General features: G+C 38.4%; 1 protein-coding gene across 1 annotated transcript; it reads right to left on the reverse strand.

The window, feature by feature from the left end:
* Positions 1-2,605: 2,605 nt before the first annotated feature.
* LOC136865652 (micronuclear linker histone polyprotein) lies at positions 2,606-81,602 on the reverse strand. The gene is made up of 3 exons (XM_067142640.2): positions 81,336-81,602; positions 81,105-81,183; positions 2,606-4,156 (listed from the first exon to the last, which is right to left on the reverse strand). Exons 1-3 carry the CDS (start codon positions 81,491-81,493, stop codon positions 2,606-2,608), a joined length of 1,788 nt encoding a protein of 595 aa, XP_066998741.2. The 5' UTR covers positions 81,494-81,602.
* Between the last annotated feature and the right edge of the window lie 62,577 nt (positions 81,603-144,179).

A 144,179-nucleotide genomic window follows, 5' to 3' on the forward strand; every position in this document is an offset into this window, starting at 1 on the left:
AAACTAAACTCTATATTAGAGAGAAGACTCCGGACAATTCTATTATAATAAATGTTTCTTCTAAAATTGGAAATGTAATTTTACACCTAACACAGTTCGGTACGAACAGTATTGTTTAACACTCTTTTGTACTCAAACATTTATTTGCGTCTTACCCTTCGATTTGTTCTTATTTCTGCGCGATTGGAGGTCAGCCCCAATCATTTCAAATTACTGGGACTCTACTGTAGCTGATATATATTATGTCCCTCCCAAGTCCATTTAAACAGCTGTGTTTCAATTCAACTACTGAAGAGTGAATACAGTCATACATTTTCTTCTGCTTTCCTATACAATTGGTATCTTGCAAACTATAGTATATTTATCGAAGTGTTCATGATTTAGTTGAAAATAAACTATTTGTATATATATATATATATATATATATATGCAAAAAATTTGCAATTATTTTGAGATAAAAACTTCAAAAATTAAAATTTTCAATTTTTTCTGGTCCTAACAAAACAAAACAAAAAAGAGAGAAATTATACACACATTAGTGTGAACAATGACATCCATTACAGCTTCACATTAATTGTTTCTGGAAAACATGCGTCTAAAAACACTTCTGTTAAAAAGTTTTAGGAAAATGCATTAACACTTCTTGGAGTAAAAAACATGAGCTGTTCAACTGAAACAGAGCTGGCAACACTGCTAATAACTGATGGGACAGCCAAGAGGCGACTTTGCTGCACGGTTTGGGTGTAAAAGCTCAGAACAGGGTCAGTCTGAGACATAAATCCACTAGTAGAGGAAAATGTTGAAGCAACATTTGTGTTTACTGCTTATGCCCAAATGAACACAATGTGGCATAATTAGATTCTTAAGCAAAGGTGCTTTGACTGGGAAAATGGTCACTAAGTGTGTTTGTACTCCACAGAAACACATATCAACACTACAATGGAGAGAGGGTGCTGTTTTCGCTGGAGTTTTGCGGATCAACCGCCTCACAGCCAAGATCTCTCCTCTTGCAACAGGCTTTGGTGTGCTGATGAAAGCCCTGTAGAGTAAGCGTTTCATCAAGTGGTTGCAATGGAAGAATGGTTCAAACAGAAATCTTCATTGTTGAGGGTACTGAGAAACTTGTTCAGTGCTGCAACAGGTGCTTGAACAGTGGGAGTGATTATCTATAGACTAACTGTAATCGGAAAGCGGTCATGATATAGTGCATGTTGTCCAAATATACATACACTGTGTTTCTGTGATGAAGATATAGATATTCAGGGATTCTTGAGAACCATTCAAAATAGGAAACATGGTAAAGAAACACTCCAGTTATATGATACATACCAAAGCCACTTTTCCATAGATTGCAAGAGTAAGTGCAGTAGGCACCCGGCCAGCATGGAGGCGTATATCATGAGAGGTTGAGAAAGACTATGAATGTAGGGCAGTCGGCGTGATATCTATTGGACGTGGGTAAGCCTGATCTACGAGTGTTTAGACCACAGTCTGTGTTTAGAAGGTGAAGTGTACACTCGATCAACCTGAGCCCAATGCCGTACGCAGTTGCAGAACTCGCAGGCATGAAGTTCGTGTACGGACAAGCAATCGGTAAAAGTCGGAAAGCAGAAAGATTGTATTGGGCCAATTACCTATGTAAGGTACATCCAATTCATACAAGGAATACCAAATTTTTCTGATGTTAAGAGAAAAGTGGCATTCAGAACAACAATACTATGAGTGAGAAAGAAGAGACTGTATGAATACCCAACTGGAAGGAAGCAGAGCATGATCGCGTGGGTACCCCATTTCACATCAAATGGGTGTTAGCATAGAACTCATTGGAAAGTAATACCGCAACAGCAAATACAACCCCTACCACCCACACAAAGTGCATGCATTGAACCCCTGCTGAGTTTGAAACCATGTGCTATGTTATAGTTACAACAGTGCAATCTGATAGTCTGAAGAGGAGCTTCTGGCAAGGATTCTCACTGCTTGTGACATTGTTAGAATGATGACAGAGATGTTGGACAAGATATGACAGAACTAACGTCATACCTGCATCGAAGATGGGATACGTAATTTTGAACAACAGTTGTAAATGTCTTCATGTTTACATAACGCAGGTAAATACTGATACATGTGCCCTTTTCCAGATCCCTGAAAGTCTACATGATTATCACAGAAACATCCTGTATATACAATGAAAGTTTCTAGTCATCAGTGTATGTTTAACAATCCTTATTCGTGGTTTAAAGTCAAAGAAATTTGACACAAAGGCTGTAATCATATTTTGTGCCGAATTTTGTGAAAAGCAAAAGAAAAATTTCTGAGGAATCCACTTTAAAATAATTAAGTTTGATGAAGTTCTCTTGTCCAGGTCCCCTTGATACAGGATATACAGTATACTAAAATATAAATTAAGGAAGGATAACAGTGGAATTATACAAGGGACCAGTTAAAATGACACACACAAACATGCTTAAGAAACCACCTGGAAACATTAAGATGATGTCTTCTGGTCAGGCATTTAGTCAATAGGTTGCACACAAGTTGGCAGTACAGTAAAAACACTTGTATGCCATGGTGGTGAACTACAATGCTTAGAATTTGGCACATTTTACATAATACTACACCATTTTCGGTATCCTGACACTTCATCGGCAACAACTTCGGAGGGAATTTCTTTGTCCAATGTGTCACTGGTAATGTTCTCATCTAATTCTACTACCTCTACTTCACAATCTTCTTTTGCTAACTTTTCGCTGAGAGTCTCTAGTGGACTGCCTGCAATTTCTAAATTCTCATCAACAGGCTCATGAGAAATTGTGCTGTTTTCTTTTTCTTCAGTCTTTGCTCTTTTAAATAAGAAGAATGGTGAAGACACAAGGGACAAGAAACTAGATCTTGACGGAGTACTCACTTCTTCAGAATCCTGAGCCTTAAGCTTTTTCAACTCTTGCTCAGTTTCAGAAGTTCTACTTTTCCTTTTCTTGCTGGAACCATCTATTCCAGTTTCTGCGATAATAACACATGAAGTGTTTGCTGTCACATCTTCTGTACTCATGTTCAGCATTTCTGTTTCACATAGTTTTTCAGACTCCATTTCCTTTAATTTCTCAGGTGACTTAGCCTTTTTGTCTGAATGATTTTTAGGAGAGTCTAAAACAGGAAACTGAGGAGAAGACAAAGCAGAAAAGCTATTTGAAGAAGTTGACGGGGATACAAAAGAATTTGAACCACGTATTGGGCGCCTTGCACTGATAGACCGGAGACTTCGACCTAGCGATGACTCCCGCTGGAAAGATCGCTCTCCTCTAGGACTTTCATCAGCAGGCTTTTCCTGCTGGTATGATCGCTCTCCTCTAGGATGTTCATCAGCAGGCTTTTCCTGCTGGAATGATCGCTCTCTTTGAGGACTTTTGTCCATGGGTTTAGAACTGGTATTGGATGAGAGTTCTTCAGCTGTAAACTTTCCACTCTTCTTAGACACATTCTTTCCTGCAGGCGAGGACTCTAAAGAGCCCAAACTGCTGTTGGAAACATGAAGAATGTCGCTGTCTTCTTTCGGCTCCTCTGGCGCTGATACTGTCTTGGTATATGATGAATCTTTAAGAGCTATATCTGATAATCGTATACGAAGGGACCTGTTGCCTAATGTAGTAGCAGCAGCATCATCATCATTATCGTCGTCATCTTTACTAGTGGAAGCCTCCCCAGAGCCATTTTCAACAACATCTGGCACACTGTTACTTTTTTCTACCGTCTTTGTTTCAGGTTTCATTCTAGGAGACTTTTTCTGCACTTTCTTTTCAGGACTCTTAGATTTCTTTGAAGGAGAAACACTTTTCTTTTCTGGAGAGCGACTCTCTGATTTTCTGGGAGATGCCCTTGCCTTAACAGGAGTCTTTTCCTCAATTTTACTTGCCTTAACAGGAGTCTTTTCCTCAATTTTACTAACATTAATGGTTTCTTCAACGACAACTACTTGTGTCACAGATATCTGTTCATCTACCTCTTTCTCCTGAGAAACAGCTTGCTGTGCCACATCCATTTTATGCTTGGCACCCTTTTGTTTGTTCAATTTATAGCCTTGCTGAGGCCGGCGATATCTCTGATTGTTGTACTGCTGTCCACTTCCTTGGGCTCTAGAAGTCTGCTCCCTTACAACCTAGAAAGAGAACAGAACATAGCTTTTACACACTTCACTGTAGATCAAAATAATGCTGAAGCAGGAAGACTAACAGGATAATTTTAATTGGTACCCTGATAAAACAACTTGAGAAATGTTCTACATTCCCAGGATTAGGTTTAAAGGGCCTGGATTTGAACCTGGGAGTACTGAGGGTTTTAATCTTAAATGGTTTATTCCCTTGGGTCAGTGACTGGGGGTTAGTGCTGTTTCCAAGATCCCTGCAACTCATACACCATACCCAACCCTATCCTCCACCACAAAACGTGTAGTTTCAATACACAGCAGATTCCACTCACCCTCATCAAAGGGTCTGCCTTACAAAAGCTGCACCAGGCTGGAAATAGCCACACAAAATTATTATTAACCTACCTGGTGGCCACGATCATTAAGATGTCAAGTCTATACCATGACACCATCGTTAGCCGGTTAGTCCCGTTGGTCAAAAAAATTTCACCATCAGAATGTTGGCCGGCAGGGTAGGAAAGGTGGTGGTATACAGTTTCTAATGATTAAATTGCGTGCCGAAAGCTTGGACTCAAATCCAAACCTCACTGCAGTTTTCATATGAAGTTATAGCACATGACGCTGTTGATTGTTATTCGTCTGTCAGATGGAGACATTAAACAATGAGCAGACCTCTCGAAGCTATTCGACAGCTATGTACTGCAATTGGGTATCACCACCTCGCTTCCCACTATCATATATCATGCCATTCATTTAGTTTCAGTAACTATCCTGATGAGGTTAACATCAGGAAGGGCATCTGAATGTAAAAACTCCTTACGAAGATTCATCTTACTTCATACCCGACACTGTACAGCAACGGGGCAAGGGTTGGACACACATTCTCATAACCTTGTGTCAAGTTAGAAATATGAAGTTTAGAAGCTTCCACCTAATCAATACATATATTTACACACTATTGTTCTACAGTACCGGTTTCGACCTTGTGAACGTCATCTTCAGCTGACACCGGACAACTATATGATTTCAACATAAGTGTTCATATTACTTCAAGAAACTCAGACTATTATACCACCAGTAGACGAACACGGCTGATCATGTATCGTAACATAGTCGTATATACAACACGACGCAAGAATTAATCTGTACTTCAAAATGTTTTATTCATCTAGCCATAAGTTTTATTGTGGAACAGTGGACACTTTATAATTCAAGAATATTGTACATTCAACATATATCACCTGTGCACATAATAGTATTGCAAAGTTTTAATTCTCATACTGATTAACGTAGACGAAGATAAGACGAAAATCATTTGCAAAATTGAAAACGTTTTTTATCCATACTATATGACACCTTCATAATTTAAGAAAAACGTATTTTAACTCATTGCGGACCGTGGACGGCGTAAGACGTTCAAGCTTGCTCCTATGGTGCGGGCCGTGGACGGCGTAAGACGTTTAATGTTCCGCACGAAGCAATGCTGTTTATATTCGTCATCTATGCGTTCCTACACCTTAGTCAGCGTTACTGGTTGTAGCAGGAAGTTGGTTGACCTTGTTGAGATAACCCTGCGTTGTGTGGGCTCATGTTATTCTCAGCAGTTTTAGCTGGAAAATCTCATAACTTCCTCGCGCGTCAAGTCGGTACTTGAGATTCCAATGCAGTGCGTGTCGTCCTTACCGAGTGTAGTATAATGGCTTATAATACAAAGTTTCTTACGGAAGATTAAATAGATATTGTTCACAATGATTATTCTGGTGATGAACTTATTCCTGAAATAGACTCAGATAGTGAAAGTGAGACTGACGAGGAAATTGCAATTCCCGAATCCGATAGGCCTATAGAGAAAAGTGAAGTGCCGGATACGTATCACTCTAGTTATTGTCCACCCGTTCCACCATTTACAGAGAATTCAGGTATAAACGTTCATATAGAAAATAAGCAGGATATTTTGAGTTACGTGAGTGTTTTCATGAATGATGAACTTTATCAGTACGTGTGTGAGGAGACCAATCTATACGCGAGTCAAGTGATAAGTGCGGCGCCGTGGCCTTTCACAAAGAATTCGATCATGCAATCGTGGAAACCGATTAGTCCAAAATCCTGATATAAAAATGTACTGGACCGAAGACCCAGTTATTCATACTACGATATTTTCTAAAACAATGTTCCGAATACGCTTCCTTCATATTCTTTCATTTCTTCACTTCGGTGACAGTAATCGTTATGCCGAAAATACAGATAGGCTGTATAAAATTAGACATATTTTAAAACCTGTCACACCAGATATCACAGCTTAAATATTTACTACAGGTAAGCACTAAGTATCATTTTTCTAACATTTATAGTTTAGGAGTAATTGTAAATTGTATAAAGTGATGCACGTCTAGAGGGCCGGGCATGAAAATGGCCGGTCCAGGCATTCAAGTGTCCTGCTCAGAAGCAGGTACTGAACGTGTTAACATACATCATTAATGCACATATAGTAATGTTAAGTTTTAATTATTTTAATTATCATATCAGTTATTGTAGACGATTATTTACATACATACATGCATACATACATTATTATTATAAACTGTTATGCCTTTCAGAGTTCAGTCTGCAAGCCTCTGAGAATTTACTAAACGTCGCCACAATCCTCGATTTCCAACTAGTGTTGCGGCCTCATTTAGTTCTATACCTCTTATCTTTAAATCGTTAGAAACCAAGTCTAACCATCGTCGTCTTGGTCTCCCTCTACTTCTCTTACCCTCAATAGCAGAGTCCATTATTCTCCTACGTAACCTATCCTCCTCCATTCGCCTCACGACCCCACCACCGAAGCCGTTTTATGCGTACAGCTTCATCCATCGAGTTCATTCCTAAATTAGCCTTTATATCCTCATTCCGAACACCCTCCTGTCATTGTTCCCACCTGTTTGTACCAGCAATCATTCTTGCTACTTTCATGTCTGTTACTTCTAACTTATGAATAAGATATCCTGAGTCCACCCAGCTTTCGCTCCTGTAAAGCAAAGTTGGTCTGAAAACAGACCGATGTAAAGATAGTTCCGTCTGGGAGCTGACTTCCTTCTTACAGAATACTGCTGATCGCAACTGCGAACTCACTGCATTAGCTTCATGACACTTTGATTCAATCTCACTATATTACCATTCTGAGAGAACACACAACCTAAATACTTGAAATTATCGACCTGTTCTAGCTTTGTATCACCAATCTGACATTCAATTCTGTTGAATTTCTTACCTACTGACATTAATTTAGTCTTCGAAAGGCTAATTTTCATACCATACTCATTGCACCTATTTTCAAGTTCCAAGATATTATACTGCAGGCTTTCAGCACAGTCTGCCATTAAGACCAAGTCGTCAGCATAGGCCAAACTGCTTATTACATTTCCACCTAACTGAATCCCTCCCTGCCATTTTATACCTTTCAGCGGATGATCCATGAAAACTACGAACAGCAAAGGTGAAAGATTACAGCCTTGTCTAACCCCTGTAAGTACCCTGAACCAAGAACTCATTCTACCATCAATTCTCACTGAAGCCCAATTGTCCACATAAATGCCTTTGATTGATTTTAATAATCTACCATTAATTCCACAGTCCCCCAGTATAGTGAACATCATTTCCCTCGGCACCCTGTCATATGCTTTCTCTAGATCTACGAAACATAAACACAACTGCCTATTCCTCTCGTAGCATTTTTCAATTACCTGACACATACTGAAAATCTGATCCTGACGGCCTCTCTGTGGTCTGAAACCACACTGGTTTTCACCCAACTTCCTCTCAACGACTGATCGCACCCTCCCTTCCAAGATGCCAGTGAATACTTTGCCTGGTATACTAATCAATGAGATATCTCGATAGTTGTTGCAATCCTTCCTGTTCCCTTGCTTATAGATAGGTGCAATTACTGCTTTTGTCCAATGTGAAGGTACCTTACCAACACTCCACGCTAATTTTACTACTCTATGAAGCCATTTCATCCCTGCCTTCCCACTATACTTCACCATTTCAGGTCTAATTTCATCTATTCCTGTTGCCTTGTGACAATGGAGTTTTTTTACTATCCTTTCCACTTCCTCAAGCATAATTTCACCAACATCATTTTCGTCCTCCCCATGAGCTTGGCTGTTTGTAACACCACCAGGATTATTTCCTTTTACATTGAGAAGATGTTCAAAATATTCCCTCCACCTCTCCACTGATTCCCTGGGATCTGTTATGAGTTCACCTGAATTACTCAAAATACTGTTCATTTCCTTTTTCCCTCCCTTCCTAAGATTCTTTATTACTGTCCAGAAAGGTTTCCCTGCTGCTTGACCTAGCCTTTCCAGGTTATTACCAAAATCTTCCCACGACTTCTTTTTGGATTCAACAACTATTTGTTTCGCTCTGGAGCCATTTCTGTTAAGCCTTCTTTTTACGTTTACAGGTTGCTCTCTCTTCATGATTCCACCAAGATGTTCGCTTTTTCCCATCTTTACACAAAGTTGTTCCTAGGCATTCCCTTGCTGTTTCTATTACAGCATCCCTGTATGCCACCCATTCACTTTCTATATCCTGAACCTGCTTACTGTCTACTGTTCAAAACTTCTCACTAATCATATCCATGTACTTCTGTCCAATTTCCTCGTCTTGGAGATTTTCTACCCTTATTCGTTTTCAGACAGATTTCACTTTCTCCACCCTAGGTCTAGAGATACTTAGTTCACTACAGATCAGATAGTGGTCTATATCATCGAAAATCCGCGAAAAACTCGTACATTCCTAACAGATTTCCTGAATTCGAAGTCGGTTAAGATATAGTCTATTATGGATCTGGTACCCCTAGCCTCCCATGTGTAGCGGTGAATAGCCTTATGCTTGAAGAATGTATTCGTAACAGCTAAACCCAGACTAGCACAGAAGTCCAGCAAATGCTTCCCATTCCCATTAGCTTCCATATCTTCCCCACATTTACCAATCACCCTTTCGTATCCTTCAGTTCTATTCCCAACTCTCGCATTGAAATTTCCCATTAGCACTATTCTATCCTTGCTGTTCACCCTGACCACGATGTCACCCAATGCTTCATAAAACTTGTCAATTTCATCCTGATCTGCACCTTCACATGGTGAATACAAGGACAATTCTTGTCCTAATTCCTCCAACTGAAAAATCTACCCACATCATTCGCTCATTTATGTGCCTAATAGAAACTATCCTGCGTGCAATGGTATTCCTGATAAAGAGCCCCACCCCAGACTCTGCCCGTCCCTTTCTAATACCCGGCAAGTACACTTTATAATCTATCTCTTCCTCATTATCTTCCCTTACCCGAATATCACTTACTCCTAGCACCCTTACCCGAATATCACTTACTCTTAGCACATTCAGATGCATCTTCTTTGCTGACTCAGCCAGTTCTACTTTCTTTCTTCCATAAGCCCCATTAATATTAATAGCTCCCCATCGAATTCCATTTCGTTTGCCAAGTTGTTTCCAAGGAGTCCCTCGCCTGTCAAATGGGAGTGGGACTCCATTACTCCCATAGGTCCGAGGCTTGCTCAAAATGTTCTGAGCTCGGGAAATTCATGAAGCAGGATGCTACCCTACTTGCACATAGTCCAAGTGAGGATCTCTCCTCTAACGGGTTAGGGACCACCGGTGAATTGTATAGTCCTAGCCGCCTGAGCACAAGGAGGGTCATGACTCAGAATAGGTCCGAGATGCCCACTCCCATTCCATAGCAACTGGTATCCCAACTCTCAGGACCACTTACTAGGCCACTCAGCTGTTGCCCATGGTTCACAAACTAGGAGGTGACTACAGTAACCCACAACGATTGTAATGACTATGTTTTACGCCGATATCATGTGACATTCTTATTGTGATGTTTCAATTGCATGTTCAGCGGAATATGCATCCCCAGTATGGTACAAGTCAAGTCATGCCAGGAAGGTAGATGTTGCTCTAAATGATACCTGTTGCATCATGACCGGCTGTCTAAAACCAACTCCGTTGAACAAATTGTATAGTCTTGCTGGTATTGCCCCTCCTGATATCCGTTGAGAGGTTGCAGCAAAAAACGAGAGGAAGAAGGCGGAAACTTCTGAAGCTCACCCTCTGTATGGATACAGGCCAGTTACTTCAAGACTCAAATCAAGGAAAAGTTTCCTCAGAACAACAGAGGCTCTTAATGGGACACCTCAGCAATCCCGAACTGATATGTGGCGCGCAAGCTGCACTCGCTCCGAAGAATGGTTGACACCAGGTGAAGAATTACCACCTGGTCACATGGAGAAATGGAGTACCCGGAGATCACTGAACAGATTACGGGCAGGCGTGACTAGATGTAAAAGCAACCTGCAGAAGTGGGGTTTCAACATCGAGTCATCATTGTGTGAGTGTGGTGCAATCCAGACGACGTCTCATTTGTTGCAGTGTAGTAGGTGCCCTAAAACATGCACAGTACAAGATCTACTTCAGGCAACAGAAAATGCACTGGATGTCGCCAATTTCTGGGCAAAAGTAGTATAGACCTTTGTTTGTTGATAAGTGTGACTTTGTATATAATGTATATAATTCAGTAAGAGTATATATGTATATGTATTTATAGTATTAATGCTTCTGATACGAATAAATAAATAAATAAAATTGCATGTTGTGATTGTCAGCTGAAGATGACCTTCACAAAGTTGAAACCGGTACTGTAAAACAATAGTGTGTAAATATATGTATTGATTAGGTGGAAGCTTCTAAACTTCATATTTGTTAATATAATCAATACGGAGATGAAACTTATAGATTAGGATATAACAGCCAACCAGGCAAAGTGAACTGCCTGCAGATATCAAAATATGAAAATCAAAATAACAAATGTAGTCAAAAGCATCATCTTTCTAAAAGAATGCCTATTAAATGAACTAACGCATAAATTCCTCAAAAAATACAACAACAAACATAGAAACACCAACCAAACTCGTAATACAAAGAAAAAGACGAATAAAATCTGGCTGAAAGAAGAAATAAAATTCCTATATAGGAAAAAACAACACCTTAACATACAACTTTATGAAACACATCTGAAAGCTTCCCACGACCTATCAGACAGTTACTGGGACAATTTTCAACAAATAACTAATGAAAAATTAACAAATATAGCCATTCAAAAACAGAACACATTAAACGAGAAATTAAATGCACTAAAACAATCACAAAGTCAGAACACACACAATAATGTCCCTAACAGCAACTGCCCTATTAGACCTAATAAGAACAACCAACACACATTCCATCCACCAATGAAAAATCTAACAGATACGACCTTCGACGAAACAGAATCTATTATACTGAGTAAGGGACCCAAGCATAATTGGGGAAACACTTCAGCCTTCCAGAATATCACTACAATCATTACGGAAACCGAGAATGCCATAAATAAAATTCCTTACGAACAGCGTGATGAAGTCAGATACAAAATTAGGAAAAGATTACCACAGTACATCAACAGAATCAGTAATGATAATAGCAACAAAGGTACTAGGAACAACATACAAACTAAAAAACTCAAAGACAAAATTAAACAGAACAATTTACTAATAACTAAAGCAGATAAAGGCAATACTACTGTCATCATGGACAAAATGAATACATAGCCAAAACCAAACTTTGCTTTCTAGATAACACCTTTCAAATAAAAAATAAAGACCCAACTAACAGTATCCAACGAAATCTTAAAACATTACTAAAAAATACTCATTTTCTTCTAAATCAACAAGAAACTGCAAAACTCCTCGCAATGAACCCCAGAATACCGACCGCTAAAGCCTACCCTAAAATTCATAAAGACAACGTCCTAATGAGACCTATAATAAACTACAGACCGAGTCCAATTTACAAACTGTCACAATTCATTCAAACATTCCTTAAAAAACACTATGTATTTTTTTGCCAAAAAAACAGTACGAAATTCAAATGTAATATCACAAAAGAAATAAAAATCGAACACTATAGATTAGCATCATACGATATAATAAACATGTACCCAAACATACCCACACAAAAAACAATAAAAATAATAGAATCTAATCTTAAAAAACCACAGCAAACTCAGTATCCTTAAAATAGAAGAGTTTATAAAATTACTCCATTTCGCTACCAATAATAATTACTTCAAATTTCATGATACCATATATCAACAACAAGGCTTACCAATGGGATCCCCATCAGGCATACTAGCCGAAATCTACATAGATTACTTAAAACACCAAGAAATCAACAAAATAGACAATATCTTTTTCTGGTGTAGATTTGTAGATGATATCTTTGTCATAATAGACAATAGATATACTAATGAAACCAAAATATTAGAACAATTAAATGAAATAGATCTGCACATAAAATTCACCATGGAAACAGAAAACATCCATACTATAAATTACCTAGACATATCTATAACCAGGCACGAAAGTCATTTATCATATAAAATATACAGAAAGCCCACACATACGTCCAACACAATAAAAATAGACTCCATCCACCCTAACGCACACAAGAAAGCAGCATACCATAGTATGATATATAGAGCTTTTAATATACCACTAACACAAGAACAACTAAACAAAGAACTTAACCTGATTCACGAAATAGCCAGACAAAACGGATACAAAAAAGAAATGATCAACAAAATCATATACAAAATAAAAAATCAATGCAAATCAAAACTGATCAGAACTGACAAAACTAAGAAAGACTACGTACTATTCACTTTCAACAACACCCACATATATCCTATAACGAACATTTTCAAGAAACAGAATCTAAAAATAGCCTACAGAACTACATATAACAATGCCAATATCCTACACAACTCCAAATCCATCAATAATAATAATAATAATAATAATAATAATAATAATAATAATAATAAATACAGTCACTCAGGAGTATATCGTATGAAGTGCATCAACTGTGAAGCCAGTTATATCGGACGTACTGGGAGGAACTTTCAGATACGTTACAATGAACATATCAACGCAATAAAACACAGTCATTTCTCAGCCATAGGCCAACACATTGAAGACTTCAAACATAAATTTACAAACATTGAAAATTATATGCAAATTCTAAGCACTAACCCCAAGAGCCCCTTACTCAATATAATGGAAGAATTTTATATCAACCTAGATCAATACGCCAACCCAAGCTTCAATTTAAATGAAATTACGGACAAAGTTAACATTCTTTTTGACGCAGTCAACCCCTTCCTAAAAATCAATTACCTAAAAAGAATTAAAAAGCAAGACGCAACACACATAAAAGAACCGCCAGAAGACACCCCCCACTCCAGTCCTACTTCCCCAACAGCCGCTCCTCCTGCCCCTCCGAACTTCTCCTCTGCAGCCACAAGCAGCAACTTCAGACAAACACGGAACAGTGCTCAACGTGCTGCTGAATAACACACATCAAGTGTCAACATCTGCAGAAGAACCCAGGTTATTCAGTGATGAAAGGGGTACATCAGGTAATGGATGAGGAAACTGTAGACTTACCAAGTGAAATTTAATTGAAAAATGTAGGTAAATTTTCCTATGCCCCTCTAACATATGTGAGTGTGGAGCGCTCTTTTTCTGCTTTCAAAATGATTTTAACAGACAAAACACACGGTCTGACTGTGGAAAATTTGGAGAAGATTATTGTTATGTACTGTAAAGCAAACTACGAATTAAAGTACTGTAGGAATGTTCCTCACAAATAATAAACACAGAATCCATTCGCGTTTATACCATTATTGGATGCCTATAGTGCTGTAATTGTGTACAGTGATTTTAGTATTAAGGTTTTAGATCAGTACTGATAATGATATATCATATAATCCGTAACTTTTTTTGACATGGCTTTTTTATATTGTTTTTGATAAGTGTATTTTTTTGTTCTGTCTTAATTTTGCCATTATTTCGGTTAAGAATAGGGATACCACGTTTGTTAAAGTAAAAAAGTATCACGTTACAGTTTAAGTGTGTATCGTAATATTTTAAAGCCTATTTCGTGCCTATCCACACACTTTAAAAACATATTTTAAGTGCCTATTTTCTCTTTTAAAAGGCTATTTACTTGTTTTAAAAGCCTATTTTAGGCACCTAAAACTAATTTTGTAAGAGCTTAAAATCCCAGGTCTAGTTATCACTAATACCCTCTTCAGACAGAAGGTAAATTTAAAACATCATGGCAACATCCACGGTCGAAACACTGGCATCTAATTGATTACATAATTGTACGCGCCTGAAACCAACGGGTGTGTTAATCACAAAGGCTCTAACAAGTGCTGACGACTGCTGGATGAACCACCAACTTATACAGTATGACTGTTCAAATCCACGTGCAGCAAAGGAAACAGAGAAAACTTACAAGACCTAAAATGAACACAGACCGTCTCAAGGATTATAACACTAAAGCAAAATTTCAACAACTCCTAGGTGATAAATTGCCGGATGAATATCCTGAAAGCACTGAAGAACACTGGGTAACACTGAAGTCTGCAATACTATCTGCTGGTGAAGAATCAGTAGGATACCTTAGGGTCAAACACCAAGACTGGTTTGATGAAAATGACCAAGAAATTCAGACTCTAATAGACAAAAAGAGAGCAGCACACCAAGCTTGGCAGATCAATCGTAGTTCACTCTCTAAGAAACGAGAATATCAAGAAGCGAAAGCAGATGTTCAGAGGAAAACCCGTGTTCTGAAAAACAGCTGGTGAACGATTAAGTCTCAAAAAATGCAACATCTAGCAGAAACTAACAACACTAGAGCTTTTTTCAGCATGATAAAAACCGTATATGGCCCAACAGCTCAAGCACTAAACCCTCGTAAATCTAGGGATGGCTCTACCGTTCTAAAAGACAGCAATTCCAATGCACGATGGAAAGAACATTTCCATGAACTACTGAACAAGGATCCAGAGATAGTAGAAATCTTGAAAATTCCACAAAACCCTACAAAATCTCATCTTGGCGAAGTTCCTTCCTTCGAGTTGAAAATGCTATTAAACAGCTCAAAAACAATAAAGCTGCCGGATCGGATGGAATTCCTGCTGAATTTTTCAAGCAAGGTGGACGAATTCTAGGATTGGCCTCTATAGTCACTTAAGATCTCAAAAACTTTCTTCAGGAAGACAATCATACTCGTCAACGAGAGATAGCCTATCATTTGTCATATGGCTTTTAGTGCCGGGATTGTCTCAGGACATGTTCAGTTTACTTGGTGTAGGTCTGCCGTACTAAGCGAAAAACCGCATGTTCATCAGACTTCATTTTAGAGAAACTGCAAAAATGTGTGTGTCCTCACAACAATGTTGCAGTTAATATTTTTTACACAAAATAGGCCTAAATAAATATTTGATATATCAGTGGGTATACAATTTATACAAGAAAGGAGAGCCATGTTCTTCAGACACATATATGGAATGGATCCGGGAAGACTGACCAACCAGGCAGTAATGTTTTCTGAGACCAGGAAAACTATGGTGCACTGGCATCAGGAGGTGAGGAAGAACCTGCAGGAAATGTGAATACAAGGAAGTTAGCAACAGGGAAGCTTAGAAGTCGAGAATCAAGAACACCACAAGTTTCCAAGAATCCTGGAGCCAAGAACCGTGCACAGAAGAAAGGAGATTACATAGAGAGAGAATGAAGGAGCACACAGCGAGGATCAAAGACCAGAAGCATCTGAAATTGATTAACATGGACCACACTCTACCAAAATTAAAGAAGAAATGAAGTGAAAGACAACACACTCATGAAGAATTTCCTCCACACCAATGTGCTGCAAGGCTTGTATTCTCCACAAAAGACAAAATTCATCTTTGCTGGCACATGTATTGATTTATTTATCATATAGCTTTTAGTGCCGAAAGTGTCCGAGGACATGCTCGGCTCAACTGGTACAGGTCTTCCTGTTTGACTCCCATGGGCAACCTGCACATCAGAGTGTGAGATGATGATAATCATAATGAGGTAGGGAGAGGGGCGTGTGTGTGTGTAGTGTTGGCTGGGGCAGTCGAGTAACATCATGGGGCCTGCTCATGGCTTAACGCCCTCATCTGAAGACAAATCGTCCATTCCACATCATCACTGCGGAGAGGTTTGGAAATGAATCCAAGTTTATGGCATGCGACCTCCTCCTTTCTGGTATTCAGTTCGAAGGGCCGAATTCATATACAGCACTTATGTATAAGTGCCCCTTATGAGCCAGGTTTCATTTCATATTACCTACTTAAATGTACCACTTATTACTATAAGTGGACCTCCCACACACACTTAAGGGACTCACTTATGTTGCAGCAAGATGGAGGATAATGATTTAGCTAAATATGTTGCATTTCATTCACAGAATGCTTTCCGTGCACGCAGTAGAGATGGAAAATCCTGTTGAAAGGTGATGTAACCAACATTTTAAAGAAGGTTTTGTTTTAGTAAAGTGAGAGTTATGAACATTCTTGTTCCTTTGTGTGAGAGAGTGAACATAACCTCTAGAGGACTCACTATCACACCATTAATGAAGACATTGTTTTGATATTTTATGCCACCTCTTAATTTCAGGTTATTGTAAATATTATTGTTACCGTATTTTTTGTGGTAGGTAGAGGTGAAAGAAGGTGCGGGTGTGAACGGGTCTCAAACTACGAAATTAAAGTTAATGTAAAATTTAACAAGGTTATATTCTCTTTCCAAAATTCAGAAATAACACGAAAGACAGGTACAGAGTAGCAAGGCAATAAAAGTACAATTACAATATTTACAGGATTTGGGCTTCGAGCCCCGACCTCACAATTCTTGAGCAATCAGCCCAGTTTTACCCCAACACAAGTTTCAACAGAGGGGCGGAAAACCCCATTCATACCCAGGAGCACTTGCTCCAAATTACACAGTAAAGCCTGCTTGAGGCGCGCAGAAAACAAAATTTTCAAGAAAGAGCAACCCGCTCTCAAATTTTAAGCCTGTCAAAGGCCACACCTAATTCCACCTTCAAGCTGTCCTCTAAGGACATAAACACAGGGGTAAAATACCCAACCTACTGAGGCCTATTAAGTGAGAAAAGGTTAATTATATGGCCTCTAAAATACCAACTTGAGAGGAGGCGATCTGCACTCCTAATGCATTTGTTTTAAAACCTAATCTGGCTCTGGGCCACTAATGCAAGGGCTAATCCCATACTACAGAGGTGACTTTAGAAAAGAACAATTTACATTACATTAAGGAAGAATCGGTTGTGAGAAATAAATTCACCTCAAAACAATACGAGTGGGAGCTTGAGAGGGTTAAGCACTCTCTATCCCAATATGTAGCTTAAAAGATAGAATAAATACAAGGTGTCTTTACATTTTAGGGAAAGTTACATGGTGGAAACGCTTCGGACCCGCCCCGAGAGTTAAACTGCTGAGCTAGCAAGAAAATAAGTTATTAACTGGCCATTACCTGGTTGTTGAACTGCTGCCCGAAGAAAGAGGCGCTTCCCGCCCCTGCTATGTACTTTACACACTGAAAGATGGTACTGAAGTGGCACCGAGACCCGAAAATCAGCAGTTTATATACTCTCGCGGAAAGTTCGAGGCGTTTTTGAAATGAGCACACCCTCCCACAAGGATTTTATTGGTTCACCAAGAAAACCCCTACACAATACGAAGAAGAAACATATTATTGGTGGAAAATTAATTCGAGAAATTCAGGATTGGCTAAATTCAAAACAAGGGGAAAGAAAGGGGTATACAGCCAACTTAAACAATAACAGAAAGAAATTTAACAAGAAACAAACTTTTGAAATAAAAATTTCTCAAAAAAAAAAAAAAAAACAGTTCTTTCACTTCGCACTAGGGTGCACCATTGTAGTTTTTCAGTAGTGTCCTCTAGAAGAGAAAGTTCACACTTCTTACTACAGGTAAAACAAAAGTACATCAAAAATGACCCAGTTCAAAAACTCCAAAATTTCCAAGTAGTGACATCTTCTGAGAAACTTGAAAATTAATACCACAGATAAAGTTCAGACTTCCTCCAGCAGAGGAGTTTCAATTGGCGCAAATTTTAAATAAGCGGCGTGGAGGTGTACCGCCCGGTACAATTATTATTGTTGTTATTATTATCATAACCATCATCATTACCAGTATTTTGCTTAATTAATTGGAAACTCGTTACAAGTTGAAAGTTATCAAGACTGTAGGAATATGGAATAGTAATGAACTATACTGAGTTATAAGAAAAATAAACGTGTTGCACTACCACCATTTAAGATTGATTTGTGTTAATTATATCAGGTTAGTCAATCGTTTGCTGGAATATATCAGAAGTTTCTGAAATTATGGCATCGCACATCAAAACATACTATGTACATTTCATTGGGGAAGTAATTACGCCTAATACAACGTAACGGCTACGGATATATTGTTCAAATCATTAAAAGTGTTGTAAGGCTAGATACTCGACATTTGAATGAATATTTGTATAAGTTTGAGTACCTGGATAACTATATACATATTACATTAAGAAGAAAATTAAACTCTGGGCATTTTCGCAGTTTGCATTGTCCACAACAAGTTTTTCCCACGTCATTCATATTCTGGTGAGAAACTGCGTTGGTCTGCTTGTTCTATATTATGTACATCTACTTCCACACAAGTTCTTGCAGGTGCCGTCTCAGCTGGCTGCCTTGTTAGCCATTTTGATAACCAAATACAATATAGAGTATAGATGATCTTTTAACCTAAAAAATGTCGCGCGCGGTCGCGCTATGTCCTTCGATAAATAAAACACAATAGATCATCCCACTATTTGGTAGCCAGAACTACATGATCCAGGAAGCATGGGCATAATATACAGCATTGCCACATCTCCAGTGAATACTTACTGTATCAATGAGTGTACTCGGTAAGTGCCGTCTATGAAATGTAAACTCATATAAGTGAATACTTACTGTAAGTGATCCCTTATTACTTAAGAGTTCCATTTATGTGTAAGTGCTGACTACGAATTTTGCCCTAAAACTAGTTTGCTGATATCAAATTATTCCAATGACTTGATCGCTGACTATGCTCTTCATTGTTACCTTATTATTTGTGCCCATATCATCCATTGACCTGCTTTAAAATGTATACCCTGTATTTTCTCTTGGTTTCTTTCCAGTAATGTAGCCCTCGGCTATATTTATCATCAGCAAGTGTCGTAGGGTATGACTCAACCATGACAGGCATCTGGTTTTCATGGTTTTGAGCAGCGATATCCTCTGTTTCATCATTTGTAAGAATTGGGAATTTGTTATATTTGCTCTTCATCAAATTTTAAGCATTCATCTGAAGCACTACATTTCAAATGCTGGAAGTTAAAATCAATCAATCAATCAATCAATCAATCAATCAATCAATCAATCAATCAATCAATCAATCAATCAATCAATCAATCTCTACTGATCTGCATTTAGGGCAGTTGCCCAGGTGACAGATTCTCTACCTGTCGTTTTCCTAGCCTTTCCTTAAATTATTGCAAAGAAACTGGAAATTTTTTAACAACTCCTGTGGAAATTTTTTCCAATCCCTAACGCCCCTCCCTATAATCAAATGGCAACAATTTGTACTCTTGAATTCCAATTTTATCATCATATATCCTACTTCACCACTCAAACTTATTCATACTAATGTCACTCCACGTCATCTTCCCACAGACAGCTTGATATATATCACTTATAATAAAGGTAAGAAATTTATTTCTCTTCCACCTAATTAATACAACTCAATACCTTATAATCCTGAATACCACCCGCCACCGAATAAGACCCGCACCCTAAATTTGAGACGGCAAAATAAGGAAAAAATTAAAAATTAAAATAACTTGCATACCTATTTAATTTTCTTTAAATATACCACAAATATAAATTCAAAAAGCTTACAATTAATAAAATCATCACAAAAATCGTAAATAAAATCGGTCCAATACTCGGATCATTCACAATTCACCGTCATATGAAGTTTCACTATAGGAACTTTCGTCGCTGGCATCTATCCAGAAATAGTCGTCCTCACTACTGTCCACTGAAATTGAAATTCCATACTTCTTAAAGCTTTCGGACACTAGATCGTTGGGAATGTGTGGCGGCCATGCGATACTGATCCAGCTGCATATTAGTCCCACTTCAGGCCTCTTCACTCGACCGGCTGGTGTTATCGCGTGATCACCATCAGATATCCATTCGGTGTACAACTGTTTCATTGCAGTTTTGAAAGGCCAGTTCACGCACACATCCCACGGCTATTCAATAGAAGTGAGTCCTCCGGGAATTATCGCAGGATCAGTTTTTCCTTTCCTCATCGTATCTTTTACAGCACTGTCCATCCAGCCGGACTTGTCTTCTAACAATAACACCGGACAGCAAGTTTCCTTTCGGAAGTGTTTTCCTTTTCAGAACCACATATGGAGTTTGGTTCCATCTGCTAATACGCACTATTTAACCGTGCATCGTTTCTTTTTGTTACCACCTGTTCTGATGGCTACACTTTTAGAACCCTTCGTATCCACTGTATTTTCCAACGGCATTTCAAAATAGACAGGTGTCTGGTCAGCATTCCCAATTTGCGACAGCAAATAAAAAATTGCTTCCTTAAATGAATAACGTGACGCTGAAAGCCCGTTAATTTTTCTTCATACGTCCCAGGGAGACGACGTGAAACAGACGTACGTCTCCGAATGCACAATCCCTTTCTCCGATAAAAGTTTCGGATCCATCTGTGATTTGCAGTAAAACCCTGTTTTGAGTTCTTTTGAGATCTCTAGCGCTATCAATTGACACATTTCACTAGAAACACCACATCCCAACTCACGCTTTTCTAACACAAATTTGTGGAGTCTTTCTTCAATTTCCAGAAACACTGCACTACGCCCGGGGAACGCTCTGCGATCACCGTTACCATTTAGAAGTTTTTCCTTCTTCTTCCATCAATCACGAATACACGATTCGTCAATATCGTACTTTCTGCCAACAGCACGACTTCCACATATTTCAGCTAAGCTTACAACTTTAAGTTTCTCACGTACAGTAAATGACCGCAGACGCCGTTTTGAATCCATTGCTTACTATCGAGACAGCACTTTCACGGGACAGATACGGAACTCGAATGTGAGCGAGGTAGACTTCCGTAACAAACAATCTTGACTCTTGCAAAGTACGATATTCTGCGAGTTCAGCTATTCGTGCACCAAGCATGAAAGCAACACTTGTGAAACAAATGACGATCAAGCATCTACAGCAGCGGCTTTCATATTCACGGCATATTTACCCATATTCTTTGATTTACCGTATTTCATTACCTTGCATTTCGCGTTTACATGCCACTGTAACCATACTGCAAAAAAATCAATCATGTTTTCTAGAACGCAACTAAAACACAATAACACCTGAATGCCCGTTTACATGTGGCATATTGAGTATGGTAACTGTATCCAAATCTATTTCAAAACTCCATGCAAACTTAGTAGATATTTACGAGAATGAACGGCTTGAATACAACCCGCACCCAAGATTTAGAACCAATATTTTGGGGAAAATGTGCAGGTGGTATTTGGGATTATATGGTATGTTAAAGTTAGAGTTAAATCCTCATTAAAATAAGAATTGGTACAAGTTTTGCCCTTTCCTATGGGGCATCATCAGCCGTATCATTACCTCAAACCATATCAGGTACCTGGTTAAAATTGATTTAAAATCTACAAAACTGAATACATTAAAAAACTTCCAAAACCATATCGCTACCTGATTAAAACTGATCTAAAATTGACTACAAAATAGAATACATTAAAAAATTTCACTTAAAAAAGCCGTCATTATATGAGTAACTTGATTTAGGTACAAGTGAAAATGAATAATATTGATGGCCTTGAGCCACGGTTAAAGTTGAATATGAATGAAATATTTAATATATTGTTACAAAATGATTAAAGTGAGTATAGAACAATACAAATGATTATATACAAAATAATAAGGAAATGCAATTAAACACTGTGCCATTTTTCGTAATATTGAACCTTGGCATGTGTACTTGATATAGTCTTTAAGACTAAGTGACGTTTTTTAATGTATTCAATTCTGTAGTACATTTTAGATCAATTTTAACCAGGTACCTGATATGGTTTTGGAAGTTTTTTTTTACTGTATTCAATTTTGTAGTAGATTTTAAATCAGTTTAATCCATGTACCTATATGGTTTGAGGTAATGATACGGCTGATGATGACCCATAGGAAAGGGCGAAAAATGTACCAATTCTTATTTTAATGAGAATTTAACTCCAACGTTAACACATTGAGTTGTACTGAATAGGTGGAAGAGAAATAAATTTCTTACATTTATCGTAAGATTACTTTCAATAGAAATTCGCAATGATTTTCTTCTTCTTCTTCATCATCATCATCATCATCATCATCATCATCATCATAGTACCGTATCAGGTCCCCCTGACGTTGGCGATCACTGTGGCGAATGCAGTACGATCTTTTGCTAGGTGGAAAAGTCTTTCAACACTGTGAATTCCAGTCCATTCTTTGATGTTTCCAAGCCATGATGTTCGCCTCCTCCCGACACCTCTTGCACCTGGCCAGCGAACTTCACTAATTCCCATTAATGGTGTTCTTAATCTAACCATTTCCTTGATAAGATTGTCAAGCTTGCCAGCTGCATAGAGACTTCTGACGTTCCAAGTCTCCATTCTTATTGCGGAATTCACTAATTTGAGCCGGGAGATTCTTGGCACCCCTCGCCCATTTAAGGGCTGCCCGGGACTAGGGGCCGTTTCTTTCTGATTCCTCGCTATAGTGATTTCCTGGGAATTTATACCAGTGTGGTTTCCCCTTGCCTTCACTGGTGTAGACTCAGCCACCCCTAACATGGAGAACAGACGCTGTTGGTAGCCGCTCCTAACATGAAGTACAGACACTACCTGATGGATTCTAGTGGCATTTCCTCCACTAAGGGACCATCACCCTCCTAAGGGAGCTCCTCCGCCATAAGCCGTTGGCTCCTTTAGGGTGTCAGGTTATTTCCCGCCGCCTAACACTCGGCGTTGAGTCGCTGGCTGTACGGTCTACTCCATACCATAGCAGGATAACCTGGCCAGACAGGCAATGATTTTCATTACTTGTAATATATCATTCAGTCAAGCAGGGGCCTATTCCATGAACAAACTTTGCAACTTTTCACTTTAGACTTTTTTCCACCTCCATTTTTCAGACTTAGCTTGCAAAGTGAAAAGTTAGGAATCGTTTCACCCATCAAGCCTGTTATGTTCCTCCACTGGTACAGAAATGGAAAGTGTAAAGAAATGAAGTGAAAAGTTTTCATAAATCTTGCAGAGAGATGATTCCCTATTTTAATCTGTTAATTAACATGTATGTACACTAGTTTCTCGGCGTAGAATTTGGTTTAGTGTTATAAACATGTTACGATGAGAGCTTTTGCTATCATCAAGTGAGGACAGTGATGAAGATACCAACAAGAGAACGTACAAAGAACACGATTAATTTTCATAACCTCACTTTGAAGGAATTTCGTGATTGTTTTCATATTACCCCAACACAGGCAGACTATATTCTTGAAATGATCGGTCATTTATTGAAACATGCAACGTAAAGAAGTCAATAATCCCTTTCCGAAAAAGAACAAATTCTTATATGCTTACATTGGTTAGGAAATGGTGCTCAGTTGCATGGTGTAGCAGCAATGCATGGAACATCAAAATCGATTATTTGCAGAACTGTTACCAAAGTCGTAGATATTACAGTAAATGTAATATTTCCTAACATAGTACACTGGCCTGATAATCCACATAATATAGCGATGGAATTTCTAATAAAGGGTGCATTTCCTTCTGTGGGTGGATGTGTTGACGGTACTCTCGTTAATACTGATGCTAGTCATCATTTGAGAGGTTATATTTCAAGTTGCCAAAAAGGATGTCCCGTTTCTCCTTGACAACTTCTAGTACAGCCAGTGTCTTGTAATCATCTTTCTTTCCCATGATCAAAACTTCAAAACTACCAGTACCACAATTATACTGTCAGTTCGCCGCAAAAAAATAAAGCATTAAAATCATGGAGTATTATACAGTTTGCCTACGGAATAAACTTGATCGGATCACTCATTCACTAAGACAGAACAGAAAGAATTGAAAAGTGCGAAGTTGAAAAGTTGCAAAGTTTGTTCGTGGAACAGGCCCCTGCTCGTCTCCTTTCTCCAAAGTCTTCAAAGCCCAAACTTTCCAACATTTTTGTAACGCTACTCCCTTATTGGAAATCACCAACAACAAATTGAGCTGCTTTTCTTTGAATATTTTCCAGTTCTCGATTCAAGTAATCCTGGTGAGGGTCCCATAGGCCTACACTGGAACCATACTCTAGTTGGGGGGATCTTACAAGCGACTTATATGCCTTCTCCTTTACATCCTTACAACAACCCCTAAACAGCCTCATAACCATGTGCATAGATCTGTACCCTTTGTTTATAATCCTTATATTAACACCTAGGTACTTGGTGATCCCCATAAGGAACTTTCACCCCACCAATGCAGTAATTAAAACTGAGAGGACTTTGCCTATTTGTGAAACTCAGAACCTGACTTTTAACCCCGTCTATTATCATACCATTGCCTGCTGTCCATTTCACAACATTACCAAAGTCATTTTGCAGTTGCTCACAATCTTGTAACTTATATATTATTCTATACAGAATAACATTATCCGCAAAAAGCCTTATCTCTGACTCCACTTCTTTACTCATATCATTTATAGATATATAAAAGAAAACATGAAGGTTCAATATAACTACCTTGAGGAATTCCCCTCTTAATGATTACCGGATCATATAAAGCTTCACTTACTCTAATTCTGATGTTAGGCCCCTTAAAACAACGATCATCATCATCATAATCATTACTCTCTCCGAGTTCTATTTTCTAGAAACGTAGCCATGCATTGTCATTCTTTTGTCTAATCCAATTGCACTGCCCTAAATGCAGATCAGTAGCGATTAATTGATGGACCCTGATCGTTTTCCCCCAAAATTAAATACAAAAATGTATTGTTATTATTTCATGACCAAAATAGAACAGTTTGTAGTATCATAGGCATATTTTTTCATTATTTTCAACAGAAAATGCTTAGTTAACGATAAAAATGAACACTGATTACTATAAAGGTGTTTTTTTAAACATTTCTTGTAATTTGTTTGTTTCTTGTAATTCAAAACTAACGACAGTTCAAAGTATTATGTCCCCTGAGTAATGCAAAATATCATCTAAACAATAAAATGGATGAAAGGATAATTGAGAGCAGTAATAAACCTCATTGGTACTTAACCCAATCACATCACTTGACGACCCTAGCTCGTCATAGTTATTCGTGGCACATGAATCAAATGACGAGCTCTGCTCGCGGCGATGCACAGCTGTACATCAATCTATGCAGTTCAGTCACTAACCCACAGACGCCACTTGTATGCATTCTGAGCTAAAGTTTACACATGTGGCTTCTGTTTTTTCTCTTTCACCTGGTTCTCACACACTTCTGGAACAAGAGATACGAGAATATTTTTTCATATAATTTCGCACTTGTCAGTCGCCATCATGGCGTCAAGCAGATGTGCTGGTGTTGATGAAGAAGGAATACGGAAGCTAATAGATGGTGTTTTAGAGAGTGATATTGAAGGCAGTGATGTTTGTGATGACGAAATAGACTCTGAAGTCCTTAGTTCGAGTACTAGCGATGCGTATAATAGTACTGATGACATGGAAAGTGATGCAAATAACGACGGTATGCCGAGTCTTTCGAAACGAGCTCGTACCTCGGCACAGACTAACTTGACTGACTGGAATTGGACAAAAAGTGACAATAAACCTGTTGTACATACGTTTAGTGAATACAGTGGGGTTAGTGAAAACTTATTGAAAAAGTTTGATACGCAGCCACTATCTGAACACTCAGTTTTTTGTGAATACATGAACCCTTTGTTTGACAAAATATCTGTCGAGACAAATTCATATGCAGCAAAACAGTTGAGCAATCCTGACAGAAAAAAGTTGAAAGACGATGACAAATCGTTTGAGACTACACCCGACGAAATTAGGGCATATTTTGCGTTCGTTATACTAATGTCACAAGTGCGAAAGTCAAGAATACAATTATACTGGAGTAAAAACAGGTTTATAAACACTCCTATTTTTCGTGAAACCATGAGCAGGGGAAGATTATAATTTCATGAATTTTACATTTTGTTGACGATGAACAAGTCGATAGTGACAAACTAAGAAAGATTAGGCCTATAATACAACATTTCTGCTCCAAATTTTCAGAATTATATTTACCTTCACAAGACATTGCTCTAGATGAACGTCTAATGAAATTCAGAGGCCGCCTTTTATATTGCCAGTGTAATAGGTCTAAACGTTCTAGCTTTGGAATAAAAATTTACAAAATTTGTGAATCAAGTTCTGGCTACTGTCTGTCTTTCAAAATTTATGTAGGTGATGATGTAACGCATCCAAGTCTGCCAGCAAGTACAAACGTTGTGTTCAACATGTGTGAACCCTTGTTAGGCTGAGGACATACATTGTTTTTAAATAACTAGTATTCTTCCCCAGATTTATTCAAAAGGGTACACAACAAGCAGATGAATATAAATGGAACTGTTAGACAGAACCGAAAAGACATGCCTCGCGATATCGGTAAGACGAAACTAAAACACGGAGAGTATGAGACGTGGGCTGCCAACAGTATGTTGTGTATGAAATGGAAAGATAACAAGGATGTTTGCTTTCTCACCACTAAACACAAATCAGCTGACATGACAGGGACAGGCAAACTCAGACGAAAGAAGAGGACAAACCCCGAGGGAAGAAGTCATAAAGCCCAAGTGTGGCCTTGAATACCAGAAGGGGATGGGTGGTGTTGACCTTCAGGATCAGGTTACAGCTCTGTTCCCCATCATGCGACGCACAGTCAAAGGGTATAGGAAAATATTCTTTTACCTCCTAGATATGTGCATTTTCAATTCCTTCACTGTGTATCACAAGATCACTGCTAAAAGAAAGACAAGCTACACGGACTTCCGAACTATCATTGCACAGCAGCTACTAGAGACTGTTCAGTTGCCGGAGTACTCGGTTCGAAGTCGACCTTCAGCGAGCACCACCCCCACCAGATTACAAGCTAAATCATGGGCCCACTTTCCCATGCGTATTCCCCCTACGGAGAAGAAATCAAAAGTCACAAGAAGGTGAGCTGTGTGCTACAGCCGGGGTAAAAGAAGCGAAAGTTGCTGGCAGTGCAAAAAGTGTGGCGTAGCTCTTCACTTAAAAGAATGTTTTGAGGTGTATGGGAGAAGGGGGCACATTTGAACAAATTTTGAGAAATTTTTTTTTCTTACTACCCAAAATATTTTATTCATCGAAATCACAACATTCTTGAAAGAGTAACATATTATACATAGTTTCAAATCGAATGAACCACAAAATTAAGGCTCTGATGCACCCTATTAATAAAAAACAATAAGGATGTAACATGTTCATAACTACCCCACCCCTGGGGGTACCTTTGAACTACACATGGGGCACTTATGAACATACATAAATCGGTACAAAATACATCAATTATGTAAGATTTATGTTGTTTGAAGGACACTTTTCACTTGATTACATAACTTTGTCCTTGCAAAAGTTGAAGTTCACACCGAAAGTTTTCAATGCTGCACTGCGTGCAGTTCCACCTGAAGTATATGGCGGTGGAAGTTTGACAACAATATCATCTCTTTCAACTTCACTGATATCATCTATTTGCGGAAATAGAAATTTCCATGTCTCCCCATACATGCGCATGAATTTTATCTTATATGTAAGACTGTCGGATATTTCGATTACTTGACCTACAAACAACACCTTGTTTTTCTTTGTAGCGTATCGAATTAACAGAAAGTCACCTGTTAATATTTTTTCATCGTCTGCCATCTCAGGAGACCCCACGATTTCTTCAAATGTCTCAAAATCTGATTCATCGCGAACTGAAATATCCTCATCACTTTCACTGGACGATGAAAAAGTCAGTTGTTTCTTAGGTTTCTTCCGACTTCCTCGAAATTTGCTTTGACTGTTAGCCTCCCTGCCATGTTTGTTCTTTAGAGCAGCCCTCACTACAGTTTTCTCCTCAATGCAGTCTTTAACTGGGGTAGCTGTTAAAATGCGGGATTTGGCTTTCTTTCTTTCTTTGCCTTTTTTCGCAACTCGGTCCAGCTTTCGGAAAGGGTCGAACATCATCTGGTGAAAGGTTCTCCATTTGTGATCTGTGAGTTTCCTCGCAAGGTTTTCCAGTAGGCCTAGGTGTTCCAGGCCTGGTAGCAAAAGGGACAGAGTTCTCTGAAACAGTGACTTCCTCACTGGTAACGCATGATGGCTCGAAATCGTCATCACTGAAAGCAAGCCTAGAAAAAGGCAATATTCCTGTCTTAGAAAAAGCAGCAGTTATGTTCTTCACAGTGAAGGAAGCTTGAAAAGCAACATTCGCTAATGCTGCTAAGTCATGAATTGTAATTGTTTTACCAGGATTAGCAGTCATCCAGTCGTGTTGTGCGATTCGTAGCTTTCCTTTGAATGGCCCCATGACTCCTACATCTAGTGGCTGCAGCCGGTGTGCACAGTGCGGGGGGAAAGTGACCAAAACGATACCATGCTCTCGGGCATACAGAATAGAATCTAGAGTGCAATGGGACTCGTGATTATCCATTAACAAAATGATAGGGTCTTCCTTCGAACACCTAGTCATTTTCTTGACATGCTCCAGTACCATTAAAAACAAAGGTCCTGTCATCCAGCTACTTCTAGGACTATTGACTAGGCCCAGGCTTCCAGGTGGTGCACCAAACATCAGTGAGTCAGCAAGACTTGCCCTTGGAAAGACGAAAACAGGTGGTAAACTATTACCAACAGCATTGATTATCATACGAACTGTTATCATTGTTCCACGCTCTCCAGAAACTACTTGCCCAACCTGCTTCACCCCCACCTGTGCAACAACATTTGGAGACTGTACAACTGTAGGTACCCCCGTTTCATCGAGATTCAAGATTCTGTCCGCACTGATCGGCACCAATTTAAGTGCTTGCTCATAATTGTCATAACATTCCATTACATTTGGTTTGTTGAACGCACTGACTCTGGCGAGACTTGTATTTTAAGGCTTACGAAGAGCAAGTTTCTTATGTCACTTCATAAATCCCTGTACCCAGTCAATTCCTGCAATGTTGTTTTCATCCCAGGTAGTTGGATATTTACAGCCTGATTTCTTAGCATAATCGTATGCGAACTGACGGATTTGCATGTAAGTCATTCCGTAACTAATTTTAGAGCACTTAACAATGTAATCTTGTAGCATTAGCTCTTGATTTTCACTGAACACTTGCCAACTTGCATACCGCGAAGAAAACACACGAGATTTGTTTAGGTCATTCTTCTCCTTTTTAACTCTGTAGTAAAATGCAGTGTGAGTAATTCCATATTTTGAAGCAGCCTACCTCAACGAAAGACTTCTCTCCATGACAGCTCTTACAGCCTCCCTTATAACTTCCTCCGGGACATCCGGTTTGTTTCTCTTCTTAATGTACATACAAACCATAGTTTTCCTCAGTTCTAAAATAAATTCAAACTAATCAGTAGGAGTTTTTTGTTATATTTTGCTTCATAAACATGTGTACTTACAGTGGGGCACAATTGAACAGTGTTCAAATCTACCCCGCATGCAGCCATTAACCATAACCTTAAATTCTGCTGAACAGCAAGACCTTGCAACAGCTTTGTTCTACTGGCACGCTTCACAACCCACTAATATGTAGTACTGCAGAAACAAACTTACCTTTTATGGAACAACACAGTCACAAACACCTTACAAAGTTCACTTGGCAAATTTACTTTCAATGCAGCGTAGTAGTTGTTCATTCACCCACACCAAACACAACAAATGAATGGCGGGAAAACAAATGTCAGCTGAACAGCAGGGGAGCCACTCTCAAATAATGAAATTAGATATTAGGACTTTCAATTGTTTGGCGGATTATTCAAATTGTTCAAATGTGCCCCATGTTCAAATGTGCCCCCTTCTCCCAGCAGACGTACTAAAATAGCGGCATTGATAAGTTTATTACTTCGTTATCATGCATTCAAATTTTCAAAAAGGAATATTTACTGGTTGGTTTTGTATGATTTTCTAAATAATAGTGTGATGACGACGGCCGTAGAGCAGTATTTAAATGTGATTTCTTAGTGAACTCCTATGGTATTTAAATGTGAGGTGAATGGGTTAAGTTAGGAAAAGAAAGGTTGTTCCCAAATCCATTGTAACTGCCCGACATTCTTCTGATATCTGTGCTTCCTCCCTGGCTCGCGTTTTCCTCTGATAAAAAGTATTAGCTGTCAGTTTGTGCAGCTTCAAATTCTTCAGCAGGGCGTTCTCTTGCTCTAGCATTAGAATATGATAATAGTTTCAATTTCTCAGCCTCAGATCTCTTTTGGTTTGCTTTATATTCATCACATGTACTACACGCATCAGTACGTGGATACCCAAATAATATATTGAATTTTGTACAAGCATTTCCCTATATTTGTCATAGGAAACACTTGATAAAGATCTGATGGCCAAGCAGGCATCAATTTTTGGTAGTGAGACAAAGTCTCTCATAGTGCATTGGCACTGCTGGTGGCTTCAAGTAGCCTACGCAGTAGCCTCCACGGTATGCACTAGCCATGCGTCTTGGTAGGTGTGCTAGGTACCAACTGACGAGCCCAACCTAGCACACGGGGGTGAAACGCTGGCAACCAGGAATGAGTTAGCTGGAAAATTTATAATGTCCAATAACGGACCATTTATATTGGTATTATAAATTTACTCATTCGGGGCAAATATTTCAGATTCCCTATGGGAATCAACATCTGTATCATCTGTAGACATGCCAACTTTCAAAAGTGAAAAATCAGGAGAAATTTTGCAGCGAATCGCGACGTATTAAGACACATCACTGATGGCAGAACATGTACAAATTCATTATAATTCAATACATTAACAATTCTATTTGCCCATATATATATATATATATCATCATTTACATGTGAATACTAAATACTGGACATACCTGAACTGTAAGAACATGTGACTTCTCATCCTTCAACATGGTGATCCCATTACGACTAATTGTTGTTCAACACACCAGTAGCTGACTTAGCCCTCTTCAGAAACTTGGAACTAAATTTTTGCTCAAAGCACTTGCCTTGCTGAACTGATTTTTTTTTTGCTAGGGGCTTTACATCGCGCCGACACAGATAGGTCTTATGGCGACGATGGGATAGGAAAGGCCTAGGAGTTGGAAGGAAGCGGCCGTGGCCTTAATTAAGGTACAGCTCCAGCATTTGCCTGGTGTGAAAATGGGAAACCACGAAAAACCATTTTCAGGGCTGCCGATAGTGGGATTCGAACCTACTATCTCCCGGATGCAAGCTCACAGCCACGCGCCTCTACGCGCATGGCTAACTCGCCTGGTGAACTGATTTCAAGGATAAAAGTTTCTCCAAAGTTTGTTCAGACAGCAAGGATCGGAACTGGGTTTTTGTCTTTGTGACTCTGCTCAAAATCCTTTCACATTCTGCACTGCTATGTGGAATTGATAAAATAGCAAGCATCACCTTAGAAAGTCCGTCATATTTAAGTACACCATCAGCTGATTTCATCTGACCTACCAATGCCCATTGAACATCAATTCTTCCTTTTGCCAGGTTTGTTTCTTCGAGCTGAAAGTTACAGAACTGGGAGTGCAGAATATCAGTTTCTTTATCCAAATGTTCCATTTCACTAGTCAAAATGTTCGGACACTTGTTAATGAAAAACCTAAGGCTAGAAAATGATGCCTTACTTATAGCAGAAATATTTGCAACTTCTGCATTAATTAATTAAAACTTCATCTTTGAATGGAAATTTGTGTACCATATAGTCACACAATGAAGAGAAACACTTTCTAGCAGACTCAAATAATATGCACTTTTCCTCAGACTTCAAGGTGTTCACTAAAACAAACACAGAGTTCCCTATCATCAGATCACAATCATCCTTTTGATTTGTTGGAGTATGATAATCTACATCAAGAAGAGAGAAGGATCTTTTAATAACGTCTGGTTTCACAAACCTTGTCATCACATTCTTCAATAGTTCCTCCAAAACTGACCTCAATAAGTGGATGTGCGGCATACTTGACTGAAGAGCTACGTTTGGATTCTCGAAGATATCCATAAAACTTCACTTCTTGAATGCGGAGCCATTTCTTTCAAAATGTGTGTGGTTTTCGTACGACCACAGCCATATTTTTTTTTGGCAATTTCTGAACCTGGAAACATTTTCCTAAACACAGCACCAGCATGATCGGCAGCAGCTAACGGGATATTATGTTCAATTAAAAATTAAGTGAACTAGCATTCTGCTCTTACTATATCGAGGTCGGCTCCAGAAGAGGTAAAAACTAATTAATTTTCTGACTGTCATCCTTAAATTTTGTACTGGAGATGTGTTTAACAGAATGTGATTTACTAATTCTGTTCGTCCGTAGGAAACGTTTGTATGAAACGAGCACGTGGAACAGCATGCAAATGTTTCGCCTTTCCGTGATCGAGTAAGACACGGAAATTCAGCAGAATATGCCTTCCTAAAAGATTGATATAATCGTTTCTTAGTTGAACTAATTACGAACACCACTAAAAATACTAAATCGCTTACAAATTTGTCGCACAATTCCACAAGTTTCAGAACTACCGCCAATGTTACTCACACCCACACACAAACAAAGCCTTCCAGCTGCTACGAAGCACGATGCAGTTACTAAAGTTGTTATATATAGAACGGATGGAAATGTTTTTAATATTAGCAGACTGCGAGCTAAGACCAAGGTGTCCTCAGTGTCAGTTATAGAGCTTCAGTACGCTGATGACAATGTTATCTTAGCCAACACAGAGGACTGGAAATTAATATTGATAAGACTAAGATCCTTTACCAGCCGGCACCTAATTCCAATAAGAGAACTCCGACTATTGGAATCAATGGCCAGTCTCTGCAAAACATAAATCATTTTCCTTACCTTGGAAGCCATCTCTCGATATGTGCAAACATTGATGCAGAAATCCAATACCGTTTCACATGCGCTAGTGCGGCTTTCAGTCGTCTCCTAAGAAGAGTGTTTGAAAATCATGATATCAGTGTGAGAACCAGACTGTACGTTTTTAACAATGCTGTTGTAATTCCTACTCTTATCTATGGTTGCGAGACCTGGACAATCTACAGGAGAAACCTAAAATGCCTGGAAAAATACCATCAACGATGCTTGCGGAGAATACTGAAAGTTAAATGGCAAGATAGTCGAACAAACATTAGCATCCTCGAAGCCAACACTACAAGCATAGAGGCAAAGATAGTCAGGTATCAGCTACGCTGAGCTGGTCATATCGTCCGCATGCCAGATACATGCCTCCCAAAGAAAATCTTCTACTCCCAAGTAAAGAATGGCCAGCATAACCATGGAGGACAGCTTAAACGATATAAGGATGTTCTAAAATATAATCTTAAAAGATGTCATATTGATAGATCAACTGGGAAACTATACAGCCGAGGATAGGCCCAAATGGCGTAGCATTGTATACAATGGAGTTGAACATCTAGAAAAAGATAGGAGAATATTATAGGAGAATATTAGAAGTTGAGAGGAGGAACTGCAGGAAAGAACGAGCGAATGCGAGGGATGGCATTCTTGCACAACCATCTGCTGCAACTACTAGTGTGTGCTGTCACTGCAATAAAATCTGTGCATCCAGAATCGGACTGTTCAGCCACCTGAGACGACACAATATGTCCAAATGACATTGTATTTATATACTACATATTCGTTGACGAATAAATGCCTATGATGATGATGATGATGATATATAAATTCACAGACTGCTACTTTTCACTGATTTCTTTTCTTCAAAATCACAGCCTGCTACTTGTTTGGGAACATCTCAGTGAATGAAGTAGCAGCTGGGGTCGAACAAGTAACAAAGGCATGGTAATAATCGATAATTGATACATTTACCGGTTGAATTTCAAACACTGCAACTCGTATTACCAGCTACTATCGAAAGTCAAACAAATCCGATTTGACCACAGAAAGCAAAAACGAGCACGGATATTCAAAATCCGTACAACCGCAAAACATACTCAAAATCCGTACATTTTACGGAGAAAAAGGAATCCTGGGCAGGTATGCTATTATATTACTTGAGTACATTCGTAATATTCCCACCATAAGAAATTAAAATTACCGTTCCTGGCCACGTTGTGCGCACGATGCACCAGCGACGACTGGCCCGGGTGAGGATTTGGTAGAACTTTATTTCATGGCACTAGCGTGTCTGCCTACAGCTGCAACGAGTGTGAGTCACAAATGAAGAGGTATTTTCCGACACAAATAAAAAGATGGCGGGATCATCTAACAGGCCATATCCTTAGACAAGATGGGTTATTTAAGAAAATAATAGACGGTTCCTTAAAGGAAAAGACAATCAAGATGAGAGTACATGACGCAAATATTACAAGACACGAGACGTAACTCCTACTATGAACTGAAACGTGAAGAATGGAGTGCTGCAGCCAAGCAGCCTAACAGCTGATGATAAGAGAGAGGGAGAGAGAGAGAGAGAGAGAGAGAGAAGTTAATTGTGTAAAAATGTACATAAATTAGGCCCACTGTACTTATGCATAGTGGTTTGCAAGGACATTCAGTTATGGAGAAGAAGAAAGCTAGACATTTTACAAATGATGCAAAATTCAAAACTTATTGAGAATGCGGATGCTAATCCACACATGAAACGTGTGCAAATTGTCCAGATGTTGGACGATAACTTTAAACATAATTGTAAGCGACGTGTATAGTTTGTGTCTCTAAAAATATTTTTCCTTGATGTTTTGCTTTGTTGGTGTTCTTAAAACATATCTGCCAACTTTCAGAAATCAAAAATAGGAAGAATTTTTTAATTCTTGGATTTCATCACGTATATTGCGCCACGGTCTCGATGAAAAGACAACATAAAAAGCATCCATATCTACAGTTACAAGGTAAATTGACCATTACATTTAAAATCTTAAACTAAGAAAACCTAAAAATGGTTACAAGAAAATGCATAATAGTTTCCTTTATTAGACTAACATGAGTGGAAATTCTGTTTTATAGGTATCTCTGAACACTTGGAGGTAACGTTTAAGTTTTGTGGCCATAACGTGAAGAGAAAATACCAGAAACTGTCACCGACACAGCTTTCTGAAATACATTCAACTAATTAAAATCATGAACTAAGAATGAACAAAAATGCACGGTGATACGCGAAACTACCACATACAAAACAGATCAACACATCTCACACATTAACATACGACTTCAAAAGGGGAATAATCACAGAACTGCAAGAAAAAACACGTGGCCTATAACTGTGACGGATGATACTCGCCAAATAAAGCATCAAATAAATACGCTTGAATATGACGTTGTGTTGATTACACAAGCCCACAATAATATATTCTAGGGGAAGAGTATTGACCATACTGAAGGTTATATTGGTCAAAAATAGGAAGAAGTAAAAATAAATCGGAAAATCGGAAGACAAGTTAAAAAGCGGAAAGTTTCCGGGTAAATCAGAAGGGTTGACAGGTATGTTAAAATGTGTTATTTCATTAATTATAACTGTAAACACTGATTTTTGTTTTCATTGTAATCATTTTTACATTCCAAGTTTAAATTAAACAGCGTAATTGTTCTTCGGTCCCCGCAAAAACGTCCTAACCAGTTTTGACTGTATTCCTTTCAAACCTGCACTTCGTTCTTATTTTCTTTAATTCTCTGCTATAATATAGTGGGCCTCTGCCATTGCTTACCACATTTAAAGGTACCTTCACATTCCTGAACAATTGCTTTAAACCCTTCCCACAGTCTGTTTACATTTACAGTTTTCCACCAATCATTGTTGTTTTTTTTTAAACTCCCTCATTTCTGTTTTATCAGCCATGTGGTACTGACTAATAGTCCTACTTTCACGATCCTCCATTTTGTACCAACACATAACTTCAGTTTCTCTAGAGCTCATCTGGTTTTACCAGCACCACGTCCAGTATATTCTTCCTTCTACTTGGTTCCATCACTTTCTGATTCAGCTGGCCTTCCCATATTAACTTATTTGCCATTTGATGGTATGTTTCCTGTCATTCGCATTACCTTCCCAATTGACATCACCCGCTATAATCACGTTCCTTTCCATATCACTTCCCCCATAGCTGATTATCTTATCAAATAATTCTGAATCAGCATTTGTGCTACCTTTTCCCGGTCTGTAGACTCCAAAAAAACCAAGATATCTTTAGAGATGAGCCATACACCTAGAATTTCATGTTTTTTCACCTTTAACTTTTTTGTAACTGACAATTCTTCTTTTACCAGAATGAATATCCCTCCTCCCCCCACCATTCCTATCCTATCTCTACGACACATACTCCAGTACTGTGAGAAAATTTCTGCATCCATTATATCATTTCTCAGCCAAGATTCAACTCCTATTATAATATCTGGTAAGTATATATCTATTAAATTAATCAATTCTATTCCTTTATTTACAATACTTCTACAGTTCAACACTAACATTTTTTATGTCGTTACTACTTGACTTCCAGATTCCTGTACCCTTATCACCGCTCCCTGGACCACCCCGTTTCCCCGAATGTACCTCCCTGTGGTGTACATGAAGGCCAACTGAGTGCAGATCCCTATCTCCTAACCCACCCATTATGATCCAGAAATCTCACTCCCAGTTTTCCACATACCCACTCCAGAATCTCAAATCACCAATGACCTTCCTGCAAGTATCCCTCTAAAACAGTATTCCACTGATAACAATCTGCACTTTCTTAAACTTCATCCGTGCTGGAATTACCAGACCCCACACATCTCCAACTATGTTGGTACTTATATCTGCTTGCCTTACATTGTCGGTACCAATGTGAAACACTACCACCTTCTTTTTCTCCTCCTTTTCTACGTTCCTCAACATCCGCCTTAACCTAATTCCTGGATAATCCGGGAGATAGTAGGTTCGAATCCCACTATCAGCAGCCCTGAAAATGGTTTTCTGTGGTTTCCCATTTTCACACCAGGCAAATGCTGGGGCTGTACCTTAATTAAGGCCACGGCCGCTTCCTTCCAACTCCTAAGCCTTTCCCATCCCATCGTCGCCATAAGACCTATCTGTGTCGGTGCGACGTAAAGCCCCTAGCAAAAAACACCTGGATAACACTTTACCCTGGTCCCTTTCCTCCACAAACTTTCCCCGCATGTCTAACAATGGAATCCCCTATGACCAGAGCCTCAACGCTATCCACCTAATTTGATCCCCTCACCTCCTGGTTTCTCCTATCTTTCCAGATAGCTGCAGAAGCTACTTCCTCCTCCCTTTTCTCCCTCCCATGACCCTGTGCTACCTTTTCTTACCTATACTCTACTCTCCATTTAGCTTTTCTACCTATTCCTTCCTGCCTACTTCGACACTTCTCAGCAACTGTTTCCTGTTCCTCATATTCCTTCTATTGGCAGTAACTCGTACCGATTTCTCACAGACACCTGCCCTGAACAGATCCCTTAGACTGTAATCTCCTTCCCCTTAAAACATCAGTTCATTGATATTCGAAGTGTGGTGGTGGTGATTGTTTTAAGAGGAAGTACAACTAGGCAACCATCCTCTATAAAACACTAATCAGAGGGAAAAAATGGAAGGTATCCGACACTTCGAAAAATGAAGATATCAGCCAAAGGAAGACAAGGGCCATGAAGGGCGTGAAAATGAAAGACTCCCTAGCCCTCGCAAACCGACTAGCGCCAGGGTCGGAAAAGAACAAGAGTTGACCAAGGGAGCTCGGATAGGATAGATGAAAGTGATGAGCGAGGCACAAGTAAGTGGAAGCAATGCCAGGACTCAGTTGAGGGCCCCGTGGTTGCCAACCCACGCTCCAACGTTCAGAGCCCTTGGGGCCCCTTTTAGTTGCCTCTTACGACAGGCAGGGGATACCGTGAGTGTTATTCTACTGCCCCCACCCACAGAGGGTTTCAAAGTGTGGTACGCTTACCACTAGGGGTACACGGGGTCATCTTAAGGGGTACGTAACTGTTTTCAGTGAGCAGTTCAGGAAGGAGTTTAGGCTATTCTTTTCATATACCTTGTTTTGATTTAGTGTATTTGTCTACCACTACACAGAGTCCAGTTTCTGAACAATTCATTCTAAAATGTGTCAGTTTGCACCTCCAATTGACTAGGTATGTAAAAATGCTTGCTTATGCTGCAATGCTCTTTTTAAATTTTTGTTTTGAAATCCACTAATTCACTTCAATTTTTTCAGTAGCAGTGTATATGATGGACTATCCCTCGTAAACGAGTATGATTGTCTTCCTGAAGATATTAGTTTTTGTGAGATCTTAAGTGACTGTAGAGGCTAATCCTAGAACCGCAGATTTTTCCACATTTTTGACACACATTTGTTCTGTTAGGTACTGGCTGTGTAGTTTGGTTATTCTTCAGAAGCTTACGTTGTTTACTTGCATTGGGCTTGTCAATTTCTGTTCTGCACCTTTCTTGCTCGAAGAGCCGAGTTCCTTCCCAGCAGTGTATATAGTACAGTGGTGATTGTTTTATTAATAATTATACTCGTATACGTATCGTTGCTAGACAATGAAAACCTCATAATTCCACTCACGAGAAAACCACGATTCTCCATCTATCTTGTAAAGGCTCGCCGCGTTGCATAAGAAGGGAACAGAAGACTAAAAAGGTTGAATAATTGAGCAATCACTGCGCAATGAAAATGCTAGGAACAGTTCTTCGGCCATTGCTGACCGCTCAGTTTAGGGCTTCTTTTGTAAACATTACTCCAAAGTATTTATGACATTTCCTTTGCCCAGCGACGATATATATTATCAATACTTCATTGTTATTATTGGGGAGCAGGGTGGTGTAGTGGCTTAGCTGCTTTCCTGTCACCCCAGTGACCGTGGTTTGATTTCCTGTGGTGTCAGGAAATGCATGCGGCCTTAAATTCGTGGCCACAACTCTTTCATGTCTCAGGCCCGGTTTCTTCAATTCTGTGTTAAATTCTACATAAGAAATATTAACTAACAATTGTTATTAATTTAACACTTTGGTTAAAAGTATCCTGTCTCACAAACACATCTCCAACATTTATTACGAAACAATTGTTAGACAAATTAACACATTTCCGCAAGATTTCTGAACACGTTTGGCAGAAAGAGTCTTTTGTTTCTGTATAAATAGCGCTCCTAATTGTGTGTTGAAATAGTATTTCTTCACGGATGGTTGACGTAGTTTATGGTTAGCGGAAACTGCTAAGACGTTAATAGGTCAAGTAAGAGGCAACAAAAGCATTATGATGAAATGGAAACAAATGTTATACATTTAATTTGAAAATATGAGAGTGTGTTTGAAAAATTAAAGAACAGACTGTTATATCACACGAGTGCTATCTAAGGCTTCTAGATCACTGAGAAAATGTGATAATTATTGATACGTCTTGAATGGTTTTCGGACATTCTTTTATTGTGGGGAAAATAATGAAATGCCTTCTTAATGCTGCCTGCAGCAGGAATTCTTTGCACAATTCTACACACTCTTGTCTTGCACTCATGAACATTACAGACTATGAATCTCATGTTAAATCCGTATCGACAGTTGAACTACTTACAAAATTGTACAAAGCTATTTTAATGCACCTAGGCAATACTACATATTTTACGTCTAATTAAAACGCAACTTCACGCATAAATAATAGTCGCCTACAACTACATGAAAAGAGTCTAACAAGGAAAGGCCAGATCCTGCATTCAACGAGCTTCAGTGTAGCTGACGAGGGGGATTCTCAACAGTAACTCGTGTATAAGGGTTTAATATTAATATAGGCCCAAACGTTCTCACAGTTACTGCTGGATCTTTACGTATATATATTAATTTGAGGTAAAAAATAAAGTTCACTGCAGTTTGCTTAATATTTTTATTTGCATTTTTTTTATCTTCCCCCAAATAGCAATTAATTTTGTAAAAACAAATCACAGCTATGATGAGACTTGAACTCACGTCATCGAGGTCACGTCGCTCCACTTGAATGTGTTGTAACTCTCCAAGTATATATGCGTTGCAAAGGAATCTGGGATTCATTGACATAAATTATTAGGTTGTAAAATGTGGTCGCCTTTTAGGGTCGTATTCATGAACGTGACTTTGACTTACGTAAGTTCGCTTAGTTGAGTTTCGTGGAAGCCTGTTTCATAGACGCAACTTTTACAAAATAGACTATGGCGTAAGTAGACTTTGGTTAAGTTACGATGTGAAGAATTAGATATGAAGTCGGCAATGATGAAAACAATGGAAGAGCAGTGTAGCATCTCCCATCACTCAATGTTTTTTCTCAAGACCAACTACAATATCTCAACATTCAGCTTCATTTGGGAACGAAACAAACTGTGGTCTCTTTCGGGCAGTCAATATCGATATTCTTTTGATTATTCTACATACTGAGGGCTGGCTTACTCCTCGTAAATCAGGGGAATCAATTTGGAAGTTACCTGAAAACCATGGAAGTGTGAAAGACTATTGTATTTACCATAAGAATGCATTAATCTGTACTGATCATCCCTTAACCTAAATAGATAACACGATGAGTAGAAAGTGCAAAAACTTTGCGCTATAGTAACAATAATTTTACTCTTACCTGTAGCATAATATCTTAACGACCGGGCGATTTGTCAGTGTGGTTAGGGGCGCGCGGCTGTGAGCTTGCATCCAGGAGATAGTGGGTTCGAACCCCACTGTCAGCAGCCCTGAAGATGGTTTTCACACCATGCAAATGCTGGTGGGGGGCAGTACCTTAATTAAGACCACGGCCGCTTTCTTCCCATTCCTTGGTCTTTCCTATCCCATCGTCGCCATAAGACCTATCTGTGTCGATGGGACGTAAAGTTAAAAAAAATCTTAACGAAATTAGCAACTGTATTATTGGAGGTATGGGTGATCCTCGATTATTATATTTCTGTAATTCATTTTCAAACAGGGTTAGTACATGTAATACAGTACGTTTGTCGAATCTATATCGTTTTCTGAACTCATTATCTGTATTAAATTCAACTGGGTTCCATGCATCTCTTTATAACACGCCGAGGATTATGCACAACGTACTGAATAATTTCCTGGATCTCTTCAATTTCGCTTACAAAATTAACTACACCAGCAATATCTGCTTTTATTATTTTTCTTGTCTCAGAGTCTACTTAAATACGGAACATCGGCAACTTGGAAGTAAAGTCGCCATCTAAGTTTACTTACCTCCAAGTACCTCCTAAGTCAAAGTCAAAGTCACGTTCATGAATACGACCCTTAGTGTTCTATCACCTTCACTTGGTCTGAAGTGGATCCTGCATCATGACATTTGTCCTCAATTTTTTTTTTCCAAAAGGAATGCGTATTGCCGTAACCCTAATAAACGAGTTACTGTTCAGCGTCACCAAACAGGTACATTGAGCTCGTTGAAATCGGTTGTACGCAGGGTCTGGCCTCTCCTTGTGAGATCTATAAGCTGTACTGGAGACAATGCAAGTTTCAATTTGTTCATTATGGCTTTTGTAATTAGTAGAGCCTGGATTTCCATGCAAATGAATGTTCCTAAATGAGCTGGTTACACTACTGAAACTTTGCAAATATTCATTTTATGACGAAAAATTCCAAATAACCATACTTTTTCTGTTCATCATTGCATGTTTTGCCCTTTTTGGGAAAAAATTAATGCATAATGCATATTTTGACATTTTTTTATTTAATAGCGAATAATTGGACATTTACATTTATTCTGTAAAAACAAATCACAGCCTTTTCTGACTTTGACGCATATATTATGTTAATTTGCATGATGGTGCCATTATTGCACATTGGTTTGCAGAATTTGTGACCGTACGTGCAGGTTGTTTGTCTATCATGGAGAGGGAAAGAAAATGTATTCCTGGCATACTACTTGACATCCAAAGTTAGATGCATAGAGGTCCTATAATCCGGTTAAACAAGCACTTTCTTATCAGTTGCTTGAGGAAACATTGGCATAAGCGGGAAGACTCCGCGTCGACCGCTCTAATCCTAAGAAATAAGGTGTCCCAGTAAAAAAAAAGAACCCTAAATTTTGCATTACTAAATGACTATTTCTTTTTTTCGTCTATGTTAGACAAAGAAAATGAAATGGCGTATGGCTTTTAGTGCCGGGAGTGTCCGAAGACAAGTTCGGCTCGCCAGGTGCAGGTCTTTCCATTCGACACCCGTAGGTAACCTGCGCGTCGTGATGAGGATGAAATGATGATGAAGACAGCACATACACCCAGCCCCCGTGCCATTGGAATTAACCAATTAAGGTTAAAATCCCCGACCCGGCCGGGAATCGAACCCGGGACCCTCTGAACCGAAGGCCAGTACGCTGACCGTTCAGCCAACGAGTCGGACTTAGACAAAGAAATTAAAACTTGAATCACACTTCCATGATGTCGCGTTACTGAGATAGCAGCTTACAAACCTTGGTTTTGCACTGAATTCTGTTTTGTTTTCCTAAAATTTCCTACCCCAAACTCTCACTGGTCACACATCTGAGGCCAAAATAATTGAAAAGAGAAGGGAGTTGGAAAGCAGCACGTTTACACGCTTCAAATTGTAATTTAGTGTTGGACTGTGCTGTGAAGTGTTGATGTCAAGCCACCTCTTAGAAGTCTAAGAAGAGACCTCGTGTCTAAATGGATTGAGGGAAAGGAATTTCTAAGTTAATTTTTGAAAGAGATAATTTCAGATATACTTCGTTCTAAATGTCTTCATTTAAGTATGAACCTGTCACTTCTTGTGACATAGAAAGATAATTTTCTGTGTTCAGGAATGTTCTGTCAGATAAACAAATTACCTTAAATGAAGAATACAACTTTTATTATAATTTGGATCCACTTTATTCAATATATAAAAACTGTTGTTTAGATGAAATTACAACATATATTTCAATCAGAACTAGTTTTGACGCCTGTCTGCGTCATCAGCTGATATAGGTTCTTGGGAAAATTAACAATCACGTAAGTTTATCTACGTCAAATTGAACACAATTTAAAAACATATTAACAACCTAAAACCGTGTTACGATTCTACTGTCTCAAAGTCATATTTTCTACAAGTCCGAGACTTGCGAGTCCTAAACCATAAATTGATGAAAACATATGCAAACTGGTTTGCTCACTTATAAAATAATGTGGATTTAAAAGAACAACAACTTAAAAATAAAATAATCTTGAAGAAACATTACCTTAATTTATCATTCTTAAAACGTGACATAGAATCGTATTAAAATACTTCAATAAAATCTTCAGTCGCTTTAATGGAGCTATCCTAGTGAGGTGGAAACGAGCAATCTGTCCTTTAAGATGTTAAGAAGTACAACGTTCCCAGTTCAATGCGGACCTGTAATAATAGGAATGTAATAAATTATCATTTAACTGAAGAGGCAACATATAAAATTACGCCTTATCAACGTAAACGTTTTTACACGACTCACCTCAAAAGATTGCTGTCCATGAGAAGCACAATGAAGCCTAGCAAGCAGTGTTGTGATAGTAATCAAGTGTTCAAGGTTGGTCGGGACCGAAGGGGGGAAATAGGGGAAAGTGGAAGGAGCAACTGAGGAACGGCAACCTGTTGGAGCTCCGGAGGGCGTGGTCGTAAAAAGCAACTAGTAAAGCTATTATGCATAATATGAAACACCGTCCTATTGACCGGAATATGTACATTTAAAAAAAACTCAATAAGGAAATCAAATAGAATATTTGATTTTTCAGAAATTTCATTTAAATTAAGGTTTGGATTAAAATACTGTTCCAGGTGTATATAGCAAGAAGTGTGATAAATTAAGCTAATGTTTCTTCAAGATTATTTTATTTTAAGTTGTTCTTTTAAATCCATGTTATTTTATAAGTGAGCAAACCAGTTTGCATATGTTTTCATCAATTTATGGTTTAGGACTCGCAAGTCTCGGACTTGTAGAAAATATGGACTTGGAGACAGTATAATCGTAACAGAGTTTTAAGTTGTTAATATGGTTTTAAATTGTGTTCAATTTGACGTAGATAAACTTATGTGATTGCCGATTTTTCCAAGAACCTATATCAGCTGATGATGACGCAGACGGGCGTCGAAATTAGTTCTGATTGAAATATATGTTGTAATTTTATCTAAACAACAGTTCTTATGTATTGAATAAGGTGGATCCAAATTATAATAAAAGTTGTAATCTTGGTTCAATACGGACAAACAATTAAATTTATTAACTTTTAAATGAAGAAAACGTGGAGAAATTAGTTGTAGTACAGTTATTCAAAAGGAAATGAAAATATAACAATGCAGAACTGAATTTTGATAGTGCATATTTTCTAGTTTATTATGCTGATAGTGCATGAACACATGCATATTTTGAGATTTTATAGTGCATGGAAATCCGGGCTCTAGTAATTAAATTTCTGTGTAAAAACCTTCTTCTGACAACTCTACAAAAGTAGTTTTTTCTTAGTATGGGTCATCCCTTGCCTTCTTCAGTTTTAATGGTCTTCATATAGCAGTAAAACCTTAAAACTTACATCTTCTACATGCTACCATTTTGAAATTTTAACAGCTGTTTAGAGATTTAACACAGGGCTGTTGCCATGATAATTTAACACGAGTAATAACTATTTGTTAGAATTAAAAACTCTTGACGAGACAGCCATTTTGTTGAATTGTGTTAAGTCTCCTTAACAGCAGTGTTAACACTTAACATTCATTGAAGAAACTTGGCCTCAGTGTGCGCAGGGAGCCTGAGCAACCGAGATAAGCTGCGGAAGTTGATGATTATAATTCACATAATTAAATTTGATATTTCTGGTATAATCACAACATACTCGTACTTCGGGGGTACGAAGGTAAAACGATTGGATTTTGGGGGTACGCCAACCAAAAAGTTTCAAACCACTGCATTAGACTACCTGTCTTCTACAATTCCCCCCACCCCCTTCCTTCCCATCCGTCTTTTAAACCTACCGTATCCTGTACACTGCTTTGAATGAAGGCTACATTCCTTCCTGTCCTCTGAGAGATGCTTTGAATGAAGGCTACATTCCTTCCTGTCCTCTGAGAGAATCCTAATTATCTCCATCAAACTCTCCAACTCCACATACACCTTAATGCCACACCCACAGTTCCTACACCTGCAATCCTTAGCCATTCTTTACAGAATAATGCTAAAAGAAAAGATAAAATAACTTATTCTGAGCAAAAAATATTGTCCAGGATAGTACATAAGGATCACACAACAATAAGGTAATTAAAAACACAAAGCTTTCTAGGTTTTTTCAATTGTGAAGTTACCAGCGTTTCACCCCAGTGTAGCAGTGGGCTCATCAGTTGGATTACTACACCTTTCCAAGACGCTGGCGGCTAGCGCGCCATTGAGACACCACTGCAAGCCTCTTACGTAGGACAATGCAGTGACGGTGTACTAGGGGAAGCATGTGCCTCCACTTGTATAAACGCCCGACTTTGGCCTTTATATCAAAAAGGTAATATACTACAAGTCGTACTATATTCTTATACACCCTGATAGAATGAAAACTGCCATTAATTACTGAATATCAAAAGGGATAAACAAGAAGTAAACAATTCTAAATTGCAGTTAAGCCTAACCGAATTACAACATAATTCTAGTAAGTGAGTTTCTAGAGAGATACTTCTATTACATAAATGTTTCACAATAAAGTAAGCACCCTAATTTCTAATAAAATACTATAATACATTTCTTACATTATCATTATAGACTGTTATGCCTTTCAGCGTTCAGTCTGCAAGCCTCTGTGAATTTACTAAATGTCGCTACAATCCTTGATTTGCAACTAGTGTTCTACAATAATTTTTAAACTGTGTTCAGATGTATCTTAATTACAATAGGTTATTACTAAGCACAAACAGAAATTAAAATTTGCAAGAACTATTCAATGATTATCAACAAAGCTAAAAGCGTAGACAGATTATTGTTAGTACTATTTTATCCTACTACTTAAAAGCTTTCCAGTCTGTCGAACACACAATTTCAATATAAATTATAACACTAGAATGCTCACCGGGGTAGTATGACACAGCAAATGACTCCATTTTGTTCTGTACCTTAATCGCAGGTCAGGACCATCCTGCTACCGTGTGACAGACGGTATTACCTGCGATTGTCTTGGCGAGGGTCAAGGGGCCATTACCAAACTAGACACCTAAATGGGATACCAACGGCTATGGGCAGAGCAGTCCTCCCTTTATAGAGGACAGGTGAAGCTTTAGTGTAGGAAATGACAAACAAATTCACCAGAAAGGAGAACATGTCCAACAGTTTAGATGGCCAAAGAGAACCCCAGTCCCAAGGGCAAATAAAATGCAACACATTTCTTCTGTCAGCAACATCTGTACTTCAGTGAAGCAGTGGCAAAGGGCATCTCTACTCCTGAGGAGTGGCCCAAAGAAACCTGACAGCAATTTACGGCGACAGGCCAGCTAGCTTAGGTAAGACCTGTTAGTTTTAATACTTCGTACTCGAAGTGTCACACACTAGAGAATACAAGATGACTATCAACATGTTAACAGTATAGCCACTTGCACACTGTCTTGCTAATGAAAACAGAGCCAGTTTATGAAATCAGTTGTAATACAGAAGAATATAGTGTGTTCTTGGATTTCGGCATGTATAAAAATACGTCTGGGAGTAGCGAACCCACTGTAAATATGAATATGGTACTTCTGAACTTGCCTTGAAAAAGATTTGGGCAAACCCTGCAAGCAACGCGCAGTTCCTGGGGTGCTGGAGGGAACGTGAAAAATAGGCGACCAGCAGTCGACATCATGAAGGTGTGACAATCAACCTTGTGACCCGGACAGAAAAGGCAGAAGGGCTGGATTTTATGGAGAGAGTACAGAAATTATGGAGTTGAGCGAAACTAAATGGAAGGGGAAAGGAAAGAAGAGAATGAGGAAAGCAGTGGCAGGCAATGAACCCCATCAACCCCAGCGCTGCTGGGGTAAATAACTTTGTATTTATGTTTTCTCATTATTCCCTAGAAAGTTTTTTATAAAGTTTTAAAAACTGCAAACATCTAAGCCAACCACAGCTGTCTCGACAATCCGCTCGCTCTACCGCAGTTCAGATTCTCCAGAGAGCTAGGTTTTCTTGCTGGTGCGAAAGAGAGCTACCCCAGCGAAATTTACGTAGCTTGGTTGACGCACGCACTTGAAGATTTCTTGTCCTGGGAACGGGGCGGGGCTGTGGCTCCTCCCCCGACAGCAATTTACGGCGACAGGCCAGCTAGCTTAGGTAAGACCTGTTAGTTTTAATACTTGACACTCAAAGTGTTCAGCGCCACACACTACAAACTACAAGATGAATATCCACATGTTAACAGTATAGCCACTTGCACATTGTCTTACTAGTAAACTCGTGTCCTCATCCTGAGGTGGAGCAGCTCTTTTCAGGCACACCCTCATTGGAGGTGAGCTGCATGTAACATCTCAACCACATACCAGCCTTCCTGCCATTCTTAAATTTCTGGCAGTACTGGGAATCGAACCCGGGCCCCCGAGGACGGCAGCTAATAACACTCACCGTTACGCTAATAAAAATAGAGCCAGTTTATGAAATCAATTGTTATATAGAAGAATATATTGTGCTCTTGGATTTCGGCATGTATAAAGTTATTTCAAGCAATTCATTGATGGCACATATAGAGTATGTTTTCCGATAGCCGCAGAAAAATATTTAGATTGCCCAGCACGAACACAGAACTAAATGCGAAGTAAAAGAATTTTGTATTTGGTTGTCTGTGATGGTGGTATGCAATGAATTTTTGAAGTGTTCCTCTTGGATTATAGGTGAAGTTTCTGCGAGTTCTGTGCCATTCTTCATGAATATAACGTGTGTTGTATATGACGTGATGAATATTATCCCTCGTTTGTCATTGATGCATGTACACTCAGCAAGCAAGTGAAACTATAAAACTTTGGCGATGGTAAAATACCAATTAAATGTTGCTGATTCAGTTTAAGTTAGGCTTTTAAAGTTAAAAACAAATAGTCCCAGTGTATTTTTGTGAAAGCCATGACTGTATTGTACTATCACGAAGTGTCACTGGGTGAAACTGTAAGTACATTGTTCAAAATCTGCTATAGATTAAGTTATGATGGTGTCGTCACTGCCGTGAATATCAATTGGGAAATATGTCCGAGTTTGTAGTTGAAAATATTCTTGAAAGACCTTTCCGCAAAAAATGCAGTCTTATAAAATGGTAATGTTAACTTTAGAGGGTGTAGTGTGGCTACGATGGTTTATTTTTAAAAATAATTTTTGCCGCTGGGGTAATGAATGTGTTCACCACACGCCACTGGGGGAAAGGATATTGACTGTACTGGAGGAGTGGCTGCTAAGAGGCAAAAAATGGAGTAGGCCTAAATAATTTCAAAACAGTTGGAAGAGTATGTGTATATGGTAGAGTACAACAGCAACAGGATAATGAAAATTAGTCTGTATGAAGTCCACTTCATTCCACATTCTCAAAGGTATACATCACAGAGAGGGTACAAATAGGACGCTACTGAGGAATTCCTGAAGAAACTAGAAAAGGAGATAACTGATGTGGAAATGAAGAAGTAATCAGACCAAAGACTTTAATATTACTTATCTAGAATCACAGAGCGCGCTGGTGCTATGCGGAAAAATGAATATCTTGGCGCATCGCCATGTTGCGGGCACTTCAGTTTTGAATGCAGGGTTAACACGTGGTGATGTTTACAGTTCCTTGTGTGGTTTTCATGGTGATTCCTATTGGTTAGCGGATCTGTGGTTGTGTTATGTGATATAGTGATAACACTGACCTGCGAATTCAAACTTTCCGATCACTGCATAAAGTTTACATAGTGATCTTTTATATTCCGGGCATGCTGATTCCGGAACTGAAGTCAGTTTTCCCCTATCACATCAGGTTTTTGTGCAAATTCAAAATTTGATAAATATGCAGCACGCGCACATGCAAGGTTACTATTATCACATGTAAAGAACGCTTCTTTCTTATTATTTTCACCCACCTGAACACTCCTATCTTACACTGGTATACTTATGAATATAATTTTTATAACGTCCCACCTTAGTATAAGAAACGTCTTCGCCTTGCTTTTCGTGTGTGAGGAGTAGTTGGACCTTCTCTCTTTAGCAACCAGCAGTATCTGCCAGCATGTTTTTGTTCCATTTTCCTTGATATGTGCATTCCTTTTCCTGTAGATCCTGATGGAATCTTTCTCCTTGCTCTTTGTTCAGCATTCCTAGGTTCTCAGGGAAATAGTCCACATGTGAATGTAACATGTGCACTTTCAAGCTCATTTTGCAGCCTAAATCTTGAAGAAATAAAAAACAAGCAATCTATCCACCATTTGTTTGTAGTCTGAATCCTTTGGGTTTCCAAGAAAGTTTTTGACCACATTCCGGAATGCTGTCCATGCCGATCGCTCTGCAGCGCACATAACGTCTTCAAAATTAGTATCAGAAAGAAGTTTTCTGATATCTGGACCTGTGAAAATAGCCTCCTTGATTTTGGAAATGCTGATGCCTGGGAATTGATGACACAGGTACTGAAAGCATTCGCCTTCATTGCATAGGGCCTTAACTAATTGCTTCACAAGCTCTAGTTTGAAATGAAGCGGAGGTAACAGTATTTTGCTCTTGTGAACAAGAGTTTCTTGATTTATAATCACAGCAATAGAACCAGCTTTTGGGTGGTTAGGCCGTGTGCATTATGCAGAGTTTCGTCCAGACGTGCCATTTGGACTCATCAGCTGGAATGGCACGCCCCTCCAGGACTCTGCTTAGCAGTGGCAGACCAAACTGCGTGGCCCCGCCGTGTTAGCAAATCAAGTTTGCTAACCTGCTAAAGGAGAAATCATTTCTCCGTTCAAAAAATGCTCCCCCACTGGAGATACAATTTCAAAAAAGGCTTTCACGGCCGCAGATCTTATAATCACAGCAGGTTAGCAAACTTGATTTGCTAACACGGCGGGGCCACGCAGTTTGGTCTGCCACTGCTAAGCAGAGTCCTGGAGGGGCGTGCCATTCCAGCTGATGAGTCCAAATGGCACGTCTGGACGAAACTCTGCATAATGCACACGGCCTAACCACCCAAAAGCTGGTTCTATTGCTGTGATTATAAGATCTGCGGCCGTGAAAGCCTTTTTTGAAATTTCTTGATTTATGTTTCTCGACCCTACAATCCATTGCCTACGTGGCCATTCTTTTTTAGTCCAGTGATGTAACCTTGCTCGACTGTCCCACTCGCATAGAAAGCAGGGGTGCTTTGTGTAACCTCCTTGTAAACCTAACAGAATACCTAGCACTTTGAAATCACCAAACACTTGCCACTTGTGTTCCTGGTACTTCAGTTTACACAACAGCATTACGAGATTTCCATATGTTTCTCGCATAATAATTGAATGAGCAATGGGAATGGATGCAAGTTTGTTTTCATTGTGAAGAAGGACACACTTCAAACTATGCTTGGAGGCGTCGATGAAGTTTCCAGTCAGTAGGGTCATACTTTTTGTGCTCCTAGTTTTAAGATAACCTCTGGAATGTTGTTGTAGTAAACCAAGGCTCCCTCTTCAGAAAAGAAGGGTGTAAATTCTTGTTTGCGATGTCTGTACCAATAGTACGTCGTCCCTGGTGTCAACATGTTCCTCTCACAAAGTCTAGACCCGAGTAACTCGACAGATTCCCTTGTAAGGCCAAGATCTCGAACGAAGTCATTTAATGCACTTTGCTTGAACAGTCTCGGTTCTTTTTCAACACATTCAGGGGACAAAATCACAGTCAGAGTTATTGCCCGCAATTTCTGCGTCGTATTCAGAAGCGGGACAATCCTGTAAATGTTCTGGACACTGTGGTACTGGTGTATCAGGGCCATGAGGAACGGGTAAAATTGCAGATCGAATATAACTTGGAAATACAATGTTACCTTTGTTGCTGCTATTAAATCCCTTCACATTCAAAGAACAGAAGTAGCAGTGAGCACTGTGGTCTGGGGGTTCTCGCCACACCATTGGAATACTGAATGGTAACGCAGTTCGCTTACAGTTCACCCACTGCCAAAACTGCTCTATACAGGTTCTACAAGCCTTATGTGGTGACCACGGCTTGTCTTGGTCTCCAAGTTTCAAACCAATGTAGGCATAGTAGGCCTTTCTCACGAACTCTGTTATATTTGGGCCGCTGTCTTGCCGGCACAAAACTTCCACATATATAGCAGAATGTACCTGCACTGTTCTTGCAACCACGTCGTGGCATGTTGATAGATGCAAGTTCAATAAAAATCTCTTTTCATTAGCAAGCGAAAAACAACTCCGACTGTCGCGGACAAAGCACAAAGAGAGAATGATGCCACTCAGCCAAAACAGCGCGTTGCCGGCTCTACACTCTGAGCATGATAATACAGGACTACGAGATGGCTGGAGGACGTCGAATTAATAAAATAAATTAATAAAGAATATGGAAATATAAATTAAAGCATTCTTCTTAACAAAGTAAGAAGTGCATGTGATGAAATAAACGTAATATAGGATTTTTGAGAAAATGTGATGTGAAGGGGAAAAATTAACATCGGATTCTGATTCAGGATGCAGAAATCATCCTAAAAAGCAATACAGGATGGCGGCAATGAAACAATCGCAAGACAGTGTAATTTATAGTATTGGCAACTACTTTTAGTGATAAGTGCGAGCTTACATTGATCAGCGATATTAAAGGAGAGTAGGCCTAAGTTAAGCCGTAAATGCAGAGTGGACAAATATTCACGATGGTGACCTCTTTTGCAGCTTTCAATTGTACAAATCAGTATCAGAAAAGATCTGGTATTTCTTTTTACGAGTAGAAATTGAAATGTTATAAAATGACCATAATTGAGAAAGGGCTATAGAGTGGTGGTTTCAGGGATGTATGGACGTGGCATTCTCAATGTTTAGGCTTCCTCTTCTTGGCGTTTTTCATTTCATTAGGGACAGTTCTTAAGAACTAAACAGCTATTCTGAAAAAGCACATATTTTGTTTTTACAGATTTTTAAAATTAAAATTTCGATAAACACAGGCCTAGAATCTGGAAAATATGATTGATCAACCTTGGTAAACCCATCTATTTTTAGGTAAAAATATGGCTTCAAAAATTAAAAATTATCAGAAAAATGATTTATTGATACCATTATTCATGTTTTCACATCTCCTTTATAATAAAAGAATGGTTAAATATGCTGTTCCAGAGAAGTTTGACTAGGCTGACTCTTACTTTGCACTAGAAGACACTAATCAATCTACCTGTTTAACTGTTGTATTCATATAAGCTTAATATTCAAGCTCCTTTATCTTCTTCCTTATGTGAATCATAATGCTCCTGTAATAGAAAAGTTAGAACATATTTTCAATTTTAATTTGTGCTCTGAAAATTTCCTTTCATTTCGGGTTTATAAAATAAGTAGGCCTAATATTGGTATTTAAGTTCAGAATAGTATGAAAGGGAATTTTGCATCCTAAATGATAATTTTTCCTCTTTTAAACTTAACTAACTGCTACAAACATATTTAACTCAGAGAAACTCAAACTAAGCTAGGTATTCTTTTCATTGTTAGATACATTTAGAATTTTGAGTGAGCAGCACTAGTGTAGAGTTTTTTCAGGAAGAATATTTTCAAAATGTAAAATAATGTAGTGAAATGTGAATTATTGCTGCCTCCACCACTCTGTTCTGAAATATATCACATGAGGTTCTATTTATGAAGCAGAAGAGTATTTTGTGATAAATCACTGGGAGAATGTTGTGTCATATCAGGAATGGTTGAGAGAAAAAAATGAGGAGATAGAAATATATACATTTCTTTTGGTTTTGAATACATCGCTATTATTTTTGGACATATTGCTTACAGGTTTCCATTGGATAAGCTTGAACTTCTGTCGAAGTTGCTTGTTGCTGTTTAAAGAGACACGTTTGTTCCAACTTACTCCCATAGATTATGTTCAATTCACTTCACAGAAGCAAGTTTTGGAAATCTGAAGGGAACAAAACTTTGAAAGATAATGCAGTGCCAACACTGACTTTCCAGATCATCTAAAAAAGGTACTTATAAGACAAGTAATTTGGATTAGATATTTCATTACTTCATTTTTAAAACTTAATGATAAGTGTACCGGGCGGTACACCTCCGCGCCGCTAATTCAAACATTGCGCCAGTTGAAACTCCTCTACTGGAGGAAGCCTGAACTTTAACCACCATGTTAATTCTAAAGTTTCTCAGAAGATGTCACTATTGTAAATTTTGAAGAGTTCTGAACTGTGTCTTTTTCAATTTATATTTGTTTTCTCTGTAGTGAGAAGTGTGAACATTCTCTTCTAGATGGCACTACTGAAGAACTACAATTGTGCACCCTGGTGCGAAGTGAAGGAACTGCTTTTTTGAGAAATTTTGTGTTCATAAGTTTGTTCTTTGTTAAATTTCTTTCAGTCATTTTTTGGGTTGGCAGGATAACCCTTCTCTTTCCGCTTGTTTTGAATTTAGCCAATCCCGAATTTCTTTAATTAATTTTTAACCAATAATGTGTGTCTTCTCCGTTATGGATATGTTGCTTGACCCTAGCCAATAAAGTTGAGGGGGGTGTGGGTTCTCATTCTTGAAACGTCTCGAATTTTCCGCGAGGATATATAAACTGCTGATTTTCTTGTCTCCTGGCCACTTCAGTAACATCTTTCCTAGTGTGATTATGTAGCAGGGGGCGGGAAGCGCCTCTTTCTTCGGGCAGCAGTTCATCCATCAGGTAATGGCCTTTTAATAACTTCTTTGCTTGCTAGCTCAGCAGTTTAACCCTCGGGGCAGATTCGAAACTTTTATCATGTAACTTTCCTTTAAAATGTAAAAGACACTTGGTATAAAATTCTGTCTCTTTGACTACAAATCGGGATAGAGAGTGCCTAACCCTCTCGAGCTCCCTCTCATATTGTTTTTGAGGTGACTACGTTTTCTCAACCGTTTTTCTTCGTTTCATAATGTAATAAAGTTTTCCTATCATGTCACCTCCGTAGTATGGGATTAGCCCTTGCATAAGCGGCCTAGAGCCAAATAGGTTTTTAAAATGGTGTATTAGGAGTGCAAGTTACGCCTCCACTCAAGTTGGTATTTTGGGGCCATGTAATTGTCCTGTTTCTTTATGGAATAGGCCTCAGTAGGTTGGGTATTTTTACCCGTTATTGTGTGCCTGGAAGGCAGCTTGAAAGTCGAGTTTGGTGTGGCCTTTGAATTGGCTTGAACTTTGAGAGCGGGTTGCTCTTTCTTAAATTTGGTTTCTGTGTGCCTCGAGCAGGCTTTACTGGGTAATTGGGAGCTAGAGCTCCTTGGTATGATTGGGGTTTTCTGCCCCTTTGTTGAACCTTGTGTATAAGTAGAGTTGGGCTCATTGCTCAGGGATTGTGATTCTGGGGCTCGAAGCCCAAAAGCCATTAATAAACTGTAATTGTACATTCTTAACTTGTTGATATATATATATATATATAACTGAGTTCCTGTTGTACTTGTTATTTCTTGATCTCGAAAAGAAAATATAACCTTTGTTAAATTTTAAATTAACTTTAATTTCGTAAGTTGAGACCTGTTCATCCCAGCACCTTCTTTCACCTCTGCTGTTCCACAGATACATCGGAACAATAAGGTTTTGCTTATGGTAGACCCAATAGGCCTATAAGGCTTCACATGGGATTTTAAAAAGTTAGATTTTGGAGGGACAAGTCAACAGAATATCACCATAGATTCCAGTCCATGTAGTCAGTACTGTTACCCAGTGCATTTCATCCGAGCACAATTATTTTAGTGCAGAAAGCCCCACAAAACAAATACAAATTTTAAGAGAAAGACTTGAAATAAAAAATAAGCAAATTGCAGATTTCAAGAAAGAGAATGTTAGAAGTAAACAACAGGGTGACAGGCAGTGAATAAAAATCAGTGACTTTAAAAATTTAACCAAGAAATTAAAAGATCAGAACTTAATTAATGAACATACTCTAGAAATTATAAACACTAACTTTCCTGAGGTAATGGGTGGTATGAATAAAACGTGAGTACTTACTCAAACTACATACTCATGAGCATGAGCATTTAGTAGGAGTATATTCTCAGTCCAAGTAGTATGTACTCCATTTGGTAAGAATAAAAAGATTCTCCTGTGATGGAGTAGATACTCAAGCGCACCGCCATGTGGATCGTTTGAAACTGAGTAGATACTCATGTTGTGTACGATCGTCAACTGTTATCTTGTTTGGTTCCAATCGCAACATAACCTCAACTGGATTCGGTTTGGTTTGTAACTTTGTAGTTTGCACTGATTGTTCGTTCGTGAAGTTCGTCGATATGGAAAGTATTCATCCGGTAACATTTTCGAATATATTGCGGGAACATGCGGTACTTTTTAGTAAGTCCCAACTGCCGGCGGTTCGGAAAGAAAAATCCGAATCGTTGGAGGCAATTCAAACGAAATTGATAGCCATGTGCGGCAAGAAAGTTGAGATCGGCACCATTACGAAAAGGATAAACAACATGAAAATGAGGGTGAAACAAAAGTGCGACCTAAACCAAACGGGGAATAAAAGGATAGTGCTGAAGGACTGGGAGAATATTATCCACGAGCTGTTGGATGGGGATACTAATCCAACATTGACACGAATTCCAGGTATGTTCCTAAAGTATATTCACGATTATTTTCTTGAACAGGTTTATAGAGGTTGTAGAAAGTTCAGTATTTTGTGTGCCAACACTACAAACTTTAAGGTTAAGATATTTATATTTATTGCTTTATAAGAACCAAATAGCACCTAGGCATTTGGTTCAGAGTACCGGGTTTGAATCCCGGGCTGGGATTTTAGCTCCGTTTAATTCACTTGTCTGTAGAAAACTGAATTAGTGAATTAAAACGTTTTTCGTTTTTTTTTCGTAGGAGCAACTGCGGTTGGAGTAGGGCTTACTGAAGTTCAGCCACAACATATTCCTCCACCTGTAGTGGAATTTCTAGTATTGGAAGAGGGAGGAGAAGGAGGGAGTCCTGTAGAAATCGTCAACTCTCCAAATGTAGCCACCCCTAAACGAAAAAGAAGTGTTTTGGATGACTGTGAAAATGACGAAACCAGAACTCTAAATAACACAGACCTGCAGCGCTTGGTGCTGTTAAAGCAGATAAGAGTGTTGGAACTCACAGAAAAAAAGTTAAAATCAGAGATGAAAGAATGATAGTCGAGTATTTATATATTTAAAAATAAATTGTTTTGCATACATTTTTGATTTTTTTTTTTTTTGTGAACAATAAACAGAGTGACACTGGTACTTGCTGCAACTCAAACACCTTGATAAACTATCTCTGCCAATTCATTTCGCCTAGCTTCACCATTCCACCTGATATTTGCAGCAGCTGCCATGTCATCCTCATTTCCATCTTCTAACCTTACATTGCCACCTAATGGTTGTAGTTCAGGGTCCTCATCCTGTAAGTACTTGGCAATATTGTGCAACACACAGCAACAAATGATCAGTTTTGGCACTTTATTTAAAGATAGGCGTACTTTGTGCTGAAGAATTGGGAAACGTTGTTTTAGTTGCCCAAAACATCGTTCGATCACAACTCTTTCTTTGGTAATGCACCTGTTATAGGCAATTTCTTGAGGTGTTTGTGGATTTCTGAACGGTGTCATAAGCCAAGGTGCAATACCATAGCCACTATCCGCTAACAGTAAAGCATTTACCCTATTCAGAATTACTGTTGTCTGGACAGCTGAATTTCTCCAGACTCGAGAATCATGCACAGATCCAGGCCATGATGCATCGACACTGGTAAAAACTTCCTTGGCATTGCACGTTGCCTGTACAGTAATACTTGTATAACCTTTCCTGTTTACATATTCATTACCATAATGTGTAGGCTTATTAATTCCAACATGAGTGCAGTCAAGAGCACCTACCGCTGCTGGAAAGTAGTACTTTTCCTGCCACTCTTGTTTCGCAACTTCAAATTCCATATCTGTTTGAGGAAATTTTATCCACACTGCAGCTTTAGCCATGATGCGGTCCATAACCTCAACAAGATTTTTAGACACAGTTGTTTGGTGGATTCCAAGATCTTCTCCTATGCCACACTGGAATCCTGGGTCACCTACCAATCTTAAAAATGCTTTTAATTTTACTATGTTTTTAACAGCACCACCTCTTGTTTCCAGTTTCTCCGGTCCAAATAAGTATAGGTTTAACCAGTCCACATTAACTTTGGAAAAACGATATAGACTTTTAAAATTATTAGAGTCCACATGTTCACTTCTCTCCTTGTAAATTTTTCCACGAGGCACCACATTATTAATAAACTCAGCCATGTTATTTCTCCTCAGAAGCTAAAAATTGGCATATACTCAAGCTTGAGACAACTATCAGCCATACTCAAAACAAAGTGAGTATATACTCATCAATCTGAGAAGGTACTCCCTTTTATTCATAGCACATATGAGAAACTACTCTCAGACTCTTAGGAAGGTGAGTATATACTACACCATCTCCATAACATGAGTATATACTCAGCTAGTGAGTACATTCTCAAGAACTTTATTCTTATGAAGTGGAGTGTATACTCAGAAAAGTTGAGTACATACTATATTCTCATTTTTATTCATACCACCCATTGTTTGACCTAATTAAGAGATCTGCTGGGGCACACACTAGTGAATATTCAGATACACTGAAGAAATTTGCTCTGACCCTTCACTTTTATTCTCCTGCTGCTTATGCATATGTGAGGCAGAGTTTCAATATGAGTTTGCCTCATATAAATATATTAAGAAAATAGAGAAATTCATTATCTGGAGATCCAGATTTCACTCCAGAAACTTTCCTTGCTTTAGAAGAGCAAGTATCCCTTTACCAGGATCCAATCTTTCTCAGTCTAACATTTGACGAGATGTCAATCAAAAGATGCATTGAGCGGGATGGTAGGGGCTTCACACGATATGTCGATATGGGGGAAGGGATCTGTGTAAGTGAAAAGGAAGAGGCTAAAGAGGTACTGGTGCTGATGGTTGTTTCAGTAAGAGCATCATGGAAGATACCTGTGGGATATTTTTTGATCAATGGCTTAAATATTGATGTTAGGATGAACATAATTTCAGAGTGCATAAGTCGCATTCAGGACTGTGAAGTAACTTATTTCAGTGGTGTATTATGGACTGAGCAGTACCATACTAATGGTGAGCAAGCTAGGCTGTAATTCCAAGCTGACAAGGTAGATACATGTTTCCAAGTAGGTGGAAGTGTTGTACAGATGATGTTTGATGCTTGCCATATGGTCAAGTTGATGAGAAATCTGTTAGGTGGTATTAAAGTTTTAAAGGATCAAGATAATAATGTAATTGAGTGGAGATATGTGGAGTTGCTGGAAGAGCTACAAAGTAAAGAATCCCTTACCATTGCCAACGAAGTAACTAAGCATCACATTTTTTCAAGAATCAAAAAACGAAGCTTCGCTTGGCAGTACAAGTATTAACTGCTTCTGTTGGTAATGCATTGCTGCTTTTATGTAATGACTTGAAATTAAAAGAATTTCAGGGTGCAGAGGCAACTGCGAAGTTCCGTCTCTTCTTTGACAGGTTATACGACATCATGAACTAAAAATTTCCACTCGCTAAAGGTCAGAAGAGTGTTTTAAATTCTAAAAATAAGGAGTTAACTTTTGCTTTCCTTGAATGTGCTGAGCTGTATTTACTGGGTTTGAAGGATAAATAAGGAAAACCCTTGTATCAGTTGCCAAGAAATACCACCATCATTGAGTTTCTTTTGTTGTGTAAGGGAATAAAGAATATTTATGTTGCATTAGTGGAATCAAATCATGTAAGCTGAGCTATTTAGCAACATATAAATTCAGCCAGGATCATAATGAAATTTTTTTCTGCATGGTGAGGAGGAGGCTTGGTTATAACAACCCTTCTGCTCAGCAATTCAAAGCAGCATGTAAGTGCCTGCTTATTGCCAATGATGTAAGCAGCAAAATTACTGGCAACTGTGTTGAAGAAAATGCAAGAACAAAGTTGTTGGTATGGGATGGAAAGAAGGAGGCTAACATTATGAGCAGCAGTGAAGACCAGTATCACCAGAGTTATGATCATCAAAGAAGATTTGATCAATTAGACCCACCACCACCATTTGATGGATATAGCCCCATCTTTTCCTTCTCAGCTGTGTCTGAATATTCTGAAAATGTTGTCGTGTACATTGCTGGTTTCATATTGAGGCAAATCAGTGACAGAGTTTATTGCGATAGGTGCAAGGAGGCACTTTATGGTAACGAAACTGTGATGCACCTGGCCTTTTCACTTAGGAAAAATAATGAGGATATTGTAATACCATCATCAGCTATCATTAAGATATGCCGTCTATGTGAGGTAGCAATTCGACAAGTCTGGAAAAAAGCAGGGGGAAGACCTCCCAAAGGTCCTGTTGCCCTCATTATAAAGAAGATGTGCATTACAGCAGCTCAATGTATCTTCCTTATTTCCGCAGTTGAGAGATCACATCCTGGAAAATGAATTCCTAGATAATCATGTGTTGAGGATTATCAACGACTGTGGAAATGTACATGAAAGTGAGATTCCACCATGCTGCTAAAACATACAGTGTGAGTCTACATAAGAAGACTATCAGGCAGCATTTAACTAAATCCATTCACTTCATGAACCAGCTGATATGAATCCTTTTCCCCTGCTAAATTTGTTCGATAATACGTATGCCTTATATTAGAATATCTCCGTAGATTTTAGATAGCTATTTTCCATGCCATACAGAAATCATAACTGAAGGTATACTCACCCTGATATATTATTTCATATCCTGGAAATAATAAAAAGGAAAATTTTCATTCGGATGGGAAGTAGTAAAGTAAGCAGAGTTACTTGTGGTGAACACTGGGCATAGCTCTTTATCTTCCATTTTTTACAGATTTCTGCAGCCATGTGCCTTTTCAACAATCTGTTTATAGTATTGAATAATACCAGCTGTGATTACTTATCAGAAAGAAAAGATCTGCTATGTAACTTTCATAGAGAAAATACTATTTCTCAGGTTTTCTTTTTGCCAATATTACAGATTCTTGCTTTTGATACAACTGTTTGTAAATACTGTATATAATGAGAGAATTGATGAATTATTGATGTTCTCCAGTTTGCTAAGTCACAGGTAAAATATGTTTTTTCTTCTCATGATCTGTAAATCATACTGAAGTTGTATGTTGTGATTTGAAAATGTTTTTGTATTTTCATGAAAGCTTAAGTCCAGAGCTTAGGATTTAATTGCATGTGTCTATTGATTATATAATGATACAACAACGGTACAGAAACTGCCTAAAGAATGCTAAATGTTACCCAGGAGCAGACATTTATTCTGACCATATATTAGTTGTAGCAGAGGTAATGATTAAATTGAAAATAGTATGGAAAGGAAAGAAGAGAGAAGAAATTAATATTGAGAAACTGAAAGATAAAGACAAGTGTAGAGAACTAGAGGATGAGTATTGTAACAATAATACATTAGGAAATGAAACAGAAAATGTACAAAGGAGATGGGAAACTTTTAAAAATGGGATAAAAGAAGCAGCTAAGAAAACGCTTGGAGTCAAGGAGAGGAAAAGGGCAAAGAAGGAATGGATAACATCAGAAATGATAAGTAAAATGGAGGAACGCAGGAAATGGAAAACAGTAAATACAGAAGAAGGAAAGCGTAACTACAGGAAGTTAAATAATGAATTAAGAAGAGAAACAGAAAAGGCAAAGAAGAAATGGTTGACAGAAAAGTGTGATGAGATAGAGCAACTGGAGAAAGAAGGGAAATATGACTTGATGTACAAAGAAGCAACAAATATAGTATTCAGAGAAAAGAGAAGGAACAACAGCAATAAGGAAATAGCGGCTACAGATGGCACAATGATATATGAACCCCAAGAAATAATGAAAAGATGGGAAGAATACATAGAATGGCTATATGATCGGGACAATCGACCAAATGAAGAAGAACTTGAATTAGAGGAGGAAGATATGGTTAAAGAGGATGATAAAGGGGAAACCATACTGAGAAGAGAGATCGAAGCATCACTGAACGAGATGAAAAATAGAAAAGCAATGGGAATAGATGAGATTCCTGTTGAACTGTTAAAAGCGTTAAATAATGAAGGGAGAAAGGAGTTGATTGGATTATGTAATCAAATATACATGACAGGAAAATGGCCAAAGGACTTCAGTGAAATCATCTTAATCCCTATGGAAAAGAAAAAGAACAGCAAAAAATGTGAAGAACATAGGACATTGAGTCTAATTTCACATGCAGCCAAAGTCTTACTGCAGACGCTCAACAGAAGGATATATGGAAAGCTGAATAACTTTATAGGTGAAGAACAGTTTGGTTTCAGGAGAGGAGTTGGAACAAGAGACGCCATTGGACTTCTGAGGGTGATAGGAGAGAGGTACATAGAGAAAAACAGGAAGGTTTATGCTGTATTCATTGACCTTGAGAAGGCTTTTGACTGTGTCAGATGGGACAAATTGATGACAATCCTGAAGAAACATGGAGTTGATTGGAGGGATAGAAGGCTAATAAAGAATTTGTATATAAACCAGAGAGCAAGAGTGAGAATAGGAGATGAGTTGAGTGAAGAAATTGAATTAGGAAGAGGTGTAAGACAGGGCTGCTCTTTATCACTGACACTGTTCAACATCTATCTCGAAGAAATAATCAATGAAAGTTTTAATGGAAATAGTGGAGTTTGTGTTGGAGGTAGGAGAGTAGAATGTATAAGATTTGCAGATGATATGGTTGTGATGGGAGAAAGTGAACATGAAATGATACAAATGTTAGATAAACTCAACATGAAACTAGAAGAATATGGAATGAGAATTAATAAGAAGAAGACCAAAAGTATGATAATTGGAGGAAAAGGTAGAAGTTGTCATATTAGTATAGGAGGAGAAGAAATAGAGCAAGTCAGTAACTTCAAGTATTTGGAAAGTATGATCAGAGATGATATGTATTGCACAACAGAAATTAAGAAAAGAATTGCCATAGCAAAAGAAAGCTTTAGGAAAAAATCAAAATTATTTTGTGGACCACTAAACAAAGATTTGAGGAAAAGACTTGCTAAGTGTTACATTTGGAGCATAGCGCTGTATGGCGCAGAGACTTGGACATTGAGAAAGAAAGATGAGAGAAGATTGGAGGCAATTGAGATGTGGGTATGGAGGAGAATAGAACGAGTGAAATGGGAAGACCGGGTAAGGAATGAGGAGGTATTACGAAGAGTTGGAGAAGAAGGAAGTATGTTACAAACCATTAGAAGGAGAAAAATGAACTGGATCGGACATTGTTTGAGGAGGGACTGTTTACTGAAAGAAGGAATAGAAGGAATGGTGAAAGGCAAACGAGGAAGAGGAAGGAAAAAATATCAAACGTTGGACAATATCCAAGGAAATAAATATTCGGACATGAAAAACTTGGCGCAGGACAGGCAACAGTGGAAGAGGTTCATCCCATGACAAGACCTGGCATAAGGCAGAATACCTAGATAGATAGACAGATATTCTGAATATGCAAAGAAATCAGTTACAAGCATGATTATAGTAGGCCTAATGTGAGCTACATATTCTTTTTTGAAGATTATTAATTTAATGTACTGGTATATAATGTTTTTCTGTTTTCGGAGTGTTCTCTAAATTTAAGACATACAGTCTGTTTATCTACCTAGGTATATATTATCATTAGTAGTGTATTTTGAAGTTTTCTTATACAGTTTTGTAAATGTTGTTTTATTACGTCTGTTACTTATAGGCTAGCCATCAAAATAAGTCAAATACAGTAGAACCTTGATGCATTGTTCCCGGAACTGTCATTTTCCTGTATTCATCGTTGAATTTATTCAGTCCCAAAAATGTTCTATATAAACCAATGTTAAAATTCTCTGCATATATTGTTTCTCGAACTATCGTTTTATCGCATCAATCGCCGAAAAATTACTTGTACTCGGTCACAATTTTCCCACATTGATCGATCGTACGTAAAAAAACCTTTTTTTAAAATTCAAAAGGACTGCTCAATACTCTTAGCATATAATAGCAGTAACCTGTTACGCGAGAATGTACGAGCGATTCGGAGATGCTAGTCCTGAACAAGGATCTTGTTGGCTGGAGTGCTGTGCACAGGTTATTCATGCGTAACCTCACTACGAGCCTCCTCGTGCCAACGGTTCTCCTCGGCCCACTAACTGACCCCTAGAAGTATTCTTATTTGCAAGAATTAAAACGTAGACAGCGTAAAACTCAAATTTGCCACCATTTTCTGTGTTAGTATAGGCTGGTTAGGGCTACCAACTTCGTTGAAAAGAAAGAAAAGAGAAAATCGCGCAGTGCACCAGCTAAGTTTCAATTAGTCACAGGGTGATTAATCGCATCGTACCTTGTGGAGTGCATGGGATGCTAGAGGCCTGTTGACCGCTTTATTGCCCTCTGCCCAATAGTCTTTTTACAAACCGGACCTAACCAAGACAGACCAATAATCTTTTCACACAGCCTAGTCTTGTAACTAGTTGCTAAGTTGGCAGCTTCGCACAAGCCGCTGTGATATCGTTTGAGACATGCCGCGTTGAATTTCTAACCTCTGTGATATTGTCTGAGCTGAGATGTGGTAGCCGCGCCTCGCAAAGGGTCTACGGAATCTATTCCTAAATACAGGTTATCACCGTAATATCCACGTATATCTTTAATTTGCAATCAGAGAACTGGACTTGCAGGTTTTCAATTATTACGAAATGTGAAATGAAACGGCATAAAAGTCACGCTTTTTATTTTCATCTCGTAGGCCTGGACATCAATACTAATCCCTCTTCACAAAAAAGGGTCTATAAGGGATTGTTCCAATTATCGTACTATCGCATTAATATCCCATGCAAGCAAAGTTCTGCTCTACATAATAAATCAACGCCTAAAACCATTCCTGCAACCTCAGATATCCGCAGAACAAGCAGGCTTTGTTGCAGGTAAAGGAACACGAGAGTCTATCCTGAACATGAGACAGATAATTGAGAAATGTTGCGAGTTTCGTGTCCTGGACTACAAAAAGGCCTTTGATTGTGTTATGTGGGACAAGTTGTGGCAGGTGCTAAAGGAATTTGGGGTTCCACTGCATTTAATATCGTTACTGAAAAACCTGTATAAAAACCACGCAGCAACCATAAAGGTGGATGGTGATCTCTCAGGCATTTTCAATGTGACAAATGGAGTAAGGCAAGGTTGTATATTATCACCTCAACTCTACAACATCTATGCAGAGTGTGTCATCAAAAGAGCTCTCAATGGCTGGAATGATGGAATCTCGATTGGTGGCAGAAAAATTAATAACCTGCGCTTTGCAGATGACACTTCCCTCATCGCTGGTAGTGAAGAGGAACTTCATGACCTGCTTACAAGGGTGAAGAACACTAGTCTTCAGTATGGTCTAGAGATAAACATCAAAAAGACCAAACTAATGGTAGTTGATCGGCAAGGTCAAATCCAACTTACGGGATACCTAAAGGACCTGGATATAGTTAAGGAATTTGTATACTTGGGGTCTGTCATCAATGACACGGGAAGCTGTGATAAAGAGGTAAAAAGACGTATTGTTTTAGGCCGTGCTGGCAGAACCGGGCAATATCAAAAGCCACGAAGATGCGCTTGGTAGAATCACTAGTGTTCTCCATCTTTTTGTACGGCTGTGAGACCTGGACCGTGAATGCTAAAGACAAAAAGCGCATTGATGCCTTTGAGATGTGGTGTTAGCGGAGAATGCTACGTGTACCCTGGACAGAAAGAAGAACTAATGTTTCCATTCTGGACGAACTCTGCATCAAGAAACGCCTATCTTCCCATGTGAGTGAGCGTTACCTTCAGTTCCTTGGCCATATTTTAAGACGAGATGGAGAGAACTTGGAAAAGGTAATTTTACAAGGCAAAATTGAAGGCAGTAGACCATGAGGAAGAACAGCAAGCAGATGGATAGATCAGGCGAAGAAGATCACTGGGCTACCACTTCAGGTCATATTAACGAAATGTGAAAACCGCTTGGGATGGAGACATCTTGTCAAGGTTGCAACACGGAAATGATGGAATTATGAGGTCACGACGCTCAGTAATGAGCACAACGACTAATGATGATGATGAGGCCTATATCATGGTTGCAATATTTTGATACCAGTATGTATAGTATGAGCTAAATGGTTAGCACGTGTTGGCCTTTGGTTCAAGGGGTCTCAATTGGGTTGAGGATTTTAACTTTCGTTAGTTAATTCCAGTGGTTTGGGGGCTGTCTGTTTGTCGAATTAAACATTAGAATTCATCTTAGGTAGAGCCGCATTTTCATATGCGCGTAGATTGCCTATCACGCGACAACACGAAAAACCTGCACCCGGCTCCGGAGGCCAAGCGCCATTATTGTTGTTGCTTTTATAATATACATACATACATCATCATTTTACACTGTTATGCCTTTCAGCGTTCAGTCTGCAAGCCTCTGTGAATTTACTAAACGTCGCCATAATCCCCTATTTGCAACTAGTGTTGTGGCTCATTTAGTTCTATATCTCTTATCTTTAAATCGTTAGAAACTGAGTCTAACCATTGTCATCTTGGTCTACCTCTACTTCTCTTACCCTCCATAACAAGAGTCCATTGTTCTCCTAGGCATACCTGCCAACTTTTGAAAAAGGCTATCCGTAAAACTCACGCGCGTCATAAAAGAAATCTAACGATTCTCGACATACCCCGGCTTATGAATATTAAAATAAGAATAATAGTTAAGACCACCTTTCCAATACTTAACTTTCCTTATATTTAGGATATAAACATTACAACAGGCGTTGTAAGATGGGACATGTTTCGCTTAACTGTCGTAAGCATCATCAGCCAAAATTAATCCGTCAGGGCCCCGAACCTAGTGTCCTTAAAATATATGGCACCCTAAGAATCAACATTTACAATTAGAAAATCAAATAGGCTTAAAACTAGTGTGAAATAAACATAGAATGTTACAACATGGCTAAGAGAAAAAACAACACAATCGTGTTGAAACAGAGGTTAAAATCAGAAAGTACAATACAGAGCTGGTAGTGAAATAATTAAAATCATTAGGATATCATTGCTACCAGTCAGTCAATCAGAATGTTCAAACATAAAAGAGTGAAAAATATATAAGAGTGTTCATCATGGTTAAGTGAAAAAACATGTAATCGTGTTGCCAGAGGTTAAAAACATAAGGTACAACACAGAGCTGGCAGTGTAAATCAAACTCATTGCTACCAGTCAGTTAATAAGAATATTCATACATAACAAAAAGTGATGATTATATTCTTTTGAATGAAGAAATAATTAAATCCCAATCTTGAATGGATACGCGAGTCGGGCAAGAGAAATCACATATTGTAGCAGACATGGAGTAGTAACACTTCAAACAGGATTGATCACGCCTGAAGCCTCTTATAAGGTAGAGGCCAATATCCAACCATTGTTTCGGATGAACGGTTCGACCTATAATTAATAGTATGAATAGTCCTACCTATAAAACTTCTCAATTCCTACACAAATTCCTGAAAAAACACTTCAAATTCAACAACTCCAACCCCATAAAAAACTCTATCGAACTTTGCAATTCCCTAAATAAATTCAATCTACAACAAAACGTTTTATGCTCTTTCGATATCACCAACATGTATACAAATATCCCTATCAATAATACTATTAATATCATAAGGAACAATCTATCGAAACATAGCAAATTGAGTAAAATCTAAATTGATGAGTGGTTAAAATTACTTAGTTTCGTTTTAAACAATAATTACTACACCTTCAATTAGCGATGGGAGACCCGTTATCTGGAATATTAGCTGATATATACTTGGATAACCTCGAACACAACAAAATTATCAATAACATCAACGGACTCTGTCTTTGGCATCGTTATGTCGATGATACCATAGCAATCATAGATAAACAAATCAATAACAGTGACAACATATTATCCTTCCTCAACAATCTGGACAATAACATTAAATTCACTAAAGAAGATGAAATCAATAGCTCTTTAAATTTCTTAGACATCAAAATCACACGATTATCAAATAAGTTCGACTTCCAAATATACAGAAAACCCACCTTTTCTCCAACAACCATAAAAAATGATTCTTTACATCCCAACTCACATAAAAAAGCCACTTATCACAGTCTAATATATAGGGCATTAAAAATCCCTACGTCCCCCAGTAATTTAAAGAAAGAATTACAATTCATTAAAGAAATAGCTAAATTCAATGGATTTCATACAGATATAATTGATAAAATCATCAATAAAACCAAATTAAAATTAGCTACAAATTTAACCCCATTGAAACCCGCTAAACCAAAATACGCTAAATTCACATTCAATAACTATGGTATTTATCCGATATCCAATTCACTAATGAAGTGCGATGTAAAAATAGCCTATACAACAAAAAACACTAATCGTAATCTATTCTTTAATCATAACTCTATTAACATCACAGACAATAGTTACTCTGGATCAGGAATATACAGACTAAAATGCTCCACATGTAAGTTTTCCTATGTTGGCCAAACTGGCTGCAGCTTCTCCACTAGATACGCCGAACATTATAATGCACAAAGACATAACAAATTTTCAGCAATGGCCAACCACATGAGGGACACAGGACACAAATTTACCACTATAGAACAAGACCTTCATCTCCTTAAAAGAGTCAACAAAAGTAAACTTATGACTGAGTATGAAAATTTATTCATTTTCCTAGACCAACATTTCAACAAAGATAAGAACTTAAACGATATCATTGATAAAAAAGAAGCCCCTTGTACGAACAGACTTTATGTCTAATACAAGATTCAATTCCCCTCACCAATATATCCCTAAAAGTTTTCAACCTCAAATCAATAAGCCCCCCTACCTCCTCTACAACTAACACAATCCCTCCCCTTCCCCTCACCGCCATTACCTCTAATTCAAATGCTACCAATAGACCCGTAGCCACACCCACTGTATTTTCGCTCCCTCCAACGGCATCTCACCATTACAACGCGCAGCAGCACACTTCCCCCTCTCTCTTCCGCCAATAGCAACTCCCCTCCAAGCACTACAAACAAGCCCATAGCCACACCTTCGCAAACAGTTCCACCTCCAACTCAAACATACTGTTACAACACTCGCAGTAAGAAGCAGACAGTCGACAATAACGTTCAGTTAATAACGTAATAACGTAACAACTACCCTCTCTCAGTCTAATGGTAAGTGTACACAATCTTCACTTTAACATTCAATTACGATTTTTCACTCAATTAACACCACGTTTTTTGTTTCCTTTTACAGATTCAACTGTAACACTTCTGTATCGACTTGAATGTCAATCATCCACACATTCTTAAGAACATTGCAGTATTTGCAACAAATTGAGATGGTCCATAAAGGCCCTATTTAAACATCGTTATTCAACTTCGCATTTTTATTTTTATTAAACTGAACCATATCACCACATGCCATTGACTTTCGATTTATCTCTAGTCAACAAGTATTTACGGTCACATGACCGTATTTCACTATTATTTTAAGCTACATTTTTATTAAATACGACCATCATTGTCATTTTCGTTGTAACCGCTGGTCGGCCAACATAATTTTTAGCAATCCTATCACTCGTTTATGACAAACTGTTGCTTTGTTCTTTCTTTTTAATTATAATAGAAACCTTCTAATGTCATATCACCATAACTTCCACCAATTGTAATTTTACTGACTCATTGTAATATCTTTATAACCAACTTAACTTTAATTCTTTTACTATATGCTAATTGTAATTTTAGTCTCTCCAAGGTTTTTCAATTTTATTTCATATATAAATCAGATGCCTGTTTCTATTTTTAAGTTAAGATAATGGCTGATGATGCCTGAATTCAAGGCGAAACATGTACCATTTTATTTAATATGCCAAAGTAAACCAACTAATGTATGGCATTTTGTATTGATTAGGTGGTAAATTCAATAAATTAACTTATTGATATTATTCCATTCAAGTATCATCAATACAGATCAATAATGATATTTATCACATGTTATAAGTGGTATGTTCCGAGCTGTCAGCGGAGAGATGGCGTGGAATGACATTAGTAGACGAATAAGTTTGAGTGGCGTTTATAAAAGTAGGAAAGATCACAATATGAAGATAAAGTTGGAATTCAAGAGGACAAACTGGGGCAAATATTCATTTATAGGAAGGGGAGTTAGGGATTGGAATAACTTACCAAGGGAGACGTTCAATAAATTTCCAATTTCTCTGAAATCATTTAGGAAAAGGCTTGGAAAGCAACAAGTAATAAAACTCATTGTAGACAGTATTGGACATCAGATTATGGGGAGGGAGGGCCGCTGTGCAGAAGCATTAGCACCTTCTCTTTGTGCAATAATTAACATTTCAATGAACAGTGGGACTGCGCCAGAAGAATGGAAGAAAGGAAATGTCGTTCCTGTATTCAAAGACTGTGACAGGGAAAATGTAGACAACTATCGCCCAGTCTCTATTACATCTGGCTTATGCAAATGCATGGAACGCCTATTTGTTAAACATGTGCTGGATTTTCTGAATGAGAGAAACCTGTTGAATAACAACCAACATGGATTCCTCCCTGGAAAATCCTGTACTACACTTTTAACAACAGTAACTGACGAGTGGTAACATTCCCTGGACGAGTCTAATATATCCCAAGTGGACTGCGTAATTCTCGACTGGAATAAGGCCTTTGATCAGGTACCTCATCAACGACTGTTGTTAAAACAAGCATAGCATTCAAGGCAACCTGCAGGACACAGAACGTTGTGTTCAGTGGGGCCAGGTCAGAACAAACTTTAGTCACCTCGGGTGTGATTCAAGGTAGTGTGATAGGGCCGCTTCTGTACACGATATTTACGCTGGAACGGCCAGGTTGTGTATCGTCTTCTATGGCACAGTACGCTGATGACACCATCATTTTTTTTCTATTTGCTTTATGTCACACCGACACAGATAGGTATTATGGCGACGATGGGAGAGGAAAGGGCTAGGTGTGAGAAGGAAGCGTCCGTGGCCTTAAGGTACAGCCCCGGCATTTGCCTGGTGTGAAAATGGGAAACCACGGAAAACCATCTTCAGGGCTGCCGACAGTGGGGTTCGAACCCACTGTCTCTCAAATACTGGATATTGACCGCACTTAAGCGACTGCAGCTATCGAGCTCAACACCATCATTTACAGAGCCATTCACAATGAGAACGATGAAAATAAGTTACAGTCAGATCTGGATAATGTGGCTCTGTGGTGCATAATAAATAGAATGTCTATAAATGTACAGAAAAGTAAATATATCTGCTTAATTAGAGCAAGATCACAGTTACAACACAAATTTTGTAATTGTATACTTGTATATTATAATTTTAAGTGGTGATGGAGGCACTTTCATGTATGTGGGGCTATGCGCTTTCTCCATTCACCATCCCTAAATTGTACCTACAATTAGTGGAAAATAAATAATAATAATAACAATAAAAATGCATTCAACATCAGCGCATAAACACAGGTACCAAATGATGAAATAAACTTAATGTTAGACACAAAAGATAGGTTACAACTACGTAACACGTTCATTTCAGAGCACGCGCCTAATGTGTCGTGGGCTGGGTGCTAGGAAATATGACAAAATAGGTTTCCCGCCTGGTAAGAAACACTTTCCTTGTCATTCCGCACATCGTGTAAGTCAAATCTACTATCAAGTTCACCTGTAGCCAGATTTGCACATGCATATTCATTTTTCCAAGTATTTCCTCTCCACAGCTTTCATCATACGTTATCATTCTTTCGGGATCTTTGAGCAGCAAGACAACTTAAATGCGAGGTAAGACAATTTTCTGTTTAATATTGTATGTTCAGTCTTCAGCCCTAAGGCTGGTTGGATCCTCAACAGTTCCGCCATCCGCTGTCATAGATGGCCTAGGCATTACAAAAGAGGTGTACTAGGGAAATGAGGAGCGAGGTAGTTTCGCGTTGTTTTCCTCACTGTTTACTATTAATTCAAAAGAATTACAAGTGATTCTATTTATGAAATAAATTTCATAATGCAATACATTTAAGGAAAGGGCTGAATTTTAAATTATTTATTCTTGCATCATATTTATGTAATATGCCAACTTTCAAAAGTTTAAAAAATCAGATTTTTTGGTGGCATATCCCGACATGAACGACACATCACTGAAACATAACTTTGAAGAATGTTTAACACGTTATACCACTCAAATATGTAATTTCTCTTATTTATTAATTACTTAAAAATACTGAAATATTGCATGTATTTTATAAATATCAAAATACTGCATGTATCTGAGAAACTGCCTTAGGCCTCTTCTTGTTTCTGAATTTGGCCACCTATGGACCGCATTGAACTTAAGGCTTTCTCTTCTTCGTCTTCTCCTCCTCCCAGAACCTATTCATCCTTTCACTTCTGATCTTCCATTCTTTCTCAGATATAACCAGTTTGAGTCTCTTCATAAATTTCCAAACTACGATGATGATGATGCACGTTGTTTAAAGAGGCCCATCATCTAAGGTCATCAGCCCCTAATGGTACGGAATGGACAACATGAAATGATAATTAAAATATTAAAATGTATCCACTGACTAGAGTTTAAATTAAATGGTGATGAAAAATGATTGTGAGATTAAAACAATCAATGGATCTAATTCACAATGCCTTATTTTCTAATAAAAGTATAGAAAATAAAGGTGATAATAGAATAAGGCATTGCCTGGATGTACAGATATATATATAATTCATGTTAGAAGTTAAAATAACACATTAAAAGTAATAAACTTCATTGTTAGGTTCCGTATTGAGTTGAGACTATGCTTAAAGTAAATACAAAATTTTAATATTCCACCTAGGTGGAATATTAAAATTTTGTATTTACTTTAAACACATTAAAATACGCAAACACGAACTAAAATAGAGTCAGAGAGATAAAAGCCCAGTTAACACAAATACACTGAGACGAAGGACATTATTACACTTGGCAATAAAGACCACTATCCCTGATAAAACAAACGACAAGGTCTGCTGACTGCTAGTAATCTCGCAGGATGAGGGAGATGGTACTCGGGAATGTTAGCCTATGGCGCAGATCGCCCAGATCAACGCACTCCGTAATGATATGTACCACGGTAAGATGATCGCCGCAAGTACACACCGGAAGGGGTATTCCTTTCAATAAATGGGAGTGCGTTATTATATCGTAGCCGATCCGAAGACGACATAATACCACTGCTTCCCTAAGAGAAGCCTGAAAGGAAGTTCTTCATACCATCGCTGTACCAATTATCGCACTCAGCTTATTTGGAAGTGGAGTGGCCTGCCCACATAACCAAATGTCTCAGCTGAGAGCGAATATCACTTCCTAGAACCTTGTAGGGCAACGGGGGCAGTGTAACTGCCTCCTTGGCAGCCTTATCTGCTAACTCGTTTCCCTCTACACACGTGGCTTGGGAGTTACATAAACGTGATTCTGGTGCCGGCATCCAAACACCCGGCCAGCAGGTCCTGGATCCGCTGCACCAGAGGGTGCCGAGGGAAACAAGTATCAATAGACTGTAGCGAGCTCAAGGAGTCAGTACACAGAAGAAAGTGTCGGCGTTCATCGGACAGTGCGTACCGCAGAGCATCACAAACAGCAGAGACCTCTGCTGTGTACACACTACAGGTTTCTAGGAGAGCAAAAAGAAACCTATCAGTGTCGCCAACAAACGCACAGCCCACTTTCTTGTCTGTTCTCGCACCATCCGTGTAAATGACGACTGAACCTGGATACCAGCTAACAACGGACAGCAAGAGCCTCCGATAAATCAAAGGATCCGTGTTTTCCTTCGGGCCAGTGTGCAGATCCAGGATAATTTTAGGGCGTCGTATTACCCACGGAGGTACCACGCTTGTCTGACAAGGCAAGAAACCGAATTACATCAATCTGCGACTGCTATCCAAGCGTATTCCAACCAGCCGCGTTGCTCGAGGACAAGCAGCGTACAGCCGACGGTGTCCATTGTTGAATACGCAAGGATAGCTTGGGAGAAGTGGCATCTGTTGCAAATTTGCAGCATACGACAGAAGCATTTGCTGGCGCCTCAGGTGTAAAGGCTGCACACTAGATTCAGCGAGCACGTTGTTCGAAAAGCTCCCCTCGCCAACCTTACCCCACAGTGGTGAATGCTATTTAGTTTCACAAGGACACTTGGTCTTGATGAGCCATATGCTGCACCTTCCGTAGTCTACCGTATTTCACGGCATAATCGTCGCCACCGCGTAATCGTCGCATCCTTTATTTTCAATACAAAAATCGGACTTTAAACCTTTAATTACATAATCGTCGCACGTCCAAATTTTGTTCACTAATCTGGTTAAAAGGTAAATGGAACTGCAACGTAAGTTGCACATGAATGCGCAATTTAAATACGTGTATGGTTTATGGGCAATTTGGCAACACAGTCACGTTTGCGACATGTTGCACAACGTATAAATAAATAATACCGGTATATGTACGACGCATGGCTTACCGGTAGACTATCGGAAGTTTGACAACGTGGTCGCGAGACAGTGTACTATTTATTCAAAAACCAAATATTATGCTTACCGGTAGGTTATCGGCAGTTTGACAACGTGGTCGCGAGACAGTGTACTATTTATTCACCACCTACATATTATGAGTTCCCATTTGAAATACGTAAGGCTGTAAGTTATCGCTTATCGGCAACGTCGCCAGGAAATACCGGCTAGGTAGGTTGAATGGACCTCGAACCAGCCCTCAGATACAGGTAAAATTCCCTGACCCGGCCGTGAATTGAACCCGAGGCCTCCGTGTAAGAGGCAAGCACGCTACCCCTACACCATGGGGCCGGCTCCTGTGTTATTGCGCACGAAGTGAAATCCAAGACGATAACGCAGATTTCCACGGAATTACTCAGCCGAATTATTTACGATGTCTCAGTTGTCGTTGCAAGTGATAAAAATCATTGTTATCCGTATTGAAGATACTGAATGTAGGATGTTAAAAGGTTTGTTTTTTCCACCTATTCAATACATATAAGTTTTATAAATTAGGAATTTATTGTAGATTCCACTTGAGACATGTTTCGCCCTTCATTGAGGGCATCATCAGTCAAAATATCACCTCAAGGTAAAAAAATCAGGTGACTGGTTAGTAGTAGACATGTACAAATTATTACATATTATTAACAACATATAAAAATTAAGTATGGGAAAAAATTTTTTTGCACAAAAGTGATGGTTGAACATGTAGGTTTAGATGAAAAGTCAGCACCAATGCCTAAAAATAACAAAGTAGAGTTCTGCAGTGGTGCTCTGGAGAAACAGTTGACGCAATCATATGAAAATAAAAAGTTTAAAAAATATTTACAATAAAACAATTAAGGGAGAAAAGGTGGAGTGTTTGGCATCAATGTTAGTAACCAAAAATTGATGTCAAAGGTTGGTAACTATACAGTATTTACATAGTTCAATTGAACAGTTGAGATAAAGATAATGTAATTACTATATAGTTACCAATCATTAACATTAGTTTTTATTACAAACATTTACGCTGAATGATAAATGTAAATATTTTTTAAAAAACTTTATCTCAACTGTTCAATTGAACTATGTAAATACTGTATAGTTACCAACCTTTGACATCAATTTTTGGTTACTAACATTGATGCCAAACACTCCACCTTTTCTCCCTTAATTGTTTTATTGTAAATATTTTTTAAACTTTTTATTTTCATATGATTGCGTCAACTGTTTCTCCAGAGCACCACTGCAGAACTCTACTTTGTTATTTTTAGGCATTGGTGCTGACTTTTCATCTAAACCTACATGTTCAACCATCACTTTTGTGCAAAAAAATTTTTTCCCATACTTAATTTTTATATGTTGTTAATAATATGTAATAATTTGTACATGTCTACTACTAACCAGTCACCTGATTTTTTACCTTGAGGTGATATTTTGACTGATGATGCCCTCAATGAAGGGCGAAACATGTCTCAAGTGGAATCTACAATAAATTCCTAATTTATAAAACTTATATGTATTGAATAGGTGGAAAAAACAAACCTTTTAACGTCTCAGTTGTCATCGCTAGACTCTTATCTTACTACTACGTCATAAGTGTCCGGGCATGGGATGAAAACTTTTATCCAAGCAGTCAAGATAATTATTATCCAATGCTATTGAAGTTTTATTTTATAAACCCGTCAGTAATGTAATGTAAAATCATCAATAACTGGGAAGAAATATTAACCTAATTACCATATGTTTAAAAGAAATTGAAAAAAATGAATGTTTGTTACTGACGTCTCGGAATACAGTCAACTATACAGTAGATCTACACCGCGCTAGCTAGAGCTCCGGTTTGCGAGCTTTGCGCAAGCGCAGTAGTGTGTCGCAACCAACGAGCTAAACTGATAAATTGTTGCATGCTTGGCTGCTCTGGAATGGACAGATCACAGATGCATTTATCTGTTTCAGATTTACGTGATTACTGTAGACATGTGTGCGTGAGAATTTAAGTTTTTAATTTGTGTTTTGGGTGTTTGCAGAAATAATTTGTTTTAATAGTGAACAATTACGGAAAGTCATTTATATCGCAAAACATTAACGTGTGAAGCATTTATAAGCGATTACGGGTAAATATAGAAACTATTCTGCGGGCTTCAAGCTAAGCGTAATTGCCTTCGCTGAACAGCACGGGAAAAGAGCTGCAGAAAGAAAATTTTCTGTGAGTGAAAAGTTGGCGCGTGACTGGCGGAAAGTAAAAAACAAGCTAAATAGCACAAACCCTTCTAGACGCGCGTTTAGAGGTCCTAAAACAGGGAAGTTTCCTATAATTGACGAAGAAGTCTTTAGGTACGTCAGTGAAATACGTAACAATGGCTGCAGCGTATCATATGAAATGTTACAAATTAAGGGACAGGAGGTAGCGCGCAAACACAACATACCGGTAACTCAGTTTAAGGCGACTCGTGGGTGGATTAAGGGGTTCATGCGACGACACAATCTGTCAGTGCGAAGGAGAACAACACTAAGCCAAAAGTTGCCTGCTGATTACACGGACAAGATTGTAAATTTTCACCGATTTGTCATACGTTTGCGCAAGGAAACTTCGTACCGGTACTTGCTTTCTCAAATCGGTAATGCCGATCAGACTCCAATCTTTTTTGATATGCCTCTCAACAGCACTATTGCGCTAAAAGGATCACGGAGTGTATTAATGAAAACCAGCGGTAGTGAGAAGTTGCGATGCACGGCAATGCTAGCCATTACAGCTGACGGGAGAAAGTTGCCGCCTTACATCATTTTCAAGAGGAAAACGATGCCTAAGAATATACAGTTTCCCCGTGGAATTCATGTACGAGTGCAACCAAAGGGTTGGATGGACGTAGAACTCATGCTGGACTGGGTTAAAACTGTGTGGAATAGAAGACCTGGTGCACTACTAAAACAACCAGCTCTGCTTGTTTTGGATAGTTTCCGAGGTCACCTCGTGAACGAAGTGAAGCAAATTCTCACTACAAATAAGACACGACAGATAGTCATTCCTGGTGGCCTAACATCTGCTTTGCAGCCACTAGACGTATGTGTTAATAAACCCTTTAAAGACCACTTACGTCGATTTTACAACGAGTGGATGATGAGCGGCGATCAGCAATTGACGCCCGCCGGAAATATCAGGCGTCCACCCTTGGACTTGTTATGCTCGTGGGTGAAGAAGAGTTGGGATCTTATACCACCTGAACTAGTCTCCAAGAGCTTCAAAAGGACTGGGATTTCGAATGCACTAGACGGTTCCGAAGATAACGCAGTGTGGCAGGGAGACGAAGAATCTGATACTGGTATTAACAGAGTCGAGGATGGCGCATCAGATAGCGAAACCTGCGATAGCGACACCGAAGATTTGGAATAAATTGCGTACCGGTAAGTCCGCATTTCACAACAAAGCGATAATTTTTTGCAAGTGTAATATTTTAACTTTAATACTCAAATTAATGACAAATTAACTTAATACGTTCATTTTTATTTTCAGGTTGGAAAAACGTTCGCCGAATTGTTGCGAAAAATTATGAATTTTGTTTTAGACTATTTTAATTATTTTGATGTATAAACGCGAGTATTACGTGCATCTTAAATTTGTATCAAATACAATTTAGTTATAAATACATTTTATGAGTAATACAAATACGGGTATTAAATATTCATCGTATAATGGTCGCACCCTACATTTTTTTTCGAAAATTTTGGTATAAAAAGTGCGATGATTATGCCGTGAAATACGGTAATCTGGATAAAATATGTGCCCTATAGATTCGTAGGAGCACCGTGCGGTCAGCTCCCCAAATAGTGTTGCTTAAAAACTTCAAGATATTCAGTTTCTTGGTGCATTGTACTTTTAACGGCCGCATGTGTGACTCCCATGACAATTGGCTATCGAAAAGGAGCCCAAGGAATCTGTGTCAACTACAGGAAGAGCAGAATTTCCTAAATAAAGCTCAGGATGCAAGTGAACAGTCCTCCTACAAAAGTGGACAACAGAGGCCTTTGCGGTGGAAAACTGGAAGCCATGTTCACAGGTCCATAATTCCAGTCTCCTAATAGCTTGTTGTAATTGTCGCTCTGCGACTGCCATGTTACGCGAGTTATAATGTAGAGCAAAATCATCCACATATAGCGACAATACCGTTTATGGTAATCGCAAACAGAGTGACACTAAGAACCGATCGCTGTGGGACTCCATTTTCTTAAACGTGATTTTGCAAATATGCTCTCCCAACTCGACACAGAATAGACGGAGGGATTAAAAATTCGCAATAAATTCTGGCAAGTTACCTCGGAATCTCCACTGATGCAGGACTGAAAGGATACCATATCGCCACGTGGTGTCATGGGCCTTTTCTAAGTCAAAGAAAACAGCCACCAAATGCTGTTTGTGGAGAAATGCATCCTGGATAGAACTCTCTAGGCTTACCAGGTGGTCAGTCGTCAAGCTAGCGGCTCGAAAAACCACAATGGTACTTGGGACAAAAGTCCTTGTTTCTCCAGACACCACACAAGTTGGCGATTTACCATCCTCTCAAATAGCTTACACAAGCACTTAATGAAACAAATAGGTCTATAGCTTCTTGCATACTTAGGATTTTTGTCAGACTTGAGGACAGGAATGACTCTGCCCTCTCACCACTGAGATGGAAACCCACTCTCTATCCAGATTCAGCTGAACACTCGAAGGAGATATAATAGACTATTCTCACTAAGGTATTTCAACATCTGGTTATGGACATTGTCTGGCCCAGGTGACGTATCTTTACAAAGCGCCAAGGCGCTGCAGAATTCCCACTCTGTAAAGGGCACATTATAGTCCACTGAAGCTTGAGTGGCAAAACTAAGGTGATATAGTTTTGCCTCCCGCTTCAGAGCGAGGAAACCATGATGGTAATTCCCGGAGCCAGACATCCACGAAATGGCTAGCTTAGATGGTTACCAATTGAGTGTGTTCAGTGACGATACCGCCTGCAATGGAAATTCCCCAGTACAGAAGATGATCCTTGCATACCGGAAATATGTCTAAGTTTAGTCCACAATTGCGATAATGGAGTATGTGACGTCATAGATGACACATCTCTCCCTCAAATCTTTATTTCTTTGGCGAATAAGAACTCGTGCCTTAGTGTGGTGTTTCTTAAATGTTACCAGGTTGGCCACAGTAGGCTGCCTACGGTAATGTTTATAAGCACGACGGCATTCTTCGATAGCTGCTGCAATTTTTTCGTTCCACCAAGGAATGCGTTTTCGGCGAAGAGTCTGAGAGAAGGAGGGAATGGACTAATGTTTCCAACTCTCTTCCCCTGGGGTAAGGCATTTCAGAGCCCCATATGGAGTGATGGGTGTTAAAATTTCCCAATAAGAGGAAGCTGATCTGACATTTATGTTGAGAGGCTGGCCTGGTGGAAAATAAAACGTTACACACGGTTGCTATGACAGGCAGCAGTATCCGCACCGTAACTGCTTCCAGTGGGGTTCTTAGAGGAACCTCTACGCTATAGGTATCCAAACGAACAAAAATACCCATGCCACCGGACGCCGTTCAAAAAGGCCAGTGCTTTGAGCATAAATCCGGATGAACAGACCGATGGTCTTGTCCACGGCAAGAATCCTAACCGTCCAGACCAATGGTCTTGCCTAGATCCTGTCCTAACTGTATACGAAACTAGGGACCTAAGTCTGCTTCACGGAGGGCAAGAACGGGGAGCAATTCGCAGCATAGTTCTTAAGTACAGAGGTTGGCAGCACTGAGCACTGCTGCAGAACATCCTTTCCAAGAAGGCCACGAGCGAGAAAACAAACGACAGTCGTTACGTGTCTGTGTAATAGCGGTCCACGGGCTGGACTAATAATCCTGGCTTTAAACCTCTAGCTTCCTGTGGAAAAGACGATTGGTACCGACTTCTACATTAAGGTAAGTTTCATATAACATTGTTGCTGTTCTGTAATCTATATTGTTTCCTTCATGTTTCATTTACTTGTACTTTCAATGTGCTGGAGTTGGCAAGATAAATCAAGTAGAATCATTCACGACAATGACATCACATAGCAATTTCTATTGGCCAATTAGAATGCAAGTTCCTACTTCAGCAATGAAAATGGTGTGTAATGCTCTTTGATTGGTACTTCTGGGGGAGGTACGGAGGGTTCCCAGACATCGCTATGGACACCTTTCTCATTTGACACTCATTTCAAGGAAGATTTCTTTAATTTCTACTTCCACAGAATTTTTGAAATGACATGCAACGAGGGCAGAATTTTTGCCAAGGACAACAGCATGCAACAGTATCCAATTATGACCAATGGTATATCGATATCAAATCATAGGCCTTCTTATTATCGCTATTAGTTTTAACTTCTTTGAAACATTCTCTGCAATAAAAAAAAAAAAGAGCAATAATAATATTTTGGAACCAAGGCACTTGCATCACTACTGTGATAGCCCAACCAAAATAATCTGAGGCCTACATACAGGCAACTTCATACAATATGAAAGTTACATGAATAATGCCCATTACTAGTACAAAGTGGAGTGGTGACAATCATAAAAGTAGGTTTTGTTCAATACTACTTCTAATAATTTTTTGTAACTTTCAAAAAACCTGAATAGTCCATAACCACTAAAAACGCTCTTATCTACCGCACACAACATTAACGATAATACTAATGCATTCAGCCCTTGAAAATGCCTCAACATTTTTAAATGCCAATGTTATGCTATTATTTACTACTTGACAGGATAAGAAAACCATGCTGCGACAGGATTTATTAGGCGGCTCGCCCCCTCGTGCAACGCAGACATCAGTGAAACGTGTTTTTAAATCCAGAGCCACTTCAAATTTTGGCGGTACTAGGCTTTGTCACATATCGCGTAAGACTTAAGTCTTCTAGATTCGAAACAAAGAATATTGAGAAGTAAATTAAAATAAATACTCCACCTTTCTCCCTCCGTACTGACTTCTTGTACGCCTATCTCGATAATGCTGTTGCAGTGCACGCTGATACTGAGGTGCTCTCCTGAAATGCAATAACCTTACAGTGAAGGAACATGGCTAAATATTCATTCATCCAAACAGATTTAAACCCAAAATTGTGACAATTAGAGCAGGCCATACGACTTTCACTGAACCATTTACCTATACATATGATACGATTTAAGTTCACACTACCTTGAAGCATATTCTGGAGGTGCATTTCTGTAGTTCTCTGTGTCAGTCCCTAGAGTCATAGAGCGAGTATCAAGCATTTCATCGTTCCTTCCAAGAATTCTGTAGTGGTAGGGCCTGCTCGGTGGAAGCCCTCGATTTTCGGTAGCTTTTCTCATCATGCAACAATACACTACGACAAAAATACTATCTCTACAGATAACGAAGCGACTAAATACACTACACTAGAGTAAGCAGTCAATTGAATTCAAAGGTAAACAACCTTGTATTTTGCCGGTATTTTCCTGCAGGAAAGAAAATGGCTGTTACAAATACTGAAGGGCTACTTCAGAACCAACTTATACATTTCTTCCCAACGTTCTCTTTGCATTGACCTTTGCTATGCTAATATTCACCTGAATTTATCTGTCGATCAACGTTAAAGAATTGGATCTGAAATAAAATTAATTATCGTTTCTATATTTCATTTAAACTGATAATACCTCATTTTAATATCTAATTAAAAACATTTTGTTGCGATAATGTTGGCTATCATATTGCAGCCTTTCTTTGTCAGCGTCCCGCGTAAAGGCAAAAATAGTTCGTCCCACCAATAAGAGATTGTTGAATTTCAAATGTGTTTAATTATGTTGTGTATCACTGCGATTATCTGGACTGACCATATAGTGTCAAGTTTTAGGTATTTATATTAATTGCCACGAACATGCAACTTGCTCAAAGATTCTTTGATTTTAAATATATGGAAGATGTTATTCTCATATTGATGTCATTCGCTACAATCGTAGTAATTTGTAGCCAGATATGAACTATTTTGTGCGGACGCAGAAAAGTATTTGAATTCAAGATAGTTACACAGTTCGTTGATATGATGAACATTTCGTAGCGTTCGCGGTGGGAATTTGATATTGGGTTTGTATTAATTGTATTGTGTCAGTGTAAATAAACTTGTGTTTGAAGTCTTTTATATATACAGGTGTGACTGAATTTGTTGTAACATAAACTAAGTTTTATTGTGGACTTTTATGTTAGAAATGTCTCGTAAGAATATTTTGCCATTACCGTACTGTTACCCTCTGTTTTTAACAGCATTGCTGATAATCGGTTTGCTGGTCCACAATTTCTGTCATGTATCAGAACTCTGTATCTGCTGAAATTTATAAATGCAGCTTCGGCAGTTGTATGTTTTAGTGTGTAGTGGCGGTGAACGGCCCTGTGTATTTGTTTGTAAACTTGTGTGTTGATGGTGGGGGGTTGTTTCCCCGCGTCACACAAAGTTTGTGATTTGTTTTCTTCTTCTGTAGTTGCGGTGTATCACGTTAATGTCAGTAACCAGAGAATCGTTTTATGAGGAAACTGTTCGAGATTTATTATTCTTACACTACGATGAATACGTTCACATATCAAAATCGAGCTAGTGAATATTTGGTGTTTATACCGTGTCTAGCAATCCTGTCTTTGGAGGATTGTTTTGGGCTAGGGATGCTTAGATAGTTGCACAGTCTCTTCATTCTAATACATCATTGTGGTATTTGTATTTGGTGTATTATCTTATCAATAATTTACATAGCACAACTAGTAAACTGGTGACTTGTCAACTTAAATCAGTCACTGATCTCCATATAGGGCTGTCACTCAATCGGCAGATTCCCTATCCAGTTGCTTAGTCAGTCATTTGTTAAATAATTTAAAAGGAGTTGTAAATTTATCCAATCACTCCATTGTTAAATTATTTCAATCCCTAATTTTCCTACCTATAGGCATAAATTAATTTTTGCCCCAATTTGTCTTCTTGAATTAAAACTTAAGCTTCATGTTATGATCTTCCGTACTTTAATGATTTAATATGAAGCACAATGTGCACATACATGAATAAATATGTACATGTTTTGAAATATATTTTGGCCATTTCTCAGTTTGGTGTAGTAATGGAGGAGGTGAGTTTCGTTTATACAGCCCTTAAAATTTAGTCCGGCTCTATGGCTAAATGGTTAGCGTGCTGGTCTTTGGTCACAGGTGTCCCATTTTCGATTCACGGCAGGGTCGGGAATTTTAACCATCATTGGTTAATTTCCCTGGCTGGGTGTATGTGTTGTCTTCATCATTATTCCATCCTCATCACGACGCGCAGGTCGCTTTCGGGAGTCAAATCAAAAGCCCTGCACCTGGCGAGCCGAACCCATCCTGGGATCTCCCAGCACTAGAATCCATATGCAATTCATATCTGCAGGGTTTGCGGTTGGCAGTTGAGCAGATCTTTCCTTGGAAGCTATGCGTAGCGAATCTTGTCCCCTGAAGCTGCTTTCATTTTTCGGAACAGCATTGTCAAATGCCTTGAGAGTATTCAATGAAAATTGCAAACTGGAGTAGCTGGTCATGCCAGGGCATTTCTGATTTCCCTTAGAACCTCGAGGATGTGAATTGTAACCTTATCTGGTTTGAATCCAAACTATTTGGTGGGTTTGGCACCTTTTATTTGTGCTTCTGCTGTTTTCATTATGATCTTGGCACGATTGCATTCTAATGCTATACCTATGTAGTGTCAGGGTTGGGCTTCTTAGTCTGTCTCTTGTATACTGCTGCTAAAAACTACATTCAAGTTTGTCTACTAATATTATTCTATGCCATCTCTCCCCTGACAGTTTAGAACATACTGCCTAGTCAAGCACCTCATCTCCTTAACTTACTTACAAGTCTTCCCAGTACAAAATTTGCAACATTTCCTTAACATTACTTTTTTTTAGAAAACACCTTATCGTGAGATCTTCAGTAAGGAATGATTTGCTTGTCAGTTCATACACCAATCTTTATGGGAGTGAATTTAGACCAGCCAAGAGGTGTGGGCGATGCTAGTAATGCCATTCCTTATCCAGTCAGTCCCTGTTATGGTGTGAAAATGTTGCTGATAGGGTCTGTTGGTGTGTGCAATTCAGTGGGCTTGGCATACTGATGTGTAATAAAAACTTCTGGCTTGATGAGGAAAGCAACGGGAAACTACCTTACTCCTCATTTCCATAGTATCGGGCTGAATATCCAACATACAAGAGTATGTATGTTTAGTCCTCGGCCCGAAGGCAGGTTGGATCCTCAACAGCTCCGCCATCAGCTGTCATAGATGGTATAGGCATCACTGAAGAGGTGTACTTTTTTTTTTTTTTTTTTTTTTTTCTAGGGGCTTTACGTTGCACCGACACAGATAGGTCTTATGACGACGATGGGATAGGAAAGGCCTAGGAGTTGGAAGGAAGAGGCCGTGGCCTTAATTAAGGTACAGCCCCAGCATTTGCCTGGTGTGAAAATGGGAAACCACGGAAAACCATCTTCAGGGCTGCTGATAGTGGGATTCGAACCTACTATCTCCCGGATGCAAGCTCACAGCCAAGAGGTGTACTAGGGAAATGAAGAGTGAGGTAGTTTCCCCATGCTTTCCTCACCATGCCAGAAGTTGCTACTACATATCAGTCTGCCAAGCCCACAGAAATGCATGCTCCAACTGACCCTATGAGCCAACATTTTCACACTATTCATAGCAGGGACTGGCTGCATAAGGAATGGCATTACTAGCATCACTCATACCTCAGTCACTTTTCCTTTTGTCAAAGCCAAGGGTTAATGAAAGTAACAAAATTGCTCTAACCTATACCAGAAGACATAGTGCACTGTAAATGCTAGGTCCCGCCAGCAAATTCGTAGCTTTCAGAAAGCGGACCTTTACCTTCTCTATGGTGCAGATTTCGTTTAGTGTTAGCTTGTTGCTTGGACTACATTGTGTGTTACATTATTGAAAAGCATACGACTCATTGGGTCTCCTTGTAAACCACCTTCAGTTCGGAGTAATGGTTGAGAGGTCGTTACATGACCATTGATAGATAGTTCTCCATTGAGATGTTTCTTATTAGCCTTATTAAGTAATGTGGTAGTCCAATGTTCTATAGTTTTTCCAATACCATGCTTCTAATAGTCGAAAGCTTTTCTGAAGTCTACAAACGGTGTTACAGCTTTCTTTGTGTAAACCTTAGGTTTTCAGTATCGCTGCATGTAGGCATTTTGTCGTCTGGTCCAAAACCCAAACTGTTCATCTGGGATTTTTCAGTCTGTGAATGTCATTACCCTCCTTATAAGGAGCTTTTAGAGTATTGAAAAGTGCTGATACAAGAGCTATTCCTCAATGTGAATTAGAGTTAATGGCGTTGCCTTTACCCTTGTACTGCACTTGTAGTATACCTTCCCTTCATTTGTCTGGTATATTGTCGTGAAGTAAGCACTGATTTAAAAGACTGGTAATAATTTTTTCATAAATGGCCAGCTAGATTTTTAAATGCTCATTGTAGATCTCTTAAAAAACTCGTGCTTTTCCCATGCCTTGCTGAATCACTTTTTCCACATCTTCAATTGTGAATGGGCTGATTTTTATCGGTATGTTGGTATTAATCATGAGTGTATTCTGTTTAGTCTTTGGACTGCAGGACAGAAATTTTGGGAATCTCGCCTTCAGGATTGTAAAAAGCTCCTTCTCCGCCTTCTCTTATAATTTTGTTCTCTCTCTCTCTCTTTTTTTTTTTTTTTTTTGGAAGTATATCAATTTTCACTCTTATGACTGCTTTTTATTCGATTTTTTTCTTGTGAGTATTTCAAGGACTTCATCTGTTTTGATCAGTTGGGTTTTGTGTAGTGCTTCCAGGCTTTTTCTAGCTAAGTAACAAGCAGAATTGATCCAAGGCTTTTCCTTCCTGTGATATGCACTCCTTAGTAAAGCTGCCAGTTTTACCAAGGTCTCCCTCTTTGCTGTGGTGTTTATATTTTCTCTGTCAACTTCACTCAGGATTCATGATAGTTCCTGTTTCTGGTTGTGTAGTTTGTACATATCTGATCTGGAGGTGCTTACGGTATGGATGGTATGCTGGGATAATTATTTGTCCATGAAAAGAAGCTGTGTTGGGAAGTTGTTTCGTGATGGTACATTCTGCATAGTTATTGTTGAGAATGTTATTACTCTTTTCTGGTTACTGAAGATGATTTGGTACTACTACCATTGTAGCAAAAGTATGTCTTTTCGTCTTTAGCACTCAGCACTGGCAGTCCTTCTTCCACTAAATACTTTAGTATAACTTTTGATTTTTCTGCAGGTTTATTTATCCTGCAGTTGAGATCTCCAAAAATGGTTGAATGTGTTTTTTTGGGACACAGGTGATTTTTTTATATACAGGTAATTGATAAGCATGATATCACTGCCTTCGTGATGTAAAGGCCGTACTGTAGCTCCGATGACGTCGTGCAAAGAGTTGAACTGTTTCCTCCGTCCGAGCCGTGCCATGCAAAGACTTGATACGTCTGTACCTTATAATTATTAAATACTAGCTGATGTACCCGTGCTTCGCTCTGGAATTCTACATCGTATACAGAATTCTAGGTTACGTAGTGTACACGTGAGCAAGATTGTGTTAAATTGCATAGCTTGTAACGTTACCCTAGAAGAATTCACCAAACGTCATTTGTCATATGAAGACTGGGTTAGGGAATTTTCATTGTAATGGTAGGATCGCTTGCCTACTATCAGTCACAATCAGGTTGGGGAGTTTTCATTATAATGGCAAACATTCTTTCCGCCTGCCGTTTTAAATCCTCAGTTCCTGGCTCAGTCCGGTGGTATTTGAAGGTGCTAAAATACAACAGCCTCATGTCGGTAGATTTACTGGCACGTAAAAGAACTGCGGGACTAAATTCCGGCACCTCGGCGTCTCCGAAGACCGTAAATGTAGTTAGTGGGACATAAAGCAAATAACATTATTATTATTATTATTATTATATTATTATTATTATTATTATTATTATTATTATTATTATTATTATTAAATCCTCAGAAGACTGAAATGAACGTAGGTCAATACAATGACATCAGCAGGAATGGCACAATTGAAAGGCAGTGCTTTCATATAAAATAGTCGATGAAATGAAAAACCACACATTTTCTCACTTTTACCCAACTACAACGCAGCCGGTCTAACAGTCCAAAGTCCCAGAGCTGGAATGACCAAGCCGCAGACAACCGTGATCCGTGAACACTCTTCGGGGCGGGGGGTCGAATAGTGGAAAGTTCCAGGGAAAGAACTGTTTTACTAATCTGTTTCCTAGGAGTACCCGATGAGTCAGAAAAAAATTGGAATAAGATTAATGTAGAATTTAAAAAGAAGTGAATAGGAAGAAGCTATTCTTAAGAAACAGCTCTTTTCAGTTAATGTCAAAAAATTCATTATTGGTCCGTATTGAAACAAGATTTACAGTCAAAGGTAAGGGTAGTGTTTTCCACCTGTTCAATACTATTAAAAAAATTGAAATAATTAAAACGTCACGTTTTTGTCATTTTTGGTACTGGTTTCGGCAATTTTATTTGCCATCATCAGCCTAGGATGAAGTAACAAGGACATTTAACTACTATACGCGAACCTTTTCTTGAGCCCTGAGCTCCCTAGTGCTGAATTGGTAGACCTCGGTTATCTTCGACATCCATATTGGCAACCTTTGAAACACAAACTATCGCTGTACGACATCTGGCGTACACTTTACGAACTAGTATTGATGTTGTTTACACAGCAAAGCCAAACTATATAATTCATGCTAGGAAAAAGATTTGCATCGAGAAATGTTATATAATGTTAAATAATGTATGTGTGACAGAGTTGTTGGCGTAAGATAATAAATGTTTAGAAAATTCATATCGATCGATCATATTATCGATTCAATTCAGATTTCATTTCCATCCAGTTGGCAGTATAACCGAAACTGTCAGCGCTCCCTCCTTACTCCTCACCCCGTAAAAATCGGGTTCAGGAAAAAGTTTGCGTATAGTACTTAGGCTACATTAGAATATTTATAATATATGTCTGTACAAACACAAAACCTTCTGAAATAAGCTTGTTATTTACAATTGCATTATATCTTGAAACATTTGGATAGTTGAAAAACAAAGACTAAATACCACCTTATAAGGTTCTAGAAAAGACACAAAATGTTCTATATACAGTTCTGTACATGTATATCTCCTGGCGTTGTTAATTGTTTAAGGCCATGGCCGCTTCCTTCCAACTCCTAGGCCTTTCCTATCCCATCGTCGCCGTAAGACCTATCTGTGTTGGCGCGACGTAAAGCCCCTAGCAAAAAAAATTTGTTAAATGTTTGTAACTATGCATAAAATTAATCATAACATCAAGTTTCAGATAAAATTTCCTTTTTTATTTATATCTTAATAGCTTATATAGTTATGAATAGTTAGTTATCTTAATGGAGAACACAACACAAAAACACATTTTCGTTATTCATTGCTAAAGATGTATTATGGGAATGTAATAACAATGCCGTTAATCCGATGCCTCTTATGTCCAACCATTCTCAAGTTATGTGCGGAAGTAGTAACTGGTCGTGACGTCACTGCGCTGTAGAGTCTACCTAGCAGCCTTGACGCTGGGAGTAAACTCACGCAGTCTTTTCCCGCACTCCATCTGCTACTGCCGTGTTCTTCTGTTGCCAGTGTTGGTGGGCTTATATTTATTTATAATGGATGTAAATATCATTTGTCCGTATCAGTATGAGCCAGAACGAACGACGTTTACTGATGTCCATTCAGATAGCGATCTTGACATGGTTATGCTAAACACTACAGGCCGTGCCGGCATGCAAATTTGGTGTAAATGTAATGAGTGTACCGTCATGGATACAGCTGAAGAAAATGTGTATGCTGTTGTGAATTAGACAATGTAAAAGTAGTGAAATCTGAGAAATTTATGTGTATAACAAGAAATCCCTCGTTTACAAGGCTTATTTTAGACCGTGAAGTATTGACAATGACAAGGCATAACATGAGCTTAAAAACATGGCAAGGAAACGTTTACTGACAGCTTTAAATCCATCAAATAGAACTTGGCGTTTTATTTGTTACACACAGTTCACTTCGTGGGTAAATTCATGGACTGCGATTGGTAAAAAGAACAGAGTTGTCATACCATCATGTGTTGTCAACACCATAAGGAACACATTTCCGGAACCCGATGGCACCTATGTGGGCTTCAAGCTGTAAATGAAAAAATGAAATTAAAACAGTAGAATTATGTAAGAGTTTCCTAAGCTTGTTTGTATGATAAATATAGATAATGTATTATTTTGACATGAAGTACGGTACCTCATTTATTGCTGCAGGTGAAATCGTGAGAAGTGCTTCTTGATCAGGTCGTCATTGGAAGGTCGAGGTATTTGATCAATGTTTTTAGGCAGTGACAGATCCATTGCTTGATCTTCAGGTGAGGCTCTACTATAGTTAGTTTGCAAGAGATTTATTTTGTTCATTATTGCCTTCTTCCATCCATCGCTTGACGCTTCATATTTCTGTTTTATCACCCAGGCTCCTGTTGATTTTGAGTACTGAGTTTTGATACCAGCTTTCAATTTATTGATGTTCCAATTATAGTCCAAATGCAGCAATCACTGACCTGAGCTTTAAGCCTCTGTACAAGAAATGAACTCTTTTAGGAGCGTATTTCAAACAAAGGTTGTGATAACTTTCTTGGTTTCCGGTGTGAACGTAGTGTTTTATATGTTCCACATCTTTAAAAAAAGATTTGTCTAAAACTGTTTTCTTCAAGGCTTCATATGAACTTGAACAGCACGGGTGCGATGATCGATAGGACCTGGACATCAGCAAACTTCGAGATGAGACATGTACTAACGAGACTGTCTGTGCACGGCTTCCATCACCTCTGCAAAAACAAGGTGTACCACAATCCTATGAAGACTTGCATATGCCAACTGTGTGAAAAGACGTGTGATCGTTACCACATCAAACTGTGTACAAAGCGAACAAAAACCATAAGTGAATACGCAAAACTAAGTATTAATAGAAATAATATTTAAATTATTTCTTTTGTTGTACTATGCACATTTGTGCGCACTTCCAATATATATATGAACTTGAATTTCCTTTAATCCACGTTTTCTTTCTCTTTTCCTCCTCCGTTAATGTATCATGCTCACAGGATTTCCATTCACCGTTTTCTAACCACTTATGCTCATTTTTTTACGTGGTGCAAAATTGACGTAAATTTATCAATTAACACAGAACTGTTTCTATTACATTTTTGTGCTGCCCACCATAAATGATTATTTATACTGGCCTTCCATGCTTGAACTTCTGGATGATTTTTACCGAGAGCTTTCATCTTTTTCATTAGACTTTTTGATATGTGCCAAACATCAAATTCATGTTCAATATCAGGATACTGCGTTCTCAGTGAATACCTTACTCCTTTGTGTCTATCAGAAAGGAAGAGTTTTATATTATAATTTTCTTCCTGTACAATCTTCCTCATCGCGATTTCACACGCAGCCCTTTCAAGATCACCTTTCACCATCACTCTCTGAACAAGTTCCAAATGAGCTGTGCGGCCTGTATTTATATCCATTAGTGAATACACTAAATATTTGGCTGAAAAGCCAGGAGACTCCGGCTAACCAAATGGGTTTGGCACTGCTTTTCAAACAATCAATAACATTAGTCCTTCCTTGATCCCAAGCACCCTCCACTATCGGACCAGTTACTCTATGAATATATCTATCATAGTATAGATAAGAAATGTGTTTTTCCACCATTCAATACACAATTTATTTTAATAGATTAAGCTAGTACCGGTTTCGGCTCTTTAACGGCCATCATCAGCTAGTACATGTTTTGTTTTAGCCATTAGACAATACACAATTTGTTATTGTATTAGGCATCCGGATGTCTAATGGGGGATGGAATAATAGCATATAATTAAAATATCAGTGGTCAGGTTAAAAAGTTATAAATAGAGCATGAGTATGTAAAACATATTAAAAACACACAGGTCACAATATATAACATTTAAAAAAATTTCAACACATTAAAATTGTACGTATAGGTAGACACTTGTTAAAATTTTTTCAATTTATGTTATATGGATTCCATTCTTCTGTCCTCTGTGCAGATCCTTCTAAGTAATGTTGATTTTAGTTGTGTAGGGTAATCTTCGAGGACATTTTGAAACTAGTGTACGTCTTATTGATGTGGGCCTTTGTCATGATGAAATTTCGTTATGTTATATATCCCAACTTGTGATATACTATGGCAAGTTTCAATACAGCAAACAGCAGGTCTCGAGCATGTATTTAGAAGTAGTCGGTGGTAACACTTCTCTCGTCTATGTTTGTTCTTGTAGTCTGTAAAGATAAAGTGATATAAGTATGCCGGTAGTGTGTGCATGAAGGAATGCCTAGTGTGTGTATGGAAAGAGTACTTACTATAGTTGTTGTGGAAGTCTTGTGCTGATGTGTTTGAAGGCTTGTTGTGTTCTACTGCGAGTGAGTCTGGGGCTCATATTAGCTGTGGAGGGGAATGTAGGTGGAGGGGAAGAAGGAGTGGCCGTTGGAGAAGTAGGGGCGGGGTCAGGCTTGTGATTCGTTGGTTTGTTAGAGCGTGTGTTTACTATTTTGAGATAATCATTCTTTAATATCGGAATGGCTTTGTCAAAAATAATGCTGGTTTTTTCATTTGGCGTATTGGTCTAAAGAAATGTAGAAATCTTCGGTTATGTTGAGCAGGGGGCCCTTGGAGTTTATATTTAGTATCGTCATGTCGTTATTGATGTTTGTGAAACTATGCTTGGATTCTTCTACATGTTGGCCTATTGATGAGAAATGGTTATGTTTTACTGCATTTATATGTTCATTGTAGCGGATGGTGAAGTTTCTGCCTGTACGTCCTATGTAACTTATGTCACAGTTGTTACATTTGATACGGTAGACACCTGATTGGTTGTATTTATTGTTATTATTGACTGTTTTAGTGTTATGTATAATGTTGGTACTATTGTGTGTGGTTTTGAATACTGTTTTTATGTTGTGCTTCTTGAAAATATTAGTTATAGTATATATGTGGGTGTTGTTGAAGGTAAATAGAGCATAGTCTTTTTTGGGTTTGGCTGTTTTTGCTAATTTAGTTTTAGGTTGTGATTTTATTTTGTGAATGATTTTGTTGACCATTTCTTTGCTGTATCCGTTGTGTTTGGCTATGTCGTGGATTAACTTCAATTCATTATTTTGGTCTACTGTTGTCATTGGGATGTTAAAGGCTCTATAAATCATACTATAGTAGGCTGCTCTTTTATGTGTATTGGGATGAATGGAGTCATTTTTTATGGTATTTGAGGTGTGTGTGGGTTTCCTGTAGATCTTGTAAGATAAGTGGTTGTCGTGTCTGGTTATTGTTAAGTCTAGGTAATGTAGTGCACGGTTATTTTCGGTTTCTTTGGTGAATTTAATTTGGGGATCTAGAGTGTTAAGCTTATCTAGTATAGTTTGTGCGTCAGTGGATCTATTATCTAAAACTACGAAGACATCGTCAACAAATCTGCACCAAAAATGTATATTCTCTATTTCTTTGATTGACGTGTATTCTAGGTTATCTATGTATATTTCTGCTAATCCGTTGTGTTTGGCTATGTCGTGGATTAACTTCAATTCATTATTTTGGTCTACTGTTATTGGGATGTTAAAGGCTCTATAAATCATACTAAAGTAGGCTGCTCTTTTATGTGTATTGGGATGAATGGAGTCATTTTTTATGGTATTTGAGGTGTACTAGCTTAATCTATTAAAATAAATTGTGTATTGAATGGTGGAAAAACACATTTCTTATCTATACTTTGAGTCTGTCAATACGGAAAATGAAATTTATAAATAATAATACGGAAGCCAACCAGGCAAAACGTAAGGCATTTAAATATCAGAACTTGAAAATTAAACTAATGAACACCACCAAAAGCATTGCCTTTTTGAAGGAATGCCTTTCAAACAACACCGAAATTTCTCCAGAAATACAATAATAAACACAGACGAACCGCTCAGACACGCAAAACACAAAACAGGACTAATGAAATTTGGTTAAAAGAAGAAATAAAATTCCTATATCGGAAGAAACAAGACCTTAATAATGAACTTTACTCAACACACCTGAAAGCATCCCATGAACTCCCACACAGCTATTGGAATTACTTTCAACGAATTTCCAGAGAAAAAATAGAAGACTTAGCCATAAAGAAACAAAACACACTAAACAAAAAACTGGAAACACTGAAACAACAACAAAGTAAACCAAAGCCACTAACCATAATCCAAAACAAAGATCCCTCTCTTCCTAACAAGAATTCCCAACATAAATTCCATCCGCCTATAAAAAATCTTACGCAAACCGTATTTGACGACGTAGAAACGGATATATTGAACAGGGGACCCAAACACAACTGGGGTAATGCATCATCCTACCAGAATATTATAACTACCATTACCGAAACAGAACATGCTTTACAAAAGATCCCATATGACATACGAGACGAAGCAAGACACGAAATCTGTAGAAAGATCCCGCAATACATCAATAGCGTCCACAATAATAACCCAAACATGAATACCACCAATAGATCGAACTTAAACAAACTTAAAAATAAAATAAAACAGAACAATCTACTAGTAACGAAGGCCGACAAAGGCAACACTACGGTCATTATGGATAAAAATGAATACATAACAAAGACTAAAAAATGTTTCCAAGACAATACTTTTTCTATTAAACGCCGAGATCCAACCAATAACATACAAAGGAATTTAAAAATTTTACTTAAAAACACACATTTTCTTCTCACCGAAACTGAATCTGCTAAACTCATAACAATGAACCCCCAATTACCGACCGCGAAAGCCTACCCAAAAATACATAAAGAAGACGTACCTATGAGACCTATTATAAACTATAGAGCCAGTCCAACCTACAAATTATCGCAATTCATCCAAAAATTTTAAAAAAAGCACTATACATTTTTAGCAAACAAAACAATACTAAACTCAATAGATTTTTGCAACAGAACCAAAGAGCTAAAGATCGAACAACACCATACTCTTGCTTCATTTGACATAATAAATATGTACCCTAACATTCCTGTTAAACAAACAATCAAAATAATAGAATCGAACCTAAAAAACAATAGCAACTTGAGCACCTTAGAAATAAACGAATTCATAAACTTACTTGAATTCGCCATAAACAATAACTATTTCAGATTTCACGATACCATTTATCAGCAACAAGGCCTACCTATGGGGTCTCCAGCCTCCGGAATATTAGCAGAAATATACATAGATAACCTAGAATACACGTCAATCAAAGAAATAGAGAATATACATTTTTGGTGCAGATTTGTTGACGATGTCTTCGTAGTTTTAGATAATAGATCCACTGACGCACAAACTATACTAGATAAGCTTAACACTCTAGATCCCCAAATTAAATTCACCAAAGAAACCGAAAATAACCGTGCACTAAATTACCTAGACTTAACAATAACCAGACACGACAACCACTTATCTTACAAGATCTACAGGAAACCCACACACACCTCAAATACCATAAAAAATGACGCCATTCATCCCAATACACATAAAAGAGCAGCCTACAATAGTATGATTTATAAATCATCCTTTAACATCCCAATGACAACAGAAGACCAAAATAATGAATTGAAGTTAATCCACGACATAGCTAAACACAACGGATACAGCAAAGAAATGGTCAACAAAATCATTCACAAAATAAAATCACAACCTAAAACTAAATTAGCAAAAACAGCCAAACCCAAAAAAGACTATGCTCTATTTACCTTCAACAACACCCACATATATCCTATAACTAATATTTTCAAGAAGCACAACATAAAAACAGTATTCAAAACCACACACAATAGTACCAACATTATACATAACACTAAAACAGTCAATAATAACAATAAATACAACCAATCAGGTGTCTACCGTATCAAATGTAACAACTGTGACATAAGTTACATAGGACGTACAGGCAGAAACTTCACCATCCGCTACAATGAACATATAAATGCAGTAAAACATAACCATTTCTCATCAATAGGCCAACATGTAGAAGAATCCAAGCATAGTTTCACAAACATCAATAACGACATGACGATACTAAATATAAACTCCAAGGGCCCCCTGCTCAACATAACCGAAGATTTCTACATTTCTTTAGACCAATACGCCAAATGAAAAAACCAGCATTATTTTTGACAAAGCCATTCCGATATTAAAGAATGATTATCTCAAAATAGTAAACACACGCTCTAACAAACCAACGAATCACAAGCCTGACCCCGCCCCTACTTCTCCAACGGCCACTCCTTCTTCCCCTCCACCTACATTCCCCTCCACAGCTAATATGAGCCCCAGACTCACTCGCAGTAGAACACAACAAGCCTTCAAACACATCAGCACAAGACTTCCACAACAACTATAGTAAGTACTCTTTCCATACACACACTAGGCATTCCTTCATGCACACACTACCGGCATACTTATATCACTTTATCTTTACAGACTACAAGAACAAACATAGACGAGAGAAGTGTTACCACCGACTACTTCTAAATACATGCTCGAGACCTGCTGTTTGCTGTATTGAAACTTGCCATAGTATATCACAAGTTGGGATATATAACATAACGAAATTTCATCATGACAAAGGCCCACATCAATAAGACGTACACTAGTTTCAAAATGTCCTCGAAGATTACCCTACACAACTAAAATCAACATTACTTAGAAGGATCTGCACAGAGGACAGAAGAATGGAATCCATATAACATAAATTGAAAAAATTTTAACAAGTGTCTACCTATACGTACAATTTTAATGTGTTGAAATTTTTTTAAATGTTATATATTGTGACCTGTGTGTTTTTAATATGTTTTACATACTCATGCTCTATTTATAACTTTTTAACCTGACCACTGATATTTTAATTATATGCTATTATTCCATCCCCCATTAGACATCCGGATGCCTAATACAATAACAACTTGTGTATTGTCTAATGGCTAAAACAAAACATGTACTAGCTGATGATGGCCGTTAAAGAGCCGAAACCGGTACTAGCTTAATCTATTAAAATAAATTGTGTATTGAATGGTGGAAAAACACATTTCTTATCTATACTTTGAGTCTGTCAAGACGGAAAATGAAATTTATAAATAATAATGTATCTATCATATACAGTTCGTGACATCATATGTAAGTTAATGGATTTGCAGAATGACCGAAATGGTTCAAACAGAATACATACATACATACATAATCATTATAGACTGTTATGCCTTTCAGCGTTCAGTCTGCAAGCCTCTGAGAATTTACTAAACGTTGCCACAATCCTCAATTTGCAACTAGTGTTGTGGCCTCATTTAGTTCTATACCTCTTATCTTTAAATTGTTAGAAACCGAGTCTAACCATCGTCGTCTTGGTCTCCCTCTACTTCTCTTACCCTCCATAACAGAGTCCATTATTCTCCTAGGTAACCTATCCTCCTCCATTCGCCTCACATGACCCCACCACCGAAGCCGGTTTATGCGTACAGCTTCATCTATCGAGTTCATTCCTAAATTAGCCTTTATCTCCTCATTCCGAGTACCCTCTTGCCATTGTTCCCACCTGTTTGTACCAACAATCATTCTTGCTACTTTCATGTCTGTTACTTCTAACTTATGAATAAGATATCCTGAGTCCACCCAGCTTTCGCTCCCGTAAAGCAAAGTTGGTCTGAAAGCAGACCGATGTAAAGATAGTTTCGTCTGGGAGCTGACTTCCTTCTTACAGAATACTGCTGATCGCAACTGCGAACTCACTGCATTAGCTTTACTACACCTTGATTCAATCTCACTTACTATATTACCATCCTGGGAGAACACACAACCTAAATACTTGAACTTATCGACCTGTTCTAGCTTTGTATCACCAATCTGACATTCAATTCTGTTGAATTTCTTACCTACTGACATCAATTTAGTCTTCGAGACTCTAATTTTCATACCATACTCATTGCACCTATTTTCAAGTTCCAAGATATTAGACTGCAGGCTTTCGGCACAGTCTGCCATTAAGACCAAGTCGTCAGCATAGGCCAAACTGCTTACTACATTTCCACCTAACTAAATCCCTCCCTGCCATTTTATACCTTTCAGCAGATGATCCATGTAAACTACGAACAGCAAAGGTGAAAGATTACAGCCTTGTCTAACCCCTGTAAGTACCCTGAACCAAGAACTCATTCTACCATCAATTCTCACTGAAGCCCAATTGTCAACATAAATGCTTTTGATTGATTTTAATAATCTACCTTTAATTCCATAGTCCCCCAGTATGGCGAACGCCTGACAATAATGCTGATGATATTAGGACATTGGCTTCGGGTTTCTTTCCTTCCATAGGTTGAGAATACCAACGGACTTTATTACCACAGTCGCAAAGTGATTTTACGCACAACATAGTTCCTTTTTAATGTAATGTGAGATAATTTCACTTTACTTTTACAAATGTAACAAATTTCAAAGATTGTGAGCAAACGTATCCCTGCTACAAAGAAATATGAACCTGTAATATGTACATCGTCCTGAGTGTGCTCGTTATCAGTATCACTAATATAACTTTCATCTGGTTCATAGAAACTCTCATTCAACTGTTCTCCTATTACGTCACTGTTCAAGGCTCTGCCGGAAGTTGCAACGTCGAAGTATTTTCTAGCTATTTCACTTCCTAACCCACACTGTATTTCTACACTGCATTCGTGTCTGGTGAAATATTTTCTCTCATATTCTGAACATCGTGTACATCATTATCGTTATCACTTTCGTTTAATACTGTGTCAACAAACTCCCTTAGTCTTTTAGCCTCATACCTTTCCGTCCTGCTCTTTTTAGTTTCTGACGAGTACTCCCACAGTGTATTTTGTGAAGCGGCTTCTGTATGAATTAGCATTCGTGCCTGAGAAGTATCCATCTGTCGACGCCAGACATCTTATTGAAGGAACAGACCCTGGCTTCAATTTCGGACCTTGCAGCCTTTCCGTAGGCATCACCTTCATTTTCAAAAGTTGCGTTTCATCATAGTCTGTATTTTTGAAATGCACTGAGTACACAGTAGCTCCCTTACTGGGAGAAAAGTGTTTCCTCTTGCAAAATTGTACCCAACTGCTAAACCTTCGAGGCGACTTACTTCGATTTGGAAACCTATGGAAATGTATTTCTTTCTCTCTACACTTTCGGTTTCTACTCGTTGTGTTTTTTACAGCCGTACACACTACAGGAAGGCATTTCGACAAACAGTCACCGCACTATTATAATAAACAACACTTTAAGTAAACGGAAGAGCGGCTGAGCACGTGCTGCAATAATCAACTGGATGGCTCTCTCAGCGCTTACAGCGCAGTGACGTCACAGCTACTCGTGTTTCCTTAGTTCACCGGCCTACGGAGCGGCGCACAGCAAAAGCAAATATATAGTTGAACACTGTCCGATACACTCTTTGATTCTGAGGCAACTTGATTTTTGTGTTGTGTTTTTCTTTAATAGCAGTTAAAAATATACAACTGGCCTTGAAGCGATATATAAAACCTTTTAAACATTCTGTCATGAGAGATCTCTGCAAGAATACACTACCAACTAATTTTGTTCTAACTGGGCGAGTTGGCCGTGCGCGTTGAGGCGCGCGGCTGTGAGCTTGCATCCGGGAGATAGTAGGTTCGAATCCCACTATCGGCAGCCCTGAAGATGGTTTTCCGTGGTTTCCCATTTTCACACCAGGCAAATGCTGGGGCTGTACCTTAATTAAGGCCACGGCCGCTTCCTCCAACTCCTAGGCCTTTCCTATCCCATCGTCGCCATAAGACCTATCTGTGTCGGAGCGACGTAAAGCCCCTAGCAAAAAAAAAAAAATTTTTCTAGAGTGTTGTTACCCTAAACAGAAATTCTCTGCTGTCTTTGTTGACTATAACAAAGCTTTTGACTTGATAAATACGAAAATTGTAATACACAAACTAGAGCTGTTGGTAGGAAAAAATAACAAATTGGTGACTATTATAAATAATATTCTAACCTCAAACAGAATTATGATAGATGATGGGACGAAGATAACCGGGAGATCCAATGTACAGTACTCTGAGGGCAGGAAATTCTAAAAGGATGTTACTCATATTGTTACGATAGGTTAACTCAAGAATTGATGCTTTAAAACAACTTAGAGTTCCACGTTTTGAGAGAGGAAGTTTTACAGCACATTCTGATTTGTGCATACAGAACATCACTATTGGCTTTGACTGGGAAGATGTTTATTTGGCTGCTGGCCTCAAGACGTTCAAGCAGGAAGAATATCCATCCCTATCCTTGAGTCTTCATTCTGTGGTCTGATTTGATGCAGCTTCCCATTCCACTCTGTTCTTTTTAATTCTGCATTATGATTTTACACAGTAGAACACCATTAACCTGACCTCCGATGGTTCAATTCTCCGCATAGTCCGACCATGACAAAATTCCAGACATGTACTCTTATGTTCATTGTAGGTATGTCGTCACTTGAAATGTTTCATACATTGTTGAGTCAGTAAGTTGGTGATACTTGACCAACCAGTGCATTCTTATTTTTTGATTAGTGATTATTTGTTGTTTTTAGGCAGTGTTTCTTGACAAAATGAACAGTTTTTGTGTTTAGCAATAAAAATTTGCTTTCAGTTTGCATACTTGTCACGTTCCTTTTCCACCTGGTCCAACGGGTCAATTGTCAACTAGAGAATACTGAAGCATTCAATCTGATGAATTAAGAAATTATAAGGTCCTATTCTCCCATTTCCAAGGCCAAAGCTCAAGTTCTACCTCATTTAGTACACTGAGGCCTGGTTTCTTCAACGAATGTTAAGTGTTAACTCTGCTGTTAAGGAGACTTAACACATAATTTAACAAAGTGATCATCTCCTCAAGGATTGTTAACTCTAACTAATTAGTACTTGTGTTAAATTAACCTGGCAGCAGCCCTGTGTTAAACCTCTTAACAACTGCTAAAATTTCAAAATGGAGTCGTGTAGAAGACGTAAGTTTGAAGCTTTACTGCTGTATGAAAACTATTTATAAACTGAAGAAGGCAAAGGACGACCCATACTAAGAAATAACTACTTTCTAGAGTTGTCAGAAGATATATTTCTAATTACCAAAGCCATAATGAACAAATACTAGACGATATTGAAAACAGGTTAGAGTTTCCAACAGTGAGGGCAAATATCATGAGGCAGGATCCGGTTCGGACCACATGGAGGTGATAGAACACTAAAATGCAAACACATTTTACTGAAACTTGTCAGGTCTGCAACCTAATAATTTCCGAAAAATGTATGAATCCCCCGATTCTAACGCAACACCTATATACTTGAAGAGTTGCAATTTTGACAAGTGAACCAGTGGCAGAGTGGTCATCGTACTTGTCTCCGAATCGCGACAAATTGAGTTCGAGTCCTGCCGTAGACATCCTTTTTTTGTACATATTAAATCATTGTTTCAGGGAATGTGAAGGTAAAATGAATAATCAAATTGCAGTGGAACTTTATTTTATACCTCAAGTTAATATATATATAAAGAGATCCAGCACTAACTTTGTGAACGTTTAGGCCTATATTAATTTCAGGTAGAAAATAAACTGTACTGCAATTTGTGTACGGTAATATTTTTGTTCCAATTTTTATCTTGACGTCCCTCAAATATTAATTTAATAGTCTTCTGCATCTGTTTACCCTCCAGGGTCGGTTTTCTCTCGGACTCAGCGAGGGATACCACCTCTACCGCCTTAAGGGCAGTGTCCTGGAGCTCCCGACTCTGTGTCGGGGATACAACTGGGGAGTATGACCAGTACCTCGTCCAGGCGGCCTCACCTGCTATGCTGAACAGGGGCCTTGCTGGTGGATGGGAAGATTGGAAGGGATAGACAAGGATGAGGGAAGGAAGCGGCCATGGCCTTAAGTTAGGAATCTGGGATTCATCAATTTTTCAGAAGTTATTAGGTTGCGGCCGTAACATGTTTAAATAATATTTGTTCGCTTTTTTTTTTCCTTTTTTTTTTCGTTCTACCACCTCCACTTTGTCCAAAGCGGATTTTGTGTAATGACATCTGACCTCTTTTTTTCGAAAACGAAAGGGTGTTGACTTAAACCCTTATACACGAGTTACCGTTAAGTGTCTCCCCACAGGTACATTGAAGCTCGGTGAAATCAGTTGACCGCAGGGTCTGGCCTCTACTTGTTAGATATTAATGCTTGAGACACTTTTCATGTAATTGTAGGCGACTATGTTCACGAGTGCAAGAAAAAGTGTGTAGAATCCTGCAAAGAATTCCTGCTGCCACTGCAGCATTAACAAGACATTACATTATTTTCCCCGCAATAAAATAATGCCAGAAAACCATGCAAAACACATCAATTATCACATTTTCCAGGTGATAAGATATAAGAATAGGCTATATCGAATGCGGTGATATAACACTCCATTCTTTCATTTTTTAAGGACATTCGCGTAATTTTAAATTAAAATTAAATGAAATAAAAACTTGCATTCATAATATTCATAACTGTTTTGTTCCTGTTACTTAACATGTTTACGTCTTACCGGTCTCTGGTAACCATAACCTATAATAATGTCAACCCTGTATCTGTGACAAAATATTATTTCAACACACCACTAGGAGCGCTTTATGTAAAGAAGCAAAAGACACTCACTGCCAAACGCATTCAGAAATCTTACTGAAATGTGTTAATTTGTCTTTAACAATTGTTTCGTAACAAATGTTGGAAATGTGTTCGTGAAACAGGGCACTTTTAAACAAAGTGTTAAATTAATAACAATTGTTAGTTAACATTTGTTATGTAAACTTTAACATACAGTTGAAGAAACTGGGCCTGAAGCTATGTCAAACCTCAAGTAACATTTGATTTTTTAAGATAGTGGTGGACTGTATTATAGAAAAACATAGTGTAGCCTATTGATTCTAGTGTGTTTTTTAAACATTCTATAAAGGACATGGGTTCATCAATTTTAAACTATTGGACGGTAATAATTCTATATTTTAATTAGATAAAATAATTTTTGAGACACTGACTGAAGAAGTCTTAAGGCCGGCCGGTTCTGCCACCTACTGGTAATGTAGCGTGTAACTTGCCCTCAGCATAAAAGGATGTTTACGTTCGACCACTCCCATGTAGCGCTATCGGCGGCATAAAACGTCGTTACTCGGCGCGTAATTTATCGGCCACTTCGAGGGCCCTATAAGACTTTATCTTACATGTTATAATTCTCATGTTAGGTCCGTATTGAAATGTACATAAATACAAAGTATGTTACAAGTGTTTATTTATATATCCACCTATTCAATACAAAGAGATCTTTTTAGAAATTAAATATTATTATAAAATGTTAAGGGACATGTTTCGCCCATATTAAGGGCATCATGAGCCTCAAATTCAAACCTGTGTGGTGAAAAATCAGGATCCTGATTGCTCTTACAAGCCATAAAAAGCCATAACAAGTTTTTCAACGCTCCGGAAATTATATTCATGTGAACTTATGACATGCATCTTGATACTGCAATTTTAGCCAAGGACATTCTAATATTTTGTCGTTTAGACTGACACCTATAATGATATCCTCTTTTTATGGCTTGTAAGAGCAATCAGGATCCTGATTTTTCACCATACAGGTTTGAATTTGAGGCTGATGGTGCCCTTAATATGGGCAAAACATGTCCCTTAACATTTTATAATGATATTTAATTTCTAAAAAGATCTCTTTGTATTGAATAGGTGGATATATAAATAAACACTTGTAACATACTTTGTATTTAAGACTTTACCTGCCGGGCAAGTTTTGAGAGCTGAACATTATTAGCTGTATTTCTGGTGACATACAACACAAATTAGCTTAGTATACTGAAAAAAAGCATTATACTGTAACAGTGATCGATATTGTATTGCAGGATTTTGAACATTAATGCTTCCTTTGAGTTGCAACGGTCACACCAGCCTCTCGCATCGACAGCGTAGGGAACACATTTTTTACTTCAAGCTTTCGCAAAGAAACTCTAAAAGGATATAAAATCAAAACCTATTTGGAAATAATTTGAAATGGCGTTTAATTTTTTACTTTTTCAGTTTTCAGACACCAGGTATGACTTAGTCCTATGTATCCCAATTACCCAAGCTTCCTCGTAGCATAATGGCTAACGCGCTCAGTTCATAATACGAAGTTTGCAGGTTCGAGTCTTCGTTATGACGAGTCTTTTTTATCTTCATTATTAGTGTTGTATTAATCTGTATGCCTCTTTACATACGTTCTTTTGTTAATAATATATTTCATTGAAATGTTTAATCACAATATTATGTCTACTAGGAAAATGCTTTGTGTGTGCTACTTATAGGAAGTGATGTTATGATTAATATATATCATACAGGACTGTCGCCCGGGTAGCAGATTCCCTACCAGTTTTTTTTTTATGGTCTTCTTATAAATGATTTCGAAGAAATTGTAAAATATTCCATTCCCGAATTCCTCTTCCTATGATGGATATTTACCCCAATTAGTTCTTTAACAGTACCTTCCAACTTTATCTTCTTAAACATTAGAATGAAATGCAGTATCAATAAATGGAAGCATGTGGAACTAAACAAGGTCACAGAGCTAGTTGCAAATAGAGCATCGTGGAGATACTTAATCAATTCATAGAAGCCTGCTGATAGAATGCTCAAAGGCAAGTTCGTAAGGAAGATGTGGGTGTATATACGTAGGCCTATGTGGAAGCGCATGAAAAAAGAGTTACGAACAACAGCGGGGAACGAAAATACATTTTTAATGTAAATTAGAAAGACGATGAAAACCTGCATACCTTCTATTACGGAGCGAGCGACTTGTCCAATCTACTACAAGTATACTTTCCAAAAACGCTGCCTTACATGACAGGTTATAACTGGCATAAGAAAATGTAATCTCGAGGTTTTAATCCCAATTAGGTATTGATTTTGAAGCTCATAGATTAAAATCACGAAAGCTTGACATAAATCATTGTCCATAACTCTTAAGGCTCCCCTTATTAGGCTTTTTGATGATGATCAACAGATGAAGCACTGGAAAATAAGACAATCGAAATGAGCTTCATACATCTGACGATAGATAGCACCACACTCGAAAGCGAGAAGTCGCTCAAAATCAGTCTAGCCAACTCCGTATATCGGTGTGTAGCTCCAGGTAGCTACCCAGAGCTTGCGCGGAGGTGGTTGCACGCAAGGCAAAATACCAGCTGATTTACACCTCCAGGTAGTTTACCTCCCGGGCAGCTGCCAACCACTTTACCAGCAGATGGTAGAACCGGCCCTTAAATAAAAGACAAAACTTGTACCAAATAATGCATAAAATATTCTAAGATTGAGTGTGCTCACTTGTAAAGTGTAAAGTGAAGTGTATTGAGTGGGTGGATCATTAAAGCAAATATTAGTTCTCAATTAAGTGGTATGTTCTGAGCTGTCAGTGGAGAGATGGCGTGGAATGATAGTGGACGAATAAGTTTGAGTGGTGTCTTTTAAAGGCAGGAAAGATTACAATATGAAGATAAAGTTGAATTCAAGTGGAGAAATTGGGGGGAAAAGTTTGTTTATAGGAAGGGGCATTAGGGATTGGAATAACTTACCAAGGGAGATGCTCAATAAATTTCCAGTTTCTTTGCAATCGTTTAAGAAAAGGCTAGGAAAACAACAGATAGGGAATCTGCCACCTGGGCGACTGCCCTAAATGCAGATCAGTACGGTAGTGATTGATTGATTTGAACTTGGTCAAAAAGCATCACTCAGACAAATGGAGTCTTACAAGGAGACGCAATTAAGCCCACTGCTCTTTAATGTAATCACTTCACATATTGTCAGTAAAATAATACCTAGGAACTCCCCAGTAGTACTATACATGTATGCTGATGACATGGTCTTAGGATCCAGTAATAAAGAAGAATTACAGATAGTAATAGACAACCTGAAGGAATGGGTAAAGGAAAATGATTTTACCGTCAACATTAACAAGACGGTACAGAGGGTCTTTAGAAAGGGTGGAAGATTAGCCAAATCAGATAACCATACTTCTCAGAAATGAGAAATTGGAAATTGTAAATCTTTACAAATATTTAGGAATACATCTGGAAAGAGCAATAGCAGCTATTCGTAGTATTCAAGACATCACCAATCCAGAGTTACTGGACATTAAAACAGTGTTATTCTTATTTCACGCAAAGATCTTACCGTTACAAGTAACGGTAAGATAGCACTGATCGTAACATACGGCATGCATTTAATTTGGACACACCTTACATCCAGAGACCTTGAAACATTAGATTGTGTAAAAGCAAGTTTCTTGAAAAGGACACTAGCCGTTTCAAAATTTACTCCTACAAGATTAGTTTATGAACTTACAAAGGAAACTTTCTTCATCAAGCATCTTCAATTAAGATTGCATCTACCAACTACCAAAGCTTCAGAAAAACACCTAAATGATAGGAAGGAGAAAAGGGCAAATATTTGGGGAATTTTATTGCACCAACGCAATGATAAATAAGGAATGGACCAAGTACGCTCTTAGGCACACAGTGATTCGGTTTGCTGTGCCTGGATTTCATCATCGTATATGTAAAATAAAGTCCTTTCATTCACTGGATAAACACTGCTTTTGTGAACTTTGTGGTAAACAATGTGGGAGATATCATCTACAGGACTGCTTGAAAAGAACAAAATCTAGTGAGATATAGTGAAGAAAATTAATTTGTATATGTATTTATTGGCCATTGGCTGCAATATATCTATTATTATTATTATTATTATTATTATTATTATTATTATTATTATTATTATTATTATTATTATTATTATTATTATACAGTGTAAATAGGTAGAGGACCATTTTATTGAGCAATTCGTGTAAAAAAAAAAAAAAAAAAAAAGTTCCTCGTGGATTATGATCATTGAACCATCTATATTGCTTAGATTGTTTACATGTTAAATTAAAAGATTTAGTGGCATATTTCTTGCATGGATTCACTGAAACAGCTTGACTTTGATGTGGTAAAATGTTCTGTTTATTGTTTTTTTTTTAATTTGGGGTCAAATTGTTTATGATGCACTTCTTAAAAAAATTGATGTCCTTGCCCAACTTGCCTACTTTGACACGTAAGCTCATATAAAGATGAGCTTTATTCTTTGCCTAGTATGCCGTCTTATTTAACGTCAAAAATTTCATTATTGGTCCGTATTGAAACGAGATTTACAGTCAAAGGTAAGGGTAGGGTTTTAGACGTGTTCAATACTATAAAAAATGTGAAATAATTGAAACAATCACATTTTTTGTACTGGTTTTGACAATTTTATTTGCCATTATCAGCCTAGGATGAAGTAACAAGGACATTTAACTAGTTACATTAGAATATTTATATGTCTGTACAAACACAAAACCTTCTAAAATAAACTTGTTATTTACAATTGCGTTATATCATAAAACATTTGGATAGTTGAAAAACAAAGAATAAATACCTCCACTAGGAACTGTGTTTTTTACACAAATTTGTCAATCAATCAATTTTAATAAAAATGTTATGTTTTAATTATTTCACATTTTTTATAGTATTGAACAGGTGGAAAACCCTACCCTTATCTTTGTAAATCTCGTTTCAATATGGACCAGTAATATAATTTTTGACATTAAATAAGACGGCCTACCAGGCAAAGAATAAAGCTCATCTTTATATGAGCGTACGGGTCAAAGTAGGAAAGTTGGGCAAGGACATCAAATTTATTAAGAAGTGCATCATTTTGACTCCAAATTTTTAAAAAATAAACGGGACGTTTTACCGCATCAAAGTTAAGCTGTTTCAGCGAATCCATGCAAGATATATGCCATTAAGTCTTTTAATTTAACAACTAAACAATCCAAGCAATATAGATGGTTCATTGATCATAATCCATGTGTAACTGTTTTTTTACACAAATTGGTCAATAAGATGGTCTTCTACCTATTTACACTGTATAACAATACTCTAGAATAAAATTAGCTCTTAGTGTATTTTGCAAAGATCTCTCATGACAGAATGTTTAAAAGGTTTTATATATCGCTCCAAGGCCAGTTGTATATTTTTAACAGCTATTGAGATGTAATTAACCCTCTCATGCACGCATTTTCAGTTTGAAATGAAAAAGAAAAATTGTCTTAATTTTTTATTCATTGGAAGGTTACGAAATACAATCACATTAAAGAAAAAGAAATAATAGTTTGTTTTCTTTGAAAATTATACGGACCTCATATGAGGCCTATGTGCACGAAGGGAGTCCACACACACACCACAACACAACTGAACTGAGGAATACTTTTCTTGGGAAATACTGTGCACTGGATGTCAGTTTTACATGCACATTTTACCAAACCAAATGTTGCATTAAGGAGTGGCTGTTGTTATTTCCTGCTGTGGAATTCCTCAAAACACTGTGGACAAAGGGCATCTTGGCATTCATACTTGGTTTTCCTTGAACAACCGTGAAGGTGACACTTCTGTCCTTTCTCACCTTATCGGTAGCCTTCACTTTCAACCATTTTTTGGTTGCTGGTAGAGTCTGTGAAGCGGGTCTTCCTTTCTTGGGTTGATGATTGCTTCCCATGTAAATGAGAGAAGTAGCTACTGAGGACTTGAATTCTAACAGATCCAGCTTCTCACAATCTGGGTTAATCCTCCAGAGGATCCAACAGTTTACAATGGTTGCATTCAGTAGATAATGGAATACTCTGAAGTACCCCCTTTTGTGCCTTATGGTGTGCCGATAAAGACCTATGAGCGAGTCCATTAGATGTACGCCGCCCATGTGGGAATTGTAAATGCTGATGGAATATGGTCGTGGAATTTCAATGATTGCGCACAGTTTTCGACACCATCTCTTAGCAACACCTACAGGTTCTGCCCCAGCAAATGTAGATGCTACGTGTAAAAATGAATTATCATACAAGCAGGTTATTGTGATGTTGGACTGCGACATAACTGAGTACAACCCTCTCAGTTCCTTCTTCATGGTTTTTACAGACCGCAGCTAGAGATCAGTACCACAAAACCTGTTAGCTCTGATAGTCCTAGAAGCATAAGTTTCTCTAGAAGATAATAGACGTAAACAGGTTATCAAAAGCTTATGGCTTTTGAACTTCACGTCTTCACACAGCCTAAGAACATCATCACCAACTGCCCCAAGTTCAGAATGACCTTCACCATTATGCACTTTTCCTTGATATATCTCAAAGTTATGGATGTATCCTGAGGAACTGGTTAAGATCCTAATTTTGAAGCTTCATTTTTTGGGTTTACTCTTCATATATAGTTTCAGCTTTGATCGGCCTTTGAAAGGGACCATCTCATCAGCTGATGAAATTTCTTCTGGCTGGGAAGAACATCTAAAGATGTGCTTGAAATGGTCAGTCATAGGACGTAAACGCATAAGCCGATCATTGATGTCTGCTGGAATGTTCTGATTGTCAATGAAGTGCAAATACTTCCGTATCTCGCAAAAGCGATTGTATGTCATATTGCCAGCTATTATTGACAGGGCGCAGAGTATATTGTGACATTCGTTGTGAAGACTGTACATTTTCTACAGACGGCCCTGGTTCTTCATCCATTTTGTTCTAAAACATAGAAATGAGAATATATGACAAATGTGCCATGAAACATCAGCAGCCTGTCTTGGTATGCATCAAAAATTCCATCAAAACACTACAATATGGTGTAGTTCTAATTAAGGTTATGACTATGAACCATAACCTCTCGTACGTTTATACCTCATATGAGGCCCCTATATTATTACACAAAATAATGGTAATAATTTGCATGTACAATAAAAATACTAATACCACTGGAAAGAGCATGCTTTTCTACTATAAAAAACATTTTTACTTACCAATTGCATATATTTGAAAAGGATGTATCGATTTCAGTAATGTAGTCTCCGTATGACACACACAAATAACAAGAGCGCCACAACTGCCTACAACTTCGTAACTGCAAGGAAGTGCAGTCATCTCATAGATATAGTTGTGCGTAGAGGCGCGCGGCTGTGAGCTTGCATCCGGGAGATAGTAGGTTTGAATCCCACTATCGGCAGCCCTGAAAATGGTTTTCCATGGTTTCCCATTTTCACACCAGGCAAATGCTGGGGCTGTACCTTAATTAAGGCCACGGCCGCGTACTTCCAACTCCTAGGCCTTTCCTATCCTATCGTCGCCATAAGACCTATCTGTGTCGGTGCGATGTAAAGCCCCTAGCAAAAAAAAAAGGTATAGTTGTAACTAATATCACACCTCACATGAGGTCTAAAGTGAAGAGCAGAGTCATAATTTTCCACAAATTCATCACAATAATAAATAAACAGCGCACTAAAAGAAACATAATTTTGGGACCTCATATGAGGCTTGTGCGCACAAGAGGGTTAAAAAAGGAAATTTTATCTGAAACTTGGTGCTATGATTATTTTTATGCATAGTTACAAACATTTAACAATGCCAGGAGATATACATGTACAGAACTGTATATAGAACATTTAATATCTTTTCTAGAACCTTACAAGGGGGTATTTAGTCTTTGTTTTTCAACTATCCAAATGTTTTATGATATAACGCAATTGTAAATAACAAGCTTATTTTAGAAGGTTTTGTGTTTGTACAGACATATATTATAAATATTCTAATGTAACTAGTTAAATGTCCTTGTTACTTCATCCTAGGCTGATGATGGCAAATAAAATTGCCGAAACCGGTACCAAAAATGACAATAAAAATGTGACGTTTTAATTATTTCACTTTTTTTATAGTATTGAACAGGTGGAAAACCCTACCCTTATCTTTGACTATAGCTTTTTTCTGGGTTGAATTTTGAGTTTAATGAATTTAGGTGCTATAATATGGAATAGGTCTAAATTGTAATTCTAGATGAAATCATACTACTACTAAGTGAGCCTCTACCTGAAGTATGCACACTGCTCATTCAAAACAGCGCGTCAGAGTAGGGATCGAATGGCTGGAATACTATGATGAACCAGAGGAATGGCATGCTAAAGAAGAAAGTTTTCTACTCCCCAGCTATTTCCTGCCAATATTCAGTCAGGCTGTTATACTCGGCACACAGCAGTAATGCCATCTATCGGAGTTGAGTGGCTTCATAAGAGACAAAGAACATCACAACAAACATCGGTCAATGTAATTTTATTGTTGATCAGTGTTGCGGTATGGACTTTCAATATTGTAGGCCTTCCCATTCAATTTTCTTCCGACTCTGAATTATCATAGTCGGTGTGTGCATATATCTGTTGTTTGGTGCTGCTGGTTGTTTGCTGTTCGTTATTTGTCTGGTCTCTGGGGTCATCTGCCTGGAAGATCTAGGGCATCAATTCTCTGGGATGCTAGGTGCTTTGATCACTGTGGATTTTGGGTGCTGTTCAAATTCCTTGTTTTTTACGTATTTCATCTTTCATTGTCAGTGTCAAACTCTTTGATGGATTCTAATAATGATTGAAGTTGTGTTGATATTTCAGTTACCGTATAATCCTGAATACCATCCGACACCGAATCAGACCCGCATCCTAAATTTGATAAGTAAAATTCTTTCAAGAATAAAATTTACTGTGTCCACCTATTCAATACAATTATATTCTGTAGTGATTAAATTCTACATGAATTACAAACACTAATTAGGAACATGTTTCGCTATAGTTTTGGGCATCTTCAGCCTAATAATAATCTTAAGGTCAAGTCTAACCCATTAAACATTGGAACTTAATACTAAATACAATGGTTTTATGCTAAAAAATCTTACAATGAGTTGTGCTTTAGATATTTACATAGTTAACAATGTGTACATTAATTAAAACCCAGAATTTGTGACAAGGAAGCAATTAAAATTATCTTACAATGACTAGAAATTGTCCAAAGCATATATTGGAACTTAAGAGAAAAAATGGAATTTAGAATGGAAATAGAGCTGAATTACATAAGTTAGCTCAGTTTAATGGCTTTAAAATAAGTATAATCAATCGGTTAATTAATAAGATCAAAATTAGGCTATCTTCCAACCTAGTCCCAGAGAAATCAAAGAAAAATAGCTATGCCACATTTACGTATAACAGCCCAGCTATTCATCAGATCACACAACATCAACATAGCCTTCAGGACAGTAAATAATAACCAGAACATATTCCTCAACCACAATAAGGTCAATAATAATAACTGTTTACTCAAGATCTGGTGTTTATAGGTTAAAATGTACACAGTGTGGGTTCATGTATCTTTGTCAAACAGGGAGATGCTTTTACACAAGGTATCTGGAACATTACAATGCTTCCAAACATAGCAAGTATTCAGCCATGAGCCAGCAGATGAGTGAAACGGGACATAAATTCACCTCAATAGAGAAAGATTTGACGATCGTTAGAAGCCTTTTTTTTTTTTTTTTTTGCTAGGGGCTTCACGTCGCACCGACACAGATAGGTCTTATGGCGACGATGGGATAGGAAAGGCCTAGGAGTTGGAAGGTAGCGGCCGTGGCCTTAATTAAGGTACAGCCCCAGCATTTGCCTGGTGTGAAAATGGGAAACCACGGAAAACCATCTTCAGGGCTGCCGATAGTGGGATTCGAACCTACTATCTCCCGGATGCAAGCTCACAGCCGCGCGCCTCTACGCGCACGGCCAACTCGCCTGGTCGTTAGAAGCCTAGGTAAAGGGAAGTTATTGAGTGAGACGGAAAATTTGTACATTTATTTGGAGCTAATAATCTTAACATCATTGACAACAAAAATCCGTTATATGAGGCAACTCCAAGGTTAATCCAGGCTATAAATCAGAAGTAATTCCCCAGTATGTTTCAGTCACAGCACGTTTGCGCTCCAATTGCCACGCCTAATGCTGGGCCTGCCCAATCCAATTCGAGTAACGCATCTCTGGCAATAACACAGGCCCACAAGTTAAAACTCGCTCCCCTTTCCCCTCTTTGCCCCACCCCTCCGTTACCGCATCAATACTTCACTAGAAGTAACAAGGTTAGTCGTTCAGACCCAACCGGAACAAGTGGATCCAGCTAACATCTGACTGGACAAGTAAGTTCGTCCACTTTTATGGGGTATAACACTTTCATCTTTACAATTATTATGTGGGCTCTACATTCATCATTCTAAATTCCTGTGTTTTTTTTTTTCTTCCTTTTTTTTCTCGTAAGTTCCAATTTACGCTTTGGGCAATTTCTAGTCATTGTAAGATAATTTTAATTCCTTCCTTGTCACAAATTCTGGGTTTTAATTAATGTACACATTGTAAACTATGTAAATATCACCTAAAGTACAACTTTTTGTAGGATTTTTTAACATAAGACCATTGTATTTAGTTTTAAGTTCCAATGTTTAGTGGGTTTAAAGGCTTGACCTTGAGATTATTATTAGGCTGAAGATGCTCAAAACTAGGGCGAAACATGTTCCTAATTAGTGTTTGTAATTCATGTAGGATTTAATCACAACAGAATATAATTGTATTGAATAGGTGGACACAGTAAATTTTATTCTTGAAAGAATTTTACTTATTGTTATCTTCAATACGGAACAAAATGAGATTAGTTACTTGTAACCCTAAATTTGAGATGGCAAAATACGGGAAAAAGTAAAAAATCAAATAATATACCTATTTAATTTTCTTCAAATATACCACAAATATAAAGTCAAGTTACAATTAATAAAATCATTTAAAAAATCATAAATAAAATTGGTCGATTACTCAGATCATTCCCAATTCACCATTGTCATCTGAAGTTTCACCATAGGAAATTTCGTCGCTGACACCTTTCCACAAATAGGAGTCTTCACTACCGTCCACTGAATTTGAAATTCCACATTTCTTAAAGCTTTTGGACACTAGATCATTGGGAATGTGCGCCCAGGCAGTCTTGATCCAGCTGCATATTAGTCCCACTTCAGGCCTCTTCACTCGTCCGGTTGGTGTTAACGCATAATCACCATCAGACATCCATTCGGTGTACAACTGTTTCATTGCAGTTTTGAAAGGCTCGTTCACGCACACATCCTACGGCTGGAGAAGCGAGTCCTCTGGGAATTATCACAAAGTCGGTTTTTTCTTTCCTCATCATTTTTTTTACGGCGTCAGTTGTATGTCCTCGGTAACTGTCCAACACAAGCATGTTTCGTTTTTGTAACAAAGCTCCCAGGCGATGTTGCCAAACGCATTTCACTCAGTCCTCAACTAACGCACTATCCATCCAGCTGGATTCATGTGTTCTAACAGTAACACTGGACGGAAAGTTTCCTTTCGGAAGCATTTTCCTTTTCAGAACCACATATGGAGGGAGTTTGGTTCCATCTGCTAATACGCACAGCATTACTGTGCAACGTTGCTTTTCGTTACCACCTGTTCTGATGGTTACACTTTTAGAACCCTTCGTATCCACTGTATTTTCCTATGGCATTTCGAAATAGACAGGTGTCTGGTCGGCATTCCCAAATAAGAATTTTGCTTCCTCAAATGAATGCGACTCTGAAAGGCCGTTATTTTTTTTTCATATGCCCCAGGGAGACGTTGTGAAATAGACGTACATCTCCCACTGCACAATCCCTTTCTCTGATAAAAGTTTCGGATCCATCCGTGACTTGCAGTAAACCCCTGTGTTAAGAGTTCTTTTGAGATCTCTAGTGCTTTTAATTGACACATTTCACTAGAAACACCATATCTTGACTCACGTTTTTATATCACAAATTTGTGGAGTCATTCTTCAATTTCCGGGAACACTGCACTTCACCCGCGGAACGTTCTGCGATTGCCGTTACGTTTTAGAAGTTGTTCCTTCTGATTCCGCCAATCACGAATACACGATTCATCAATATTGTACTTTTTGCCAACAGAATGATTTCCATGTATTTCAGCTAAGCTTACAACTGTGTTTCTCACGCACAGTAAATGACCGCAGACGCAGCTTTGAATCCATCGCTTACTATCGAGACAGCACTTTCACGGGACAGATATGGAACTTGGATATGAGCGAGGTAGACTTCCGTAACCAACAGTCTCAACTCTCGCAAAGTACGATATCTCGCGAGATCAGCTATTCGTACACTCGGCGTGCCAGCAACACGTGTGAAACAAATGACGATTGAGCAACCGCAGCAGCAGCTTTCATATTTACCCATATTCTTTGATTTACCATATTCCATTACCTTACATTTCGCGTTTACATGCCACTTTAACCATATTGAGGAAAAATCAATCTTGTTTTCTAGAATGCAACTGAAACACAATAAGACCTGCATGCCCGTTTACATGTGGTATATTGAGTGTGGTAACCGTATGGGGAAAGGGAAAGCTGCAGGAATAGATGAGTTAAGTGTGGACATGTTAAGAGGAGGAGGAACCCTAGCAATCCAATGGCTATATAGACTCCTAAATGTAGTGTGGCAGAAAAATACCATCCCAGAAAACTAGAAGAAAGGTATAATTGTACCTATATTCAAGAAAAGCAGCAGATGGAATTGTACGAACTACCGTGGCATCACTCTACTCTCATGGACTAAAAATTCCAGAAAGAATTATAGAGAATAGACTACGAGAAATTGTAGAACCGCTTTTAAAAGAGGAACAATATGGCTTTACTCCTGGAAGATCAACAATAGATCTTATATTTGCTGTGAAGATGCTGATGGAAAAACATTGGGAAAAAGAGAAGCCTTTATATCTGCTGTTCCTTGACATCGAAAAGGCCTATGACAGCATACCAAGGGAGCTTATTTGGGAGTGCCTGAGAAAGCTCGAAGTTCGAGACGGTCTAATTTCAAAAGTTAAGGTGCGTTAGGAGAAAACCAGAAGCTGTGTACAAGTCGGTTCTGGACTGTCAGGCTGGTTTGAGACAAAAAACTGGAGTACAACAAGGTGCTTTGTCGCCCCTATTATTTATCATTGTAATGGATGCCATATTAAAGGCGCTAAAAGAAAAGGGGCAACAAGACTTAAAAGCATTTGCATTTGCAGATGATGTAGTAATTTGGGGTAACTCAGAGAAAGATGTAGAAGAGAGACTGCGGGGGTGGAGTCAGGAGTTTGAGAGATATAGATTAAACATCAACAAGGCTAAAACGGTGGTGTTGAAGGTACAGAATGGTGACAGTCAGCTAGAAATCATGCTAAATGGCACTAAGCTGGCCAGTGTCACAGAAATTTAAGTATTTGGGTAGTATAATGTCCAAGGTTAACTTAGCTAAATATGAAGTAAACAGTCGAATCAGCAAAGCAATACATTTTTACCTCCAAGTAAGGCAGCTACTATGGGATAAACAAGTACCACTCAAAACCAAGATGACACTGTATAAATCATACTACACCCCTATCCTCACATACAGCCTGGAAACCGCTACATTAACAAGAAAGGACAACTCGAAACTCCAAGCAGCAGAAATGAAATACTTATCAGTCATTAATTTTATACTGCTGTTACATATACCTTCATTCATCGATGAAAAAACTGTCAGTTAATTTTTTTCTAATTTCATATGTATTTTCCAACAAAAATATTTTCAAATGTTTGTGATATTATTTTTTAATTACAGTACTTCTTTTCTGCGTGCAAATTTTCCATGCTATAATCATAAGGTGACAAACATCCCTACACTCACCATTTGGAAACTTCCTACAAAGGTAATCCCAAAAATAGGTCTATTTTTTTAATAAATACATAGACCTGTTGATTTCTACAATGGTTTATTTTACAGCTTGAACATTTAGCTATTTTTCTTCATAAGTTAATCACCATTTCAGTCGATGCATTTTTGTAGACGCTGTGACAGTTTTTCTATGCCCATGTCATACCAGCTCGCCGCCACTCTGTTCAGGAAGTTGTGAACCTCATCGTCGGTGCTGAATCGCTTTTCAGTCAAATGTTCTTTCAACTTAGGGAACAAGTGATAGTCACTGGGCGCCAAGTCGGGACTATAGGATGGGTGGGTGAGTGATGATGTTCCATTGAAACTGTTGCAGGAGAGCAACGGTTTGCCAGGCGAGTGTTGTCATGGAGAATATTTACGCTCTTGCTCAACATTCCCTTTCTCTGGTTCTGAATTGCCCGTCTGATTTTTTTCAGGGTTTCACAGTACCTGTTAGCGTTAATAGTGGTCCCAGCGGGCATAAAGTCGACCAACAATATCCCTTTTTGATCCCAAAACACAGTTATCATGATTTTACCGGCAGACTGTGTTTGCTTGAATTTCCGCGGCTTTGGTGAATAGTGATGCGGCCACTGGCGAGATTGTTGTTTGGTCTCAGGTGTAATGTGGAACGCCCAGGTTTCGTCACCCGTGACAATTGAGTCCAAAAAGTTGCACTGTTCGGCTGCAGAGCATGGAAGAAATGAGCGGGAAGAATAAGCTTGTTGCCCCATGTGGTCTTCAGTCAGCATGCGTGGCACCCATCTTGCGCTTACCTTCCGGAATTTCTACTTTTCCGTTAAAATTCTGTGAGCGTCGCTTTGGGAAACCTCAGGAACCAAAGTGCAGAGATCATCCAGGGTGGTCCGCCATCTTCACGTATGATTTGCTCAACCTTGATCACTGTCACGAAGAAAATTGACAGCCTCCCGCTCCTTTGTTCGTCGTGAATTTCAGTCCGACTGGTTGCAAACTCTGTACACCACTTACAAACATTTTTGACATCCATGCACGGCTCACCATATATTTCTGTCAATTGGCGATGGATTTGAATTGGTTCAGTACCTTTTTGCTTTCAAAAACCGAATAACTGCGCGCGCTTCACACTTGGTGGTAACATTCAACTGGAGCTCCATTCTCAACAGCTGCCAAGACAGAGTGCCTCAGTGCGACGTGCGCATGTTTATATGCGAGTGCGGGAAACACTCTTCGCAATATTGTGACCAACAGCCACACAAACAGAGTTCTGTATTTATAAAAATATGAGACCTTATTTTTGGGATTACTCTTGTACATGCCCCATGGTCTGCATTTTCTTGTATTACTGGTATATCTAGTCTTGATCATTTACTTGATCACTTAACTCCCGCTGTTTAGTGACATTAGCTTCAAAAAACTGCACTTCATCACATCAATATGAGTCAATAGAAAGTTTGCAGCATCTGATTCAAAATTATTGTCATCAGAAGCACAGAACAATTGACTTACCATTTCACCTCTTATGACACTGCAAAATTTTGTTGCATCTCGGGTTACATTGTTACCTCCTTTTGGTCTAGTGATCGATAAAATGTTTTCCATGCAGTTTCGTGTGTCCTCCTTTTTAACAAATAATGGAAAACATAATCATTGTGTCGCCTAATTATGACCACAGTGGTTTCAGTGCAGAAATACCGCAGGAAACTATATATGTACCCTTGGCTCATGAGATTTTTGTTTATGAAATCTTTTTCTGTGAAGTTGTCCAGTGTCAGTATATAGCCTTTGTTTAAATGTTCTGATCCTTTGGTCTTCAGAATTTCATCTAAATCTGCCCTTATGCTCTTCACTACCCATTGAGTACACCTGAAAAATCAATTAAATGCATTTGATCTTAATGTTTAAAAAAAAAGTACGTTCAATTAAGTAGAAAAATTACAGGTATACTCACAGCACTTTGTTTTTATAATCTGTCAGATGACTTGTGATCACTTTATCTTTTGTAAATAAAACACCTTACATAGCACTAATAACTCCTCTTCCTGCCATTTCCAAGATTGTGATACATGACAAGCACAGAACTTATCGGAATTCAAATGTGACACTTCTGACATTCACTGCTGACTGAAGTAGCAAGTGTAGTTATCTTCTTGAACCGCTAGATGACATTAGAAGCAGTTCTAAGAAATAAATTGACTTACACTTCAGTACGGAACAAAAATGAAATTGATAGCTTATAATAAATGCAGAAATAGAGTTGCTAGTTTCTCGCAGCAGCAGTTTCCACTACTATCATATTAAACTATTTGGTAATACTGTATTGTAAAATGTTTTTGTTGAGTTTAAGTAGGATTAACTACAGTGTCTCAGGGCGCTGATCTGGTGTGACGGTGGCTGCACTGTGACCGAAGAATAAATAATTCTAGTGGCATGTACATCTACAGGAGACAGTGAGGATGAAGATGACGTGGGTGAAGAGGAAGCAGTCGCGCTGCAACAGCGGATGACGTGCACAGATGCAAAATTTATTAGCTTTATGATCTATATTGATGGTGTAATTATACCCACAGAACTAGTTTTGGGCCTGAAGTCTCGGGCCATCTTAGCCAAGCAACCATAATAATATTAGAAACTAGTTTTCTTATACAAATGTCTAACAAATTGTACAGATAATCATCTTGTCAGTTATTATTTAGCTTATGGCTAGTACATAACTCTACATACAAATATTCAAAAATATAACAAACAATATAACACCATTGGTCAGGAGCTCTCGAGAGACAGTCTGACCGCCAAGTGCTGATGTTCAGTTGAGTAATGGAAATTTAATTCCAACTACCTTAGCAGGGGCACCACGGGCAGGAATCAGCTTCACCCCCCCTTGTCAGTATTGTTCTTTGAGTGTATTGATGCACATTGAATTAAACGTGAGTCTACACTTGATGTATTAAAATAACTTTCACATGTTAAAATTCTTATAAAACAAATGTAATTTGGTTACTCTATTGTACGTCATGTTAATGACTTTCCTTGATTGTTGTTGTCTATTAGAAGTAAGATTGGGTTGGTTTCACCATACAAACACTCTCAAGTCTCAATATAATTATATAACTTATCTTGTCAGTCTGTTGCATTAGTACATATCGAGTATTGCATAGGTCTATACTTGATATTATTAAAATAATTTGTGCACATTACATATTTATAGAACAATTGCTGTACTGTATGTCATTGATGACACTGTCTTGGTTGTTGGTTGTTGTTATCTATACAAAGTAAATTGGATTTGTCGGAAGCTGCGTTACGTTCCACCGATACAGATAGGTCTTATGGCGACGATGGGACGGGAAGGAAGCGGCCGTGACCTTAAGGTACAGCCGTAGCATTTGCCTGGTGTAAAAATGGGAAACCAAGGAAAACCATCTTAAGGCTGCCGACAGTGGGGTTCAAACCCACCATCTCCCGAATGTCGGATACTGGCCGCACTTAATCGACTGCAGCTATCAATCTCCGTAAATTGGCTTTGTTGACTTCGCATTGTTTAAATAGCATGTGTGGCACTTGGTAGATTATATTATGTTACTGATTTTACGTATTGGGTTGTTATAATAAGTGAAGTTAAATGGTTATTTCTTCTAGAAGGAACATCCTCTCAGTGCTCTTTTGTTAGGTTCCTGGTGGAACATGTTGAGAACACAGCAGTAACTATATGTAAGTACTGTATATGTGGGTAGGGTGTACTTGATACAGAAAAAACTAAGTGAAAATGAGCAGGGAAAAAAACTGAGTGTGTGAAATGGATAAGTTTATGTAACATACTTACTCCCTCTAGTTCATGAGGATCGTCTTAATATCATGTTCCCGTCACAATGTCTTCTGTGTGAGACTTTTCTGCTGTGAGAGGTCACCTATATGTACTGTATATATTGGTAGGGTGTATTTGATATAGAAAAGACTAAGTGAAAATTAGCAACAAAAAAAAACTGAGTGTGAAATGGATAAGTAACATACTTACTCCCTCTAGTTCTTGTAGATCATCTTAATATCATGTTCCTGTTACAATATCTTCTGTGTGCTATGAGAGATCATAAGGTAGGGGAGGAGCAGGTGTGGTAGCCCAGACCGGAGGAGGGGCTTGAAGTTGCGGTAGGGGCTGGTGTATATTGTTTGGGATAGATAACTTTTCATTATGTGTGTTAGTAATCAATGGAATGATAATCATACAAAGTATTTACTTTTTCAGTTCATTTAAATTACAATTTGGATTGATGTAGTGATCGATTTGAATGAAAAATTCCTCAGTGATTTTGAGTAGGGTCCAATATCGTAAAGTTTTTAAGGTACGCAAGTCTTGTTTTATCTTGTTAAACTTATGTTTGAAGTCTGTCGTGTGTTGGCCCATCTGTTATGCTTTGTGGCATTGGTATGTTCAATGTAACATATTACAAAGTTCCTTTCCGTCTGTCCCACGCAACTTTCCTTATAATCCTTACATTCCATTCTGTAAATTCCTGAATTGTGAAATTTATTAGTGAAGTTGATGGTATTGGAATTATGAAATAGATGGGTGTTATTAGTAGTTTAAACACTATTTTTACTTTGTTTCTTCAACAAATTAGTTATGACTAGCTGATGTACCCATGCTTCATTACGGAATTCTATATTGTATACAGAATTATAGGTTTGGTAGTGTACACATTGTGAATAAGATTCTATTAAATTGCTAGTTGCTTTACTTCGCACCGACACAGATAGGTCTTATGGCGATGATGGGAGAGGAAAGACGTAGGAATTGGAAGAAAGCAGCCAAGGCCTTAATTAAGGTACAGCACCAGCATTTGCCTGGTGTGAAAATGGGAAATCACCAAAAACCATCTTCAGGGCTGCTGACAGTGGGATTCGAACCCACTATCTCCCGGATACAGGCTTACACCCACACGTCTCTAAGTGCACAGCCAACTCGCCCTGTGTGTATTAAATTGCATACCTCTTAACATTACCCTAGAAAAGCGACGGCGAAGCCACAAAGGGTCTTTTTTCATATGAAGACTGGGTTAGGGAATTTTCATTGTAATGGTAGGCAAGCAGTTCTACCCCCTGTGGGTGGGGGACGCAGATGAATACACCCACGGTATCCCCTGCCTGTTGTAAGAGGCGACTATATGGGGTCCCAGGGGCTCTCGACTTGGAAGCGTGGATTGGCGACTACGGGGCCCTTAGCTGAGTCCTGGCATTGCTTCCACTTACTTGTGCCAGGTTCCTCACTTTCATCTATCGTGACCGACCTCCATTGGTCAATTCGTGTTCTTTTCCGACCACGACAGTATTAGAGCATTACATAAAATCAGCTTCATGGTCCGTATCGCAGGCTTAATAAGATTTGACAACTAGGAATTAGTTATATTTTCATCTACATTAATAATAAGAGCCGCACTGTGATATCAGGATTTCTTCATTTCGATAATTACTTATAAATTGTATAATTTTTAATTTATAAATTGATCTTTTTTCATGAATTATTAAGAAAAGAATATTTATTAGGACAATTTCTCTATGGAATATTGTACAAGTGTTTCCTTGACGACTGCTTTCTATTGTAGAAATAATTTATATATTTTCTCTTGAGTTATTTGTTTGTTTTAATCTTGTCAATCTTATGTTAATTTTAAGGACACTTCCTCTAAAGCATTACTTTGTCAATTTTATATATTTTTCATCTAAACAGTGTTATGTGGCTGAAGATGTTGATAATATACAAAACATGTACCACTTTTGACCATTAAAAATTGCCTTAAGCAATCATTGTATCGACTAGGTGGAAAATAAATTAAATACTTAATTGTGAAGTATTAGAGCATTCGAGGCGTGGGGAGTCTTTCATTTTCACGCCCTTCGTGGCCCTTATCTTTCTTCGTCTGTTACTTCATTTTTTGAGGTGACGGATCCCTACTTCTTTCTTCTTTTTTCTCTTTGTCTACCCCCTGTGGGTGGGTGATGCAGGCGAAGAATTCCCACGGTAGCCTCTGTCTGTCATAAGAGTCTAAAAGGGGCGACCAAGGGATGATAAAATTAGAACCATGGAACTACTTGTGATTAGTACCACCATGCAAGGAACACCATGGGTCGCTTTTACTTGCGCGTAGTACCACACTGTTGGGTAGCGAATAGGTTTGTGATTAGTAGCATACGAGGGCTCGACGGCTTTTACAGTACCTGTGATTAGTAGCACTATATGAGTGACACCATGGGATGGAGGAACCCATGGTTCTGGCTTGCATATGATTAGTACATTCATTCATTATTTATTTACCATAAACCTTTATAGTATCTATGGAAGGCCAGGGGAAAAGGACAAGCCCCCCTACACGTAGTGCCCCCTGACCTTTGAAATAATTACTTAAAGCCTAAAGTAAAACAGTCATATACACTATTTACAGGCAAAGTAACAAAGTATAGCCTAATATAAACATATCTCTCATTTATACAACCTTTCACTCCCTCGTTCATTCTTCCGCACATTCACATGCATTTTCTCACAGTATGTTCTTCCTAACATAACATTTAACTATATTTACATTTCTATATTTAATGTTGGTGTGTAGATTGAACGAGCAAAGAAACCTAGTTTTTAGGACTTAGTTCGCGCAAAGAAGGGGTATAAGACACACCACTTTGTCTCTACAGGCGGAGCTGTAAGATAAGGAGAATCGAGGGAATGGTGAAAGGTGAATTGCCCCTGTGAGAGACTTTTGTAAGAAGGTGATGTCGCTTTGTTTACACAAGGAGGCGATTGACGGGAGGGAAGACGGGCAGCTGTTCTTGTTAATTAGTCGTTCAGCGCGACGTTGGATTCCTTCTAGTTTGTGAAGGATAGCTGCAGTGGTAGGATGCCACGCAGGTAGACCATACGTTAGTATAGGTCTCACTAGTGTCAGGTAAGCCGTCCGTATAGTATTCGACTTGCACCCACGGAGGCTTCTGTCCATAAAACCGAGCACCCTGGCAGCTTTGCATCTCTCTTCCTCTGATTGTGTTCCATTTTAGTTGTTCAGAAATGGTTATTCCTAACAAATGCATAGTTTTAACTCGCTCAATATGAACATTATTGTTATATGTACATTCTACTGGGTGTCGAGACCTCCTCAACCTAATGTATTTACATTTGCCACCATTAATGCCGAGACCGTTGAAGACGTAATACCACACCGCTATAGTGTCCAAGTCCGACTCCAACTTCAGACAATCATCTGCACATTGCATATCCCTGTACATTACAGTGTCATCAGCGTACTGAGCTATGGTTGAGGTCACACATTTAGGTAAATCAGAGACAAATGCATTAAATAATAAAGGTCCGAGGACTGTGCCTTGACATACTCCTGAGGTTACTTTAACGGTCGATGATCGAACTCCATCAAACACAACACGTAGAGTTCGGCCCTCGAGAAATGACCGCAACCATGCCAGTACACTTCCCCTAACATTCATCTGTCTTAATTTTAACAGAAGTCTTTCATGAGGGATTTGATCAAAAGCTTTAGCCCAGTCCGAAGCCACGCAGTCAACCTGAACAATTTTAGATTTCTCCAGAGAGAACTGCTACTCATCAATAACCTTTGTTAATAAAGTATTACAGGATCTTCCTGGAAGAAAACTGTGCTGGCTTTCACTTAGCAGATTACCTTCATCTACAAATCATTGGCATATGATGTAAGTAGAAATGATTTCATTGAAGTGTCCTGTTTAAAGCATTGTGTTTTGTAGCCCAGAAGTATTATTATTTTTGTCAAGCTGGGGTATTCACAACTAAGTTGTGAATCTGTTTAAGTACGGGCCATGAAGCTGATTTTATGTAAGCCGGGGTATGTCGAAAATTGTGAGTTTATGTCGCGCGTGAGTTTACCGATAGCTCTTTTTAAACGTTGGCAGATATAAAATCATGTTACAAAAGGTAATATAGAGTAAATTGCTTTTTTTCATATTTAGTCCGTTTTGTGTCTTACAGACATCTCTTAGTGAGGTTCCTCTATTTTTGCACCACATTACATGGTATCGGTTGCAATTTGACCCACATATCTTGCACTTGTCTTCCGGATTATGGCATTTCTCTGTTGTGCATATTCGGTGGTGAAACCCACGGACCGGTTCTCTTGTCATGATGTGTTGTAGTTGAATTTAGGTGAAATTTTCCTACCACGTATTTCTTCATTTACTCGCTAGTAGTTTGATTCTTTCCTTATCAATGTCTCTACCACGGTCATTATTTTGAGCATTGAGAGGATGGATAAAAACCAATTATGCGTTGAGACCCATCATGACACGTTTTGCGGTTCATGGTTTTCATCACCATATCTGCACGAGAGACATCTAACATCAGCCGGACGAACTACTGTATGCGTATGTAAATTTTGTGGTAAACCTTGTGGCAGATTTCACATAATGACATGTAAGAGTAGAGAAATGTCTCTGACAAAATTCTGTGGAAGTGCTTAATATTTAAGATTGTCCTCTACTTATGCACATTGTGCAAAATTAAATTAAAATACACCATATTTTCCTGCACCATCGTCTGCCTGCTGCCATATATTGACCTATTTCCTTCATGTGGTCTATGCAATTAGGGCCTGTTCCAGTTTTAATTTGCAACAGTTCCGAAAGAGTCATTGTTTGTACATCTTTTGTTCTGTATTTGCTTCTTATAAAATTTGGAATGACGGGGTCCTTATTGACAGTCGTTAACACAGATGTTAATGTTGGTGGCTGATTTTTAAAATTTTGTTTTGGTATTGACTTTAAATTGGACTGTCACAGATAGGTCTTATAGTGACAGTGGGATGGGAAAGCGACCGTAGTGGAATACAGCCTAGTGTGACAGTAGGAAAACATGGAATACAATCTTCTGGGATGTCCAAAATTCCTTAGTATCTTCATCATTGAAGATCTGTGGATACAATCATAAGCTTTTTTGAAGTCGACAAGAATTGTTTTTTTACCTTTTGTAGACATCCGTTACCCCTTGGTATTCCCCTAGTTCCAGTTCAAGTTGATCTTTACAACGATTGTATAGAATTCTTGTCTGGATTTGATTTTTGTCCTCTTTTTGTGCAATAGTCCAATGTTCTTGTAGTTCTTTGTTCCAGATTTTCACTATGCATTCTTGTATTTCCCTGGTTCTGCTGCATGTTTCCTAAGTTCTGCAAATGTTTGATCTTCTCCACTTGCTTTGTAGTTTCTGAGCTCTTTCAAAGCTTTCTAGACGTAACTGATTGTGGGTGGATTTATATTTTCTCCTGGTGTTTTAATTGGCATTTCTCTCTATTTGAAGAAGTTCGGCGGGTTCTTAGCAATTTAGTAATTTGTTAAATGTTTCTACTAAAATGTCTATTTTTTCTGTTGCTGAAGGCCAATTTCTTATGTTTTCTTTTAACATTAATGTTGGAGGTTCATATCTTCGTAGTTGTGTGCTAAATATTTTGTAGTAATCTCTTGAGTTTTATATATATATTTTTTTTCTTTCAGATTATAAGAAGAAGAAATGAGTGTCCAGGGTTACCTGAGAGTCCTTAAGCGCTCAGGCGAGGGTGGCTCTCTGTTTCCTGTGAAAGGTAGCTGTCGTATTGGTAGGAGTAGTCAGTGTGATGTGCGAATTCTGTTGCCAGATGTTGCTCCAGTGCACTGTATAATAACGGGTGATGAACATGGTCAAGTAAGTGTTCTCTTAATTGGTAATGCTGATGATTAATAACATAAGTATCAGTGTTCTCCCTAGGACCTTTTTATTGGGCACACCGCCCTGCGGTTTTTATAGACCGCCCGGCTGACATAACCTAGATATATCCTGGTTACATAATATTAATACTTATTTGAGTCATTGGGCGTTCCAAATTACAGTAGAACCTCGATAATTCGAAATCGGTTAATTCAAAATCCCACGTAATTCGAAGAAGCTCTCATTCCCGGAAACATGAGATACAGTTTTGCATGTTATTTAAATTGTTTAATTCGAAATACGGATAATTCGTAATTCGAAGTACATTGTCGGCCCCATTACCGAAATTCAGTCTTTTAATTCGAAACTGCCTTTACATTTTAAAACAATAGTATGTTACAGAGTAATTTCAACTCGAAATTTATCCGCGTCATAATAGAACGCGTGTTCCGGAACGTGGAGGGGTAGCTTTCCGCCCTTACACTCACTTCGGTGGGTCTACAGTGCGCTTCATGATTGCCAAGTTGAATGAAATCGGAATTCTTTTGTACAGTATTCAACTTTTAAGGAACCCCTGTTATATCACGCAACAGGCAGTGTGCGGGAAAACAGAATGCGCGAACACTGGCGATGCCGACAGTTGACGAAAAAGCGTGGCTCATATAATAAATTCATAGGCACCGAACAATACTGTCATTGCCGATGAAACTGCATTGCTTTATTTTAATGCGAGCCCAAACGGTCTTATGGTTTTGAAGGAGAAAGTGCCAGCCGGAGAATCGTACAAGGGTCGGGGATGATGGTCATTGTAGTGCGTTGCAACTGCAATGCACATGGAAGCGAGAAACTTTATCCCCTCGTCATAGAAAAGTTCGATAAGCTACAATGTTTTAAGGGCGTCGGGCACTTTCCATCCCAGTACAAAGCATCTAAAAATGCAAACAGTACAGATATCCAAAAAATAATGCATTTGCACAGGGGAACCAGCATAATTTATCCTCGTCTTTGAATTGTGTGATTTTTTTTTTCTTTCGTTGCGTGAGGTTATGTTCGTCAGTGATTTATCCAAGTGCATTATTTGAACATTGTAAATGCACCTTGTTGGATACATTTCGGAAATAGCTTTTCCATGGCATTGGAAAGGTTTAAACTGTGAATCGAGGTGATTGCATGTATTAATGGGTCTTAGAATACTTTGTGACGCGGCAAGTGTTTACATTTCTGAAGGGCGAGAGAAGTGCCATGGCGGGAAATCGTACAAGGTTAGAGTCATAGGAAAGTTTGATTTTAAGGGCATCGGGTCCTTTCTGTGTAAATACAAGGCATCTAAAATGCATACAGTATAGTACTCCAATGAATAAAGCACTTGCACATGGGAGCCAGTCTTTGAATCGTGCTTTTTTTTTTTTTCTCGTTCTTCCGTCGCGTGAGGTTATATTTGCCAATGAGATATGCAAGTGTATTATTTGAATACTGTAAATGCACATTTTTGGATAAATTTAGTAAATATTTCTTTTTTCATGGCATTTGAAAGGTTTAAACTGAATCAAGGTTAACTGCATGCAGTAACGGGCCTTAGAATGTTTCGTAACGCGGCAAGGGTTGGTACTTCTGAATTGCGAATTGGCGGTTAATTTGAAATCACGTAATTCGAAGTCCGATTTTTGAGTCCCAACGACTTCGAATTAACGAGGTTTTACTGTAAATGTAAATACTGAAGAACTGTTTTTTTATATTATAAATCTTCGTTGTTGTCAGCATAATTACATCAATTTCATCGAAGTTTCAATGTTTAGCTTGATTATCACGTAATGTCTTGCGCGAGCTGTGTCTGTATTAGCGTGGAATCGCATGCGAGCACTAGATTCCGCCGGACGTCACTAACTGGTTCGGCACTCCACAGCAACAGAGTGATAAGCCCCTGTGTTACTCGATTGTGAACGAGCTGTAGAACACTAGTCTTTCAAAATACTGGATTATATCTTGTTTGTAACAACACTAAAATAGTTCAATTTTGGAAAATACTCCGAGGGGGCTAAATTCAAATTTATCATATACACTTTTTTTTACGTAGTATTCCCCGCCCGGCTACTCATTCGTGCCACCCAGCTGACGAACATTTCTGGAGAGAACACTGAGTAGAATAGAGTTTGATGTTATATCTAGCTGTAAAAATGTGTTTTTTCTTTTTACACATTTCTTAGTTCTCCTGTAAGTTAAACATCATCTTTGTCACCTTTTCTTGTGCCATCTGCCCTTGTCCTTTCTCTTACTACTAACTCTTTACAGCTTTCATCTTCAGTGGTTACCCTCGCCCGGCGAGGAGTATAGCAGTATAACAAAATATGGCTGTAGCGTAGATAAGAATACTACCGCTTCCTTCTCAGTCCTGCTGTTTCCTACACCATCACCACTGAAAATCTATGAGTTGTGACAACATTAAAAACACTAATTACTCCACTCAAATGATTGATTTAAAAATTTTTTAGACAATTCTGCCATTATAGTCTGTTATGGAAGAACAATGCCAGCTGCCAAAGCAAACTTGTATGACAATACATTGTTGCCACTGTGACAGGCAATCTTAGCATAACAGAGTTACTATCTAACAAACACTTCGATATAACTAAATGAGAGTGTAATATTATAGTAAATAAAGATAAATAAGTAGTTAATAATAATAATAATAATAATAAATCAAACAATAAAATGGCCATCAGAATTAACCCGGCCAGTAATTAAACAGGGACCCCCTGGACCAAAGGCCAGCACGCATACAATTTAGCCGTGGAATAGGACAAGCGATGAAATTTACGTAATCATTGCCACTGATAATTATGGCTCTATTCCTTTCATAGCCTTCTCCTCTTCCTCACTCTTATCTGAACTGGATCCAGAGTGTTTTTATCTTTTTTCCCAGGGAAATTACGTAGTGAAGTCAACAAGTATCTGCAATATACTCTAATTGTCTTTAAGTTGGCTCTATGGCTTTGTGTGCTCACCAGGCGCTAGATGGCACCGTTGTCTAAATTTGTGGTAGGTTTGAGTGTTATCAGTTCAGTACAGCTTGTGCTGTTGCGACGAAAACATGGCTGCACCACTCTCTGTTTGCATCAAGGAAGAACAGCGTTCCGTAATCCGTTTTTTGTGGTCAGAGGATGTACCTAGAGCGGAAATTCATAGAAGACTTTCGGGACAATATGGGGACAATGTTTACCAGTGGATTGAACAGTTCAAAAGGGGTCATACGAGCGTGAAGGATGTTGAAAGATCCGGGCATCCATCTGCAGCTGTAACTGATGCCAATGTTGAACAAGTGCGTGATATCCTGATTGACAAACAAGTGACTGTTGATGATGTGGCAAACCATATGCACATTAGCCATGGTTCTGCATATGAAATCGTGCATAACAGGCTTAACTTTCACAGAGTGAGTTCGAGATGGGTTCCAAAACAATTCATTGAAGAGCAAAAGCGCAATCGTGTGAGAATCTGTCAGCGCCTACTGGACTGTCGTGCTAAAGAAGGTAAAACGGATCATCACTGGAGATGAAACATGGGTTCATCACTTCGAACCAGAAAACAAGCGTCTGAGCATGAAATCACAGAGATAAGTTATTTATAAGGTTCAACCTTTTTTATTTGACACATGGTATAAATAGGTGATCTAAAGACTTTTGTACTTTGATAACACATCAAAACCTTCTTTTAATCTTTGAAGCTATCAGCCTGCATTCGGAAATAGTGGGTTTGACCCAACTCTCTGCAGCCCTGAAGATGGTTTGGTTTCCCATGGTTTCTCATTTTCACACTAGGCAAATGATGGAGCTGTGCCTTAATTAAGGCTATGGATGCTTCTTTCCTACTAGCCTATCCCAGGGTTGCCAAAAGACCTATCTGTGTTGGCGCAACGTAAACCAGATGTAAAATTAAAAAAGATCAAGAATCATTATTTGGCATTGACCATATACAATGAAATAGGCTTTGTCAATTGATTATCATTTTGTAGGTACTCAATATTAATAAGGCTAAATGTACAAACATCTTTTATTAAACTTAATACTAATGTCATTTCTAAGAATTCATAGGATTTTCTATTAACCATTCATACTTTCCTTAAATTGCTTAAAGGAGTGGGCCATGCAGAAAGTGGTAATTTCTTAAAAACCTTAAACAACTGATTTATGTGTATCGCGTACTTTCAAGGAGGTATAGCACGATAGTATCTGCACGACCCAGGGCAGTGAGAACAGGGAAATACCCAATAGAAGGTCGTAGCAACACGTGGAAGATTACTAGAGCCCACCGAGGTCAGGTGGATTAAGAACAAACAAATTACAACTAAGTAAAATAAGTTACTACTGACTAAAATAAAACAACGTTTTGAAGGAAATACTGAATTTAATTGGAAAAGAAATGTTTAAGTCATTCATTAAAATAAGTCTTTTGAAAAAATTAAAGTTAAAATGCGGCGAGATCTCGTTTTAAAAAAAAAAAAAGGTAAAGAAAAACCCTTAAACAGACCTTGGGATCCCAGAACTACAGGTAGTAAATTACAGTAAATTAATGTAGAAAAGGGTAAAACTTGACTGCAGCACGAGAGGAGAAAACGGTTCCTTATGAAACAATTACTGGTTATAGAAGAGTAAACTCCAAGCAAAATCTCCTCTGAATAAGTTCCATCAAGGCCAAACAGAGAAATAGAATTAATTCAATAAATTAAGAATTAGCAAGAACCAAACGAGAAAGGAAATAAACATTAAACTCTTAACACGGATCCCGCGGTTGACTCAGCAGTCTTCACAATCGTCAAATCAAAACATCATCATATCCTTGACAACCCCAAATAATACTCACGACAGACAACGAGAGTCAGCTGTTAGCTCGTAACAGAGAGCTCCCATCACAGTAATGTTTACAAGAGTCGTCATAGGAACCGGGTCACGTGACCTCAGGCAATGGCTGCCCATAAACAATCAAGGAAGTCAAATGAACCGTTTTCTTCTCACTAACTAACCTTTTTCCAGAATGAACAGATAACTTACACAAAATCCAAAACAATAAGAATTAACCCACCCATAATATAATGCTTGATAAATACTTTTTAGATGCCACAGTCAATCAGTAACATCAGTTTTTAGCAGTTACTTCTCATTTGAATTTTAAGATGAAAAGTACAACATAACTTGTTTTGAATTGATTAATAGGCATAACATAGCCAAAATTTTACATTAAAGAAACCCCACATGACTTAAGTCATATAGTTAATATGAAGTGATGATTAGTATTATAGCATCTTGTCGAAACATATTCAAATGTAAATGCATTGATTATAGAAGGACCATGCACAAAATAATTTTGAAGGTTTCCGCATCGAAAGTCCAATACAGTTCCACTTTCAGTTAACAAACATTTCTTCGGTCTAATCCAGACCCCAGATCAAGATTTAGGGTTATCAGCAATACTTACAGACTCGCCGAACATATAATAAGAAAATAAGGCAAACCCAGACATTTTGGCTCTCGCCGGTTGACGAGGGATTTAGCCAGTATCGAAAACCATGACTCCTGCTTCTTCTTTCCTAGATTTCAGTATATTTTTCACCAGCAGCGATGAGATCAAATCTTTTTTACGACAACAAGCTTCAACAACCACTACAATAGTCAAAACAAAAACTGGTCGGCGTCCAGAGATATCCACGGAGGTCGTAGATCACGAGAACAAGTTGAGTACGGAGAATGCCGCTAGATGGCAGACCCATGCAGATAGCGGGTCTCACTCCAGGATACGGTTCCCGTGAATCACGCAGTTCCCAAGAGATAGCGGGCACATGCAAAATTTAAGGTGATGTTCCATTACAATCAACGGGCCATGACGTTGTGGGGAAGTTGATTTTGATAGGTGAGTCAATTCCCAGGTACTCAGATACCTTTAAACTCTTCAAATACCGTCAGAGTCTCCCCCGCCAAAAGATTAACACGGGGATGGGCGGAACAGCGGAGTAGAGCAAAAAATCTTCATACTAACTTTTAATTAAATAAAATCCTCATGACTTGACTTGCAGGAAGGGTGAAGGATCAGGTCATAATGAAACCTTAGGGATTTCACCGTAGACAAATAGTACCAACCGTATACCGGTACTGGTGATTAAATATACGTCTGGGTCCGGAACCAAAATCTGCAGAACATGAACACACAAAATTCGAAAGTCTTCTTCCCATAAAATAACGCCGAATTCCACATTAAATCGTTCCTTTCAAAGAAAACTAGGTCGCACATCATTTTAGTTTTTTTTTTTTTTTAACAGATAAAAGCACACGTTAATTAAATTTTCGGGGTTTCCGCTCTAGAGAAAGGCATGATTCTCTTGTAAATTCAAACTGATTTATCCAAACATATTTATTTAAGGATAAAAGGAAACACACAAAAGGATTCACAACACCGAAAAATTAAATCCCAAACACATGACCATTAAGCAAGTTAAGGAAAATAGAGAAACAGTTTCTTTTCAAGATAAATTCTAAGCATACCCAAAATTACCCCAAAAAATAATACATAGACCAAGGACAGGTCTCAAACAAATTCAATTAAATAGAAAACAAAGAAAGTTAAAATACACTTTGAACATAATAGCACAAGCACTACCAATCAGTGAGTTAAATGGTCAATATTTCAAAATCTTTGTTGTACAACCAACACTACAGAATCATTTCAAAACTTGGATCAACATCTCACGGATTCAAGGCATCACAAACAGGAAGGGAAAGGAGAAAAGGATACAACTCAACCAAAAGAAGAAAAACACAGAAAGCACAGAATTCAGATCAATGCCTATTCCATGACTATAAGATAAACAATTTTCAAGCAAGAGTAACTTTGAGCCGATCGGTTGGAGATCTTTTTCGAATCAAGATGGTAGGGCTGCGCATAGTCGGTCCTCGACAACAGATCACCCAAGAAATACCAAGCAAGAATAGTTTACAGATCAACAGCAAACACTCCTCTGAGCATAATAAAGAACATGGAATTAACAGGACAGAAACGGAGCTAAAAAAAACTCAGGAGGGAATACAATCCGGAATCTAATAACCAACCTATTATATGGCATCGCTAAATAATTCATCTCACAATGGCACATCCAATCAAATCAAAAGGCAAAGGTAAGACCTCAGATTAGATAACCAAGAAGGAAGATAAGGAGCGATGTCCTACACAACGTACACTACCGGATGTCCCTTACAGAACCACTGGGGAAAAGAAAACGCCAGAGAGTGGCACATAACATAAATAAAACCATGTAGTTAAACAAAGCAAACTCAAAATTACGTCGGATTAGCAGGTAACGCAGAGAAACGTGAGATAAAGCAACCAAGGTACACGAAACCAAGAAGAAATAAATAGCAAGACAAGTTAATTCACTGTGAGTTGCAGATACACCTCTTAATTCCTCCCAAAATCTACTGAGACACAGAGGTACAATTAAAGGTAACACACTCCCATACCAAAGTGCCATAGCTACTAAATACTTGACACAATACTCATAGGAAGAACCACAGATAAGACACATGGGTTAACTCATTAGAGTTTAAAAGATAAACATCTTCCACACCATGATCTTCAGCCACAATTCCATCTCAATAAACATTAAATTAGAATTACTCCACCAAAACATCATAAATCAATGCCCTTAGGCATACCGATTAGGTCCAAGAAGATACATGCTTCGGAAAAGATCCCATTAGCGAAACCAAAATAATACTAACAACCAGTAGATAGGTAAATTGCATAACACCAGTAGTGATCTGCAACTCAAGAATGAAAACAAACCCTAGATACCACTAAGGTTGAAAGTTAAAGAAATTCAACAACCATACTCAAGTAGTGCACAACCCAATTCCATTACACCAGAAGTAGATATTAGAATTCCAATATAGTTTTCACCCAAGTAAGCAATGTAAGTACATTTACCAGATAAAAAAAGATTAGGGAATGTTTCACGCTTAGAACAAACCCAGAAGTGGTTCACAAGGCTAACCAAGGAGAGAACACAAGGTCATTGAGCTATAGATAAGTACAAGGTATCAGTATGTAGGAAATGAAGCTCGATGAAGACACAGAGTCCATGCACTAGGCAAACGAACCATTATCTCCACCACTAACCAACCATACAACATCAAAGCCAATAACCACTCCAAAATAAACGACATAGGACGTCACTCGAATCACTACCAATCCCACACACACACCCACACAATGAAAAGATGACAGATGGAAATCATTCACGCAGTAAACACCCATGATTCATATCACCACAATTACTCTTCAGGATAGCAATGATCAAGTTACATCGCGATAAATTAATCTGGGGTTCAAAATTCAATGCGGAAACAACCAGGACATGATTCCTTAGGTTAAATTACCCACTTAGTAGATAGAAACTATCCGAGAAGTACAATTAGCAAGATAAACACGATAAATTACTAAAATGGTAATTCAGTAGTACACCACACAAGCATCAGTTTTCAAATAAATAATGATGATAATTTGGGAAATAACACAAGAACACTAAAACAGAGAAGATTACCAAAAATTCACAAGTTACAGGTTCCCAATCAGAAAATCATCAATAAGTTACCAAATGAACCATCCGAAAATACTTAACACAAGGCAAATAATAAATTCACTCACCAATCAGTAGTATGCAAAACAACTTCAACAGAGGGTGTTAATTCTCCACCCACGTTACACTTAACAAAAGGTTTCAACAAGAAAAATTACCAGTTAACCAGGTTTAATTTGAGAAAGGTGAACACGCCTAATACGTTTAGCAATTGGATCACTGACTAAGACGGATGCCGGAGTTAGAAACTGCAACAAGGTACAGGGCCCTTGATACCTTGGGGCAAGTTTAGCAGAAAACTTATGGACAGCCTTGCTGATGGGGTAACACTTTACATAGACCTGATCACCAACTTTCAATTCTGATGACTTTCTGCCTTTATCATACCTATTTTTAACCTTTTCGTAGGACACAGCCAAATTTTTCTTCGCCTCATCCCACATTTTTTGGACATCTTTAGGTTTAGAGAATTCAGGCAACAGATCTTCAATAGACAACAGATTGGACATAGGAGAATATGGAGTATAACAGAACATAAGATCCATAGGTGTCTTTCCGTGAGATTCATGAGTAGCACAGTTAAAGGCGTGGGCCAGCCAATGCAAACAAGAATCCCATTCGCATTGGTTGTCATGGTGATATGCAATCAGAGCAGATCTTAAATTTCTATTTAACCTTTCAGCATATGAAGGGTTCGGATAATAGGGGGTGGTAGTAACGTGGGAGATGGACAATTCAAATAGATATTTCCTAGTGAAGGAACTAGCATTGTCCGAAACCAGAAACTTGGGAGGACCGAAGGATGAGAAGATGGAATTTAGGCAGTTAATAGAAGTACGGGAGTTGGTGGACCGGGTAGGGAATATCCAGCAAAATCTAGAGAAAGCATCAATACATACAAAGATATGGGTGTTTCCTAGGGAAGAGCGAGGGAAAGGTCCTACGTAGTCTATAAACAACCGTTCCATGGGGCGAGAGGCTTGGGAAGATGACAGCAATCCAATTCTGTTGTTCAAGTTAGGCTTACTAATGCCACAAGATTGGCAAGATTTGATCATCGTTCTAATGTCATGATCCATTTTCTTCCAAATGAAAAACTGTCAGATCTTTTGCCTGGTTTTGTAAGTACCTAGATGGCCACCAATGGGCGAAGAGTGATAGTACTTAAAAATGATGGGTACAAGAACCTTTGGAACAACGATTTTTAGGTTACGGTCCTTCCGACCCTTACAACAAAGGACACCTTTAGTCAAAGAATAGGGTTTTACTTCCATACCATCATTAATTGCGTCTATGATCTTCTTCAATTCAGGATCCGACTTCTGATGATCTTCAAACTCATGATACAATAGAGGAAAATCTGAAAGGATTGCGCTGACGCCAACAGTATTGACTTCAAGTTCTCCCACATTAGGATTCAGTTCAGACTTGTCATTCTCTTCGAACATTCTACTTAAGCAATCTGCAATGACATTCTCAGAACCCCTAATACGACGAACGTTGAACTTGAAAGAAGAAATACGGAGCGCCCACCTGGTTATCCTTCCGGTTCTTTTGGGCCTATTTAGCACCCAAGAAAGAGCCTGATTGTCTGTTTCCAACTCGAAGTTCACATGCTCAATGAATGGTCTAAACTTTTCAAGAGCGAACAAGACTGCAAGACACTCTAGTTCATAGACAGAGTACTTGCTTTCCAAACTATTAAGAGTTCTAGATACATAGGCAATAGGTCTACGCTCACCATCATACTCCTGCAAGAGTACCCCGGCAATAGCCTTATTTGAAGCATCGGTTTGCACAACAAATCGCTTGTTAAAGTCAGGAATTGCCAACACCGGAGCATTGGTCAAGGCAGCTTTCAGAGAATCGAAGGCTACTTGTTGGGCGTTACCCCAGGTGAACTTCACACCTTTGCGTCTAAGACAATTCAAGGGAGCAGCAATTTCTGCAAAATTTGGAATAAATTTCCGAAAAAAATTGACCATACCAATGAAGCGGGCAACACCTCTAACGTCCCTAGGAGGTTTGAAGTCCCTGATACCTTGAGTTCTAGACTGATCTATGGAGACACCATCTGAGGAAACTACATGCCCCAGGAAGGACATGCTAGGCTGTGCGAAGGCAACCTTAGATAGCTTGACAGTAAGTCCAGCCTTCTTCAGGCGTACCAAAACTTCCCTAATATGTTCTAGATGTTCTTCGAAGGTGTTTGAAAAAATTACGACATCGTCCAAATAATTATACACAAACTTGAACTTTATGTCCGACAGAATGGAATTTAGCAGCCTCGACAACACAGCTGCTCCACAGCTCAGACCGAACGGCAGTCTCAGGAACTCATACAGGTTCCAGTCGGTTATAAAGTCAGTCAGGGGAATGGATCTCTTAGAAAGGGGGACCTGGTAGTATGCTTGGTTCAAGTCCAGAACGGTGAAAAACTTCGCCCCAGAAAACCATCCGAAACAAGTGTGGAGATCAGGCAAAGGAATCGATTGGAGTACTATCTTACTATTTAGGGCTCGATAGTCTATCACAGCACGGAAACCGCCAGAAGACTTGGGCACTAAGACGGTTAAGGCGCTGGCCTTCTGATCCCAACCTGGTAGGTTCGATCCTGGCTCAGTCCGGCGGTATTTGAAGGTTCTCAGATATGTCAACCTCGTGTCAGTAGAGTCACTGGCATGTAAAATAACTCCTGACGGACTAAATTCCGGCACTTTTGGTGATTCCGAAAACCGTAAAAGTAATTAGTGGGACGTAAAGCCAATAACATTATTATAATTATCTTTTTTTCCTGGAAGTGGTTTTTCAGCTAAGCTGTTACTATTCATACTCCTAGCTGTACTTTTTCCAAAGGTTTCCTTGATTTTTCCTGTGTGGAGTGTCTACCTATACTATAATCATACAACCGTCAACATCCTTGAACTTCTCTTTCAGCCATTCTTCCTTTGCTTCCCTGCAGTCTCTCTACTTCATTCTTTAATCGCCTGTATTCTTTTCTACCCTTCCCATTTTTTATTTTTTTATTTTTCATTCTCGTGTTTTTGCTGTTCATCAATCAGGTCTGATACCTCTCAAGTTATCCACTGATTCTTGCTTTATTTTACCTTTCTTCCTAACTTTTCTTTAGCATCCCTACTGATTTCATTTTTCACGACTATTCACGACTATCCACTCTTCATCTATTGTGTTTTGTTTAGCCTTTTCATTTAGTCCTTGTGCAACATGTTCCATGAAACAATCCCTCACACTTTTCCTTCAACTTATCTAGATTCTATCTTCTTGCATTCCTTCCTTTCATCAATTTCTTCAACTTCAGATGATGTTTCATGACCACCATGTTGTGGACGGAGTCTACGTCTGCTCCTAGAAACATCTTGCAATCTTACTGGTTTCTAATTCTCTGCTGAAGTCTTTTTGATACCTTCCTGTTTCTCTTGGTCTTGTCCAAGTGTACAGCCATCGTTTATTGTGTGTGAACCCAGTATTAGCAAGGACTAAATTATGATCAATGCAGACTTCAACTAGCTGACCTCTTTCATTAGTTTGTCCCAGTCCAAATTCTCCTACGGCATTACCTTCTCTTCGTTGGCGTAGTACTGCATTCCAGTCTCCCGTCACAATTAAGATTCTTGTCTCCTTTTATGCATTGTATTAAATGTTCTATATCTTCATAAATTCTTCCAATTTCATCATCATCTGCTGAACTAGTAGGCATATAGTCCTGCACAATTGTGGTGGGCATGACAATAATCCGTTCACTATGCAGTTGGTAGTAGCTTATCCACTGCCCTATTTTCTTATTTTAGAACAAAGTCCTGCTTTCTACATGTTTGATTTTGTGTTGATAATTCTGTAGTTGTCTGACCAAGAATCCTGCTCTTTGTGCCAATGTACTCCGCTTATGCCATCTACATCTAATTTTAGTCTGTACATTTCCCTCTTCGGATTCTCTAACCTACCAAATGATTCCGGCTCCTAACATTCCACGCTCCAACTCACAGAATGTCGATATTCATCTTCCTGGTGATTGCGTCCTGCTCTGTAGTCCCCGCCTGGCTGTCTGAATATGGGACTACTTTACCTCCAGGATATTTTACCCAGGATGAAGCCATTATCAATACATCATTCATACAGAGAGAGCTGCATGTCTTTAGGAGTTAGTTATGGCTGTACTTTCTTTCAATGGTGTAGCAGTATCAACACAGCTAAGACATGTTAAATATTATTACAAGACTGTATCTGTTGATCATCCCAACTGTCGCACTTGCGACTTCCGAAAGGTTGCTACTTCGCCTTCGATGATCCATTCATTCGTCTGGTCTCTCGACAGATATCTCTCTGATATGGTTGCACGTACGGTTCAGCTATCTGCTTCTTTGGGGTGCCGAAGCATCCCCACTGCGGCAAGGTCACATGCTTCACAGGGGAAGATCTGTATCAATTCTACGGTATTCCTACACTTCAGTGACAATACTATGCAGCCACGCAAAGGAGAAAGGAATTATGAACTGCTATAGAAAGAGCAGCCAATACTTGATGAAAGACACTTGTGTTTATTTGTGGGGAGGAACTGTTCATTGATGAAACTATGCTACACTTCGGAGGATGTTTATATATCAAGGAGTACTTTCCAACAAAACCATCGTCTAAATGGGGTATAAAAGTCTCGTCATTGTGCAACAGCAATACGGGACATCTTATTCGTTCAGCGTGTATGCTGGGAAAGACATGAACGTGGACACCGTTGCTGAGGATGAGTTAGGTGCAAGAGTTGTAAAAGCATTGTTGAAAGATTTTGAAAAAATGCTGGTTTTCTGTGGTTTTCTCAGTTTTACTCCAGTTGCCTAAAACCTTTGTTGTATTGGAGCAACATTAAATCCCTAGCAAAAAAAGGAATAAATTTGAAAATCAACAGCATATACCTTTGGTAATTTTTATTCAGGTGTCTGTCTATTCAGAGATCTTGAACTTGTCACTGGGGTATGTGTTACGGTAAATATTAACAGGAAGGGATTTCCAGCCCTTATGAAGACTGCTGAAATGAAAAGAGGTGAACTGTTGTTATTGATATATTAGGATGTACCTGGCATGAATGGGAAGAGTTATTTACAGTAGGAAATACTGGAATTACTGAAGTCAAAGTGAACTCCATAAGTGGAAAACAAGTAGTGTCCAAACCTAATATGCAGGTTAGTTGCTGTGAGTACATGAATGGAATTGAGCCTTTTGATTGCTTCTGTTCAGCCTACCCATTTAGTAGAACAACTGTAAAATTGTATCAAATAATCTGCCATGTCATTATCAAAGTAGCACACTTGAATATTTGGATGTCGTATGATTTAGGAAATTCTAAGAAACTCACCGCATGGTCCAGCAATTTGTAATTGATGGACTGCTTCAACGGTTTGAAGGAAGATCATTCGGTTAGAGGGGGACATTCTTTCTCTATCCCGCTCATAAGACGCGAAGAGAAGCATTTCTCTACACAATTTGAAAAAAAAAGGCCCAAACTGAATTGTTCTGTCTGCGGTATAATGAATGTAAATTGTCAAAAACCTAGCAAGGGTGGCTGTTAGTGGAAGCAGACCACTTACTTCTGTGCTTGATGTCCCTTCAAACCCCCTCTGTGCATCATTTGTTGTTTTGAGAAGTACCCTGCTCAGAAAGTATGCAGATTAAATGAGAATGTGTTGTGTAGTGAATCAGTCTGTGTCTATCTTCATGTAGGTTTATGTGTATGTAAAATATTCAGTGTATTATGTATAGTAATTGTAGTACTGCAATTTGCTGTCCTCGTGTAACAGCCCAAGGTCATTGTTCTTTAGGTGGGTAAATTACAATTCTCACTCCCAGGGATAGTCAACAATAAGCATTGTTAATGTCCAATACTGGCCATTATTTACTCCAGCAAGTTCCTATTTCCTGCTGGAAAATGCATATCGTATAAAAGACCCAATCTGAAAATATAAATGTTTTACCTCATAATTGCCTTCTTTTGTGTATGTGTCAATAATTGTGCAGTGTAAGGATTAAATAGGATATCATAGGAGATCTATAAAAGAAGATTTTTATTTTTAACTTTCACCTTTGCTATATTGTTAATGTAAATGAACTGTGATGTTTCAGGGTCTTGTGCAGAATAAGTCTCTTACAAAACCTACACTGGTCAATGGTGTACCGATGGCCAAAAATCGGGTGGATCTTGCACACTATGACCTTATCACATTGGCTGATAGGACATTAAGATGGGAATATCTTCCAAACTCACCATTCTATGTCATGAGGGCAGAAGGTGTACATATGTCCCATCTTGGCAGCAAAGATATTAGTGGCCGAATGGTAACTGTACCTCTCTCTGCACTGCAAAAGTCTCCGACAGCACATTTGGCAACTCCCAAGGATGCAAGAGGCAGAAAATCGGGTAAGCGAAACATATATTCTTCAAAATATTTGCCATATATTGCTGTGAGTATTTGGAAAGGTTACATCCATCCAACTTCAGAATTATATCATCGGACTGTAGTTTTTCAGCCGAATTTTGCTTAAGATCTCTGTTGCAAGGCAAAGTCTAGGAAGTGTCCCGTGTGGTTCGTGGATGTCATAAAAAAAAAAAAAAAAGGAATAAGAATACTTCAAAAAACGAAAGCACACTTCAGAATATTCCAATAGACAGCTTAAAATATTAAGGTCGGATGTAAAGTCGGCGATCAGATCAGCTTGTAGAAGTTATATAGCATCAGTTAGAACAAGATGTCTCAGATAATACAAAATATTTTGGGCTTATGTTAAAAAGAAAAGAAAAAATAATGGTAATTGCAGTGCATTAAAATATAAGGATAAAATATTAGATAACGATCAGAATGTAGCAGAAGGATTTGCAAAGTTCTTCTATTCTGTATATGCTCCAGACACGGCACATTATATTTGTCCAAGCAATTCATGTGTTAATACAAACTGTTTAAATATCAGGGCTATAAATGTAAAAGTCATCCGCAGGTTCAGATCAAATTCCACCTTATGTAATTAAAGGTTACATGGAGCATCTTAAGTAGGGCTATAAATGTAAAAGTCATCCGCAGGACCAGATCAAATTCCACCTTATGTAATTAAAGGTTACATGGAGCATCTTAAGTACCGTATTTCACGGCATAATCGTCGCCACCGCGTAATCGTCGCATCCTTTATTTTCAATACAAAAATCGGACTTTAAACCTTTAATTACATAATCGTCGCACGTCCAAATTTTGTTCACTAATCTGGTTAAAAGGTAAATGGAACTGCAACGTAAGTTGCACATGAATGCGCAATTTAAATACGTGTATGGTTTATGGGCAATTTGGCAACACAGTCACGTTTGCGACATGTTGCACAACGTATAAATAAATAATACCGGTATATGTACGACGCATGGCTTACCGGTAGACTATCGGCAGTTTGACAACGTGGTCGCGAGACAGTGTACTATTTATTCACCACCTACATATTATGCTTACCGGTAGGCTATCGGCAGTTTGACAACGTGGTCGCGAGACAGTGTACTATTTATTCACCACCTACATATTATGAGTTCCCATTTGAAATACGTAAGGCTGTAAGTTATCGCTTATCGGCAACGTCGCCAGGAAATACCGGCTAGGTAGGTTGAATGGACCTCGAACCAGCCCTCAGATACAGGTAAAATTCCCTGACCCGGCCGTGAATTGAACCCGAGGCCTCCGTGTAAGAGGCTAGCACGCTACATTCATTTTTTTTCAATTTCTTTTAAACATACGGTAATTAGGTTAATATTTCTTCCCAGTTATTGATGATTTTACATTACATTACTGACGAGTTTATAAAATAAAACTGTGTTATTGCGCACGAAGTGAAATCCAAGACGGTAACGCAGATTTCCACGGAATTATTCAGCCGAATTATTTACGATGTCTCAGTTGTCATCGCTAGACTCTTATCTTACTGCTACGTCATAAGTGTCCGGGAATGGGATGAAAACTTTTATCCAAGCAGTCAAGATAATTATTATCCAATGCTATTAAAGTTTTATTTTATAAACTCGTCAGTAATGTAATGTAAAATCATCAATAACTGGGAAGAAATATTAACCTAATTACCGTATGTTTAAAAGAAATTGAAAAAAATGAATGTTTGTTACTGACATCTCGGAATACAGTCAATTATACAGTAGATCTACACCGCGCTAGCTAGAGCTCCGGTTTGCGAGCTTTGCGCAAGCGCAGTAGTGTGTCGCAACCAACGAGCTAAACTGATAAATTGTTGCATGCTTCCTTGCTGCCTAACAGTATTGGCCAATTGGCTGCTCTGGAATGGACAGATCACAGATGCATTTATTTGTTTCAGATTTACGTGATTACTGTAGACATGTGTGCGTGAGAATTTAAGTTTTAACTTTCCGCCAGTCACGCACCAACTTTTCACTCACAGAAAATTTTCTTTCTGCAGCTCTTTTCCCGTGCTGTTCAGCGAAGGCAATTACGCTTAGCTTGTAGCCCGCAGAATAGTTTCTATATTTACCCATAATCGCTTATAAATGCTTCACACGTTAATGTTTTGCGATATAAATGACTTTCCGTAATTGTTCACTATTAAAACAAATTATTTCTGCAAACACCCAAAACACAAATTAAAAACTTAAATTCTCACGCACACATGTCTACAGTAATCACGTAAATCTGAAACAAATAAATGCATCTGTGATCTGTCCATTCCAGAGCAGCCAAGCATGCAACAATTTATCAGTTTAGCTCGTTGGTTGCGACACACTACTGCGCTTGCGCAAAGCTCGCAAACCGGAGCTCTAGCTAGCGCGGTGTAGATCTACTATATAGTTGACTGTATTCCGAGACGTCAGTAACAAACATTCATTTTTTTCAATTTATTTTAAACATACGGTAATTAGGTTAATATTTCTTCCCAGTTATTGATGATTTTACATTACATTACTGACGAGTTTATAAAATAAAACTTTAATAGCATTGGATAATAATTATCTTGACTGCTTGGATAAAAGTTTTCATCCCATGCCCGGACACTTATGACGTAGTAGTAAGATAAGAGTCTAGCGATGACAACTGAGACATCGTAAATAATTCGGCTGAATAATTCCGTGGAAATCTGCGTTATCGTCTTGGATTTCACTTCGTGCGCAATAACACAGGAGCTGGCCCCATGGTGCAGGGGTAGCGTGCTTGCCTCTTACACGGAGGCCTCGGGTTCAATTCACGGCCGGGTCAGGGAATTTTACCTGTATCTGAGGGCTGGTTCGAGGTCCATTCAACCTACCTAGCCGGTATGTCCTGGCGACGTTGCCGATAGGCGTTAACTTACAGCCTTACGTATTTCAAATGGGAACTCATAATATGTAGGCGGTGAATAAATAGTTACACTGTCTCGCGACCACGTTGTCAAACTGCTGATAGTCTACCGGTAAGCCATGCGTCGTACATATACCGGTATTATTTATTTATACGTTGTGCAACATGTCGCAAACGTGACTGTGTTGCCAAATTGCCCATAAACCATACACGTATTTAAATTGCGCATTCATGTGCAACTTACGTTGCAGTTCCATTTACCTTTTAACCAGATTAGTGAACAAAATTTGGACGTGCGACGATTATGTAATTAAAGGTTTAAAGTCCGATTTTTGTATTGAAAATAAACGATGCGACGATTACGCGGTGGCAACGATTATGCCGTGAAATACGGTATTCTGCGGGATTCAAGCTAAGCGTAATTGCCTTCGCTGAACAGCACGGGAACAGAGCTTCAGAAAGAAAATTTTCTTTGAGTGAAAAGTTGGTGCGTGACTGGCGGAAAGTAAAAAACAAGCTAAAAAGCACAAACCCTTCT

This window comes from Anabrus simplex, chromosome 1, assembly GCF_040414725.1.
Source record: "Anabrus simplex isolate iqAnaSimp1 chromosome 1, ASM4041472v1, whole genome shotgun sequence".
In the NCBI taxonomy this organism is placed as follows: domain Eukaryota; kingdom Metazoa; phylum Arthropoda; class Insecta; order Orthoptera; family Tettigoniidae; genus Anabrus; species Anabrus simplex.

Bases quoted from the DNA above. Each gene is read 5' to 3' on its own strand.
- LOC136865652 (XM_067142640.2), bottom strand. From the start codon at position 81,493: ATGATGAGAAAAGCTACCGAAAATCGAGGGCTTCCACCGAGCAGGCCC. The intron at 81,184-81,335 runs GTAGTGTGAACT...ATTGCATTTCAG, and splicing joins CCTCCAGAATATGCTTCAAG to GAGAGCACCTCAGTATCAGC. The intron at 4,157-81,104 runs GTGGAGTATTTA...TTCTCTTTCTAG, and splicing joins GTCAGTACGGAGGGAGAAAG to GTTGTAAGGGAGCAGACTTC.